General features: G+C 44.3%; 2 protein-coding genes and 1 pseudogene across 3 annotated transcripts; 1 reads left to right on the forward strand and 2 right to left on the reverse strand.

The window, feature by feature from the left end:
• Positions 1–13,206: 13,206 nt before the first annotated feature.
• Positions 13,207–44,997, forward strand: LOC121168272 (zinc finger protein 2 homolog). Its single transcript, XM_040998194.1, has 6 exons — positions 13,207–13,345; positions 35,960–36,086; positions 36,316–36,405; positions 36,498–36,599; positions 37,294–37,383; positions 42,963–44,997. Exons 1-6 carry the CDS (start codon positions 13,262–13,264, stop codon positions 44,606–44,608), a joined length of 2,139 nt encoding a protein of 712 aa, XP_040854128.1. The 5' UTR covers positions 13,207–13,261; the 3' UTR covers positions 44,609–44,997.
• Positions 44,998–80,336: 35,339 nt separating this feature from the next.
• LOC121168271 (zinc finger protein 260-like) lies at positions 80,337–109,276 on the reverse strand. 2 transcript variants are annotated; one of them, XM_040998193.1, is made up of 7 exons: positions 109,211–109,276; positions 88,198–88,253; positions 85,044–85,170; positions 84,709–84,801; positions 84,070–84,130; positions 82,644–83,491; positions 80,337–82,559 (listed from the first exon to the last, which is right to left on the reverse strand). In XM_040998193.1, exons 2-7 carry the CDS (start codon positions 88,216–88,218, stop codon positions 81,358–81,360), a joined length of 2,352 nt encoding a protein of 783 aa, XP_040854127.1. In that variant the 5' UTR covers positions 88,219–88,253; positions 109,211–109,276; the 3' UTR covers positions 80,337–81,357. The 2 variants fall into 2 exon arrangements, with proteins under 2 accessions (XP_040854127.1, XP_040854126.1); XM_040998192.1 differs by having other exon boundaries at positions 80,337–83,491.
• Positions 109,277–115,472: 6,196 nt separating this feature from the next.
• On the reverse strand, positions 115,473–116,445 carry LOC121168273 (annotated as a pseudogene).
• Positions 116,446–121,879: the final 5,434 nt, after the last annotated feature.

The following is a 121,879-nucleotide window of genomic DNA, read 5'->3' on the forward strand; positions in this document are numbered from 1 at the left end:
CATGGGCTCAAGAGAAGAAACTGTGAACAGCATGACTCCATACAGCAGAAGTGTAAATTTCTTCTCATCTGAAGGTGTGAATGCCACATGCATGGCTCCTGTGGAAGGATGAGTGGCTTGTCCTCATCTGATAGATTGATTGCAGCATCCCCATGTGGATGCAGGGGTGAACTCCATGTTCTCTGCTGATGGAATGGTGAATTCCACGTCAAGTGGCGTAACAGTGTGACATGTGATGCAAAGGTAGACTTCAAGTCCTCACCTCACAGAATTGATGGGAAGCCTTCATGTTAGAGAAGAGTCAAGGCCCTGTCTTCATGGGGTGGGAGGTTCATTATCATGGCACCGGGAGACAAGATTGTGAACCCTGTTCATGGGACAGAAGCATGAATTCTGTGATCTCGTTGCATGGTGAAGCAGGGAACGCCCTTTTGGTTTACCTGTGGGCTCCTCCTGCTGCTTTTGTCCCTGATGATTTGCCCTCCTAATGTGATCCTTTGAAGTTCAGGCAGACAACCACACCTAAGGAATGGCCATGTGAGGTCTTAAGTGATTGCTGTGGTAGGTGACAGAGAAATCCCACATGAGTCCTGATTGAATTAAGATAGCTCTTGAGATGACGTATGAGACAGACTCCAGAGCTGTTTCTAATTGGGTCATCCCAGCAGCAGCCTGATGTGCCCTCCAGTTAACCCCCTTGACCTAAGATAACTACACCCTCCCCTCTGGAATCAGTTGCCTGAATGGTGAAGTAAGGTCATCATCAGGCCAGGGGACAAGTAGGGTCTAGACAGTCCCGGAGATTCTGCTCTAGGGATCATCCTGTGGACTAAATAGGCTTGATCATTTCTGTGTTCTTTTCAGGAAAACTCCCTGCTTGAGCCTGGGAAAGCAGTCCAGGATGACCCAAAGCCTTGTGACCCTGCAACCGTGTGGGAGACCTGGAAGAAACCCTTGGCTCCTGGCTCTGGATTGGCTGCAGCCGCTGGCACCACTTGGGGAGTGATCAGTAGACCGAAGATCTTTCTGTCTCTCCTCATTTGCCTTTCCAATAAAAATAAATAAATCTTTAAAAACAACCCAGCAATATTTATGGGACAGGCATGAAAGAAAACTTGATCTTGTCATAGAGGCTGATTTTGACTTGGAAGTCTAAACCGTAGCTGTTTTGTCCTAAATCTGAGACTGCACCTGGAAAGACATGATCCTGAAAGTTCCCATAACGATCATCATGAGAGTGTACATGCACCACACTGGCTCTGAAATTGAAACGAGGATCTGCGAGTTCTTTGTTTAAAATAGTATCAAGCTAGATGTTTGTGAATGAATTACTTTCATGCAGAAACCTCAATCCAATAAATCCACATCCTAATCTCAGGCATTTCCCTATGAAAGCTCTGTAATTCCTGTTTTAGAACGCGGGCTTGAAGCAGCACAAACATGGCTGTGCAGGAAGCTACTCCTCTCTACAGCAGCTGTTTATATTCTTATATGTGGCTCCATTTCGTTTTCCCTCAGCAAAGGCCACCTGGTGATCCCTGCAGTCTTTCCAGGCGCTGCCTGCTGCTCTTGGAGGCTTCTGTGCTGAGAGGTCCAAATGGGTACCTGCCTGCAGGATTCTGGTCTTTAGCCATCAGTGCTGTGGGATACAACTCTGGGCACTCAGAAGGGTCTCTGGTGGGAAGCAGAGTGGGGCGGGACAGTCTGGAGTAGAGATCGTGCATGCTCAGCTTGGCCACACCTGACCTCATCCATACCCACAAGTCTATGCCAGGGTGCCCTATCCAGACTCCACAAACCACATACCAGCGCTCCCCCAAGTCCGCACCTGTGTGGATCTGCTGCATGTGTACCTGTGCTTGGTCTCATCCTCGCCAACTCTGTACCTTAGACCTGTACTGCACCAAGCAGAGGACAACCTGGAAGCACGAAAGAGCAGTCCTGCCCCGGTCGTGGTTCTGATTGGCAAGACTTTTGCGCTCCAGCAGAAGTGAAGGCTGATTGGCTACAAGATGCAACTGGCACGTGTACGCTGGCTCCTGGAACCTTCAGCTCTGAAGCGCTGCCTGACCAGACATGGCCAGGTCAGGTCCCACAGGGGAGGAAGGGTCCCTGACTGCTCTATTGAGGACTCCAGAGCCAGCCTCTTTCTGCATCAGCCAACAATAAGATGCATGGTAGCAGTGCAGAAGTCCCCAGGCTCCTGAGATCCCACCTGGCTGTACTGAATTCTCTCAGCATCACAGTAACTGACCTTGGGTCCCAAATATGACCCAGGATTCATAAGAGCTGAGCTCAGTCTCTGCCTTGGTTCACCAAAGTGTGCTGAAGGAGGTGGCTGAGAAAGACCCAATGACATCTAATTGTGCAGAACAAGTCCCCTCCTTATTTCAGCTATGGCCATGTTTTTACAACACAAGGCGCCTTTTTGTGGGCATGAAGACATGGCATGCTTCAGTAGAACTGTCTCTCCCTGGGAAAGCCAAGGGGCCAGAAGCATTTGAAAATATCAAGAGCTATTTTGAAGTTGATATAACTATAAAATTAGGCACTATACATTAGCTCCTAAATCACCTAAATCACAGTTTTTGGATACACAATCTAATCTGTTACAAAACCACTATTAACAGATGAACTTGCCTAGATAAGCCTATTGGTGACTCTAGGGAATATGGCGGTGATCAGGAATGGTGGAAAAGGAGAACATTCCCCAGGTAGGCATCTTTTTAGTTGAGATTGTACATTATGACCTAGAACTGATAGCCAACATTCCAAAAACATATTCATCATGACGTGGATTCTATGGTAACAAATAGCTCAGCCATACAGCAATCATGATGAGAAAAATCTCTCCAATAAACCTGCAAGTTCATTGATAAAGACTTAAGGCAATAAAGCCTAGGAGTTGGTAGGACCCCAAAATACAAAGATTACCCTATACACATCTACCTGTATTGCAGAGAAATGAAGCTAAGTCTTCAGAAGAGATCAGAGAGACAGAGAGAAATGGGCTGCCATACAATGTGTATTTCCATCCTGGAAGGATGTAGAGTGAACTGAAGAAATTTGTGACACAGACCTAGATGTCTGGAATCAGTGATCAGGAAGAAGGAAAACCACCATGACTATTCAGAAACAGAAAGTCGGGTCCAGGTCAGGACTAGTGCAGTTGATTTCTGGGCAAATTCTGTGTGGAACTTCCAACTCAATTATTAGACTAGATTCTGAACACATATGGAAAAATGTCAAATGAAAATTTACTGAAAATACCAGTATCGTCTTGTTTCTTTTTCATATAAATGTAAATTACAGAAACATTCTAAGAGAATAAAAGGAAGTCTCATTGCAGATATATTTTAATAGCTAAATGTCTAAATCACCAAAGTGTTAAATAAAAAGAGAACTTTTATTTAAATCATGGTTGAGCTGTAGTAAGAAAGGATACTAAGGAGATATTTGACATCATGTACAAAAATTAATGAGACAAGTATTCTTGTAATTTAAAGGACAAAAGCAATATGAAAATGAAATTCTTGCTATTAACATTATATCACTACATTTATAGGTGTGTATAGAGAGTTGAGAAATAACCCTAACCCTAGAGTTACACTAAAATTAAAATAGCATCCTTCTCTGGACTTAATGGTCATGCTAATTTTTCTGTTCTCACACATCTTTTCTCCGTTTCAAGTTTTCCACATTAAGAAAATACTACTTTCACCATTAGAAAACTAATCTTAAAAAATAAGTGGCCACAAAGGGTCAAGATTAAGATGTTTCCCAACATGGAGGCTAACAAGTTCTGCTGTCACAGCCTGAAAAATTCTGACAGAGAACATATGACGCCAGTGAGACGCAAAGCATTTGGTTACCCCTGACAAACAGTAGCATGAGCTTTATGTTCTCTTGGGTGCCTCCTCATCTCTTAAGTCCCTCAGCACAAAGGCAGGGAGTGTGTACAGACATACCACTTGTGCCATAATCTAGGAAAAATATGAAATCATTGAAACGTTTAGCCAATGGTTCCAATTTTTCTTCTTGAGACAAGTGATCTTACTGATACACTTCAAGGAACAAATCTGCTTTCTTCCCCAAATCAGGACATTGTCTCTGTCTTTCATAGTTCCATTTTTCTTCAATTAAAACTCTTAAAAAGATTTTTTTTTTTTTGCTATGTGATATCAATGCTTCTTTCTCAGAGCCAGTGAGTAATGTCAGACACCCATTGAACATATTGCCCCCAACACAAGACGGATCTCCACACTTGATGTCTGCTATTTCCTTGAATGAGTTGTTTGGCAAAGAGAAAAAAATGTCTTGTTCATGTTGGGTCTGATATTGCGAATGCTGTCATCCAACCTCCTGAATTGGAAGTTGAGTTCTTTGTAGAATAACACCAGCACTTATTTTTAAAGCCTACCCAGAGCCTGTAGACTGGATTTTTCTTTCATGACACTGGCATTTAATGATTAAGCACACGTTCTTTCCTTGTGCATTCCATTCTGTCCATAAAAACGTCTACAGCAAAGGGTGGTTTTTGTGCCTCACTGGACACATACTATGAAGGGAAGTCTGCTTACCATGTGAGCAGAAATTGGACAATTTTGGATAAGCAGCCAGTTTCAGAAAATCAAAATTTTCAGGTGCAAAATACACCTCTGACCTTACTAATATGCACATGTATATATTTATGTGTGATATATTCAGAAAGGACTGCTGGATCCATAACATAAAGTAGACTATTTGCAAAATGAGATGATCTGAGTGGTTCACACATATGAAACTCCTTTCTTCCACAAGTAAGAGTCCTCTTGCTTCTCTGAAAGATACATCTGTTAGTTCTAAATTGTCACTGAGATTATTAGGGTTGAATCCTCGTTCTGTTCCCAAGTGTGTGCCTCCTTATTCCTCTTTGTCTACAGAGATCACACTTGAGGCATAAGGAGTAATACAGGCACAAGTTACACCACTCACCACAAGTCTAACTAAAAACTCACTTAACTCAAGAATTTTTGGTTTTTATTAAAGCTAGCTGTAGTTCAGTAGTATTCTCTGAAAGAAATCAGAACTACCATTTATTTAAGTTTACTTAAAAGAGTTAAAGTAGTAGAATCACATAGCTTTTCCAAAGACCTTATTGATTTAATGGGGAAAATATTATTATAGTAATATTCAGGGTTTGTAAGAATGAATCCATGAGAAAAGTGAAGTGCTCTAGCATACATGATGATGACAAATCAGTTTTTTTAAGGATTCATTTTTGTTGAAAGATTTACAGACAGAAGGAGAGACAGAGGGAAAGATCTTTCATCCACTGTTTTATTCCCCACATGGTCGCAATGGAAACCAGCAGCCAGGAGTCTCCTTCAGATCTCCCACTCGGGTACAGGGTACCAAGGCTTTGGGCCATCCTCTGCTGCTGTTCCAGGTCACAGGCAGGGAGACAGATGGGGATTTGGAGCAGCTTGGACACAAACCAGCACACATATGGGATGCCTGCGCTTGCAAGAGGGGATTGGCCAATTGGTCTATTGTACTGATCTGGTTTTTTTCAAGCCTCCATTTATCACCTTTTTTTTTAAATTTATTTTTTATTATTTTTTTATTGGAAAGGCGGATATACAGAGAGGAGAGACAGAGAGGAAGATCTTCCGTCCGATGATTCACTCCCCAAGTGAGCACAACGGCTGATGCTATGCCGATCTGAAGCCAGGAGCCTCTTCCAGGTCTCCCACGCGGGTGCAGGGTCCCAAAGTTTTGGGCTGTCCTCTGCTGCCTTCCCGGGCCACAGGCAGGGAGCTGGAAGGGAAGTGGGGCTGCTGGGATAGAACTGGCGCCCATATGGGATCCCGGGCGTGCAAGGTGAGGACCTTAACCACTTGTGCCACCGCGCCGGGCCCCATTTATCACCTTTTGAGTTGTTTTAAATTCAGTCAGTGGCTTTAAAGACAGTTAGTGGTTTTATAGGAACATGTATTTTTCCATTCCATCAATTTGTTGACACAGCAATGTTTAAATACAAAAAATAAAATGACCCTCAATGCAAAACATGATTTTTGGCAAATAAATGCAAACATATATATATAATAAATGCTTGAAATTAGACAAAGTGGGAATATTTACATTGTGAGAACCTGAGAATACTACAAATCAGAGCCTTGCCCTCACTGCTCTCTCCCCCCATCCCAGGTGGCTGATTAAATATGTTCCAGTACTCTGTGATTTCAGAAAAAAGGAGAGCTATTTAGAGCTGGGGTCAGTGCAGTCTAAGCTGGATATTATGTTAGTACCACCTGCACAGGATGAGTAAAGGACCCCCAAAGGCATTCAGAACTCTTTGCTCTTGATATTTTCAAATGCTTCTGGCCCCTTGGCTTTCCAGGGAGAGACAGTTCTGGTCGAAGCATGCCATGTCTACATGCCCACAAAAAGGCGCCTTGTGTTGTAAAGACATGGCCATAGCTGAACTAAAGAGGGGACTTGTTCTGCACAATTAGATGTCATTGGGTCTTTCTCAGCCACCTCCTTCAGCACACTTTGGTGAACCAAGGCAGAGACTGAGCTCAGCTCTTATGAATCCTGGGTCATATTTGGGACCCAAGGTCAGTTACTGTGATGCTGAGAGAATTCAGTACAGCCAGGTGGGATCTCAGGAGCCTGGGGACTTCTGCACTGCTACCATGCATCTTATTGTTGGCTGATGCAGAAAGAGGCTGGCTCTGGATTCCTCAGAGAGAGCGGTCAGGAATCACCTCTGAAATGATTTAGGGTTCCCAAAGGATCATGTGTTCATGCATTTTGTGCTTGTCTCTTAACTGTTCCAGAACGAGGGAATCACTTCTCTTATCTTTATAGATGACACTGAAACTTTGCAGTGCTCTGATTCATGTCACCCTCAGTTTTCTTTCTTATTCCCAGGATGTAGCATTAGAAAACTGTGGATTGAAAACAAGCCCCTGAACTCAGCTCTGCAAGTGTATAAATCACCTTACACTCTGTGCTGTCGTTCATTGCAATGAATAACCGCAGAGCACTCAAGGAAGGATACTACATTTTAAAGATTTATTTATTTATTGGAAAGTCAGATATACAGAGAGGAGGAGAGACAGAGAGGAAGATCTTTCGTACAGTGATTCACTCCCCAAGTGAGTGCAATGGCCCATGCTATGCTGATCTGAAGCTGGGATCCAGGAACTTCTTCTGGGTTTCCCATGCGGGTGCAGGGTCACAAAGCTTTGGGCCATCCTCAACTACTTTTCCAGGCCACAAGCAGGGAGCTGGATGAGAAGTGGAGCTGCTGGGATTAGAACCGGCGTCCATATGGGATCCTGGCGCGTTCAAGGCGAGGACTTTAGCTGCTAGGCCACGCCACCGGGCCCCAAGGATACTAGATTTTAAAATGATTCTTTTCTATGAATCAGATGAATATTCAACAGGAAGAAAAAAATCTGCTGGTATTAATAATTTATTAAAATTGATTTTTATGATTTTAAAATTGACAAACAATTCTATGGAAGAATCATTATCAATTCTATTTCTTCAGGATACGAATTGTTTTGTATTTTTTTTCCTATGAGTTAAAACACTATGAAATTTGGGCCCAGCAAAGTAGTTTAGTGGCTAATGTCCTCATCTTGAAGGTGCCGGGATTTCATATGGGCTCAGGTTCTAATCCCGGCAGCACCACTTCCCATCCTGCTCCCTGCTTGTGGCCTGGGAACCATTCGAGGACGGCCCAAAGCCTTGTGACCCTGCACCCGTGTGGGAGACCTGGAGGAAATTTCCTGGCTCCTGGCTTTGGATGAGTGCAGCACCTGCCATTGTGGTCACTTTGGGAGTGAATCATTGGACGGAAGATCTTCCCCTCTATCTCTCCTCCTCTCTGTATATCTGACATTTCAATAATAAATACATAAATAAATCCTTGCACAAAAATAAAATAGTATAAAATTAACAGTTCTTACAAGATTTATTTATTTATATTGGAAAGGTTGCAGGGTCAAAAGCACCTAGACCATCCTTTGCTGCTTTTCCAGGCCATAAACAGGGAGCTGGATTGGAAGTCAAGCAGCCAGAACATGAACTGGCACCCACATGGGATGCTGGCACCACAGGACGGATGGTTAGCCAGATGCAAGAGCATGTCAGTCCCATGCTCTACTTTCAACATAGCTCTCTGCTAATGTGCCTCAGAAGGGAGAAGATGGCTCAAGTGCTTGAGCCTCTGCTTTCATGTGGGAGATACAGATAAGGTTTCAGGTCTGGTTTTCACCTGACCTAACTTCAACCATCGTGACCACTGGGAGTCAAAGAGTAGATAGACCATCTCTCTCAGCATCTCCTCCTCCCTGTAACATATTCAAACAATTATTTTAAATGATTGTAAAAAAAAAAAAGATTCAGTATCACTGGTCATCAACATATTATCTCAGTGCCATTAAAATAGCATAATAAAAGACCAATAAGAAACACTGGTGACAAAATGAGTTGAATTTTCCAAATAAGCAAATTAGTATATGCATTATGGACATCAAGATATTATCTCTGGCCCTGCGGCGTGGCCTAGCGGCTAAAGTCCTCGCCTTGAACGCCCCAGGATCCCATATGGACACCGGTTCTAATCCCGGCAGCTCCACTTCCCATCCAGCTCCCTGCCTGTGGCCTGGGAAAGCAGTCGAGGACGGGCCAAAGCCTCAGGGACCTCCATCCGATGATTCACTCCCCAAGTGACTGCAACAGTTCAGGATTAGAACCGGCAACCATACGGGATCCCAGTACGTAACAGGTGAGGACCCTAACCACTAAACTATGATGCTGGGACCTCAGAAAAAGCTTTGAAGCTAGAAGGCAAAGCGTGTAAGTCTACAGTCAACAATCTTGTTGAAAGACATAGTTCTCTAAATATAATTATAAAAATATTCAGAAAATCAAACTGGATGAAGATTATTTTAAATGCCCATGATCAAAAGAACAACTCAGCAGTTCACAATATTAAAAAAACAAAACAAAACATCGTTTTCCTGACTATTCTCTCATAGCTTAACATCTACACTGGAAAGCACTGTTGATCACAAGAGGAAATTAACAAAGTATACACTGGCCCCATCACTTTTAAAACAGAGGGACCAAAATAAGTGGGCAGAGAAGTGGTCCCATTGGTCAATGAGAAAATCAGAACCTTTTGGATCACAATGACTAGAAGCTCACTTCTGCAAGAATACAAAAAAAGAGAGAATTTAGGGAAAATAGCCCTACAAGGAGCCTTCTTGGTGGGGGAAAAAAAAAGCAAGTAGTTTAAAATGAAACAGTGAATTTATTTCTGGAAGTAGTTTCTTTCTTTCTTTTTCTTTTCTTTTTTTAATGGTAGCAAGAGAGGAGGGGGATGGACCTTGGTTTCACAGATGCAAGTTTGCACCATTTTTTAACATTTGAGATGAAAAGGGTTAGTGAGTGGGCACTGGCAGATCAGGGAAAAGAGCTGCAGCCACGAGGACACTGAGACACAGTTAGAAAGAGAAAGAGAGTTTGGAAGGCACTAAGTTGTCCTTGCTCTCATGTACGACAGTCATGCACATGTGTGGCAAAGAAGTCTTGGCTGCGACAAATCATGGAGTGGCCTAGTGATTAGTTTAAGAGAAAGTGGTCTGTCTCCAAGACATAGTGAAGAGACTTTTGTTTGCCAGCATGCATACATGACAAGTGAAAAACAAAAGGTATTGGAACAATAGACGCAATTCCCCATTGTCCCCTCAAAATCTCAAGTTGTGGAAACAGGAGTTAATAAAGAGCTAGAATTCCACTTCTCCCCACGTGGATAACAACCAGGCCAACTTCACCTCTCCAGTCAGGAAAGCCCAGAACGCCCCCTCCTCAGGGACCTTCAGAACGGGCGCAGAGCCTTGTGGGAAATGTAGTCTCTCCCAATGACGTCACCTGTCCCGGGCCGCAGAAAGGGTCTGCCGGGTCCTTCTGCGCATGTGCGGGGCCGCCCACTCCCGCTTTCTCCCGCTCGGAAATCCTTCCGGCTGCCTGGGCTGCCGGGAGGTCCTGGGGTTGGAGAGTGTAGTGGTTCCAGGTGCGTGCGAGAGTGCGGAGGGAGGCCGGCGGCCCTGGTGAGGGGCGTGTGAGGGAGGCCGGCGGCCCCGGTGAGGGGCGTGTGTGCGGAGGGAGGCCGGCGGTCCCGGTGAGGGGCGTGTGAGGGAGGCCGGCGGCCCTGGTGAGGGGCGTGTGTGCGGGGAGAGGCCGGCGGCCCTGGTGAGGGGCGTGTGTGCGGAGGGAGGCCGGCGGCCCCGGTGAGGGGCGTGTGTGCGGGGAGAGGCCGGCGGCCCCGGTGAGGGGCGTGTGTGCGGAGGGAGGCCGGCGGCCCCGGTGAGGGGCGTGTGTGCGGGGAGAGGCCGGCGGCCCTGGTGAGGGGCGTGTGTGCGGGGAGAGGCCGGCGGCCCTGGTGAGGGGCGTGTGTGCGGGGAGAGGCCGGCGGCCCTGGTGAGGGGCGTGTGTGCGGGGAGAGGCCGGCGGCCCTGGTGAGGGGCGTGTGTGCGGGGAGAGGCCGGCGGCCCCGGTGAGGGGCGTGTGTGCGGAGGGAGGCCGGCGGCCCTGGTGAGGGGCGTGTGTGCGGGGAGAGGCCGGCGGCCCCGGTGAGGGGCGTGTGTGCGGAGGGAGGCCGGCGGCCCCGGTGAGGGGCGTGTGTGCGGGGAGAGGCCGGCGGCCCTGGTGAGGGGCGTGTGTGCGGAGGGAGGCCGGCGGCCCTGGTGAGGGGCGTGTGAGGGAGGCCGGCGGCCCTGGTGAGGGGCGTGTGTGCGGGGAGAGGCCGGCGGCCCTGGTGAGGGGCGTGTGGGCGCAGGGAGGTGCGGGGCCGTCGGGCTGCGATTCCTGCCCGGCAGCCGTGGGCTCCCCAGGTGGGGCGCTCGGGGCGAGGTTCCCGGGGCTGCGCCCTGCTGAGGATCGGGTCGGGAGACTGCGGAGGGCAGGTCCGTGGGCCCGGGCCGACTTGGGGGAGCTGTGTCGGCAGGCTGCGAGGTGGCTGGGGCGGGAGAGCGTGCAGTCCCAGCCCCGCCGCTGCCGTGCGCCCCCTGAAGGGGCGGCAGGGCCAGGGACCCCCGTTACAGGCGGGTCTCCCCAAGGGGCAGTTGTGTTGGTGAAGTTCCTGGTGCAGTGGGGAGACTGCCATTTTCTGTTACTTTCCAAGGTCGGTGGGTTCGCAGAGGGCGAGTGCAAAGAGGAAGTTGGTCCTGTCTTATTTGGGGTAACGAAGGTGTGGCTGAGTGGGTGTAAACCTGTACTTAGAAATCCCCTCCGAAGGTGCATCCCTGGGGCCTGAACCTTCACTGGCTCCACAGAAGAGGCAGAATGGCCACTCAGAAAGGTGGAGATCTCAGCTCTGCACGGCCCACGCAATTGTGAATCCTGTTCTCTTGTACTGCACCAGGGACATGTCAAAGACTGAGACCTGGACGATGGAGGGGGATGCGGTTGACTAAGCAGGATAGGCAGGGACCTAGGAATGTGACCTGCTGTAGTGGTGTTAAGGGGTACAGGGCCTGCCTGTTAGGAGGAGCGCTCTCCAGGGTCTAGACTCACTTCCAAGCATTCAGTCTCCCCTCATTGTGTCTGGAGGCAGAGTCTTCTAAGATCGAGCTACCGCCAAACTTGGGCTCTTGGAATCTTACTAATGTTCCCTCTATGCTGGCTGTGTTTGTAGTAGTTAAGGGAAAGCTTGCCAGGCTCTTCTGCCATTTAAGAAGAATGTCAATTTACTGATTTTTAATCAATAAATTTGATTTATTGATTTATTTGAAAGGTGGATATCCAGAGAGGAGGAGATACAGAGAGGAAGATCTTCCATCCAGCAGTTCACTCCGCAAGCTTCCACAACGGCTGGAGATAAGCCAACGTGTATCCTGGAGCCAGCAGCATTTCTGGGTCTCCTACACAGGTGCAGGATCTTAGGATTTGACAGTGCTCAAATGCTTTTTGAGGCCACAAGGCAGGGAGCTGCATGTGAATCAGGGCAGCTGGGACTAGAACTGGCGCCCCTATAGGATCCTGGCATGTTCAAGGCCAGGACTTTAATTACTTCGCTGTCGTGCTGGGCCCCAATTTATTGATTTTTATTTCGAAGAAAGAATTAGTGACCTTTCGTTTACTGGTTCACTTCACAAATGCCCACAACAGCTGGAGGGGCGCGCAAGGGCCAAGGACCCCCATTACGGGGGGCAGGGTCTCTAAGAGGCAGTTGTGTGGGTGATGTTCCTGGTACAATGGTTCCTGGTACAAGACAGAAGGCCCCTCTAGGTCTCCCATGTGGGTGCAAGGGCCCAAGGACTTCCAACATCCACCAATGCTCTCCCAGCCCGTGACCAGGGAACTGGATAGAAAGCAGAGCAGCCAGGACATCTGGAAGCTTAGCCTTCTACACCATGGTGTTGACTCCCACAATTTATCGTTTTGATGTTTCTGTAAAAGAAAAAAAGTGTCAGGTTTTGTGTGTTGAGATATGTCAGTATTTATTGTAAAGTGAACCAGCTCAGACTACTGAGCAAAGAAAATCCAGTCTTCACTATAGATCTGTGGCTCCACATTTTGGGTGGGCATGGCTGGGCAATTGGGATGACTAACTGAAGTGTGAGTGTTCTGGTGCCTAGGCTGGTCCTGATAGGTTAAGGCTGCTTCTGGCAGTCTCTGCTGGCTGCTGCGTTCACAGTGCAGGCGCGGACGTCTTAGTGTGTGTCCCAGAAGGCTAATGCCCCAGTGCCAGCTAAGCCCAGTGTCACTGTGAGACCACTGTGTGAGCACTCAGAGATGTGACCGTGAGTGCCATCAAGGCAGAGTGTGTTTAAATGTGAGCAGGTGCTGTTGGGATAGAGCAGGTTTTTCTTTGGGAAGAGCCGTATTAGAAAGACTCACTTGGATTCCTAGGTGGTTTCTTTGTATTAATAAGGATCTGTGGTTTCTATAATCCAAGTATATTTCTCTAACATGAGTTTTAGTGAAGAGTGTGTTTCTTCTGTTGTTGAAATTAATTAATTGTTTGGGGAATGATCATTTTTGCTGAATAGGTGTTTTAAGCCACCCAAATCAGTTATGTAGCTAAACTGGATCAAGTAATAGACTTGTGTGTATTGCTAGTGGGGTATTTGTTGCTTTGATTTGAGGCCTAAAAGGTTGTTATTCCATAGAGAGGCTTTTCTGTTCTTTGTTCCAGCTCATGTACAGAGTCTGGGCAAGAACGTCTTGAACCACACCACACCAGTCTCTCCTGGTTATGGTCCATTCTCCTTCTCTCCCAAGGATGCTTCCAGAGTTCTCCATGTGTTTCCAAGAAGAGCGAAAAGTGTACACTTCTCTGGTGAGCTGTTTACTTATTTTTTCTTTTGTGTTGCATTTTAGGAACTTGTTAGGGCCTGAGAAATAAAATGAAACACTTGAGGTAGGTCCATTTGAACTTTAGGGAGCTGGACATAAGATTAAGATAAATAAATATAAGCAGGTTACCAGCCCCTAGAGTCTTCTAAGTTAGATGCAGATTTGGCTGAAAAAAGTGTCACACATGTAACGTGACTGGGTGGGGTCTCAGAAGACAGCATGACAAATCTGAAGAAGACTGGCTGGCCCTGAAGTCTTAACTACCATCATTTTTGCCCACAAAGCCAATGTTGTGGGAAGTTTTTCAGTGTTAATATGCAGAAGAACATTCTCCACTCTCCGCATTAGAAATGGTTACCGTAATGCTAAATACAAGTAGAGTTTTCTCAAGTTTCTCCAGTTGTGTGGTGCCGGGCAGCTTTTGAACACAAATAAATCCTGGACTGGTTGAAGTACTGACTGGGCCACAGGGATTTCAATAGCTCCATGCATGTCTCTGACGTACAGGTGTGGGCAGGATAGACAGCAGACTCTTCAAAGTTAGATTTGTTAGGAACAGCCCTGCTGCTCGTCTATACTTAAAAACATCCAGGAAGTCTTAGTTAGCAATAGCTCAAGTTGTCATTGAATCGAGAGACTGTTTATACAGTGTTTTCCTTGAGTCTTCTGCCACTGTGGAAGCTACCTTAGACACTACATGTGGCCTTTCAGCCATGATGTCAGAAAGAAGTTTTCAGCTAAGGCCTTATGACCTGCCTGTGTGTACATGCCAGCTTGGTGAAACTGCGCTCCATGGTCTGTTTCTGGGATTTCTGTTCGTTCCTGTTGGTTTGCTCTGATTCTGTTTGCTGTTCCCCTGTGTTTGTCTGCTCTCTCCTGCTTCCTGTAGCTCATTCTGGTGTTCCATCCTGGCTCCCATCCTTATTCTGCAATCCTCGCAGACTGTCAACTTTTTGTGGTTTGACACCCCTGTTTCCAACTGGTCCCTCTTTTCTACCTTTTAAGATCATAGGTTTCACTCCCTGTTAGGTACGTTTTTGTGGCTATCCAAAGGATTTCTGAAGCTTAACAAATGGAAAATGAAAATTGTATCCTCCTCTAATCCCTTGCAGGTGTTACAGTTTGAGTATCCCTAGTCCCAAATGCTTTGGACTGTAAGTGTGTCAGATTTTGGAATATTTGCATAGTGTGAGACTTCGAACACGTTGGATTTGGCTTTTTAAGATTAGGGATGCTCAGTCAGTGATGCAAATTGACAAGAGGGATTTCTTCTGGATCCTGCTCTCTCTTTCTCAGGAGTGATGTCATCTGATGTCGTTTTCTGTTTTCCTCATTTTATTCTGGTGTTTGCACACGATGTCAGCAGTACACAGGGAGCAGCTGTGGATGCTGCGTCAGACATGTCACAGATGTTCCACGGTGAGGTGCAGTCCCTCGAAGCCACGAGACTTGTTGAACAAGGGTTAATATGCAGTAATAATGCACAGAGCAAAAACAAGATGCAGGTATTTCAATAATGTATGCCTTTTAGTCATATATTTATGCTGATGATTCTATATAGTTTGTGTTGATTAATTCACAGTTGTATGCTTCCTGCTGTCAGTGATGTGTCATGTTTTCAAACTCCTAAGACTGCTGTTTAGATTTTAGTTTATTCCAGTTGGTTAATTAAACACGAATTTAAGAAATATGTGTGCATCAGTTGTTTGTGCGTGTGTACAAGAACTATTGAAAGGAAGAGAAACTTATTTAAAATTGTACGTAAAATTTGAAGTGTTAGCCGTTTGTAAGTGTACAGTTGAGTAGGTTTAAATGTGTTCTCACGTCCTTGCACCACTATCCATCTATGGGATCTTTTTCATGTCACCTAACACTATAAGTCCTAAATCCATTTCTCTAGCCCAGTCTTTGGCAATCATTATTCTGCCATTTGGCTCTGTGAGTTTGCCTGTCCTGGGACGTTCATGTAAAGTGGAGTTATGTTAGTTTTGCTTACCCTAAAATGTCTTTGTACTTTCTTCTATAGAATTCCACTTCATAAATTGAAGGCTGCTCTCTTTTAGAGTTTTGCATGCAACTTTTCCTTTTCCTCGTGCTGAGAGTAGCCGTATGTGCATGTGCTGTTTTTCCTTTGGCTGCTTCCTGGGTCTTGTCTTTTACCTTTGTGTGTCAGCAGTTTGTCCCTAGCTTGGAGAAGTTTTCTTGGTGTCCATCATGACTAGGCGTTATCAAACCAGCTTGACTCTATGAATTGATGTCTTCCTCAAAGTTTTAACCATTGCTCTGCAACATGCATTTCCTAGTGAAACTACAATTACGTATATGTTGGATTGCTTTCTGCATTGCTCCAGTACAAAGACGTTAAGGTATCTCTTGATCTAATTTCAAGTTCCATTGTTTTCTTTTCAGTCTAATCTAAGCCAGCGAGTGAATTTCCCTTTTAGTTTTAACTCTAAAATTTATGTTTTTCTTATTTTTTCTTTTCTTTTAGTGTCTGTGCAAAATACAGTGTTTTTATAACTTCATTTAAAGACCTCAGGTCATTTATGAATGACGTAAGAATCTGTTGTGGTACTTGGAATATCTGGGTTAGTGTGGGTTTGTTTCTACTTGTTTTTCCACTTGTGTTGGAGTAATATATTCAGACTTCTTTACAATGACTCTGAATTTCATCCTGTAAATTGTAAATCACATCTTTTCCACAGTGGAAAAGTACTTTGTGTTCAGCAAAGCAGTTCCCTGGCTGGACTCGTGTTCCAAACTCAACCTTGGCTTTGTTTGTTTGTTTTGTTCTGCCACAATTATTACTACCTGTTTCTCCGTTTCTTTCAGTTTCCAGTGGTGCTTCATTCTTTGGTCCTTTTGAGTTCTCCGGCATGTATGTGGTTTAGTCCTCTGTCAATCATTTCATTGACGTTTAAATGCAAATTTGGGGACTTATTCTTGGCTTCTTCCCTTGGTTAACTCATCCCCCCAAAATCCGTGGTTCTCTTACCACCTTTAAATTTGGCCCTCTTGCATTCCAAGCCAGTAAAGCTGTTTATTTCTTTGATCTGTATGCAAAATGGTGAGCATTCTCTAGTAAAGCACCCACAGTTTTCTAGGAGTTTGTACTTTAAGTGTTCTTCCAGTGTAGTTTCTGCTTTGCTTATATATTTTTCTCGAGCTCCTCAAGTGGTTGTGCTGTGAATTTTGATCAAATTTGTAAAATTTATTTCTATTTTATTTTGGCAAACTTTACATAGTTGATTAGGGCACAAAGGGTCAAGAGCTACAGGAAAGTGGGTAAGACGTTTGTTTCCACATTGTTATGATTAGATCTGGGGTAAAGGGAAAGAGAGAAGCCGCACCCAGCCTCCCACCCATCCCAGGTCCCTGATGTGAGGCATGCTCAGAAGGTGCTGCTCAGGTGTTTTTGATAGTCCAACAGTTCTGAATTTCTGCCGATCTCACTATTCTAAGCATGATGAAATCTCTCCAGAATCAGTGCCAACACATGGCTGGGTTAGTTGGTTGATTTGTTCTGTTGTGGTACCAGGTGTCCTCTGCAGGCTCTGATGGACTGCCATATCCTCCATGTGCACCTGGATATGCTGTCCACTGTTCCATCTGAGGCTGTGAGACAGCTCAGCTTTGACACTTGCACTCCATGGTCAGACCATGGGAAGCTGCACTTCTCTTCATGGTTGGGCTTCTGAGATCAGCAGTTCAGTTGGAGGGATCCTGGAAGAGACTTTGTCTGAGGTGATCCCAGACCTGATTCTTGTGTGTGCTTGCCAGTACAGGGTTCATTGAGCAGAGTCTGTCACTTGAATTAGGTTGTGCATATGATGATGGTTACAATTGCTGAGTCAGTTCTATCTTCCACATGAAGCAAAGGGTGTTGCAGATTAGTCTGATTCTGCCCACCACACACTTGGCCCTCATGCAAACCAGTGGGAGCTGAAGCCTAGTCAGGGCGACCTGCAATAACCCCCACCAGGGCCTCCTCCTTCCCTGATCCCTATCTTGCCAGTATATACAGCATACTGGTCAAGTCTTTCCCACATCCCATTTAGTTCTCCTACATGTCAATGGGCATTGAAGCCTAGTTCAACCCAACCAACCCCATTATCCAGCCATACACAGGCTCTTGGGTGCCATTCTGTCCTGCCACCCCTGCCCCTGTCCTGGTTCTCATGCTCTCCAGTTTGAATGGTAAGTCAAGAAGGAGGTGCCCACTGTTTCCCTCCTGGGCCACTCCCACTCCCGGATCATGCACTTTCCAGGTGGTTCTGCAGTTTAGCTTGACAGAATTAGCCCCCAAGTGCCAGCATCTGCCAGCTGGTGCTGCGGAACAGCCCAGCCAACCTTCATCTAATCTGATTTATGTTTGCCCCAAGAGGAAGTCAGTTTAGCCTGGCTTTTCCCTAATCTAGCGCACATGAGGCCCACAGGCTTTGTAGTCCTGCCCGGTCTGGTCCGGGTGTCATGACCACGTCTGGCAAGGCCTGCCTCACTTCAGGTTTTGCCAGTGGGTGCTGTAGCCTGGCACGGCCCTGCCTGGCACGGCCCTGTTCCCTATTCCAGTTCAGGTTGGTGGAGGCTAAAGCCTAGACCAGTCCAGCTGGCACCCAGTTCCAGCCCTCATGTGTACTTCCATGTGTTGCACCTGGACCCAGCCTGACCCACATTCCATTAATGTGCTTGGATTTGCCAGTGGGTGATGTAAACTGGTGCTCCTTGGTTTGCCCCTGATCTGCACCAAATGTATGCCTTTGGGTGCCATTCACTGGCTCTTTCTGGGCTATTCCCTGTCGTGGTGTTTGCACGCATTTGCGTGGACTATGTCCTGTTGGCAAGAGTTTCCCAGGCTCGTCCATCAGAACCATTCCCAATGCTAGATCTTGCACACACGGGCGGGTCCATGAGCCAGCCCTACTTAGTCCACCTCGTGATCTAGCAGGAACAATGAATGGCCTTTCCTGACTGGCTTTCAACCCAATCTGGTTATTATTGTTGGGTATTACAGCCCAGTCTAGCCTGGTCCACACACAGACACAGCTCACACCTGGCTCAGCAGGGGCAAAAACCTAGCCTAGCCCATCCTACACCTACCCTGGTCCTCATGAGCACCAGTGGGTGCTGGGGTCTAACCAGTCTAGCACACCCAGCTCCAGTCCACACTTGTGCTAAGGAATGCTGTAGCCATATCCAGACCAGAACACAGCTCCCATTCCAGCCCCAGTGGAAACCCTAACCCAGCCAAAACATCTTCTTAGCTCCCCAAGTAGGTGTGTTTCCAGTTATAGATCTTTACACTTGGCAATGGTTGTTCTGACCCAGCTTGGCCTAGTCCCTCACCTGTTATGACCTTTGTGTTTGGATGCTGTAGCCTGACCTAACCAACCCCGATTCCTTCTACTCATTGGCAGGTGCTGGAACCTGGCCCTGCTCTGTCTGCTTCCCTCCAAGTCTCATGCAGTCTAGTATGTGTGACAGCCTAGCTGAGCTTGACCTGTGCTCCTGCACGTTTCTACTATTGCCAATGAGGTAAGGTTGGCTTGGCCCTGCATATTCGCCCCCTACAAAGCCAACCCACACATCAGCCAGCAATTGGAGTTACCCTGCTCAGGCTGTCCAACACTCACGGCTGAAACATGTGCTCACCAGTGGGAGCTATGACCCCTAATAGGTTCTCCAGCTTCTCATGTTCCCCTGCTTGCTCACTCCCTGACCTAGAGCTCACATATTCCAGCACATGCTAGGTTCTTGCCCAGCATAGCCTACCACTATATCTTGGCATTTGTATGAGCTGGAGGATGTGACGGCCCAGCCCACATCACACCGTGTGGTAGGATGGACATGCAGGTGCTGCAGCCTGGACCTGCCCACGTTGTTACCAGCCCCGGACCCATGAGTGTCATTGGGATCCATAGTCATTCCTAGCTCAGCCCAACTCCACCCCATCTGGTGAACTAATCAGCAGGACTACATACCTTGTTACATAGTTGGACTACTTTTATAACAATGTCTTTTCTTAATCTCTCCTGTGTGTCTGTGCTTAGGTTTTCTCTGTCAGTCACTTCTGATTTCTGTCTTATCTTTGGTATGCCATATCAAGTCTTTCTTCTATAGGAGTAATTAGTACTAGGCAGAAATAGGAGTATGGCCAGGACTCTTGTTGCCCTAGTATTTTTAACTTGTTTCATGGTTTTGTGATTCACAGAGTTCATCTTTGACTAAGAGTGTTTCTCCAGGTAGTAGTATCCTTGTTTGTGATTTGCAGTGTATTTCTGCTGATCTTTCCAGCTTCTGAGCCATACTTATCATCGCACGTTTTAGCCTTCAAGTTATAAAACCTGTATCAGATTAGTATTGTGTAAAGAGTCTGAACATCAGAGCAAATATGTATTGACTTACATTTACTATTCCAATGTCTGTTATTCTTTTGTATCTTCCCAGGATTCCTTCTCTCAGCATTTTTCAGTAGGATTTTGGTGTGCATTGATGTGATTATAGTCATTTTTAAAAGTTTTTGTTTTCTGGTTGAAAAATCTGAGTGACAGAAAAATAGAATCACATGCACAACAATCGAGAGAGAGAGAGATATAGAGAGGTCTTCTATCCAGAGATATATAGAGAAGGAGGAGAGAGAGAAAGGGGAAGATCTTCTTCCTGTTGATTCACTCTCCAAGTAGCCTGTACAGCTGGAGCCAAGCCGATCTGAAGCCAGGAGCCAGGAGCTTTTTCTGAGTCTCCCACATGAGTGCAGTGTCCCAGGCTTTGGGCCGTCCTCAACTGCTTTCCCAGTCCACAAGCAGGGAGCTGGATGGGAAGTGGAGCAGCTGGGATTAGAACCAGCGCCCATATAGGATCCTGCTTTTGGATTTTCTATATACAGAATAGTGTCATGTGCAAACAGGGATGTAATTCTAGTATTCACAATACTCCTTGCTCTTTTACTTATTTTTTCTTTTGCAATTACTCTGACTAAAACTTCTCCTGCATGGATGCAGGAGCCCAAGGCCTCAGGCCATCTTTCTCTGTTTTCCCAGGTCACAGCAGATAGCTGGATCAGAACTAGAGCACAAGGGACTAGAACTGGTGCCCAGAGGATTACCCTGATGTGCTACCACATTGCCCGTTAGAGTTTTGTAATGTCTTTCCTTCTGTGAACTTTGGTGTGGTGGTTTGCGGTTTTCTAGGTCCTTCAGATGGCATTGTCACATCATTTGATATATTTCTGGTTTTTGATGTAGCTGCTTAGTGTTATAAACTTTCTTTTCAGTATTTCTTTTGCTGTATTTTATAAGTTTTCATATGTGGTAACTATCTTGGTTTGATTTGATTTGAGGAATTTCAGACTTTCCCCTTTGATTTCTTCAGTGTTACCTTCCTTGTTCCTTCACTAATGTTTATTCGTTTGCTGTGTATCTGTAATTTTTGAAGTTTCTTTTGTTGGCTTCCAGTTTTATTCAATTTTGGTCAGAAAAGATATCTGATATAAATTTTGAAAGATATATTTATTTGTATTGGAAAGGCAGATCTACAGAGAGGAGAGACAGAAAGAGATTCCATTTGCTGGCCCAGCCCCCAAGTGGCCTCAACAGCATGAGCCAAGCCATCCCAAAGCCAGGAGTCTCTTCCAGATCTCCCACGCAGGTGCAGCATCCCGAGGCTTTGGGCTATTCTTGACTGCAGGGAGCTGGATGGGAAGTGGAGCAGCTGGGACATGAAGTGGTGCCCATGTGGGATCCCAGTGCATGACAGGAAAGGATTTAGCTACTGAGCCTTGCGCTGGACCTTTCCCAGATCTTTCTAAGGCCAATCCTCTGGTGATGAATTCATTGTTATTACTTGTCTTGTGAAAGATACCCCTGTTGTGAAAGATTGTGTTTCTGGGTATAGTATTTTGGTTGGCAGTTTTTCTTTTTTTTTTTTTTCTTTCATAGCTTCGAATGTATTATTATTCTCTCTCTCTCTCTCTTTTTTTAGCATTAATTTTATTTGAAAGGCCGAGTTGAAGAGAGAGGTTGAGACAGAGAGGTATTTCGAGAAATGGTTCACTCCTCCGGTGACTGAGTCAGGCTGAAGCTAGACGCCTGACATTCCATCCTGTTTCCACGTGGGTGGCAGGTGTCTAAACACCTGGGTCATCTTCCCCTGCTTTCCTGGGAGACTTAGCAGGGAAGTGGATTGTTGTGGAGCATCAGACTCAAGCCAGCACTGATGTGGGGTACTAGCCCAGCAGGCAGCAGTTGAACATGGAGCATCATTCTATCTCCCCCTACTTCTTTGCTGAGATGGTCTAATATTGGCTCACTGAAATGTGACTGGACAGTTTTCTCTTTCAGTTCGTAGAATGTTCTTTCTGTGTTCCACTTATGACAGTTTAACTATAATGTGTCACAGGGAGTTTTCTTTCTGGCCATGTCTGTTAGGAGACTGTGTACTGTGATGCTTGCTTGCATCTTTCTCCAGATTGGGACTATTTTAGCTTCTTTTTTGTGAATAGGTGTTCTGTACTGTCAGGATCAATCGAACAGACAATCAGAAGATGCTTAATGGAGAAATGCTTTTATTAATCTTCACTGCAGCCGTAATCCACACTTTGAGGATAGCACACTTTATTTGAGAATACACAGACTTTTATACCTGAAAAGAACACAGGTGTTGCACTAAAGGTTTCATGAATCCTTATCTTATGTGAAGCTAGTAATTCTTAGAATAATTATTGTTGGGCCTGGCGTGATAGCCTAGCAGCTGAAGTCCTCACCTTGCACACGCTGTATATCCCATATGGGTGCCGGATCTAATCCTGGCAGCTCCGCTTCCCATCCAACTCCCTGCTTGTGGCCTCTGAATATGGATTATGGCCCAAAGCCTTGGGACACTGTACCAGCATGGGAGACCCAGAAGAGGTGCTGGGCTTCTGGCTTCAGATTGGCTCAGCTCTGGCTGTTGAGACTGCTTGGGGAGTGAATCATCGGATGGAAGATCTTCCTCACTGCCTCTCCTCCTGTTTATATTTTTGACATTCCAATTAAAAAAATCTTTTTAAAAAAGAATAATTCTTCTTATATTAGTAAAGCCAAAAAAGTAAGAGAGAAGACATTACAGCGCATGTTGGTAGGCTTTGGTCTGTTATTTACAACTCAAGGAAATCATGCGAGATAATACTGAGGCCAGGGACACTCTCTTCTGTTATTTTTAACCAGAGGGAGGCACAAAGGAGAGATAGCACTGTGGATTTCAGTCTGCCACTTGGTGTTCCAAGGTTAGACACAAGCCCAGGTGTTCCTGGCTTGTGAATAGCTCCCTTGTCCACTGATGCACTCACCTCTTTCATTTCCCCCTGTGGTTTACATTTTGAAGCCATGATTACATTGACTGCGTGTGGACGGTGAGTTAGGGTTTAGATTTGCATGATTCTCCTGCAGACTTGGCAAAGACAACTTAAGCAAATAAGAATCAGTATGAAAGTATACAGCAGTGCCAATAACTAACTATTCAAGAGATCTAAGGCAGAAACACCACCGGCAATGCTTTCCAGTAAATTAGCTCCTGAAATTTCTTTTAGTTGATTATCAAAAGTTTCAGGGATAGAAGCCTGTAATTGTCCAGTTTCAGTAGTGCCATTGACATGATTTTTTATGTTGCTTGCTTGTATCCCAAGGAAAAATTTTTATTTCAGGGTACAGGTATTAGACAAACTGAAGTGAAGTCCAGTCGCACTTAAGGGATAATTGTTTTGTGATAGATGGTGTCTGATCACCCAGTAACTAAACGGCAGATTCCAGATCAGCACCCTCAGCCAGTAAGTGAGAGTCAATGTGTGGTTGAGTCACCCAAAATTGTTCTGAGTCTTTTTGCTGTTCCACAAAATGTGCAGTTTGAACCTGTTGCTGTAAGGTGATCCTGCTCTGCTGCCATGGCAGTCACTGCAGTGAATCCCAGGATGGCGGTTATCAGCATTCCAATGAATCTTTCTGTTCTTTTCAGTTTTGTAATAAGGGTTTTGCAACATCAGAGGGGAGGGAGATTCTTCCCAATGTCTTTTCAGTTGGACAGGAATCCACGTATATAGATTCATGAGAGAAACTGACATGACAGAATTATTAAGACAGGTGAACAAGGGACAGTGAACACATGACAAAAGTCTCATAGTTTTGTTCCATTTTATAGTTCCTTTAAGTAGTACAGAGGGCAGTCTTACACATGCCTGAGTATACACTGTGGAGTTTATTTTGAATGATACTGAAAACTCACCAGCATTGTTTGAAACATACCCAATCCATGTTTTCATAGGGTATAATGCGTTTACCAATTTCCATGTGTGACTTTGATGGGGATATCCTGGAATATAAGGAGAAGGGACAGCCATTCCTCCTCCATGCCAGATAATAGAATCTGATGAATTTATGTGGATCTTTATTGTGTCAATCACTTCATACCACTGTAGTATTTTTCCTTTTGTTTTATTCCAGGAAGACCCCATAGGACTTTGATCTATGACATTTCCATAGAAAATACTAATCATCTGCCAGGTTTCTGGTCTTATACACGAGGCCTACTGTAGCCAATAAATGCCATAATTAGTACTGGTGTTGTATGCAGAATTCCTACACGTCAGTGCCATTTATTATGGAACCACCAAACTCCAGATAGAAGAAAAAGGGCTTTTTCTGTATTCTTACTAGTTTTGTTTCTGACGGCTGTAATCCATGCTCTTCTCTCAGGCTGTAAGCAAGGATCTCCAACCCCAATACATATTGGAATTCTCTCTGAGCCTGATTCGTACTTTCCAGATATTATAGCTTCTTCTTCCTCAGGTACTAATGGCCCCTGTTCATCAAAAGGCCCTGGAAGCCATGTAGAGTCATTAACACACTAGGCTCCAGATTGCGCCTTTTCCTCTTGCTCATGTCTGTGTCACAGCCACCAAACTGGTAACCACTGCTCCTGCGAATATGAAGACAAGACCATAGCCTTGGCCCCAAACCTTGACATTTTCCTTTTTCCACTGGCGATTTCCAGTATGATACCAAATAGGTTGTGCATCTGTTTGAGGCAGTTTAGTCCCAAGACTGAAGTCAATGTCTGCAGGGGAAAAGTTTTCTGAATTTTTTTGTTCTTGTTGTTATTGCATTTTATTTAATAACATCGTTTCATAGGCTCTGAGGTTCCCTCTTCCCCTTCCTGTGCTCTCACCCCTGGTGGATTACTCCACTTTGTTGCAGTATTGCAGTTCAAATCCAGTCTTGTTTCTTTCATTGCAAGCATGTACCATGCATAGAGTCCAGCATCTTATTGTCCAGCTCAATTCAACAGTTTCTTGGGGAGACCAACTCTGGTCTAAAGGCATAGCTGGCAGAATATTGTTCCAACCAATTAAAAGCCATAACATAACATCAACAACAGTTTACAACATTATGGGGTTAATTGACATGGTATTGAGTGACTGATATGTTAGAAAATGCAGGTTCTTAACCACATCCTGTGACTACTTCATTGACATTTCAATTTTAGTTTGTATACAGCTGGCTTCTGTCTACCTTGAGATGGTTATAGGGTTCAGTTGTCTTGTGTCTATTTTCATTTTAGTATTTAGCAGTTTATTGTGTTGAAGCATAATTTTTACTGAACTTGGCAGATTTTAGGATAGTCTAAACTGGCTTATAGCTTTAAGAAGGCATATATGTCAGAAGTTGAGGCACAAAACACTGTTGGGAGGTGTGTGCAGAAGCTGGAATCAGGAGTTAGGTCACGTTGGATGTGGGCATTTTCAAGAACCATGTTAATTGGTGTACCAACTGCTCGCCTTCTGTCACTGTTAAAGAGTAGCTCTCATAATGAAAGGCTTTATCCTGAATATATTTCTGCAGCTATAATTTTGGTATACTGTTTTGGCTTTATTTTCAGCGGAATGCTATAGGGTATTTTCATTGTATCTTTCTCAGCTGTAATCAGATTCAGGGCCAGTAGAGGCATGTAATTCCCTTCCTGGTCTCGGTATGGATATGTGGATCTTAGTGAGATTGGGTGGGGTACAGAGACGCTTGGTCTCAGGGGTTGTAGGAGTGCCAGCTGGAGGCTTAGGGGATTGTCTGAGTCTTCTGCGTGGCAGGGTCATAGTTATAGTTGTAGTGTGGCTTTCCTTACTTCTAGGAGAGACATGTAGTTCCCAGCAGTGTCTCCCCAGATCTGTGTAATCTTTTCACTGATCTACCTTATCCCTCAAGCAATTCCCTTGTCTGTTATTGCTGGGGTCCCTGCAGTAGGTGTGAATGGCACGAAGGTGTGAAGAGAACAGCTCCCCTGCTTGACAGGGCCTGGGGGAGCTTCCAGCTGTTGTGTCTCTCTGACCACCTTGACACAGTTTCACCCCCTTTTGCATGGACACTCAACCACCCCACTAAGAATTCTGTAATCTATTGAGGCATTGTTTGCCCCTGTGAGATGGCTTTTGCAACCAACGTGAGCTTGAGAGTTAATGTTATTGATAATGTCTTGGTGAGTGGGCCTTTAACTGCGCACAGGAGTACAATTAAACCCATGCCGTTTCTGGACACCTTATTGTGTGCCTACCCATTGCCCTGAAATCTGGCCCAGACATATAGCATGCCTTCTGGGAAATGGCTTGATAAGAATTTTACAAACTAATGGAAGTGATGGGAGTATGAGCTGAAACTGCTATGGCAAAAAATATAGCTACTGTGACCCTAAGGGCTAGCCTGTCTTTGCAACTTTTTAAAACATTAAAAAAAAAAATGTAGCTGTTTTAGCCGCTTTTATAATTTTTTTTAACTAGAGGAAATATAGGGCGATTTTATTAACATCACAGAGATATACTTTTGATTGTTGTTTGATTGTTTCTGAGGTTGTAGAGCCTGCAGTCATAGGGGATTTAATGTTTGAAACTTTTGTCTTAGATCTTTATGTTTTCTCTCTTTTAATGTATTTCTCCCACTAAGTGATAGATAAGTTAGGAAAATAAAGTGTAGTAGGAATGTTTTACTGATCCATCTGTGCTTTGGCCTTGGAGTTCTGGCAGTCACCTAATGGCTACTTCTGAAGAATGAGAACGGCTTGCTTTAAAGAAAATGATTATAGGGCCCAGCGCGGTGGTGCAGTTGTTAAGGTCCTCACCTTGCACGCCCGGGATCCCATATGGGCGCCGGTTGTATCCCAGCAGCCCCGCTTCCCATCCAGCTCCCTGCTTGTGGCCTGGGAAAGCAGCAGAGGACGGCCCAAAGCTTTGGGACCCTGCATCCGCGTGGGAGACCTGAAAGAGGCTCCTGGCTTCGGATTGGCATAGCATCGGCCGTTGCACTCACTTGGGGAGTGAAACATCGGACGGAAGATCTTCCTCTCTGTCTCTCCTCTCTGTATATCCGCCTTTTCAATAAAAATTAAAAGAAAATCTTTTTTTTAAAAAAAGAAACTGATTATAGTAACCTACAGAATTATCTTTAAGAGCAGTTGGTTGACCATGAATTAAAAATTAATTCAACATCTGTACATGCTGGTTTAGTTCTGAAGTTAAAGATGGTAAATCAAATGTTTGCACAGAGGCTTGTGATGTGTCTGAGTAAATAAAAAGGACAGCTTCTTCTTGAGCTGTAGCAAGAGGGCACCAAGTGACAGTGTCTGTGTCTTTTCTTATCGCCGACTCCACGCACCCTTCTCGAGCTCCGAACTCTGCTGGAGCTGGACTCCGGCATGTTATACTCTCTGGAATTTGGCTTGGAAAGGAATGAGTGATTCACTGCTTCCAGGACCACAATCTAGATCATGCACAGGCTATGGCATCCCAAAACCAGTTCACAGGACTAAGAACATAGCTCATATTGTTCTGGAATTGTGACCTGAAGTTGTTTCGTCCAGACGCACGTGGTCATGGCCAGTATGTAAGTCCAGTTGGTGAGTTCGTGCATGCCCACCTGGTGGCATAGAGCAGAACTAGAGGTTGTATCTGCTGGCATTGGCTTTCAGATACCTGCTTTCAGGGTCTTCTTGGTTTCACTAGCCCTGCACTGAGTTTTTAAGATATGCTTTTGTGGTCATATTCGTGTCCTGCTCTCCAGTTAATTGCTTCTTGCTTTGTGCCCAACATTGTAGGCAAGGTGGAAAAGGCAATCCTCTGGCTACCCTGGCTGACACTAAGTTGGATTCTCCTAGATCTCAAAGTCAAATGGCTGTGGAATCTTTTACAGATGTACACCAGATGTGTGTGGGGTTAGGAGTCATGCAGACCAAAATATCCGTCATACCAGGGTGCAGTTCTTTACCTGACCGCAGTGAAGATCTGGAAGCTCCAGCCGCTCATACAGGGCTAGACATGGGTGTTATCTGGTGCTTGGTCTCATTGCAGTAGGACTGACATCGGCTTCGAGGGAAAGTTCTAAACTCACATCCCCACCTTCGGTGTAGTGTGGTTAAAATCTGATTCCTGAGCAGTCAGTTTGGACTCCCATATACCTAACTAGGTAGGACACAAAGATTAGTTACTCCTCACTAAGGTATTGAAGATTTCTCTGCACACCCCTCCTAAAACTGTTCTGCTCCTCAATTGTTAACATATGGCTTGTTTGAGGTATAAACCTGTTTGGACTATCCTAAATTTCACGTAGTTCAGTAGAAATCATGCTTGAATACTTTAAGCTGCTAAATATATAAATGAAAATAGACACGAGACAGCTGAATAGTACCATATAACTATTTTAAGGTGTATAGCAGCCAGTTGTGTATAAACTATAATTGAGATGTCAATGAAGTAGTTACAGGATGTGGTTAAGAACTTGCATTTTCTAACATACTGGTCACTCAATACCATGTCAATTAACTTCATGATGTTGTAAATTGTTGTTGAAATTGTGTAGGGGCTTTTCATTGGAGGGGATGATATTCTGCCAGCCCTACTTTCAGACCAGGGATGGTTTCCCAATGAAACTGTTGAATTTATCTGGACAATAAGATGCTGGACTCTCTGCATGGTCCATGCCTGCAATGAAGGAATCATGACTGGTTATGATCTGTACTACTGTAACAATGTGGAGGAATTCAGTGTGGGAGGAGGTATTGGGAAGGGGTTGTTTTGGTTTTGAAACTGTGTCATAAAATAAAATAAATGTAGTTGAAAGGAAGGAAAGAAAAAAGAAAAGAAAAGGGAGGAAGGAAAGAAAAAAGAAACTTCTTGCAATGCTGGCATCCCAGTGGACACCAGGTTGAGTCCTTGCTCCTCTTTCAATCCAGCTTCCTGCTAATGCCCCTTGCAAAACAGTGGAAGATGATTCAAGTACTTGCACCCCTGTCACCCACATGGGAGACCCAGAGGAAGTCCTAGTTGTCTGGCTTTGGCCCTGCTCAGCCTTTGCTGTTGCTGCTATTTGCAAAATAGACAGCAGACAGAAAAACTGTGCATGTCTCCTTGTTCAGTCGCTCTCTTGTTGAAATCTTTCAAATAAATAAATCATTCTTTCTTAAAAAAAGAAAAAATTGACTCCTGGAGCCCATGCTATAGCATAGTGTTAAGCATCTGCCTGCAGTGCATTCATCCCATTTGGGCAATGGGTTGAGTTTTGGCTGCTCCACTTTCAATCTAGCTCCCTGACAGTGGCCTGGTAAACAGCCAAGGGTGATGCCCCAAGTGCTTGGACCCCTGTACCCACATGGGACACCTGGAAGACATTTCCGGGTCCTGGCTTTGGACTGATCCAGTTCCAGCCACTGTGTCCATTTAGAGAGTGAACCAACAGATGTGTGTTTATGTGTGTGTACATGTGTGCAGTTCTTTCTCTCTTACTCTTTTAAATAAAAATAAAGTAAATCTTTTAGAAAAAAATCTGACTGCTTTGTGCCTTATGTGGGAAGTTGGATGGTAGAAGCAGTTCCTTGGCCACACAAGCTGACTTCTAGGCTGCATATCTGAATTTCTTGTCACCACCAGCTTTGTGCAGTTTTAGGGTTGTGTCACTATACCTGACCAAGGCTGCTGCTCAAGTCAACGGGAGCAGTTGTGTCCACCTGAATGCAGTTCTCCCTTAGTGGTAGCCCTCATGTAGTGGCTCCCTCTGTGAGAAGTAGCCTAGAAATATCGACTTTGAAACTTTATATAAAATGTTAGGCATGGGCAGAGTTCTGAGGCAAAGTCCTTTGTTTCATTGACCACACTACTTCCCAGCAACTGGACTCCTGTTTTGTCTTCCATAGGTTTAGGAAGAGGTTGGTAGGACAGTCCCTTGGCTGACTGGCTAAGGAAGACCCAAGGGAATCCATCAGCAGGTAATGACCTTGAGTAGGGAAGGTAGGGCACTTTCAAGCACTTGGTTCTCCCATCACAGGCATATTACTGGTTTTAGAATCATAGATCTAGATAAGCCAACCCTGCTTTCTGCTTGCCAGTGGAATTCATGGAGTCTTTCTGTGTTCTACCTGGAGCTGAGAGAGTTAGGTTATTGTTATATTAAAGCAAGGATGTGATTTTGTGTCTGGGTTTCTTACCAACTTGATGTCTCTGTGGGAAGGTGGTTGCAGGATCATCTTACACAGTTGCCATTTTTTGGTTTGTTTGTTTTTATGAATTATTCCACATTGTTACAATTTTTTAACAAATGTAGTGGCCATTAACTGAGATAAACTATCATTTTGCTTTGCATTTGTCTGTCCTAAAGGTTTAAGTCTGAAATGCACAAATTATCTGATTTAGCAAGTTATATTTGTACTTCCTAGTTACAGTTGCTATAACTGAATGATAGTAGTTAAGCAACATTGTTAATACATATTCAGACATTTGATACTATTTAGACATTTTGTGTTTATGCCAATTTACTATTTACACTCCTTTAATACCTTGGCATTTAGTATACCAGGCTACTCTCCTTGAGTTCTTGTTAATCTCACTGCTATTTTGTTTTGTCCTGAGGTTGATCATTTTACCAGTTAGAGACAGAATCTTTTGTCTTTAACATTGTCTGACTTCATCTTGGAGGGGAAACATTATGTTATATATGTGATCATTACAGCTTCTTTTCAGGTGGGACATGTGTCAGTTCTGCTTACAAGTCACCAATGAAAGCAAAGCCAGTGCAAGACTACAGATCTGCGTATGTAAGCTCCACTGCAATAGGATATTTAATCCTTCTGCATTAAAAAGCATCACAGAATTTATATGAAACCTTGCTCAACTCCCGTATGAATTTAATCAGAGGTGGCTTTTGGTTTTTAGTTTTTTTTTTTTTTTGAAAGGCAGATATACAGAGAGAAAGATCTTCCATCTGTTAATTCACTCTTCAAGCAGCCACAAGAGTTGGCAGCTAAGCTTATCTGAAGCCAGGAGCCAGGAGCTTCTTCCAGGTGTCCCACGCGGGTGCAGGGTCCCAATGCTTTGGGCCATTCTTGACTGCTTTCCCGGGCCACACGTAGGGAACTAAATGGGAATTGAGGCAACCAGGACACTAATCGGCACCCATATGGGATCCCAGCGTATGCAAGGTGAGGATTTTAGCCAATAAGCTATCATGCTAGGGCCCAGAGGTGGATCCTTATGGAAGTAAATGATGTTTAATGAAATCATGTGTGTGGGAACCAAATTTAATACGGTTAGTAGATTTAAATGAAGGAAGAAAATGCTGTCTCTTTTTAAAGATTTTTTTATTTGAAAGGTAGATTTATAAAGATGGAGAGACACAAAGAGATGTTTCATCTGCTTGTTTTATACCCTAACTGGCCACAATAGCTAGAGCTAGTCTAGTCCAAAGCCAGGAACAAAGCTTCTTCTGGGTCTCCCTCAGAAGAGGGAGCAGAGCATGCTCTGAGCATGCAGAGACCCAAGAACCTCAGCCATCTTTGGGTGCTTTTCCCAGCCTATTAGCAGGAAGCTGGATTGGAGGTGGAGCAGCTGGAACTCACACCAGTGCCAGCATTGTATGTCAGCACTGCAGAGGCTTAACGTGCTATGCCACAGCATTGGGCCCATGCTTTTAATTCAAGTCTTAGCTTGTCTTTGAGTCATTTTATATATTTATCATTTTGGTTAGCCCTGAAATCTGCTGCATTCCACATCTTTGTCTATCTCATCGTTCCTTCCTAAGTATAGGTCCTAAGTCCATTGTTCAGGTAGGTATCTCCATATATGCATATTTGACCCATAGAACTTCGAACATAGCTTGACCAAATTCTGCCTCATTATATTATGCTCGTGTTTTTATCCTTTTGTCCATTTCCAGTTCACAGCATCAGTCTCTGATGCAGACACACCTGTGCCAGTGCTCCCGTTCTTGCCCAATGCACAGAAGATTGTTACCTAATTATGACACTTCTGATTCTTCTTCCCTCTTTAAGATTGCTTTTCTATTCTGTATTGTTCTGCATCCTGATGCAGATGGTCATGTCCTACATTGTTTATTTCCTTGTCACTCTCCTGTGACAAGCCCTTCCTCATGATCTTTCCAGGAAGCTACTGTGACAATACAAATCTGATGAAGTAATTTAAATATGAATGACTAGATAATCAGTTTTTTGAACAAGTTTACTGCCTTTATCTCTCTTCACAGCCTAGACATAATATATTTCTGTTGATGTAACCTATGTTCTTATTCTTTTGCAACCATACATTTATTGTCTCCTTCATGACAACACATTCTGGTAGAATATCTACATATTTGGCATTTCAGTAAAGCAAAACCTTACGGTACTTTTTTATTTGCTACCCTGATTATATATATATATATAAAGATTTATTTTTATTGGAAAGACACATATACAGAGAGGAGGAGAGACAATGATCTTCTGTCTACTGATTCACTCCCCATGTGGCCATAATGGCCAGAGCTGAGCCAATCTGAAGCTAGGAGCTTCTTCCAGGACTCCCACATGGGTGCAGGGTCCCAAAGCTTTGGGTCGTCCTCGATTGCTTCCCCAGGCCACAAGCAAGGAGCTGGATGGGAAGCAGGTTACAGCGATTAGAACTGTTGCCCAAGCAGCTCCCGATAATGTGGCAGCTGTGGGTGGCGGCGGGGGGGGGGTGGCGGGGTGCCTCTGCTGGGCCAGACCCAATGCTGGGGACTCAGGCCAAAGCCACTGCAGAAAGGCAGTGACCAAGTCCATGGCTTTGGTGCCAGGGTCTGCCTGCTGGCTGCCTGGTGGTGAACTCTGGGGTTTTTAGGATATGTAATTGCTGCCTAGGGACACCCATGAATAAGGCCAGTGTTAGTGTAGGTGAGAGATGAATTCTAGGTGATTCCCAGTAATGGGGTCATGAAACTTTCAGGCAAGCATGGAGACTGAGACCTGATGGTTTGGAGGGGAGTGTCCATAAGATCTATTAGGGCCAGACTGATTCACTAGCCCAAATGAGAATCCTGAGATGGGCTGTTAGCATAGAGCATCACTGACTGCCATACACCAGTCCACACCAAAGCTATGGATGGGGGCCTATCTGGCAGGGCTAGGTACCAGTACCTGACTGAGTGGTGGAATAGTGGACTGGTCACACTTGGCAGGTCAAGACACTAACCAGCACGTGAGAGAACCAGGTCTAGGGATAGATTCTGTGGGGGAAGTGTGGGCCCAACCCTGTGGAAATACAAGTCCCTCAGGTTAGCTCATGAGCTGGGGTGGTGATGGGCTGAGCTAGGTGTGACCATGGCACCTGCCATCACTTATGGGTTAAAAGAACCAATGGCAATCTGGGCAGGTCAAGACAGCAGCACCCAAAGGTGCATCCTAAAATAGGATGTGGGGTGGGCAGAGCTGCAACTGGAAGGGGACAGGCCAGGCAGGACCAAGTAAACCCCAGCTCACAATAAAGAATAGATTTCAGAATGGAGCACAGGTCATGCAGAACTAGGCTCTTACATGGAATGGTCTGCATGAGACAAGGATACTAGGCCACAGCATTGAAGGCAAAGGTTGAGACAGGTGGGGGTCTTAGCCAATTGGGTCAGAATAACCACTGGCACACATGTAATCTAGGGCTGGGAATAGACTCGGTTGGGGAGCTGTGAGAGTACACCCTTGCTGGGTTGAGGTTTCCATGGGAGAGTGCGGGGGCCGGAGTGGGGGCTGTGTTCTGGTCTGGATATGGCTGCAATCTCCCTTGGCACAACTGCACAACTGTGAACTGAGGCTGGGTACACCTAGCTGGATTAAATGCCAGCACCATCTTGTGCTCTGGAAAACCTGGATAGATATAGGACAGAGTAAGCTGGGTCTCTGTCCCTACTGAGCCATGTGTGAGCAGTATCTGGGTATGGATAAGTCTTGGTTGGGCTGAAACATCCAATATCAAGACCTGGAATGGATTGAAGGCCAGCAATGAGGGCTGACCCATAGAACCACCAGTATGTGCAAAATTTGGCATAGAGAGAGGTTCTGATAGAGGAGATTGGGCAGCTCCTCTTTTGGAACACAGTCCCTACAGGTGAGCGCAAAAACCATGATAGGGAGCAACCCAGACCAGGCCAGAGAAAGATACCCACCATCATACACATGGCATAGGTCAGGGGCAGACCAGGCTGAACCAGTTCACTTCATCCACTGGCAAATCCAAGCAGCAGCATAGAGTGTGGGTCAGGCTGGTTCGGTCACGAAACAAACCTGCATATTATGGAATGCCAGGGTGGGGTGAGCCGTACCAGGTGTGGTTGCAGCACCCAAACAGCACAGGTGAGAACCAGGAAGGGAGGGGGCGGGGCCGGCAGGGGGAAAGTGGGCTCCACTGCTGGACAACCACTCAACTGGAGAGCATGAGTTGGGATGGGGGCAGACCAGACCAGGAAGGCTACAACACCTGTGGGCCTCATGTGAGCTAGATCAGGGAAAAGCCAGGTTGGGCTGACTATTCCAACTGGTGCAAGCAAATATTAGAGTGGGTGGGGGTTGGTTTGGCTTAGCCACAGCATCAGCTGGCAGAGGTTGGCACTGGAGACTCTAATCTGTCAGATTCAACTCTAGAACCACCTGGAGAGTACGTAATCTGCAAGTTGGAGTGGCCCAGTAGGGAAATTGTGGGCTCCTCCCGTTTGGGATACCACTCCCACTGGAGAGCACGAAAATCAGGACAGGGACTGGGGTGGCTAGTCAGAAAGGCACCTGCCAGCATGTATGTGGGCTGGATAGTAGGGTTGGTTGGGTTGAATTAAGCTTCAATGCCCGTTGACATGTACGAGAGATAAATAGGATGTGGGAGGAGATTGAACAGGTCTGGTACATAGTGGCAAGCATGGGAATCAGGGTAGGGGGCAAGCCTGGTGAGGGTTATGGAGAGTCGCCCCAAATAGGCTGCAGCTCCCACTGGTTTGTGTGAGGGCCGAGTATGAAGTGGAGAGGATTGAGCTGGACTACAACACCCATTGGTTCATGTGCAAGACAGGGCTGGAAACAGAACTGATTCATCAGTTGCAATGATCAGTATCTTTATAAGCTGATTGGGGTGATGGACTGTACCGGACCCTGTACTAGCAAACACACAAGAATCAGGTCTGGAATCACCTCAGACGAAGTTTCTTTGGAGATCCCTCCAACTGAACTGCTGATCTCAGAACCCCAACCATGAAGAGACTATGTCAGCCAGTGGATTCTGAATAGATTTCATCGTGATTGGAACGGCAAGATTGGCAGCAATTCAGAACTGTTGAACTATCAAAACTGCTTGAGCAGGACCCTTGGAGCATGCCTCACATCAGGGACCTGGGATGGGTGGGAGGCTGGGTGGGGCTTCTTCCTTTGTTTCTCCCCTGACCCCAGATACAGGGGGAAAAATGATGATATTAGTGTGGAAACAATGGTCTTACCCACTTTCCTGTAACCCTTGACCCCTTCTACCCTAAGCAAGTAAGGTTAATTAAAACAAAAAAAAGGAATTCTTGCCCACCTGGGGTCCTGGCACATGCAAGGCAAGGACTTTAGCCAATAGGCTACCATGCCGGGCCCCTGATTTATATTTAACTTGCATCTAATTTTGTCTAGCATGTTATTTCACGTGTGTATTTCAGGTATTTAATACCTTTATGCTAGATCATAGTCTCTGTGGAGGAAGAAAACTTTTATTATGCTTATTTATCATGCTTATGCTAAGCAACAAGTCTATTTCCATGTCTATAATGGAAATACTGCGATAGTTTTAGTGATTGATAAATATCAGTATATTTCTAATGTGACCTTTTTCAAATATATAGGGTACAAAGTACACTTTTTTATAGATATATAAGATATACCTAGGAATTGGGCCCAGCATGGTAGCCCAGCAGCTAAAATCCTCACCTTGAATATGCCAGGATCCCATATGGGCACCGGTTTTAATCCTGGTGGTCCCCCTTTTCACCCAGCTTCCTGCTTGTGGCCTGGGAAAGCAGTCAGGGATGGCCCAAGGCATTGGTACCCTGCCACCCAGATGGGAGACCCAGAGGAGGAGGCTCCTGCTTCCTGGGTTCGGGTGGGCTCAGTTCCAGTTGTTGCGGTTGCTTGGGAAGTAGATCAATGGGCAGAAGGTCTTTCTCTGTCTCTCCTCTCTGTATGTCTGACTTTGCAGAGATACATTTAGGAATGAAGTCTGATGTTTGATGTTCTTCTGAATCCCCGGGATAATGAGTTGAGGAGAAATATGCCGTTGCAGGGCTTGGTGTCATTTGAGGATGTGGCTGTTGACTTTACCTGGGAAGAATGGCAAGACCTGGATGATACTCAAAAAACCCTCTACAGGGATGTGATGCTGGAGACATATAACTGCCTGGTATCTCTGGGTGAGTAAAAGTCTCAGTATTCCCAGGATCCACTGTGTTAATAACTATATGAATGCCTATGAAGTTTAATGCCAGTTAGGTTTACAGTTCCAGGCACTGAGGAATTTTGATATTCACTCCTCTCAAATGAAGAAGTGCTGTTGGTTCCCTGGAAGCCATGATATTGTCATTCTTCAAAGTACCCAAGTTAGTCGTTTGGAAAAAGCCCTCCGTTATTTCCCATTAACAGGGCACTGCATTCCTAAACCTGAGATGATATTGAAGCTGGAGCAAGGAGAAGAGCCCTGGGTGGTAGAGACCTTAAACCAGAGGCACCCAGGTCAGTCTGCAGAATGGACCAGGAGAATGGGAAGAGTAGATCCCAGCCAATACTGGCCGTGTTGAGTTGTTCTCAGTCATCTCTCCCTCCAGGTGCCACACCCGAAGACAGCTGGTCTCGTGCATCAGATATGTGCCTTCAACAGCCTCCAAGGATGGCTCTCACGTGGAAACCAAGCTCCTTGCCTTTTTTTTGTTGAGTATTTGCTTTGAAAACTTGAATTGCTCTATCACGCTTAGACTCTCACTTGACCCAGTACTTTTTTTAGAAATACTCTTGCCTTTTTTCCTCCAGTCTGATAACCTGCTTTCTCCCAGTTGTTTATTCTTTAATTAGCTTCAATTTTTAAATTAAATTTCCTAATTAATTAATTAATTATTTAAAAATTAGTGCTTGTTAATTGTGCAGCTTGTACTTGCTAGTGCTTTTGAAATTACTGGGGTGACAACAGTCAGAGAAACATGTTTCCTTTCAAAGGGCTTAAATTAGTTTGAGAGAATAACAAATGCCTATAATTGTGGAATAGAAACCTCAAGTATTTTCTAGGAAAGAAGAAAAGGTGGAATATTTTATTTTAGGAAATGCCCTCTAAGGAAAGGCAGAAGACTGCTTGTTAATTTTGGGCTACCTTAGTTTAGAGATGACTGTTTTCCCCCAAAAAATATGATTGGATGTGGTTAACAATAATGAGTATACATTTGTTTTGGAGATGCAACTTGGAAATACAATTTTCAGGTGGATATTGAAAACCAAAACCACAAGGGGAAGTACTATCAAATGATGGAGAAGCAGATCAAGATATGAGCTGTGCATAATATGACATCAGAAATGAATGAAGCTAGTAAGGATTCAGCAGAAGCAGTGTCTTACATGATTTCCCATTAACAGGGCAGTGCATCCCCAAACCCGAGGTGATCTTCAAATTGGAGCCAGAAGTTGAATTATGGATGGAAGAACCCCCAGACCAGAGCCCCCCAGGTCAGTCACTTCATATGGGTTAGGAAAGTCAGGAAAAACAGAACATAATAGGTGCTTTTTTCTATCCCAGGTTCCCAGCAGGTCCTGGACCTGGGAGGAAAGCCACAGGACATTCGTTCTCAGACTCACGAGAACCAAGGATTTATTTGGAAGGGTTCCAATTTATGTTTCAGAGCAGAGTTTTATGTTGTTATTTTTGACTTATTGAAAAATCATTATAAAACGACAAAGAAAATGAGGACTGCATAAGAGATTCCACTTTCTCTGAAAGTCAGTGATAATTGAAGCTTTTTATAAACAAAAACTGCTAGAAATGAATTGTCAAGAAAGGTTTGATAAAAGGAAAACAAATAAAAATCTCATGGGTGTTGACTTTTATACAAGCCAGAAAAAGATTTTTTATGTATGATGGTGACATCCTGGATTATGAAAACAAATCCTTTAGACTGGCAGGGAATTTTTGCCCAAGGGGAAGATGACAGTTTCCTGTACTGCTGTGTTCCTAAGAAGCAGAGTTTATTGGTTAACGTAGGAATTTGAACAAAGTCCTTAGCTACGATGAGGAGAATTTTTTCATTTGTAAAGCATCGTAGATGCTAACAACCATTCCTCTTTTTTACATCAAAGCTTGAGAATTTTTAGAAAGTATAAAAGTTCCACAATTATTTAACAGAGTATAGAAAAACAGCAGTTAAAATGAAACACATGTAGAGCAGATAATATAAACCTGCAGTTAGGCAGTAAGTAAATATTTTAACTTTCGTGTTTTTTTTTTTTGAGTGTCACTAACTTTCTTAAGTATGCAATTTCTTTTTTCCCACCTCCCCAGTGTATACTTACCTTTTTTAATTTGAAATTTATGGTATAATTCTGTGTAGTCTGGGATTTCCCTCCCCACATTTTCCACCCCTGATTGATTTTTCCCATAATGTCACAACTCTTCATAAGGAGTTAAAATTCCATCAGTGTGCTATGTAAGTGTGCCCCGACATTGCTGGTGCAGAAAATGTCAGACATCATCCCATTGCCCAGATATATCCATCACCTTCGTTGGTAGTCCATCTTCTGTGTGGAAACAGAGATACATGTAACATTGTGTCTTCATTTCTGGATATGGTAGTCTCCATTACTCCACCACTATACATTCCAATTTGCATGATGGATTCCTTATATTAGAGAAAACATATGGTATTTCTCTTTTTGTGATTGACTTATTTCACTGAGCATAATGGTCTCTAGTTGGAACCACCTAATTGTAAATGGCATAATTTCATTCTTCTTAATGACTTGAATAATGTTCCATGGAGTAGATGTACCACAGTTTCTTTAGCCACTCCTCTTTGGATGGGCATCTGGGTTGTTTCCATGTCTTTGCTATTGTAGATTGTGCTGCTGTAAATATAGGATTACAGATCCCCTTCTCATATGTAGTTTTAATTTCTTTTGGGTATATTCCTAGGAGTGGGATAGCTGGCAGGTTTATTTGCAATTCTCTAAGCACTCTCCATACTGATTTCCATAGTGATTGTACTAGCCACCAGCAGTGAATGAGGGTACCTTTCTCCCTACATCCATGCCAGAAGTGTTGTTAGTTGAGTTCTGAATGTAGGCCAATCTGACTGGAGTTAGGTGGTACCTCAATGTGGTTTTCATTTGTATCTCTGATAATTAGGGAGCCTGAGCATCTTTTCATATGCGTGTTAGCCATTTGTTTTTGTTCTTTCGAGAAATGTTAATTTCCTTTGCCCATTTTTTTCACAGGGTTTTTTTTTTTTTTTTTTTTTTTTTTTTTTTTTACTGTCCCTGAGTTTCTGAAGCTCTTTTTAAATCCTGGATATTAGTCCTATATCACTTGTGTTGCAAAAATTTTCTCTCATTGTGTTGGTTTCTTCTTCACTTTGTTAATTATTTTCTTTGCTGTACAGAAGCTTTTTCGTTTAATATACTCCCATTTGTTCATTTCGGCTTTGACTGCCTGTGCTTTTGGTGTCTTTCTAAGAAGTCTTTCCCTGTTTGTATTTGTTGAAGAGTGCTTCCTGTTCTCTCCTTTACTAGTTTGATGGTTTCTGGGTGTAGAATTGGGTTCTTGACCTATTTAGAGCTGATTTTTGTATACTCTGACAGGTGTGGGTATTGTTTCTTTATTCAGCAAGCTGCGATCCTGTTGTCCCAATAGCATTTGTTGAATAGACTAGGATTCTTCCCTGGATTGTTTTCAGTTTTCTTGTCAAAGATGAGTTGGCTATACATGTATGGGTTCCCTTCTAGTGTTTCTATTCTGTTCCATTGATCTTCCTCTCTGTTTCTGTACCAGTACCAGATTGTTTTGATAACCACTGCTCTGTAGTTATGTCTTGAGGTCTGAATTTGTGATTCTTCCACCTTGATTTTTACTCTTCAGGATAGCTTTGGCCATTCCTGGTCATATGTGTTTCCAGATGAAATTTTGCATCACCTTTTCTATTTATGAGAAGAATGTTGTTGGGATTTTGATTGGGATTGCATTGAACCTGTATATTGCTTTTGGTAATATGGACGTTTTGAATATATTTATCCTGCCAGTCCAGGAACATTGTAAGTTTCTCCATTTTTCGGTATCTTCTTCCTTTTTAAAATGTTTTATAATTTTCACCATAGAGGTCTTCCACATAACCTCTCTAGCTTAATACATAGGTATTTAAGATTCCTCTCTGCTATTTTAAAAGGGACTGTATTTACAATTTCTTTCTCAGCCATGGAATTATTTGTGTACACTAGTGCCATCAATTTGTGTTCATTAATTTTGTATCCTGCTACCCTGCCAAAGTCTCTTATGGATATCTGTAGTCCCTTGACTGAATCTTTTGGTTCTCCTATGTGGAGAATCATGTTATCTGCAGGTAGAGATAATTTCAGTTCCTCATTTCCAATTTGGATTCCTTTAATTCCTTTTTCTTGCATAATAGTTCTGGCAAGAATTTCCAATACTATATTGAAGAGTAATGGTGACAGTGGACATCCCTGTCTAGTTCCAGATTTTAGTGGAAAGTCTTCCAATCTTTCCCCATTTAGAATAATGCTGGCATTGAGTTTTTTGTAAACTGCTTTGATTGTGTAGTAGAATTTTCCTTCTATGCCTATCCTGATTGTGTTGTAGAATATTCCTTATATGCCTATCTTGGTTAAGGTTTTCAGCATGAAGTGGTGTTGGGTTTTATCAAATGCTTTCTCTGTATCTACGGAATAATCATATGGTTTTTATTTTTCAATTTATTCATGTGATGTATCACATTTATTGATTTGCAAATGTTAAACCATCCCTGCATGCCTGGGATGAATCCCACCTGGTCCAGGTGAATGATCTGCCTGATGTGTTGTTGGATCCTGTTGGCTAATATTTTGTTGAGGATCTTTGCATCTATGTTCATCAAGGATATTGGTCTATAGTTCTCTTTTTCTGTTGTTTCTCTATCTGGCTTTGGTATTAAGGTGATACTGGCTTCATAGAGTTTGGGAGAATTGCTCCTCTTTCTAGTTTTTTGAAAAGCTTGTGGAGGGTTGGTGTAAGTTCCTCTTGAAATGGGGCCCAGCAGTGTGGCCAAGCGGCTAAAGTCCTCGCCTTGATTGCGCCTGGGATCCCATATGGGCGCCAATTCTAATCCCAGCAGCTCCACTTCCCATCCAGCTCCCTGCTTGTGGTCTGGGAAAGCAGTCGAGGACGGACCAAAGCTTTGGGACCCTGCTACCCATGTGGGAGACCTGGAAGAAGTTCCTGGATCCTGGCTTCGGATCGGCATAGCGTTGGCTGTAGCGCTCACTTAGGGAGTGAATCATCGGATGGAAGATCTTCCTCTCTGTCTCTCCTCCTCTCTGCATATGTGACTTTGTAATAAAAATAAATAAATCTTCCAAAAAAAAAAAAAAGATCCTTTTGAAACATTTGGTAGAATTCAGCATTGAAGCCATCTGGTCCAGGACTTTTCTTTGTTGGGATCGCTTTAATTAGTTATTCAATCTCAATCCATGTTATAGGTCCATTTAGATTGTTAATTGATTCATTTCAGTTTTGGTGGATTGTATGTGTCCAAAAATCTATCCAGCTCATGTAGGTCTCCTAATAATTCTCTGTAAGTCTGAGGTATCTGTTGTTACGTTTGCTTTTTCATCTTTGAGGCTAATGATGAGTGTCTTCTCCCTCCTCTTTTGATTAGTTGGGCTAGTGGGCAGTTGATTTTGTTGATTTTCTCAAAGAACCATCTCTTTGGTTCATTGATCATATGTACAGTTCTCTTGGTCTCTGTTTATTTCCTCCCTTATGTGGAATATTACTTTTTTCCTACTAATCTTGGGGTTGCTTTGCTGTTGTTTTTCTAGTTCCTTCAGCTTGATTCTTTTCTTGATTCTTTTCTAGTTTCTTAACATAAGCATTGATTGAGATGAATTTTCCTCTTAACACTGCTTTGATTGTGTCCCATAAGTTTTGATATGTTGTGTTGATGCCTTCATTTGTTTGAAGTAATTTTTAAATTTCCCCTTTGATTTCCTCTATTCGATTGCTCATTTAGTAGCATATTATTCAGTCTACATGTGTTTACAAGTCTTCTTGGGTGTTTTGGCTTCTTGGTCTTTAACTTCACTCTGTGAATGGTTTGAGAAGAAGCATGTTATAATTTTTTTTTCATGCGGCTTGTTTTTGTTATGTTCCCTATGATGTTCAATTCTGGAGAAGGTTTCATGCGCTGATTAAAAAAAAAAGTGTATTCTCTGTCTGTAGGATGAAAGGTTCGGTAGATATCAACTAAGTCCATTTGCTCTAGAGTTTGGGTGAGTTCTGTTGTTTCTTTGCTGAGTTTCTGTTTTTTTGATCTGTCCATTGATGTTAATGGATATTAAGGTTACCCATTATGATTATTGGAGTGTATTTCTCCTTTTAAGTCCATTAATATTTGTTGTATGTAGGTAGATGTCTTGGCTTTGGGTGCATATATATTTATTACGGTGATCTCTTCTTGCTGAATGTATCTTTTGATCATTATATGGTGTTTTCCTTCAGCTCTTTGAACGTTTTTCACATCAAAGTTTATATTATCTGATAAAACAATGGTTACACCCGCATGATTTTCCTTAGCATTTGCTTGGAATATCTTTTTCCATCCTTTCGTTCTCAGTTTCCTCTGATCTTTGTTAGTGAGATGTGCCATTCTTGCCTCTTCCCTGTGTCCAGGGGGTCTCCAGGTACCTCCCTGTTGACTGCCTGACCCCTATCTTTTTCTGTAATCTGCTCTCTGTTCTTTACCCTGTCTGATGGTTCTCTGTCATCTTGAACATGTCTGTATCCTTTGCTGCCATCTTAATTCTCCTTGATTATTAAAATAGTTTTACTTTTGTAACAATGGTAAAAGAAGAAATTGAAGGCGAGAAAAATATGATTCAGCATTGGAAAAAATATGAAGCGTAATTTTTTCTTTAGTTTATAGGAAGAAATCAGTGTTTATTCAAAAGTTTCTAGCTTCTAGCGTGAGAAGAAAGTTTGCATACATGAGCATTCTGTAAGAAAGTAGTTGGATTTCATTTATGACTGTGATATTTTCTTATTTTAGATGTCCAGAATGTGGATCATGTAATTGAGACCATCCAGGAAAATCAAGATAGACACTTGTGGACGGTTGTAATGACTAATAGCAAATCTACAACCAAGCAGAGACTTGAATTTGGAAAACCATTCAATTTTAATTCAAGCCACATTTCTGAACTGATTATAAATAATGAAAACTACTTGGACAATGAGAATAAAGAGTTAATTATGTGTCAAAATAAGAATATCTCTAGTGATGCTGGAAAGATGCATGGTCGAGAGAAATCTGATAACCATGACAGAACTGAAATTTTTTTCAGATGTCCTGAGTATATTGGTAAGCATCAAAATAAGCATTGTGAGTGTGAATTTAGAGGACAAGTGAGAACTTTCAGCACAGAGGCAATGTTTTTTATCCCCAGGAGGCTTCATAGGGAAGAGACCTCATATAAATATAAGAAATATGGAAAAACTTCTGGTAAGTCAGCTTTCATCATACAAGAGACAACTCAGGTGGAAGGGAAAGCTTTTGAACATGGCATGTGTGGAAATACCTATATAAAGCCTAAACTCACTGATCATCAGAAAATATATATAGGGGAGAAATCCAGTAAATGCACTGAGGGACCCTTGATTCTGAAAGCACCCATTACAAGCCATCAGGGAACACACACACCTCAGAAGCCATATATATCTAATGAGTTTAGAATATCTTTTCATTTGAAATCAAACCACAGAACTGATACAGAAGACAAATGCAGCGGTTGTAACAAATATATGAAATACTTCTTCCAGATTTCTGACCTTGTTTTACAACATAGAACAAGAGAGAAGCCCCATAAATGTAACGACTGTAGGAAATCATTCTATCGTAAGTCAGACCTCACTGTGCATCAGAGAACTCACACGGGAGAGAAACCATATGAATGTAATGAATGTAGCAAAACCTTTTGCCAGAAGTCAAACCTCAGCAGTCATCAGCGAACACACACAGGAGAAAAGCCCTATGAGTGTATTGAATGTAGTAAATCTTTTTACCAGAAGTCAGACCTCATTGTGCATCACAGAACTCACACAGGAGAGAAGCCCTATGACTGCAGTAAATGTATGAAGTCTTTCTCCCGTAAATCAGATCTCACCGTCCACCAGAGAACTCACACGGGAGAGAAACCTTATGAGTGCAATGGATGTGGGAAATCATTCAACCAAAAGTCAAACCTTATCAGACATCAGAGAACACATACAGGAGAGAAACCCTATGGATGTAATAAGTGTGACAAATCTTTCTACCAGAAGTCAAATCTTATGTTACATCAGAAAACTCACACAGGTGAAAAACCTTATGAATGTAAAGAATGCAGGAAATCTTTCTACCAGAAATCAGACCTCACTATACATCAGAGAATTCACACAGGAGAGAAGCCCTATGAATGTAATGAATGTAGCAAAACTTTCTGCCGGAAGTCATACCTCAGCAGTCATATGAGAATCCACACGGGAGAGAAACCACATGAGTGTAAGGAATGTAGAAAATCGTTCTCCCGTAAGTCTGACCTCACTGTCCACCAGAGAACTCACACGGGAGAGAAACCTTATGAGTGTAATGAATGTAGGAAAACCTTTTGCCAGAAATCACACCTCAGCGTGCATCAGAGAACACACACAAGGTAGCAGTCCTATTACTGTAGTAGAAAGTATTTCAACAGAAGTCAAATCTCAACAGGCTGGAGAGACTTCATTTAAGAATGAAACCCTATGTATATGAAAAAAAAGAAGAAAACAACACTTTGGTAAACTTCAGAGAACTTGCTGGGGAGAACTACGTGGGAAAGAATGTAATCTTCAGAAACCAGATTTGTATGTGAGTAATAATAGCAACATTTAACAAAAGCACTACATAATGGTATAATGGACAATATACCCAAACCTGGAAGAAAGCATAAATGACCATGTAGTCCAGTGAGACATATATGAAAGCCAAGATGCCTTGGTGATCATATATAATTGAAAGTCAATGCGAATAAAGATGGAAGAAATTGTTTACAGTATGTATTCCCCAAACTTATTGTTTGTACTTTATACCACATAGAAATAAATATTCTGGCAAATATTCCAGTGTATTTGTAGTGTGTTTGTATTATAACACTAAATTAATGGATTACAAACACATCCACTTAATAAAATCTGGGAGAAGTTTGGCACTCTTCTACATCAGAAAATTTACACAGGAAAAAAAAAACATGTCACTTTGGAAAACCAAATCAATTTAAGATTAATAGAAATTAAGAGCAGAAACAGAATGCTCAGGTTTATATGATGTTTTTAAAGTAGGGCAACAGAATAAAAACAGTAAATATACAAAATGAAACATTTCAACAATTTGTAATGAATGTAAATTTATATTTTGTATAAACACTTGAATTGTATAATTGTTGGAGAGATTTTGATGTAATGGACTGGTAAGAGGCACCATTTGTGAGGAAAGGACAGCTAGTGCAAAGGCCTGCTCCAGCCAAGTTTGGAGCTCGAGAAGGGAGTGTGGATTCGGGATTTTAAAAAAGATAAGATGGACCACTACAATTTTAAGATCATAATGGATAATGCAAGAAAGCTGTCCCCTTTATACAGAAGCAGTCACAAATTCTCGCAGACTTTTTATGTCATGGTCAAATGAGTGTTTCCAAAGATAATTCTGCAAATTGCTTCACCTTAAAGCAGGGCATTATCCATTCTGACCCTGCAGTCAGGAATTCCTCAATAGACAGCACATATCAATCGGTGACACATTAAATTAAAGGAGAAAATGTATCACAGAAGGAAAAACCTGAAGATCACAAACAAAAAGCCTTAAAGATCCTCACTTCAGCCATGGGCTTAACAACCCTAGATTAGTCTAAAAGCATGCTTTACAATATTAGTACAAACATTCTTGAGCTCTTCCAGCCATATGGTCAATGGGGGCGGCTGAGATGGCATGAATTGCATTATTAGCAACATCAACTGCCATGCTCACATTGGTTGTAAAAAAACAAATCGCAGGAGCAAACAACTGTGCCTCAATAAATAGAATTCTCAACTGGGTGGTCAGGTGTCCATGGGAAAGGGGGGATGAAAATGCATTGAGGTGGTTGGAGAGATATCTGCCAGGACTTGACATACAGCTGGTAGCTCAGGGCATTGCCAACAGGGGAGCTGTTCTTTTCACACTTTGTGTCATCAACACTCAAATCACAGACCCCACCAAAGGTAGCACTAAATTTTAGAATGTAAAAAACAGCCTACTGAAGTGTTCTTGGGAAATGTGTATTTTGAGCAGGGTGTGTTAAGATTTCAAATTTCTTGTGAAAAACTACCCATGTATTCCAGTCTATCTGAATATGCTCTAATTTGAGTCAGTAAGAAACCCAAGACATTAACATGAAGAGTTTGCCACAGAGCTTGGGTGAAAGTAGCCTTTAGCAGCATAGCTATGGTGGTAGCTGAGCCAGCTCGGACCCAATGCTTGAGACTCAGGCCATGGCCACTGCCATGCGGGCTCTGCCTGTGGGCTGCCCAGTGGCAAGCTTTAGGGTGTTTGGGATATAATATTGCTGCCTAGGGACATCCATGGATAAGGCCAATGTGTGTGTAGCTGAGTAATAAATCCTATGTGACTCCCACCTACAGGTTTACTGAAGTTGCAGGCAACTGTGGGGACTGAGACCTGGCTGTTTGGATGGGGAGAGTCGCTAAGATCTGTTTGGGTAGGATTGATTTCACCAGCCCACATGGGAGTCCTGAGATGGACTGTTAGCACAGAACATTGCTGACTACCACATGCCAGTCCACACAAAAGCTATGGCTGAGGGCCTGTCTGGCAGGGTTGGATCCCAGTACCTGACAGAAGAGGGAACAGGTCACATTAGGAAGGGTCATGACACTAACCTTCATGTGAGAGAAACAGGTTTGGGTATAGATTCTACAGGGGATATATGGGCCCAGCCCTGTGGAAATACAAGTCCTGCTGATTAATTCATGAGTTGGGGTGGAGATGGGCTGAACTAGGAACAACTATGGAACCCACCGACACTCATGGGTGCTGGGGCTGGTGACAGCATGGGCAGGTCCAGGCTGCAGCACCTGCATGTCCATTCTGCCACAGGGTGTGATGTGGGCTGGGCCGTCACATCCTCCAGCTCATGCCAAGATACACTGGTAGGCTATGCTGGGCAAGAACCTAGCACCTGCTGGAGCATGTGAAATCTGGGTCAGTAGTGGACTGAGTAGGGTAACATGAGAATTTGGAGAACCTATTTAGGGACACAGCTCTTGCTGATGAGCAAGTGTTTCAGCCGTGAGTGTTGGACAGCCTGAGCAGGGTAACTCCAACTGTTGGCTGATGTGTGGGTTGGCTTTGTAGGGGGGCAAATATGCAGGGCCAAGCCAACCTTACCTCACTGGCATATATCTCACAAATACCAGATGGCATGAGACTTGGAGGGGAACAGACAGAGCAAGGCAAGGTTCCAGCACCTGCCAGTGAGTGGAAGGAATCGGGGTAGGCTGCTTAGGTCAGGCTACAGCATCTAAACACGAAGGTCATGACAGGTGAGGAATTTGGCCAAGCTGGGTCGGAGCAACCACTGCCAGGTGCAAGATCTACAGTTGGGAACACACCTGATTGGTACGTCCTGGCTGGGTTGGGGTTTCTACTGATAGGCATAGGACTGGAATGGGAGCCTTGTTCTGGTCTGGATATGGCTGCAGCATACCTTGGCACAAGTGTGAACTGGGGCTGGGTGTGCTGGGCTGGTGAGACCCAGCACCCACTGGTGCTTGTGAGGACCAGAATAGGTGTAGGACAAGCTAGGCTAGGCTTTGCCCCTGCTGAGCCAAATGTGAGCTGTGTCTGTGTGTGCACCAGGCTAGACTGGGATGTAGTACCCAACAACACTAACCAGAATGGATTGAAAGCCTGTCAGGAAAGGCCATTATTCCTGCTAGGTCAGGAGCTGAACTGAGTAGAGCTGGCTCATGGAACCACCCGTGTGTGCGAGATCTGGCAATGAGAGAGGTTCTGATGGGAATCCTGGAAAATACCTCAGTTGGGACTTAGTCCATGCACGTGAGTGCAAAGCCATGGTAGGGAGTAACCCAGAAAGAGCCAAGGAATGGTACCACTGGCATACCTATGGCGCAGGTCAGGGGCAAACCAGGCAGGGCCAGTCACATCACCCACTAATGAATCTAAGCACCAGAATGGAGTGTGGGTCTGGTTGGGTTTGGTAACAACACACATCAGTACACATGAGGGTTTGGACTGGGTGTCTTTGGGCTGGACTTGGCTTTACCTACCAGTATCAGCTGGAATTGGTGGTGGGCTGAGCCAGATAGACAACAGCATTCACTGGCAAAAGCTGAGGTGAGGCAGGCCATGCCAGATCAGGCCATGGCACCCAACCAGCACACACAAGACCTGGGAAGGTACGGAGGGGGCAACTATTAGGGGGATGTTGAAGCCTCCCCTGCTGGATCACCACTCCCTACTGGCTCCCCTGCTGGATCACAACTTCCACTGGAGAGTGTCCGTTGGGATGGCAGCAGACCAGATGCAGCAGTGCTACAACACATGTTGGCCTCATGAGAGTTGGACCAGGGAAAATCCAGGCTGAGTTGACTGTTCCTATTGTTGCAAGCATAGGTCAGAATGGATGTGGGTTGGCTGGGCTCTTCTGCAGCATGAGCTAGCAGATGCTAACATGGGGTGCTAATTCTTTCTAGCCAAACTGCTGAACCATCTGGACAGTACATGATCCATGAGTGGGAGTGGGCCCAGGAGGGAAACAGTGGGCACCTCCCTCCTGGGATGCCACTCTGTCTGGTGAGCATGAGAACCAGGAGTTAGGCAGTTATGGCTACACATAGAGTAGCGCTCACTGTCAGGTGTGTGGGTTGGATTGTGGGTCTGGTTGGGTTAAACTAAGCTTCAATGTCCATTGTCTAGTATGTGAGCTGAATGGGATGTGGGACACACTGGACCAGTCTGTTGTACATACTGGCAAGCATGGAAGCCAGGGTACAGGGCAGGCCTGGTGGAGGTTATTGGGAGCCACCCAAACTAGACTGCAGCTCCCACTGGTGTGCATGAGGGCCATGTGTGCAGTGGGCAGGATTGGGATGGGCTCCAATACACATTGGTTTGTGCAGAAGATGGGGCTACAGGCAGAACTGATCCAGCAGTTTTGACCACCAGTATATGCATAGGCTGATAGGGGCAACAGGCTGTGCTGGACCCAGTACTCAGAAGCACACCACAAGAATCAGGTCTGGGATCACCTCAAACTTTCTTCCAGGATCCCTCCAACTGGACCGCTGATCTCAGAACCCCAACCATGAAGAGAAGTGCAGGTTCCATGGTCTGACCATGGAGTGCAAGTGTCAAAGCTGAGCCTCCTCAGTGGCTCAGACAAAGCAGTGGACAGCATATCCAGGTGCACATGGAGGATGTGGTAGTACATTGGAGCTTGCATTGGATACCTGGTACCACAACAGAGGACAGAACAAATCAATCATCTGCCCAGCCAAGTGTTGGCAGTGAAAATCTGGACAAGTGGAGATGCTAAGGTGGACTGTGTCAGCCAGTGGATTCTGAAGAATTTTATCGTGCTTGGAATGGCGAGATCAGCAGCAATTCAGAACTGTTGAACTAAGGAAACCACTTGAGGAGGACACTTGGAGCATGCCCCACATGACCCCCGCATGACCCTGAGATGGATGAGATGGTGGGTGTGGTTTCTCCCTTTATCTCTCCCATTCCCCAAGATACAGGAAAGAAAAGCAGAGAATGTGGAGACAATAATCCGACCCACTTTCCTGTAGCCCTTGACCCTTTGAGCCCTAATCAACTCTAAAAGATAATCAAAATAAAACAAAATTAAATTTAAAAAAAATGAAGAGACCTTAATTCTGCTTTAAAATAAAATGGAGAGCAAGCATCAAATGTATGGTAAATCATGGGTGAAATTGGTGATGTTGAAGCTTAACAAAAAGTGGGCAGTGCCCTAAATACATTAATAATCTTCAAATAGATAAATAATTTTAAGAAATGACAATGAATTTTTCAATGACATGTAAATAAACAGACTGCCCACAATTTCTGCTTGAAAGTCTAATCCTATTCCCTAATTTAAAATAACTAATTAATAGGAAAAAAAATTGCCTGCAGCAGATATTACAATTGGGTCAGCATACATAAATCTGACAAGCTAATTTTCTGCTTCGTGGATGCCAAGACTATTACACTCATATCAGCTATAGACAATGAAATGGAAGTTTTAAATAAGTGAAATTCTGGTCCTGAAGCTTTTCTTTGAACATTTGAAATGGAACATAATGTAGCTTTAACATATCATATTGAATACAGAGGAAATAGAAGTCAGTGCAGTGTTTGTGTCTATGCCTTGATTGTATTGCTTACCCATGCTTTTCCTCTTGAATAATTTTGGTGTTTAAAAACTGCTAAGAGGACCCGGCGCAGCAGCCTAATGTGTGAAGTCCTTGCCTTGAATTTGCCTGTTCTAATCCCAGCAGCTCCACTTCCCATCCAGCTCCCTGCTTGTGACCCGGGAAAGCAGTCAAGGACAGCCCAAAGCCTTGGGACCCTGCACCCGCATGGGAGACCTGGAAGAAGCTCTTGGCTCCTGGCTTCAGACTGGCACAACACTTGTCATTGTGGTCCCTTGGAGAGTGAATCATTGGATGGAAGATCTTCCTCTTTGTCTCTCCTCTTCTCTGTATATCTGACTTTCCAATTTAAAAAAATGAAAAAAAAAACTGCTAAGAACAAATATTGAGGGATTTTTATGTTTTTATTTAACTTGATTGTACTACACTACAGCACAGAGACTAACTTCCATCCTACTCAGGGCAGAGGATTAGGCTTTTATTTTTCACCCAGAATTCTTGGCATTCTTCATTTTCTTTCTTAATGGCTTGTCAGAATTTCAGTTTTTCCAACAGCCCTTACTGTTTTTTGTTTGTTTGTTTGATTAGTTGAGTTTTGTTTTATTTCATTTTTCTTTTTACCAAGGACTCATTTCTGTCCATAGCAGTTCATTACATGTCGACTTTCTAATGTCTGTCCGCAGGAACTTAGTTTTACACAGTTTAATTAAGTCTTAATATTAGTTGATGTTTAAAAAGTACTGAATGTGCTGTGTATTAATTGTCACTTTCAACTTGCTTTGTTTTCTTTGAATTGCTTTGTCATCTTTTTCTCATTTGTCTTCCTGCCTTTTTGTTTTATTGAGTTTTTATTTGTATAAAGGAAATATCTGACTATTCTATGCAATCCCAGTATGTTTTTCAAGGACTGTGTGTTGGTACTTGGCATTTTCTGATATTTGTTATGTGAAAGGTTTCTCATTTTAATATCTGCACATTTATCATACACTCCTTTTTATTTAGACTTTTCTATCTTGTTTGAGGAATCCTTTCATGGACAATTATAAGTATCTGGTTACCTGAAATATTAAGTAAATCTAGAATAATTTTTATGTGATGTGTTAAGAATGTGATTTTATCTTTTTTGCTATTTACAGAGCATATCCTTCTCTACTAATGTGTTTGTTATATACTCTTGCTAGGTCTATTTCTAGACCATCTATTTCAGTATGTAGAATTCTTCACTATTTTGAGAATGGAAGTTGTCCATTTCATCATGTCTAGCCTGGAGATTGATTTGTTATCATTGTTACATTATTCCAAACATTGATATTAGCTCTTTTTAAAAATTGCATCTTTCTTCTTTTTTCTTTTTTTAAAGATTTATTTATTGGTAAGTCAGATATACAGAGAGGAGGAGAGACAGAGAGGAAGATCTTTGGTCCGATGATTCACTCCCCTAGTGACTGCAACGGCCGATGCTATGCCGATCCGAGGCCAGGATCCAGAAACTTCCTCTGGGTCTCCCACACAGGTGCAGGGTCCCAAGGCTTTGGGCTCTCCTCGGCTGCCTTCCGGGCCACAAGCAGGGAGCTGGACGGGAAGTGGGGCTGCTGGGATTAGAACCGGCGCTCATATGGGATCCCAGGCGCAATCAAGGCGAGGACTTTAGCCGCTAGGCCATATCGCTGGGCCCTTAAAAATTGTATTTTTCATGATGTTCATGTAGTTGACTCAGGCGGGAAGGATCTAGGGTTAGGGGAAAGTAGGTGGGATCACTGTTTCTAATTTTTCTTTCTGTATTTGGGGGAAGAGGGAAAACAAAGTGACAAGTCACACCCAGCCTCCCAACTTCATCATACCTGGGCATAGGAACAGCCACCTGATGTCATCCAAGGTTCCCTGATGCAATCCAAGGCTCACTGATGTGGAGCATGTTCTGAGGGTTCTGCTCAAGTGGCTTCCATAGTTCTGAAGTGCTGTCAATCTCACAGGTTCAAGGTTGAGGAATTCCTTCTAAGGTTCATTGGCTGACACAGTTCAACTTAGTGTCTCCATTTGCCCAGAAATTTTCTGTCAATATTCATGGAACTAGTTCATCAATTTCTTCTGCCCTCCTTCTTCTGCTATGGTACTGGGTGTTCTCCATAGGCTCCAATGGACTGGCAAATCTTCCATTTGCATTTGGATATGCTTTCCACTTCACCATCTTCAGTAATTGAGGAGACTCTATTCAGACACACGCACTTCTCGATCAGATCACAGACCTTGTAGTTCTCTGCATGGTTGGGGTTCTGAGTCCAAAAGTTCAAAGAAATCTCATCTGAGGTGATTCCAGACTTGACTCCTGCGTATGCCACCAGTACAGGTTCTGGCACATTCTGTCACTCATTCTGTCTACTGCAATTGCTAGATCAGATCTATCTCCAGCCTGGTTTTTGCAAGCCAGTGGGTGCTATCGCCCAGCCTAACCTTTCCAAACGTACTCGGCCCTCACCACACCAGCAGGAACTGCAGCTCCATAGAGAGCAACCCCCAGCCCCTCCATTCTGGGCTGGTGTAGAGCCCTGGTTAATGTGCAAGCCAGTGTGTGCTACGCTCAGTTCTCATACATATCATTGGGTGTTGAAGCCTAACAACTCAACCGACTCCACCCTCTAGCCTTCACTCATACCAACAGATGCCACAGCCTGACCAGCCAGGCTTGCTTCCATTTCTGTTCTCATGCTCACCAGTGGCAGTTGCAGCCCATTAGACAAGTGCCCACAACCTCCCCAATGGACCCACTCCCTATTACAGATCTTTCACTCTCCAGGTGGTTCTGCAGTCTAGCTCAACAGGACTTGTCCCCAGTCTCAGCATTTGCCAGCTGATGCTGTGGCAAAGCCTGGCCAGTTTGCCCTTACCCTGGCTCATGCCTACACCACTGAATAGTGTCAGTCCAGCCTGGCTCTTCTCCTAACTCAGTTTGCATGTAGGCCAACCAGTGTTAGAGCCCTTCTTGGCATGGTCTGCCCTGAGTCCCAACTCTCACACTCACCTGTGGGAGCAGTGGCTTCACTAGAGTGTCTCAGAGCTCACCTACTGGTCTCATGTATACTGGTGGGTGCTGCAGCACAGTCTGGCATGACCCATCTCACCTTGGCATATACTAGTGAGTGCTGTAGCTGGCCTGATCCCATCTGCCTCCAGTTCCAGCTTGCACTGGTGGATTTTACAGCTCAACTCAGTCCAACCAATCCCCAGTCCTGGCACTAATGTGAACTGGCTGGCACTGTGGCCTGACCCAGCCTGTCCTGCTTCTCAGATCTGTCAATGGTTGTTATGATCTGACCCATCCCCAGACCTGAAACACACATATGCCAGGGGGTGCTGTAACCTGGCCTGACCTGGGATACTCCCAGCCTTGGTTCTTGTGCTCACCTGTAGGGACTTTGTCCTGGCAAAGGAGTTTCCCAAGCTCCTCTCTGAGGTCTCCTTCCAGTAGCAGATCTTGTGCACACACCAGTGGGTCCTTAGACCAGGCTGACTTAGTCTACCTCCTGTGGCCTTACCCATCTGGCTCCCATCCATTCCAGTTCTTACAGTTGGATGTTACCGCGCAGCCATACTTGTTCCACACCCATAGAGCTCTCACAAGATTCAACCCATCCTACACCCACCCTGGCTCTGGAGCACCAGTAGGTCCCAGAGTCTAGTGCCAGTCTAGTACACCCCAGACCCAGTGCACACCCATGTCAGGGATACTGCAGCCACCAAATCGCCACCCCCATTCTGGCCCTCACACTCACCAGAGGGAACCACAATCCATCCAGGGCTTCCCCTTAGGTCCCCAGTCAGGCCTATTCCCAGCCCCTGATTTTGTGTGTGCCAGTGGTAGGTCTGACCCAGCTCAGCATTGCCCTCTCCCCACCTTAGCCTTTGCCATCAAATGCTGCAGCCTGGCCTGACCCACCTCCAGTCTTACTGGCACGTTTTGCAGCCTAGCCCTCTCTGGTCTGCTGTCATGCCTGATTCTCACAAACCAGTAGATGTGATAGCCTAGCTCAGCATGACCTGCACTCCAGCAGGATTCCTGCATTTGCCAGTGAGCTAAGGTTGGCCTGGCCCTGCCTGGTCTGCCCCTCTCCAGAACCAACTCACACACTTGCTGACTTGGAACTACCATGCCCAGCCTGACCAACACCCATGCCTGTTCAACAGTGGGATCTACGGCCCACCAGGGGAACCAGGCCCCACTCCCAGACCCATATCTCATATAGCCCGAGTCATGCCAGCAGACGCTAGACCCTTACTCAGCATAGTCTGTCTGCTCCATCCTGGCATATGTACGTGTTGGTGAATGTTGTGGCCCAGCCTGCCCCACACCCTTTTCTTGGGTGTGCCTGTTGATGTTGCAAATTGGGACAGCACAACCTCTACTCAACCTCAGTACCCATGGATTTTGGAGGGTTCCATGGTCATGCCTAGCTCAGCCCACCACTACACCCAGCTCTTAAGCAAATCAGTGCAAATTGGAGTTCCATAGGCGTCGAACCACATACCCCTGAACAGAATTGCCCCCAGACATGACTCTCTTGCATGCTGCTTAGTATCACAGCTCAACGCAACAGTACCCATCACCCAATTATCAATGGCAAATTCTGTGATCTTGCCCTGCCAGTTAGGTCCCTAGCCTTAGCCCCTGTGAAAGGTTTTGGGGGATGGTCTATGTTAAGTAGTCCATCTCAGGTCTCCCATGTGTGCTGATTTTTTGTTCTAATGCTTAGAGGTCTTTCTGTTCTGCCTTCCATATGACTCTACCTATAAATACAGTGGCCTTGTTGATAGAAGCCCTTCAGGAGTAATTCCTCACCTGGACATGAGCCCTCAAGTCCCCACATGCCTCCCCTCACCCCCACACCCCTAGCAAGCTGACACTCCCAAGTTCCCAGAGCACACTTTCAACCCAGCAGCCCACATGTATGCCTGCCCTAAAAGGACCCAGGCCAGGCTTGCCCAGGGTCTCACCAGAGTTAAGCATCCTGATTGCCCACAGGCATACCTGCCTCAATATTAATATAATATTTTTATTTAGAGAGTAAGACAGATCTTACTCACCAGTTTACTGCCTTAAACGCCAGTGAGAGCATTTATGTAGGGCTGAGCCAAGGAACATTATTTCTCTCCCATTTTGATGGCAGTAACTCACTTATTGAGTGGTCACCAATCTGTTTCAGAGTTTTTGAGAAAATTGAAAACAGATATTCTTAGAACATCAAATATCCTAAGCAGTGGGTTATCCATTAGGCCACATTTCCAAGTTTTGATTATTATATATCATGCATTTTTACATGTTCTTTTTGCCTGTACATTTTATTTACATATTTAAGATTTTTGAATTTTTATTTCATTATTTTTCTCCCCTCTCTTTTTTTATTATTGTCATTTTATGATACAGTTCCATAGGCCTTGGGATTTCCCTTGCCCCCTCCCCGAACAGAGTTCCCCCATATCATCACTATAGTACAGTTCCTCATAAACAGTCACATGCCCGTCATTGCAGGCATGGAGAGTCCCACATCCCATTATCAAGTATAGCTAATAGTTTCATTAGTAGTCCATCTTTGATCTGGAAGTAGAGATGCATACTGCATTGTTCCTCACATCTGGATATGATAGTCTCCATTACACAGTTACCTATCCCCTTAAATGAAAAGCCCTAATACAAAATCAACAACAGGAAGAAAAATAGAAATTTACAATGCCATGAAGTTCTCAAAAGGTTTTGCTAATTCAACAGGCCTGTATTGCTGGTGATCATGCCACTACAATCATGACGAAATCTCTCCTGAATCCACTGGCTGCTATGGTCCACGTTAGTCTCCGTCTGCCCAGATCTTCACTGTCAACACTTGGTTGGAGTAGTTGATCAATTTGTTCTGTCTTCCGTCCTATGCCATGGTACCAGGTGTCTTCTGGAGGCTCCAATGTATTGCCATAATCTTCATGTACATTTGGATATGCTGCCCAATGCTCCATCTAAGCCACTGAGGAGACCCATCTCTGACATGCACTGCATGGTCAGACCATGGACTCTCCAATTTTGTCCATGGTTGGGGTTCTAAGTCCAGTGGTTCAGTTGGTAGGGAATCACCAAAGAAACCTCATCTGAGGCCATCCCAGACCTGATTCTTGTGTGTGTTTGCCAATACAGGGTCTGGCACAGTCTGTCACCCAAATCAGCCTACACACACTGGTAGCTGGAATTGTTGGGTCAGTTCTGTTTCGAGCCCCATACTTTACGCAAACCAATGGGTATTGCAGTCCATCCTAATCCTGCCCACCACAAACTTGGCCTTCATGCAAACCGGTGGGAACTGAAGCCTAGTCAGGGCAACCCGCAATAACCCCCACCAGACCCTTCCCCTACCCTTGTTCCTATGCTTGCCAGTATGTACAGCAGACTGGTCCCATCTGTCCTACACCCCTTTCGGCTCTCCTACATGTTAATGGGCATTGAAGCTTAATTCATCCCAACCAGCCCCGGTCCACACTGGAGCCAGTGGGTGCCACCACTTTTCTAGCCATGCTGGCACCTGACAGAATTTGGCCCCAGTGCCAGCATCTGCCAGCTGATGCTGTGGCAAAGCCCAATCTATCCACACCCACTCGGCTAATGTATGTACCAGAAGGCACAGTCAACCCACCCTGGTTTTTCCCTGGTCCAGCTTGCACGTAGGCCATCAGATGCTATAGCCCTGCCTGACCTGGCCTGCCCCTAATCCCAGCTCTCATGCTTACCAGTGGGAATGGTGGCCCAGTAGGGTGACCTCCACAGCTCCCCCTCTGGGTCAATGCGCACCACCACCACCCACATTACACATATGCTGGTTGGGTGCTATGGCCCAATCTGACACAGCCCACTTCACCTCAGCATTTGCCAGTTGGTAATGTAGCCCGACCCAGCCCAGTCGAGCCCACCCCAATTCCAGCTCAGGCTGGTGGGAACTACAGCTTAACAAGATCAGCCAGTCCCCCATCTTATCCTTAATGTGAACTGGCTGGTATTGTGGCCCAAACTGGCATGACTCACACACTGTTCTGGCTCTCGAATTTGCCAGTTCATTTGGTATGAACTGGCCCAGTCTGGTTTGCCCCAGACCTGAACCAAAGGTAAGTCTGTGGGTATCATAACCTGGCCTGGTCTGGGCCTTTCTTGGTTCTTACACTCACCTGTAGGGAGTGTGTCCCAATAGAAGATTTCTGCCAAGCTCCTCCATCAGGATCTCTCCCAATGCCAGATCTCGTGTACACCAGTAGGTTCATGGGGCAGCCCTGTTTAGTCTACCTTCTGACCGGCCCTCACCCATTCCGGTTCTTACTGTTGAGTGCTACAGTCCAGCCAACCTGGTCTGCACCTAGACACAGCTCACACATGGCTCAGCAGGGGCAGAGATCTAGCCTAGCCCTTCCTCCACCGGCCCTGGTCCTCATGAGCACCAGTGGGTGCTGCAGTCTAGCCCAGTTCGGCATATCCCAAACCCAGCCAAGGGACCCTGCAGCCATACCCAGACCAGACCACAACTCCCATCTTAGCTTTTGTGCTCACCAATGAGAATCACAACCCGGCCAGGGCATCTCCTTTGCTCCCCAACCAAGCCTGTTCTCATCCACAGACTTCATGCATGCCAGTGGTTGTTCTGAACTGGCCTGGCATAGCCCTTTGTCTGCCTGAGCCTTTGATTTTGCATGTTGCAAGCTGGCCTGACCTAGCCAGCCCCCAGTCCCAACTCTCACTGGTGGGTGCTGCAACCTGGCCCTGCTCAGTCTGCTCCCATTCCTGGCTCATGTAAACCAGTAGGTGTGATACCCTAGCCCGGCATGACCTGCACTCCAGCCTGGTTTCTGCACTCATCAGTGGAGCTAATGTTTGCTCGGCCCTGCCCAGTCTGCCCCCTTTTAAAACCAACCTAAACACTTGTCAATGGATGGGGCTACCTTGCCCAGCTTTTCTGAACCCTAGAATACATCTTGGCCTTTGTATAAGCTGATGGATGTTGTGGACCAGCCTGAACCACATCCTGTTTTAGGATGCTCATGCAGGTGCTGCAGTGTGGGCAATCACCCAGGCCCCTGCCCTGCTGCCTAGGGGGTGTGGCTTAAGCCTAACCTTCCCCATGGCCTGAGGCACAGCCTTCAGGCCTACATGTGGAGTGTGACTTCCAACATGGCTACAAGGTCAAAGGGAGTATACCTGAACATGACCTCTGACATCACCGGAAGATCTAGGGAGACAGACCTGTCATACAGCCAATTATAGCATCTTTGGTGGGCATGGGGTCTGCCAGAAGGCTCCCTCCTGCCCTCCCCTTCTTTATCTTTAAAACCTGTAACCTTAGCAGACATTCCTCACCAACTTGTCTCTGGTGGTTCACCATCTGGTGGCCACCATCTGCCTCACCCTTGGTGACCTTGGGGCCTAATGGCAGGTCTAAACCCCGAGGCTGCAGCTTGGACATGCCCATCCTATCCTCAGCTCCAGGATCTGCGAGTGTTAGTGAGTTCCATGTTCACACCTAGTTCAGTCCATTACCACCCTAACTCTTGAGCTAACCAGCAGGACTAGTATTGGCACAGGGCTGAGCCCACTTATGCCCTGCAGAATCTACCCCTGAACCTGGTTCTTTCGTGAGCTAGTTAGTTTCATGACCCTGCCTAATGTGATCTGTCCCCTGTTCCGACACTCAATCAGGTACTGGGATCTAGCTCTGCCAGACAGGCCCCCCAGCCATAGCTTTCCTGTGTGGCCTGGCATGTGGTGGTCAGTGATGCTCTGCGTTAACAAATCCAACTCAGGACTCCCGTGTGGACTGGTGAATCAGTCTGATCCATACAGATCTTCAAACCTCTCCCCTCCATACCACCAGGTCTCAGTCCCCTCACTTACCAGCAAGTACAGTGGCCCTACTGTTGGATGTCCTTCAGGAATCATTCCTCACTTACACATTCAGTGACCTTATGCATGGATGTTCCTAGGCAATAATTTGTCAACCCAGAGTTCCCAGGGCTTATTGATGGACTGCCAGCAGGCAAAGCCCAACACCCTGGTGCTCACTGGGCACACTGGCCCACCAGGTTAAGATGGTACCAGCTGCTTTTTAAGCAGTCAGGGCTGGCTGCGGCCCCCACTCATCAGCCAAAAGCAGCTGATGAAGTGGAGGTTCCACTTTGCATGCCTGGCCTGCCATATCATGTATTTTTATGGAACACAGTAGTCTATCAAAGCATGCATAGTGGTGCATGCATGGGGTCATCCTGACTCCACTCATCCAGCAGCGTCAGAGGTGACTCCAATTTGAGCTCACCTGGAATCACCTTGATCCTGCATGTTCAACATGAGCAGCAGGCAAATTCAAGGGGCATGCATGCACAGGGTCCTCCTGTCTCCACTCATCCAGCAGCAGCAGAGGTAGCTCCAAATTGGTCTGCTCAGGTGCCACTGGCACTGGGAGAAGTCATCGGCCAGCCCCATGGCAACACACTGTAGGGACTTGGGGATGTGAGCTTATATGGCATATAGATTATGGTATAAATGAGGCTAAGTTGGGACCTCAGGGTTCATGTCCAAGAGGAATGACTATTGAGGGACATCCATGGATAAGGCCACTGTATTTTCAGATAAGCGAGGGTCTTGAGACCAAGGGGTTTGGAAGGGAAAATGGGAAGACCATTAGAGGTCATTCTAAAGCACCAATACACATGGGAGATCTGAGCTCAGGCAGTTAGCATTGACCATCACTGAGCACCACTCACTAACACAATTAAAGCTAAGGCTGGGGTAGTTAGCATTGACCATCACTGAGCAACATTCTCTGACACACAGTAAAGTTAAGGCTGGGGCGTACCTGACAGGGCAAGATCACAGTACCCACCACTGAGAGTCAGAACAGGGAAAGGGTTAAATTAGGTTGGGCCATGACAATAATTAGCATGTGAGAGAATCTGATTTGGTGGCAGAATCTGTGGGGGATATGTGGACTCATCCCTGTAGAACTGCAATCTCCACTGGTATGTCTAAGATATACGGATGGCAATGGGCCTGGCTGGGGAGTGAAGGGGACACCTCAGCTGGCTTGAGGGCAGCAGGCTGGGCTGGACATGGCTATAGCCTACCTTGGAGTGCTTGTGGACTGGGTCTGGGGAGCAACAGAATGTACCAGTACTCTCACTGGTACTCATGAGAACCATGCAAAAGTTGTGTCTGGGGCTCAGTGTGATAGCAAAATCTAGCAGCTAAAATCCTCGCCTTGCACATACTAACATGCCATATGAGCACTGGTTCTAATCCCAGCAGCCCTGCTTCCCATCCAGCTCCCTGCTTGTAGCCTGGGAAAGCAATTGAGGACAACCCAAAGCCTTGTGATCCTGCATCCGAATGGGAGACCTGGAAGAGGCTTCGGACTCCTGGCTTTAGATTGGCTCAGCTCTAACAGTTGTGGCTACTTGGGGAAGTGAACCATCAGATTTTTTTCTTTTTTATTGAAAAGTCAGATATACAGAGAGGAAGAGAGACAAAGAGGAAGATCTTCTGTCCGATGTTTCACTCCCCAAGTGAGTGCAATGGCCGATGCTATACCGATCCAAAACCAGGATCCAGGAACCTCTTCTGGGCATCCCACACGGGTGCAGGGTCCCAAAGCTTTGGGCCGTCCTCGACTGCTTTCCCAGGCCACAAGCAGGGAGCTGGATGGGAAGTGGAGCTGCCGGGATTAGAACCAGCGCCCATATAGGATCCTGGTGTGTTCAAGGCAAGGACTTTAGCCTCTAGGCCACGCCACCGGGCCCCCAAAAAATAAATCTTAAAAAATAAAAAAATGGAAGTTGTGTCTGTGTGTGGATAAGGCATGGCGAGGCTGCAAAAACCCAATAGTAAGAACTCGTATGGGCGTGAACCACTTGAACAAGGGGCACTGTCCCTGCCAGGACAGGAGGTGGACAAAATCAATGTGAGCTAAGGACCCACTAATGTCCGATATCGGCCACTGTAAGGAGACCCAACAGGGGAACTTGGAAAATTCCTTCATTGGGATGTAGGCCCTGCAGATTAGTGCAAGAACCAAGGCAAGGAGAAGCCCAGACCTTGCCAGGTTACAGTACCCACTGACTTACATGTGGGTCAGGTCTGGGCACAGACCAGGTTGGGCCAGTTTACAACATCCACTGGCTGATCTGAGAACCAGAACAGGGTGTGGGAGGGATCAGGTCAGGGCTCAACACCAGCCAGTTCACATCAGGGCATGGCCAGTGTTCTGGCTGTAAGGGGATAAGCTGCAGCAGTCACCAGCACAAGCTGGACTGAGCCAGGCTGCACAATGCATAGTGGATGCTGAGATGAGTTAAGTCATGCCACACATGACAAGAGAATACATCACAATTTGTTCACTCTCATTCTATTAAAATATTCTTTTTTTAAAAAAATATTTATTTATTTATTGGAAAGTCAGATATACAGAGAGGAGGAGAGACAGAGAGGAAGATCTTCCATCTGATGATTCACTCCCCAAGTGAGTGCAACAGCCAATGCTATGCCGATCCGAAGCCAGGATCCAGGAACTTTTTCCAGGTCTCCCAAGCGGGTGCAGGGTCCCAAGGCTTTGGGCCGTCCTTGACTGCTATCCCAGGCCACAAGCAGGGAGCTGGATGGGAAGTTGAGTTGCTGGGATTAGAACCGGCATCCATATGGGACACAGGTGCGTTCAAGGCGAGGACTTTAGCTGCTAGGCCACGCCACTGGGCCCTATTAAAATATCCTTGATAACTCTTTTCTGATTACAAAACTCAGAAAAAGAAGACACATTTATTTCATTATTATTATCATCACTATAGCTAGAAAGAATAGTACCTATGAGTTGATTAGCAAGCATTAAAAGAACGCGCACATACTAATAAAACTCTGAAGGAAAGCAGGGTACACAAATGGAGAAAAGGACAACTCAGATGATGTAGCTAATGAAGAGAAAAGTTTATGGACTGGATGTTTGGTAAATCTAAAAATATGCATCAACAATGAAACAAACAAAAAGAAGATGGCTGGCCACGTGGCAGTCTTCTTTGGAGACTGAAAGCATGTGTCTGATGCATGAAGCTAGTCGTCCTCAGGGCTGGGGCTGGGGTGAAATTTAATGAAAATGGTTCAACATAATCAAAATTTCTGAGTTGTTTTTGTCTCAGGTCTGCTGCCCAGTGTGTACTAACTTAACTGGGAGGTTCTGGTTTCGAGATTCTTCTAATGTTCATTCTCTGCTGTTCGTTGCAATTTGGAGATCACCTCAGATTTGGTAAAGCAGTGCTGTGTTAGTAAGAAGATGTCAGGCTTTGCCAAATTGCTCAGCAGGTCTTGGGAGGAATGCTGATAGCTTGATTATAGCATGATTACAATGAAAGGTAATTTGAAATTTTTGCTAGAATGTGTATAGCTAACTCTTCAACCAGTAGTATCTTTTTTTTTTTAGATTTATTTATTTTTATTGGAAAGGCAGATGTACAGAGAGGAGGAGAGACAGAGAGGAAGATTTTCCGTCCAATGATTCACTCCCCATATGAGCGCAAGGGCTTGTGCTGCGACGATCCGGAGCCAGGAACCATGAACCTCTTCCGGGTCTCCCACCCAGGTGCAGGGTCCCAAAGCTTTGGGCCGTCCTCGACAGGCCACAAGCAGGGAGCTGGATGGGAAGCAGAGCCGCCGGGATAAGAACTGGCGCCCATATGGGATCCTGGTGTGTTCAAGGTGAGGACTTTAGCTACTAGACCACGCTGCCGGACCCTGCAACATTTTTAATCAATAAGAATTCAGTTAACAGGTTGAGTATCAAGGAATCATACACTACAGGGGAAAACGAAATATGAAGTCAGTAAATGAACCAATTTGTAAGCATGGCTGTAGGGAAATCAGCAAGAAGAAAAATTGCCTTGAGAGAGAACACGCATTTTCTCAGTAAACAGAACATCAGCTGCATGGAGGATCTGATGGAACACACTCCAAGGAAGCAGATGCCTTTCTGAGGTCCTTCGGGTTATCTCCTCCCAGAGCTGGGATGAAGACAAAGTTCACCCATTCTGCAGAGCGTGGAGATGCTGGCAACAGGGAAGACCACATGAACAGAAGGATCAACTAAGGGATCTGCTCTGTGTCTTTGTACTCTAGTCAGATAATGAACACTGAGTACATTCAAATTGAAACAAACTATTGTGCTGGTGATGTTTTGTTAGCCAAACTCCATCCTGGTGTTTGATTAAATGAACAGCCCTCTTGCATACAAAACCAGAGTCGAGTGTGTACTGTTTGACAAGCATTTCATGATTTGTGAGTTTTTTTTGTCAACTAAAACAAGAAAATCTCAATGTTCACCTTTGCAGTGGCGTATGAGTTAAAAGGTAATCTTACAGGCAATTACATAATTTTTAGTTAGGGTAATAAAAGCTGGATTTATCAAAAATGTTGCTAAGGTGATAGTACTCATTAATAACTACATATTGGTTTAGGAGATAAAATCTTCAACCAGTGAAATCAATGCATCATTGGAAAGCTTTAACAACAGAATAGACCAAGTGGAAGAAAGAATGCGTGACCTTGAGGACTAGAATTTTGAACTGACCCAATCAGGAAAAAAATAAATAAGAGAAAATAATGAAAAAGTATGAAGAATATCTACACAAACTGTGGATACCTTGAAGCAAACAAATATTCATATTACAGATACTTCTGAAGGAGAACCTACTAAACAAAATGATGGTTGAAAATTCCCAGATCTTGAAAGAAACATGACTTTCCAGTTACAAGCTCAAAGAATCTTAAGCAGCCTTAATCTGAAGGGATCTCATTCAATGTCACAGAAGAACTCGCCACCACCAGACCAGCCGTATAAGAAAATTTCAAAGGTGTCTGACATTAGAAGTAATCAGGGAACACATTTCACCATGAAATTCAGTAATAGAGCAGGTAGGATACTTATCCAATCAATAAAATCACAGATCTTGGTTCTTATTTAATATTAATCCTAATCATCAAATCACAACCACACTATATACTGCCCAGAACAAACACACTTCACACATATACACACAGACTTAAAGCAAAGAGTTGGAAAAAGTTATGCCAGGGAAATGGAAACCCAAAACAAGCAGGCATAGCTATGCTGATAACATGTTGTGGTGCCGGCTGCTCTACCTGTGATCCAGCTCTGTGCCACTGGCATTTGAGGGTGACCAAAGATTGGACTCCTGCACCCATGTTGGAGATCTAGAAGAAGCTCCTGTATTCTGCCTTCAGATCTGCCTAACCCTGATTGAGGCCATTTGGGGAGTGAACCAGTGATTGTAAGACTTTCTCTATCTCTCTTTCTTTTTTTTCTCTCTCTAGCTCTTTCAAGTAAAAAAAAAAAAAAAAATATATATATATATATATATATATATACCTTAAAAAGTCAAGCAAACTTAATTTGCAAATAAAACCTACAACCTATTGGTTGACAACTGAAGCACAGACTCGCCCCCCAACAAAAAGCCAAAAGAAACCCATAAGCTGGAGGATTGGGCACTGATCATTCCAAGCAACTGATTTCAAATGTTTAATCTGGACAGTGATCTTCCATGTGCATCCCAAAACAACTTTTTTTGAGAAATAAAATAAAATAGTCATACTCTGCAATGTGTGACTTTCAATATCTAGGAGAGAATTCACAGTTACTATGCACGTGATAAATATGTCTATGTGACTCACACTCAAAGAGAAAAGGAAAAGAAAAAAACAACAATAACAAAAAAAATCCCTAAGTTAACTTGTATGTTTTAAGTAGTTTGTGAAGTTTAATTCTTTTAACATAGCATGGGCCATCTATCTCTGAATATTTGAAAAAACTTAAAAATATAAAACAGAAACAATGTGATGGAGCAGTAAAGGCACTGGGTAAGTCGCCCACATTCCACATAGTACTGAGTTCAACAGGGAGGTGAACAACTCTCTTAAATCCATAGAAGTCCATATGGAGATAAACAGGAGTGTAAAGCCACAGAGTGCTAAGTCAGTGCAGGAGAACTGCAGAGTGGTATGAACAGGAGACCGGATGGCTCACCTAGATAAACTAGTAAACAGAAGAAATGGCAAAGGAAGAAAATCAACAGGGAAGTCATATAAACGTGAGAGAAAATTTAGGTGAACATTGGGGAGTTCTAACTGGTTAACAGAAACTTTTTGAAGAATTGAATGAATACCAGATTGGCCAGCCAAATGAAACTACGTGCATGAAAGATACAACCATGGGTTCATCTGTAGCCAACTGCATAAACAGAGAAGCAAAGAGAAATGTATGGAGAGTAACTCAAGCCTTCAGTAGACTGTGTCTCACACATTTCTGATTCTGTCTGAAGGTGACCTAGATAAACTGCATTCTGATGTAATAAACAGCAATGTGGAATTATTCACCTGTGATGTCATAAGGGACACTGTGATGTCATAAGATGAATTTTGATGTCATAACCAATTCTGATATAGTTAATTGTGATGCCCCAATGATCATTGTGATATAACATAAGTGATGTTATAAAATGCACTGTGAGTTCATAAATATTTTGTGATATAACAATCTATTATGATGCCACAAATTGCATTGTGATGTCATTATCAATTCTGATGTAATAAATGGCCATTATGTCATGACAGTTGTAATGTTATGAAATGCATTTTATGTTATGAATGTATTGTGATATAATTGATCATAATGTTATCAATGTATTGTGATATCATAATCAGCTCTGATGTCATAAATTGAGATTTTGATTATTTAATCATGTGATCTCATAAAAGGTTGTTATGTCACAGCAATTGTGACATCATAAAATGTATTGTGATGTCATAAATATGTACATTGTAATTTCATAAAATTGTGATGTCGAGCCTAGCATGGTGGCCTAACAGCTAAAGCCCTAGTCTTGGATGCTCTGGGATCCCATATGGGTACTAGTTCTAATCTTGGTAGTTCCGCTTCCCACCCAGCTCACTGAGGGTGGCCTTGGAAAACAGTAGAGAATGGCCAAGACCTTGGGATGCTGCAACCACACAGAAGACCTGGGAGAGGCTCTGGGCTTCTGGCTGAAAAACTGCTCAACTCCGGCCATTACAGTCACTTGAGGAGTGAATCATCGGACTGAAGATCTTCCTCTCTGTGTATCTCCTCCTCTCTGTATGTCTGACCATGCAATAAAAAAATAAATAAATCTTAAAAGAAACAAAAAAGATTTGGTGACATCCTGTCTCACCTGCTGAGTGGGATATACTAAAAAAAATTGTGATGTCATATTGGCCATTTTGATACCATAACCATTGTGATGTCATGAACTGCATTGTGATATCATCATGTACTGTGATATCATTAGTTAGTGTGGTATCATAATTATTTGTGGTGTCACCAGTTGGCATTGTGATATCATAAATTACTCTGATGTCATAAGACATCTTGTAACATCAAAATCATCTGTGATATTGATTATTGTGACTTGGTAATCAATTATATTGTCATAATGAAATATTTTGATATCATTAATTAATGTGATATCATAAAAAATTATGTAGTGTCATAATTGGGCATTGTGTCTTAACCAACTATGATATTCTAAAGCACAATGTGATATACACATATCATTATCACCCTGATAATTATTCTTTGATGAGTAAAAATAAATGTCCATAGTTGGCTAGTTCAAAGCTTTTGTATGTATCTTTGAAACCAAAAAACCTCAACTCTGGCTTTTTCCTGCATTTCAGTCTAGGGAACTGAATCTTTAATTTGCTCATTGCTCCTCACTTGCAGATTGCCAGGTACAGACTAGTCAAGGAGTGAAAAGACAAGGAAGGTTGTCCACGGCCATGCCACCATGAACACACCTGATCTTGTCTGATCACGGAAGGTAAGCAGGGTCAGGTCTGGTTACTACATGGATGGGAGACAAGGAAGGTTGCTGGGGACCTTGTGTTGTGCAGTGAAGAACATTAGTGCCCTGCCTCTATGATGCTGATGTTGACAGTGTACTGAGTTATTCAGCTGGTCCAGGGTCATGAGTTTGGAAGTCATTCCCCCACCAATTAAGTGTTCCCTCCTGCCCACCTGTGACTCTGAGAGGGGGTGATATTGCATTGTATAAACACTCCTCTCACACGCCCCAATAAAGGCTTATGATAAGGTGGGGCTAGCTCTCTTGGTCATGTACTTCTGTTGCTCTGGCACTCTGACTCTTGGTTGGGAGTCCCGAAGAGGTGAGGCCTAGCAGTAGTGGTATGTGAGCAGAGAAGCCAGGAAAAGAAAAATATCTGCAGCTTTGTAAGTGTGTCCAGGTTGCTCATTGCATATCTCAGGATAACTTACATTGTTGGGAAAGCTGAGACATAGGTCTTCAGCTTAATTGATGGACTTCAGAGTAAGGATGATTTGTTCCTCTTGGGGTTACAATCATCTGGATTGCCATATGGACTTGTGATTTGATATTTCTAATAAACAGTTATCATCAAGTTTGGTTAATAGACTCCTTAATAAACCTTAGACATGTCTGTCATGATCTTGTTTGTACCCTGCAGCAAGATTTACAGAGAAAAGGAGAAATAGAAAGATGTTCTGTCTGCTGATTCACTGTACAAGTGGCTGCAATGGCCAGAGCCTAGTCAATCAGAAGCAGAAGCCAGGAACTTCTTCTGGGTCTCTCACACAGGTGCATGATCCCAAGGCTTTGGACCACTCTTCACTGCTTTCCCATGCTGTTGTGAGTTAAGGGTTGATTAGTGCTCATTAACCTGGGCAGGAACAGGAACTGAGCTTGTGGCTAAAAACACCTAGACTAATTGGACTCATCTGTATCCAATATCCTGGCTAATTTAGGATGGGGTGGGGGGAGAGGGAAGAGTATATAAGTAAAGGTGAATGAGAAATAAAGAGAGACTTTGCAGACTTATACCATCACTGGTCTCCTGTTGGTGCTTCATCCCCAGACCCTCTCCGTGTCCATGTTACTGGCTCTGCTGGCCAGAGCAAATGGCACCTAACATGGGGCATGGCACGAGGGACAATCTGAGGGACCCCTGGACCTACAAAGGTAAGTTTAGAATTAAAAATTTTGCAGGGGCATAAGTGATTTCATCCCCAGACCCTCTCCCTGTCCTAGGGCATGAGGGGCAATCTGAGGGACCCCTGGAACTATGGAGGGGCATCTATGATTTAATTCCAAGAGCCTCTCCCTGTCCTGTGTCACAGGGATAATCTGAGGGCCTCTGGAAATCTGGAGGTAAGCTTAGAATGAAATATTTTGCAGGGGCATAAGTAAAATTTATCATGGGGCAAGAACTCTCTAAAATGCAGATGATTAAGGGAATCCGAGATCTGCTCCACTCACAAGGCACTGACATTAAGTTTAAGGTCTCACAGAAGTTCGTTGAAACTATCTGCGACATATTCCCACGGTTTGCTCTCCTAGTGGCCACCTTTTCCCTCTGGTACTTGGTAAAAAGTGCTTTGTCATCCCCTCAAGCAGTGGTGCAACCCTTTCTTGAAAAATCATCCATAAGTAGGAGCAGGGAGCCACAAACCAGAATAAGAAGACAGAGGGGACCCCAAACCAGGGTAAAAAAGGAGAAGGAACCCCAGACCAGACAAAGTCTGGAGAAACTGCATGAAGAAGATTTGTGGTCCTCTTCTGAGGAGGAAGAGAAAGGGGAAGAGAATGCAAGTGAATTTGCCGAGGATCCTCCACCTGTGTAGCAAGTGCCCATATTGCGCGTGCTGAGCAAAAATTTCTTTTGGACAGGCATAGAGACCTCTGTGCTGCCTGTGCCATCAGTGCCATTAAATCTGGGTGCAGCTGTGAAAGATTTATGGGAGCAACTTCAGCGTCTCTCCCTTCAGTTGAGGCAGGATTAGCTATAGCCCCAGACAAAATACAACTTGTTTCTCCATTTAATTATTTGGGATTTCAACTTTTTCAGAATTGTATTAAACCCCCCTAAAATTTCCATAGCCCAGATGTTTTTAGCCATCTTTAAAAAGGCATCCAAGAATTCAAAAGTTTCAAAATTTAGGGCTTCCTTTGGTATGCTTATGAGGCCTCAAGTATGCCAACAGATGAATATTCCATTTTGTGGAAACAATCAGGTTGATTGGACTATGTTAATATTATTGCCAAATGGATGTGACACACATCCCAGAATTTGGGAACTAAAGTATGTGCATGTTACTATCAATACTTGCTCTGGATTTATTCTAGCTACTCCTCAGATAGGGAAATAAGTCAGGTATGCTCTAGCCCATTGCTATGCATGTTTTTCTATATTGGGAACTCCCAAAGTTATTAAAGCTGATAATTTCCTCTGCTATATCAGCAGTAAGTTTTGTAATTTTGCTGCCCCCTCTATATACAATTAATTACAGGCATTCCTTATAATCCTCAAGGACAAGGTATTGTGGAACATGCCAACTGTACTATTAAGGATTACCTTATTAAAACAAAAAGGGTGAGTATAGCACTCCCCAAGATCATTTGAACCTTGTATTATTTATCTTAAATTTTCTAACATTGGATGCTGAAGGATGGTCAGCAGCAGATCATCATTGGAATCCATCTTGGGAACATAAGTGTTACATGATGTGGAAGGATCCCTTGAATGGTCAGTGGCAAGGCCCAGATCCCGTCCTCATTTGGGGGCGAGGATCAGTTTGTGTTTTCCCAGAAAATGAAAATGGCCCACGGTGGATTCCTGAGAGGCTTGTCCGGCAAGCTCCTGCTGCTGAGTCTTGTGAAAGCTCGGGTACTGGCCATGGTGATGGCATTTGAGTCAGAAGATCAATGGGACAAGCAAGTATATTAGGCCTTTATATATTATATAAGTATATTAGCATATTGTTAAGCACTGCCTTTTTGTCTTCTTCCTATGTGCAACAAGGTCCCAATATTTCCTGCCTTTTCTATGTTGCAGTTTTGTGGGGTATAAAGATATACTGAAATGTGCCCCCTATTCCCCTATTCATGGAAATTATTAGTTCAATCACTCCTCTGGATTTGAGGACTCACTCACGTGGGTGAACCTTAGCTCCTTGAATTTTAAGCCCATATCTGCCTGTGTTATCCCCCTATTGCTGGGGTCCGTGTGATGGATGTGGAAGACAGGAAGGTGTGAAGAGCATTGTTCCATTGCAGGCAAGGCTGCAAGGAACTTCCTGCTGTGTGGCAAGGCCCTGCGGATGTCTCTACAACCACCTGAATGCAGCTCCACCTCCCTTTGCATGGACACCAGACAACCCCACTGAGATTTCTGTAATCTATTTAGGCATTGTCTGCCTCTGTGGAGTTAATGTTTACTACCAATGTGAGCTTGGAAGTTGATGTTGCTGATACTGTTTTAGCCAAAGGGCTTAGGGTTTTCCCTCCCCCATTGACCATATGCTAATCAAGGGTGCTAACTCCCCTTTTGATTCTATGATAATCAAGAGTGTTCTGTCTTCAGGTGTAGTGGGAATCTATTCTTTCCCTCTTTTTCTTTGATCTTTTAGGTCCCTCCTGTGAAGTTTTTCCTTCCTTGACTGTCTCAAGACCAAGCTGTAGAGTAATTGTGGTAGGAATGTGTTGCTGATTGATATGCACCATCTATTGAAAACTTTTTCCTAGCCAGGTGCCAGACATCCTAGCCTTAGGTGAAAAAAATGGCAGTTATCTTAAAGATTTATTATTTTTTTATTGGAAAGGTGAATATACAGAGAGGAGAGACAGAGAGGAAGATCTTCCGTCCAATGATCCACTCCCCAAGTGAGCGCAATGGTCGATACTATGCCTATCCGAAGCCAGGAGTCTCTTCCAGGTCTCCCACGCGGGTGCAGGGTCCCAAAGCCTTGGGCCGTCCTTGACTGCTTTCCCAGGCCACAGGCAGGGAGCTGGAAGGGAAGCGGGGCTGCCGGGATACAACTGGCGCCCATATGGGATCCCGGGTGTGCAAGGTGAGGACCCTAACCTCTGTGCCATTGTGCCGGGCCCAAATGGCAGAGTTATCTTTAGAAACACCCACTTGACCATGACGTAAAAAGTCTGAGTCAGAGTTTGACTGATTCTGTATAAATAAAGCGGACAGCTTTTGTGTGTCGTCTATTATGATGAAGTTCTAGTGGTCCGTCTCTTTCTTTGCGCCTCATCCACGCACCCTTCGCAAGTTCCGAACTCAGCTGGAGCTAGACTCCAGCACCCTATTTTTCTCTCTTATATGCAGAAAACATCTCTGAAGTGAATTGCAACAAGGTCAGCTGCACCCTAATAGCATGTTGGAATGGCAATGGCGATACTTCTGTTGTCATGTGGCTCCTGGAATCCTGCCTGTGCCTGTTATGGCTAACAGAAAAGCCTCTGTTGACCTCATAAGGTGCAAAAGAGACTTTGGCATAACATCAACCATCATAGCCACTGTAGCCTGACATCAACAGCCACCACCACAGCAGTGGTGACCCTAGGATACCCTACAGCTACCGCTGAGAACATGAACAAGCTTGTAGAAGTTACTGCACAAGATCTGGAATAGTAAGAGGTTCTGATGGAGGAGCTTGGGAAACTCGTCTTTTGGGACACAGTCCCTGCAGGTGAGTGCAGGAACCATGATAGGGAGCAACTCAGACCAGGCCAGAGGAAGATATCCACTGACATACATTTGGCATAAGTGGGGGGCAAACCAGGCTGAACCAGTTCACATCATGCACTGGCTAATTTGAGCACCAGCATACAGTGTGGGTAGGGGCAGTTTTGGTTGCAATAAAAACCAGTGCACATAATGGAATGCCAGGGTGGGGTGAGCCGTACCAGATGTGGTTGCAGCACCCAAACACAGGTGAGAACCAGGGAGGGAGGGGGTGGAACCAGCAGGGGGAAAGTGGGCTCCACTGCTGGACAACCATTCAACTGGAGAGCATGAGTTGGGATGGGGGCAGACCAGACCAGGAAGGGCTGCAAAACTAGTGGGCCTCATGTGAGCTAGATCAGGGAAAAGCCAGGTTGAGCTGACTGTTCCTACTGGTACAAGCAAAAATTAGAGTGGGTGAGGGTTGGTTGGGCTTAGCCACAGCATCAGCTGGCAGAGGCTGGCACTGGAGACTTAATCTGTCAATTTCAACTCTAGAACCACCTGGAGAGTGCATAATCCAGGGGTGGGACTGGCCCAGTAGGGAAATAGTGGGCTCCTCCCTCTTGGGATATCATTCCCACTGGAGAGCACGAAAATCAGGACAGGGATGGACTGGGTTGGCTAATCAGAAAGGCACCTGCCAGTATGTATGTGGGCTGGATAGTAGGGATGATCGGGTTGAACTAGGCTTCAATGTCCGTTGACATGTACGAGAGATAAATAGGATGTGGGAAGAGACTGAACAAGTCTGCTGTACATAGTGGCAAGCATGGGAATCAGGGTAGGGGCAGGCCTGGTGAAGGTTATGGAGAGTCGCCCCAAATAGGCTGCAGCTCCCACTGGCTTGTGTGAGGGCCGAGTATGAAGTGGGTAGGATCAGGCTGGACTGCAGCAACCATCAGTTCATGTGGAAGACTGAGGTGGAAACAGAACTGATTCATCAATTGCAATGATCAGTATCTTTATAAGCTGATTGGGGTGATGGACTATGCTGGACCCTGTACTGGCAAGCACACAAGAATCAGGTCTGGAATCACCTCAGACGAAGTTTCTTTGGAGATCCCTCCAACTGAACTGCTGATCTCAGAACCCCAACCATGAAGAGACTATGTCAGCCAGTAGATTCTGAATAGATTTCATCATGATTGGAACGGCAAGATTGGCAGCAATTCAGAACTGTTGAACTATCAAAACTGCTTGAGCAGGACCCTTGGAGCATGCCTCACATCAGGGACCTGGGATGGATGGGAGGCTGGGTGGGGCTTCTTCCTTTTTTTCTCCCCACATCCCAATTGCAGAAAAAAAAATTGATGATATTAGTGTGGAAACAATAGTCTTACCCACTTTCCTGTAGCCTTTGACCCTTTGTACCCCAATCAACTAAAACTTACAAGTTAAAAAAAAAAAAAATAATAATAAAGAGGACCTGAATTCCCTTTTTAAAAAATCGATAGGTTCCACAGATAGGCTCAATGCCTCCTCCCTTATTCTATATGACCCTTGGTCTACAAAGTCTGATCTCACTAATAAACTTTGGCTATTGATTACTAGTCGGTAGCTCACATGTATTATTAGCGTATTATTCCTAGGCTCCTTGCACCAAGTCCATAGCTGCTGGACAGCGAACAGGCAAATGGGGTGCATTTTCAAAGTTTGTTTTTTCTGTCTGTAACTCTGACCTCCAAGATAAATACGTTTTTGTAAAAGTGTTATATAGAGATGGGTCAGCCCCTGGTTAACTCCCCAAATAAACAAATGTCTGGGTTCATCTGGTCTGAAATAAAGAGCTAGGATCTTCTGGGTCTCCCACATTGTTGCAGAGTTCCCAAGAACTTGAGACCATCTTCCACCTCTTTCCCAGGTAGTAGCAGGAAAACTGATCAGAAGTGGGGCAGCCAGGGCTTGAAACAGCACCCAGAAGGATGTTGGCACTGCAGGTGTCAGGTTTATCTTCTTTGTCACAGTGTTGGACCAGAGATTAATATTGAAACACACACACACACACAACACACCTTCTTCTTCTTTTTAAAGATAAACATTTATCAAGGAGAATTCTCCTAGACAAAAAGGAAGAAATGTAAGCAGACCGATGAGCAGTTCAGGTAGAACAGCTCTAGAGGGAAAGAAACATGGGTCAACTCCCTGCTGATATATCTGGAGAAGCAATGGAACATGGCCAATGATCTTGCATGCTTGCACCCATATGGTAGAGTTGGATGAAACTCCTGGCCCCTTGCCTTCAGATTGGCTCTGTGCTGGCAGCTGTTTCTCATTGGGAGAGTGAATCAGTGGATGGAAATATGTGTTGGGGGTGTGTCCCTCAATGTCTCGACTGTAACTCTGCTTTTCGAAGAAATGAAATAAATCTTAAAACAGGAAATGAGATAATTAAAATTACTTCCTCATTTGTAGGATTTCTCTTCTTGTCTGAGGAACCTCAGGATTAAAATCCCAACCATTTGTCAGCTCATTGCTACTATGAAACTGTGTGAGCTTGCGGGCCAAATGGCCTACGTGACCTGTAGCACCAATGGTCTCCAATTCTCATTAATCAAGGCCCACCTAAATCTGGTTATCTCACATGTGGCTCACATGTGGGTGGTTAACCTTAATTGCTGGAGGCACGGTCTGTTCAGCTGAAACAGGAAGGGTATTGTGTATTTCCTCCTCACCTTGCATGTTATTGTGAGTTGCCACTTTTCAACCTATTGTGGACTGCCCTGTGAATGTGCTATTTGGGGATGCACTCCAGTAAGGGGTGTTGGCCCTCGCTGGCCGGCTGGCCAGCTGACCTGCTGGTTAGTCGGCTCCCACTCTCAACCAAGAACCCAAGCTTGGACATGCCAAGCTTGAATAAACCATCCTTGTGCACTCCCATCAACTTCAGACTCCTGGTGATTTCTGGGGATCTCAAAATCTGGGCACAAAAACCTGTGGATGTTTATGACTTTGGTTAGACCTTATATGGAACATGTTCTGACTCTAGTAGGTGGCTCTTATAGTGGAAAAATTCTGCATCCCTTCCAGGGAATCCAGCTGGATCTTTTCAATCCCATTTTTCCTAGTCTATTCTCTCCTTCTACCTCTTCCTGCTCTGATATCTTTCCTGCTTTGCTTTCTTCTGCCTCTCCATCCTCATACTTTTATGTTTAGGTTTTATGGAATGCAGCATACCCTGTTTTTTCCCTCTTATATAAATAACAAGAGGCCATCTCTTACTTTGCTAATTCCACTCTGCCTTTTAAATACATGAATACAAAAAATAAAGTAATCAATGCAAATTCCTATGTGTGGTGTGCAGACCATTCAGCGCTCAGCAAGTCCCTGCTTATGGATGGCTACAGAGTTTTTCATCACAACCCTGGTAGTAGTAACTTTTTTCACTGCCATGTTAAGATTGTCCTTTCCTCTAAAATTCTTGGTGTTGAGATCTTTTTAGGATCTGTGAGATTTTTCTAGCCACATTTATGTTTGAAGCACACATTAACTCTATTTCTTCAAATACCACTTCTTTAATAACTTAAAAATAATGGAACTAATGAAACAGCAGAGAATTTTTAAAAATTCTACTTCAAAAGCAAAAATAGTGCTTATTATAAGATTAACAGCTAGACATTTCTTGGAAGCTACACGTGTGAGTTTTTGCAATTTAATTCCCTATCCAAAGCAAAACAAAAATGGCAATCAAGAATACTCTCCATTTGATTATAAAAGTACCTAGAAACATATAAAATAAGAATTTATCTTACCATAGTAGTTTATAGAGGGGTTATGCAGATCATATTACTGTGTCAACTTCATCTAGGAGCAAATGTTTTCATCTCTGTATCCTTTAATGATTTATTTTTAGAAAAGCAGCACAAGCTCATATCATGCTTAACTATCTGAAGGACTTCTACAAATAGCAACATTTATACTCCATTGCTTATATTTTTGTGTTTGGAATTTAGAGTGCTAAAAATAACAACCATGGGCCCGGCCGTGTGGCCTAGCAGCTAAGGTCCTCGCCTTGAATCTGCCAGGATCCCATATGGGCGCCAGTTCCAATCCCGGCAGCTCTACTTCCCATCCAGCTCCCTGCTTGTGACTTGGGAAAGCAGTGGAGGATGGCCCAAAGCTTTGGGACCCTGCACCCGTGTGGGAAGAAGTTCTTGGATCCTGGCTTCTAATCGGCATAGCATTGGCCGTAGCGATCACTTGGGGAGTGAATCATCGGATGGAAGATCTTCCTCTCTGTGTCTCCTCCTCTCTGTATTCCTAACTTTCCAATAAAATAAACAAATCTTAAAATAAAATAAAAAATAATAAAAATAAAAACCAATTTTAACATAATAGACCCATTTACTAAACAGTTGCTTACATGAACTGTTTTATATTAAAGTAGCTGCTATATTCCAAGTGATGCACTTTTACTGCAGTTTTTAAATGGACCATTCATGAAGCAAATGGAGGACTCCTTTCTGTAACTTGTTAGGAGCCACAGACTTATGGGCCTTAGACTTGGCATGCCTGACAACCTACTTCACTGTAAAACCTTCCTTGGGCAAGCAGGGCCACAGCAAGCAAGGTATTGTGGCAAGAACACTCCATGCAAAACAAGCAGAACAGAACCTCCGTCCTTGTTCCTGTTCAAATAATTAGTTCCTTCCCTGTTTCAATGAAGATAATTAGTTTCAGGAAACCCCTTTCGTTCTCCTCCCCCCCTAGAGTAGGTATAAAGAGGTATAAGAAAGTATATATGAGGAATAAAATAAAGGGCATTGGCACTCTCTTTCACCAAGTACATGTGTCTGTGTGTTTCTTGGGCCAGCAGCCCGGGGGCTAGCAGCCCAGCATTCCCAGTCCACCCTCAGGGTTTGAGCATTGTGTCCTGCAGGTCGGGACAGTAACTGAAATGAATAAACAATACATATGCCTCATTTTCTTCAGGAAAGTAGTTTATGATGAACTAAATAGTTGAATGGTGTGGTGCAGAAATATAACTGAACTTATCAATGCAGAATCAAAGCATTGTTATACTTGTTTGTCTTCATGGGTGCGCTCCCCAGCAACAACATATTGTTGCAGTAATTCTCTCCTCAATTCTGTCCCGAAACACTCCCTAGACCATTGTTGATGTTAAGTAAGGAACACCTGAATTAATTAAGCTTCTTTCAGCTAATCACTGCTTTTTTGCTTTAATCAATAACTGCTTTGTTTTCCCTGGAAATTGACCAAAGATTTATCTACTATCTTTGTTTAAATCACTTCCTGATTTTTCTCCACGTAAATTCTCTTTGAGTGGACATATCATTCTCAGAGACCTTTATCTGCTTACAAGCAAGCTAGGGGGAGAATCAAGATGAAGGCAAAGGCTGCAGACACGTTCAAAATCACAGAGAATCATTAGACAGGGTAAAGAACAGAGGACAGAATACCAACAAAGACAGGGGTCAGGCTGTCAACAAGGAGGTACCTGGAGACCCCTGGACACAAGGAAGAGGCAAGAATGGCATAGCAGTGTTACAGAGAACAGAAAACCTATCAGCCACCCGTGAGCTGTGATCCAAATTCCAGCAACAACCAGGGATCCAGTGGTGGCCACAGATCAGCCCTTGCAGCAGCCAGGTGGGAGCCTGGGTTGGCACATGGGGAGCTCAGGAGGTGATGGCAGGCTGGGACTGGCCAATCCTGCTGAATACTTTGGCCCAACAATGAATGGGAAGGAGCTGCAGACTCCATAGGGCAGATTGGCGGTGGGTTGGAGATAACAGCACAGGGATCAAATGCCAGAGAGGACACATTTCTAGCTAGTCACATACAGCTGATCCCACAGGGAGGACAGCATCAGCTTCACACCTTGCAGGAACTGTGTGTTCCCAAGATCTGAAGGCCAACAACACTGGCTTTCAGGCAGGGCCTGACCAGGTGCCATCTTGTGGGTTTAGACAAGATCAGCACCAATGATAAACCAGTTATCTGGGACAGTTGGCATCTTCCTAACCCAGGACACTGATTGAACATAAAAACTGACTTGTAGACCTATAGGTAATACATCTTAGGAATCTGCACTAAGGAGAAAAATCCACCAAACCGATTGCAATGTCAAAAGTTAAAAGAAGTGACAGAGGCACAATGAATGTTAACGAAGACACCCTGGAAAAGGAGAAAAAGCCTCTACCACCCTCAGGGTCAATTGAGAAAGATGTTGAAAAACTGGGGGACACAGAATTTAGAAAATTTATTATAGAGCTTCTGGCCAACAATGAGAAGTACATAATATAAGAGGAAACAATTAAAAGAATTTGTCACACTAGATATGAATCAAATGAAAACTGATATTTCAGAAGTTAAGAATAGATTGGAGCAAATTAAAAGTACAGTGGAGAGTCTCAAAAATAGAATGAATGAAGCAGAAGAAAGAATATCAGAATTGGAAGATGTTTCTTGTCACCAGGGGGGAACAAACAAAAAGCTACAAGCCGAGTTGGAAAAACTAAAAAGCTATCCAAGAATTAAAACATACAAGTAAAGGCCCAACATTAGAACTATGGCAATTCCTGCAGGTGCTGAAAGAGAAAATGAGATTAAAGGTTTATTCAATGAAAAAAATAAACACAAACTTCCCTGATCTGAAGAATTGGAAAACAATATAAAGGAGGAGCACAGAACTCTCAACAGAGTTAACCAAAAGCAAACCTCACCAAGACACATGATAGTCAAGCTATCCTCAGTTGAACATAAGGATAAAAACCTTAAATGTGCAGGTGAGAAAAATCAAGTGATGTATAGAGGAGCTTCAATGAAACTCAAAGATGACCTTTCAGAGGAAACACACACTCTCCCTCAATAATTTATTTGCGTTCAAAATAAATTAAATACATATATATTAAACATATAAATATTTCTAAAAAAGACAAATTGTCAAGATGTTTGAAAATGATAGCCATGCATGGTAAATGAATGAACTCACATTTTAGTATTTATCCAATTCAGCCAGATTGATTGATTACTTTAAAAAATATTTTAGACTGGGCCCAAAGCAGTAGCCTAGTAGCTAAGTCCTCACCTTGAATGTGCTGGGATCACATATGGGCACAAATTCTAATCTCCACAGTTTTGCTTCCCATCTAGCTCCCTGCTTATTTCTTGGAAAAACAGTCGGGGATGGCACAAGTCTTTGGGACCTTCCAGCTACATGGGACACCTGGAAGAGGCTCTAGGTTTCTGCCTACGAATTTTATTTTAGATTTTGAAAACCAATGCTTTGAGAAACATTGCTACAAAGGACCACCCCCACAAGCATCAAGAGAGAAGCCGTGTAACTGTCCCTAATGAGATGCCTTTCAATATTGACAGCTATCCAGTGTTTCCCAGGGCAGAAGATTCAGAGGATCTGTGGCACTATGGGAACTGCTAATGTAGAGGAAACAGGGTGGAGGTGATGGGGCTGAGAGCAGTACACAACAATGGGCTATCATCTCCCTGTGGCACAGAGACCTGATAACCATCACAAGCACACATAGACACATTATAAGCATGTCTTGTCCCTCTCTGTCTTTAAGAAAAGCAGGTTAATGCTTATTGTTTTATAAAGCGATGCATAATTCCTAACAGACAACACATTTACATATACTACTTACAAGGAAAAATCCAAGTTTCAGTAAAAATTGCTATAGGTTCTTTCAATCACTGAAAATATCCATTTACAAATTCCACTTTTAATCTTTCTATGATACATTCTAAAGAAAAAGAAAGCCAACTGGTACATCTGTATACTATTTGCATGATATTTACATTTAGGTGACAATGAAAAAATGAGTCTTTAAATTTTTGGTATAAAAAATTTATTATTTTTAATTTTTGATGACATTTACATTTTGACCAGAGTAGGAACACTGTAGGACTAGGGAACTGTGAGTGAGACCATTATTTTCAATCTTCGTCATGAGAATGTTGGGGCCTCATGCAAATACTGGCGGAAAGCAGTTAGAAGTGCACAAACTTCATTCTTCAATTTAACTAAGGCATTGGCTACATGCTACGTAGTGCATTCTGCAGAAAAAGTTACCTCTTGCACTTGGTACTCAGAATTTTGGGTTTGATAGAGCCTTGTACCTAAAGATTAAGTAGTGAACGTGGTCAAGGCTGTCCCAGATGAGAAACATGCCAATGGGCTGCACACTAAACATTTGACTTACATCAACATCAGTCATGGCTTGCACTTTCATTTTTTAAAAAAATCTGAGTGCAGAGGTATAATGAGAAACAGAGCCAGACAAATATCTTCCATCCATTGGTTCACATTACAAATGGCTAAAGCAACAACTGAGCTGATATGAAGTCAGAATCCAGGAACTAGAAGTTCAAGCAAGGATACGAACTAGTGGTATTTATCTGGGAGGCCAGCACCTCAGATACAATCTTACTCTACAATGCTACAACACTAGCTCATTGTTAGGGTTGAAAGACTTAAGACCAAAGCTCATATGAGCAAAATGATTCATCTGGTGGCAAAAAACCTGCTTGTGAAGCCATGACACATGAAATCAGTGTGAATCTGAGCAGCAGTTCTGGCAGCTGACACACAAACTCCATTAGCCATCACCACATCCCAAGAATGTGATACCAGACAAATTTATGTGCCTGAGATATACCTGCAAGAGTATAGCAGCAGAGAAAGTGGCCAAAACTGATTCACATTTTCAAAGACATCACAAGAAAATCTCCACTCTGACGAAAGATACATTTTTCAAACCTGAGTATTTAGCATTACAGTTGTCACATGCCTCAAATAATAGTTGTGATTCCAATACTAGTCTGTAACAGGATGTAGGATGAGAGATTGTAAAAAAGCTATAACAGATCAGTGCAAATTAAAAAGATGGTACTTCAATCAAGTGTTATACAGTGATTATTCGATAACATTTTAAAATATGAAAGCAGAACTTATTCACATTTTTCACTCATATCAAAGGGACAACAAGTACAGATTGCATGTGAAATATCTTACAGCACCATGAAGCCTGTATACTGAAATAAAATGATACTACTCATAATTTTGCTGATGTGTAAATAAGAGCTGTACATCTGCAAAAGGTTTTTCAATACTGCTCATATTAAAAAGGTTACTCTGTTGTGTGAATTTTATGAGGTGATTAGATGTGACTTATGTCTAAAGAAAGGTAAGTGCTGGTAAATGGTTTTCCCAGACTCACCACATTTATGTTTTCATGTCTGAATTCTCTGGTGTCTAATCAAAGGCTTTTCAACATTCAACACATTTGTAAGGTTTGTGTGATTTCCAGTAAAATGCTTTACCACATTTACTACATTCCCAAAATTATTCCCTTGTGTGGATATTCTGATGTCTAACAAGAGATGACTGCTGCCAAAAGGCTTTCCCACAATAGTTGCACATATAAGGTTTTTCTCTTGTGTGGATCTTCTGAGGTTTGTTTAGGTATGACTTCTGAGCAAAAGCTTTTCCACACTGCCTACATTCATAAGGTTTTTCCCCTGCATGAATTGTCTGATGTGTAATGAGAGCTGACTGTGTGCAAAAGGCTTTTCCACACTGACTACATTCATAAGGTTTTTCCCGTGTGTGGATTTTCTCATGTTTGCTCAGCTTTGACTTCCGACAAAAAGCTTTCCCACAATCTTTACATTCATAAGGCTTTTCCCCTGTGTGAATTCTCTGATGTGAAATGAGAACTGACTTATAAGAAAAGGATTTCTTACATTCACTACATTCATACGGTTTTTCCCCGGTGTGGATTCTCTGATGCATGTTTAGGTTTGATTTACAGAAAAAAACTTTCCCACACACAATACATTCACAAGGATTTTGCCCTGTGTGGATTCCCTGATGTGTGATTAGGCGTGATTTCTGGGAAAAAGCTTTCCCACACTCACTACATTCATAAGGTTTTTCCCCTGTGTGGATTCTCTGATGTGTGATTAAATATGATTTTCGGTGAAAAGCTTTCCCACACTCACTACATTCATGAAGATTTTCCCCTGTATGGATTCTCTGATGTTTAAGGAGAGATGAGCGACCACAAAAGGCTTTTGGACACTCACTACATTTATAAGGCCTTTCCCCTGTGTGGATTCTCTGATGCATAATGAGATCTGATGGCATGTAAAAGGCTTTTCCACACTGAGGACACTGATAAGGTTTTTCCCCTGTGTGGATTTTGCGATGTCTAATTAGGTATGACTTCTGACAAAATGCTTTCCCACACTCACTACATTGATAAGGCTTTTCCCCTGTGTGGATTCTCTGATGTATTATGAGAGCTGACTTGTGGCAAAAGGCTTTCCCACACTCTTTACATTCATAAGGTTTTTCCCCTGTGTGGACTCTCTGATGTAGGATTAGATACGATTTCCAGCTAAAACCTTTCCCACAGTCACTACATTCATAAAGATCTTCCCCTGTGTGAATTCTCTGATGTCTATTGAGAGATGATTGGTCAGAAAAGGCTTTTGGACACTCACTGCATTCATAAGGTTTTTCTCCTGTGTGGATTCTCTGATGTGTAATCAGGTGTGATTTCTGGCAAAAAACTTTCTTACACTGACTACATTCATGAAGATTTTGCCCTGTGTGGATTCTGCGATGTTTAATGAGAGATGACTGCTGGCAAAAGGCTTTTGGACACTCACTACATTTATAAGGCCTTTCCCCTGTGTGGATTCTCTGATGTATAATGAGATCTGATGGCATGAAAAAGGCTTTTCCACACTGAGGACACTGATAAGGTTTTTCCCCTGTGTGGATTTTGCGATGTCTAATTAGGTATGACTTCTGACAAAATGCTTTCCCACACTCACTACATTGATAAGGCTTTTCCCCTGTGTGGATTCTCTGATGTATTATGAGGGCTGACTTGTGGCAAAAGGCTTTCCCACACTCTTTACATTCATAAGGTTTTTTTCCTGTGTGGACTCTCTGATGTAGGATTAGATATGATTTCCGGCTAAAACCTTTCCCACAGTCACTACATTCATAAAGATCTTCCCCTGTGTGAATTCTCTGATGTCTAATGAGAGATGATTGGTCAGAAAAGGCTTTTGGACACTCACTGCATTCATAAGGTTTTTCTCCTGTGTGGATTCTCTGATGTGTGATCAGGTGTGATTTCTGGCAAAAAACTTTCTTACACTGACTACATTCATGAAGATTTTGCCCTGTGTGGATTCTGCGATGTTTAATGAGAGATGACTGCTGGCAAAAGGCCTTTGGACACTCACTAAATTCATACGCTTTTCCCCCTGTGTGGATTCTCTGATGTGTAATGAGAGCTAACTTGTGGCAAAAGGCTTTTTCACAGTCACTACATCCATAAGGTTTTTCCCATGTGTGGATTTTGTGATGTTTGATTAGGTATGACTTCTGATGAAAAGTTTTCCCACTCTCAGGTACATTAGAGGCATGCTTTTTTCCAAATGTCATTGCATCAGGATTCCTAGGAAAAAGACACATTTTAAAATAAATGATGGTCTTTCCCTCTCGCCATTTAAGAAGCACCTCATTTCTGAGCTCTCTTCTGGGAGGTGGTTTGGCCCTTTCCTATTGTAAATACACTGGGTCACTTTCAGAGTAAAAGTCCTGTCTGCAACTGAATCCCATTTCTGTTTCCATGCTAAGTTGCAGAAAGCACCACTGAGCTTTCCTGTGTACATTTTCCCTGCCTCCCAACTGAAGATGAGTAAGATATCTGGGTCTTAGACCAGAACCATGTGGCTTGACTCAGCAAAGGGAAGACTTCACAAGGTCGGTATGCCTTTTGTCAAATGGTACTGAATCTATGGAAATGAATCGGCACCAGATGGTCAAGAATAAACATGGGCCCACCCACCCAACGCCTAGTTCTGGGTGCAATGAAAAGAGAGAAAGGAAAGGAAAAGAATTACATTTCTCAAGTTTCTTTGGTACCCTTTCCATTTCACATCATGTTTCAAGTATGGCCAGAGCTAAAATTAAGCATCTATGTAATGCAACTCGTTTTTGAGTTATTATATAATTTTTGTGATTACAACTTGCCTTAAGATTCCTTCTTGACTTTCCTGATTAGCTTCAAGCAGCTCATTCTTTTTGTAGGACTCTAAAATGAGGAAAAAAGAGTAACCATATCCATGAATCACAACTAAGTATTTCTGTTCAAATGCTCAAGTAAAGCTGATGAGGTTTTTTTGCAATTCTACAGAAGATTTTAACATCAGTAAAATGTGGACATTTAATACATTAATATAATAGCCTTTTTTTTTTGCATTTTCAATAACTTGGAATTTTTTATTTTATATTGATGGGGAAACAGCAGAAAACGTGATACAGAAATTCTAACTAAAGCTTGGAATGTCTTACATCCCATAATAGAACTACTTTGTCTCATCTTTGCTACTCTGCTTCCAATACAACTTCCTGAAAACATATCCTGGGAGGTGGCAGATGATGATTCAAGTGGTTGGGATCATGTAAGAGATCAATATGCAGTTCTAGATGTTTTACTTTAAGCTGGCAAATTTTAACAGCTGAAGGCACTGTTAGAATAAACCTAAACATGCAGACTATAGAATGCCTGTGTCTCATGCATGACATTAGCTGTCCTTTGGGAAGAAACTTTCCCAGCCAACATTTACTGAACTATGTTATCAACTTCCCTGCTCGTATGTGCTGACTTACCTGGAAGTCCCTGGTTTACAGAGTTTTCCAATGTCCAATGCACTGATTCTTGCTCCAACTTGAAGATCACATCAGGCTTTGCAATGTAGAACCCTGTTAAAGAGAAATAATGTAGACTGTGAAAGCACTAATTTGGGGACTTCAAGGAGAAAAGCGTGGTTCCAGGATTTTTGTCACAAATGGTCTAATAGGAATTATTCTCTGACAATCTGATAGATGTTCAGGTTCTTTACAGTCGTAAATACTAGTCCTATGAAGTCCTAAACTTTAAAAACTCTTTAGTTTGTCAACTGTACAGAAGATATTCTGCTTGGGCATGACAGAATTTCACTCACCCAAGGACAGCAGATTGCCATAGGTTTCAAGCATCACATCCTTGTACAGAGTTTTCTGAGCATTGTTCATGTGAAGCCATTCTTCCTGGGTGAAGTCCACAGCCACGTCTTCGAATGACAACAACATCTAGAAAAACATGTGTCTCCTCAGTCCTGGATCCTTACACGGAATGACTGGCAGTGCATTCTATATATGCTTAAGTTGCAACTTGTATGGACACAGCTGAATTTACAATCTATACAACATCACAGAGTAAAATGAAAATGAAAATATCTGCCCTGTATTATTCTGTAAGACAGTTCTCTCTAATGACTCTGATTCTAATTAACTGTTGAAGGCACTGGATATTATATTTGCCAGAAATATATACAGTCTTCAACAATATCTATAGTCTTTAAACACTAATACCAAAAAATGTAACCCATGTGAGAGTAATGTTCTGGATGGTCAGTATTTTGTATATCCTTTGTTTAAAGCTCTTGAGAAATATAAAGTAGGTTTTTTATTCTTTGTTACTATTATTATTTACTTGGCATGTCTTGATTTATCTAATGGAGTGTTATAATTGTGATTCTGAAATGAAATCAAAGTATGCGGTTTTAAAAAGTGGAGAGGAAGATGAATAGTTAATGCAGGCAGGAGAGAGGGTAGAAAAGGAAAATAAACTAAAATCTGTATTTTTGATATATGTAAAATTTGCTCACTACATACAAATGTTTGTATACGTATGTATGTATGTATGCACACTAGATAGAAACACTACATCATAACAGATGATGCCTCAGAATGACATAATTATGAAGTAAATGTGCCTGAAAACAAAGGCTCAAAAGACATGACACAAAGTACACAAAAGAAATGAAAAAATTACAAATAGTGTTAAAAAGTTTGTATGCATTTTACAGTAAATGAAAAACTGATAAAAATATCAATTACAAACATAAATGACAATATTTATACTTCACTCTGTGGATTATGACAAAACATATGCTGAACTAAAAGTCAAAAGTACAATTATTAAGGCCAGGGTGATAATGGTAGGCAAGGCAGAGCAGTTCAGGATGGCCCCAAGACTTGGGATCCTGTATCCACATGCAAGACCCAGGAAGCTCCTGGCTTCAGATCAGTTCAGCTCTGGCTGTTGCAGTCACTTGGGGATTGAACCAGCGAAAAAAGAATCTTTCTCTCTGTATCTCCCTCTATTATCTGCCTTTCCAAAATATGTATATATACACATATATATGTACATTTATACATATATTTAAATATTTTGCCGTTTAGATCTTTTTTAAGACAAATGAAGACTAGAAGATCTAAACGGCAAAATATTTATACATTATTTATACATTATTTATTACATACAATATTTATACATTATTATTCATTTGTCTTAAAATATATATGTATATGTATACATATATATGTATATGTATGGGTCATATGTATGACCCAAGGCCCTAGGCAGACATCCACTGCATTCCCAGGCCAAATTCAGGGAGGCTGATGGGAAGTGGGGCCACTGGGACACAAATTGGTGACCATATGGGATCGTGGCTCATGCAAGGCAAGGCAAGGACTTTAGCCACTAGACTATGGTGTGGGTACCATGTTCCACTTTGAATTCATTTTCCTGCTTTTGCCCTGAGAAGGCAACAGACGATGGCTCAACTCCTTGAACACCTCTGCCCATGAGTGAGGTCCGAAGTGGCTTCTGGTTTTGGCTTGCCTTGGCTGTTGCCATTGTAGCCATGTGGGGAGTAAAGTAACAGATGGAAGATCTCTATCTCTCTCACCTTTTTTCTACTGCTCTGCATTCAAATAGAAACCAAACATAATGCCACAAAGGACAGCTCTGTGGTTCAGTAGATAAAGCTACTGGCATCCCACATGGGCAATGGTTCATAGCCTGGATGCTCCACTTCTGACCCAACTCTCGATAACAGGCCTGGAAAGGAAGTGGAAGATGGATCAAGCATGTGGGTTCCTGTAACCAAGTCACAGACATGGACAAAACTTCTGGCTCATGGCTTCAGACTTGCTTACCTCTGGCCATTCCAATTATTGAGGAGTGACCAGCACATAGCAGATCTTTCTCCATCTCACCTTCTTTCTCAATAGCTCTGCTTTACAAATTAAAAAATCTTAAAGGAAAAGAAAGCACCCTGCAGTAGGAAATGGCATTGGCATTACGGCACTGCACATTCAGCTGCCATTAGCCCCATTTCCAATCCAGCTCTAAGCTACTGTACATTGGAATCAGTGACAGATGGCTCAAGTATTTGGGTGGGACACTCAGATGGACCTCCTACTTCTTCTCTTTGACATGGCCCAGCCCTGACCATTGGGACCACTTGGAGGTACAATCAGCACACAGCAGACAGGTCTCTGTCTCTCTCCTCTTTCTGTAACTCAGTCTTTTAAATAAGTAAATAAATGGGATTTATTTAAATATTTAACAAAAAAATGTAGCATATTTCATTCTCCACACATTCCTGTAGCAGCTCATGAATATACTATACCCTCCAAATGTTATTAGCCATCACACTATGTCAGCAATTCAAAAAAAAGCAAAAAAAGCCAAAAAAAAAAAAAAAAAAAAAAAAACCCACAATAATGAATATTACTACTCTAAATCAAATGTTTGAGTGTTTATTTTCAGGTTGGTACTCAGTCATTTTGATTGTATCATGTATAAGGTCTGCAAAAATCATTTTGAAGTTGATATCCCACAGTAATTAACGATTTTAGTTTCAAACTGAATCATGTACATTGAGGACCTGAGATAAGTGGGAGGCTGGGTGGGGCTTCTCCCTTTATCTCCACATTTACCCCAGATACAAAAAAAAAAAAAAAAGAGAATGTGGAAATGATAGCCTTATACACTTTCCTATAGCTCTTGAACCTTTGTGCCCTAATTAACCATGTAAAGATTGTCAAACATAAAGAAAAAAAAAACTGAATCATGTAAATAATATGTCTGTCTTATGGCATCAGAAAACGTGGAAAGTTTCATTCAGCTCTAACCGCCCCAATGTCTTAGTTATGACAATTTTACCTTCATTCCCTCTTGGATTTTCATTTGATTTTATGAAACATCAAAAAGCCCCTACAATACAATGTAAAAACAAGCTAAGAAGTAAACAGACAACTTACTGAAGGTGTGTTCGAAAGCATGTCTTGGAAGTAAGTGGTGGGCTGCAGGGCTACACCTGCAAGAGAAGGTGGGGAGAGGGAGTTAGGAATTGGTCTTGCTTGTTCCTAGTCCCCTTAGTGGCTCCTATTGTGCTAAGTAATGTCAAGACAGGAACCAGACACAATGGCTGGAGACACAAAAACCCTCACCTTCCCTGGGCAAGAACAGTGCTTTAAAGAGGACAGTGCCAGGAAGGCTTCCTTGAAACAGCATCAACCATTTCAATAATTGGCAGTGATTAATTAGGTTCTTCTTAGCTTAATTCAAACATTTACTACTTATTTAAAAACAATAATGTTACTGCCAAGCACGTACCTATTTTTCAACAACCATTGTTCAGATTACAACATATCACAGAAAAACATCAGTTACTAAAATTGATGCTACAGCCAAATAACTGGGTATTAAGTATTTTCCTAGTTCTACAGAGGAGCTGCAGAAGGATTTCCATTAGAACACTGCTTGCACTTACTACTAAAATTATGTAAAGGCAGAAATCTTTCAATCAGAGTAATTTTGTCTACACCTACATAGGAAATATAGATAAAAGTATTCTACACAGATTGTTAGTAATTATTCCAAATGAAAGTTCCTAAGTCTTCAATGACACTTCTCAGTTCAAAAACCCCCATGACACTTGACTTTGCCATTTTATTTGTCTTAGCCCACAGGACATCTATGAATATGGCAGCAACATTGTTTGAAAATATTTTGGGGCCCGATACAGTAGCCTAGTGGCTAAAGTCCTTGCCTTGCATGCGTCGGGATCCCATATGGGTGCCGCTTCTAATCCCAGCAGCCCCGCTTCCCATTCAGTTCCCTGCTTGTGGCCTGGGATAGATGTCAAGGATGGCCCAAAGCCTTGGGACCCTGCACATGCGTTGGAGGCCCAGAAGAGGCTCTGGACTCCTGGCTTTGGATCAGGAAGAAGCTCCGGAGCCTGTCTTCAATTGGCTCAGCTCCAGCCATTTCAGCCACTTGGGGAGTGAATCATTGGATGAAAGATTTTCCTCTCTGCATGTGTGACTTTACAATAAAAATAAATAAAAAAAAAAAAAATTAAAAAAAAATCTTTACCTCATGAAATAGTTATGTCAAAAGCCAGAGAAAAACATTACACTTAGAAGAGTGAATGTCATGATACATGAGGTTGGGCTACTGCTTGGGACAGATCATGCCTGACAACCAAACGCCTTGTCTATGCCTACTGGCTATTTATCACTTCCAATGCAGCATTCTGCTGTTGGGCCTGGAACACAGTGGGTGGGTTCCAGGACCCCCAGGGAAACCTAGATGGATTCCTGTTCCTGGCCTAAGCATGGCAGAGCCCTGACATCTTGGGCATGAATAAACTAGTGATGGAATATTCTCATCTCTCTGCAATCTATGCTTCAATTAAATATTGCATTTCTAAAATGATCACAAAACAATATACTGTATATAGAACTATATTTCAGGTTGATTAGTGGATATGTTGGTGAGTCATAAAGAATTACATTTCAAATTCAATTAGGAGAACTTTTCAAAGATATTTATTTCCTTTAATTGTTTTTATTTTTGATGATTTTTACATAGTTGACTAGAGTGATAAGGGTCAAGGATTATAGGAAGGTAGGTGAAACCAACATTTTCATATTCTCTTATTTTTCTTCCCTATATCTGAGGGGAGGAAAGAGACAGGAAAGAAGCACACTCAACCTCCAAACTGCCTCTGCACCCTAAGATGGAGGATAGCCACCCAACACCATCCCAGCACCCCTGAAGTGGGACATACTCCGAGGGTGCTAGGGTCCATGTGGTGGGTGTGGAAGACAGAAAGGTGTGAAGAGTATTGTCCCATTACAGGCAGGGCCGCAAGGAACTTCCCGCTGTGTGGCAGGGCCCGGTGGATGTCTCTACAATGAATGCACCTGAATGCATCACCTGAATGCAGCTCCACCTCCCTTTGCATGGACACCGGACAACCCCACTGAGTATTCTGTAATCTAGTTAGGCATTGTCTGCCTCTGTGGGAGTTGGTGTTTACTACCAATGTGAGCTTGGAAGTTGATGTTGCTTGATACCTTTTTAGCAAAAGGGCCTTTTATTATTGCTGTCTCAGCTGCCCCCATTGACCATATGCTAATCAAGGGTGTTAAGTCCCTAGGTGTAGTGGGAATCTATTCTTTCCCTCTTTCCTTGATCTTTAGGTCCCTCCTTCTGTGATGCATTTCCTCCCTTAACTGATTCAAGATCAAGTTGTAGGATGAGGATTGTAGTAGGAATGTGTTACTGATTGATATGCACCATCTATTGAGAACTTCCTGACCACAGGATCAGGATGGATAACATCCTGCTTTAAGGTGAAGCAAATGGCAGAATTATCCTTAGAAACACCCACTTGACCATGATGTAAACAGTCTGAGCCAGATTTTGACTGCTTCTGTATAAAGCGGACAGCTTTCTTGCATTGTCCATTATGATCATGAAATCGTAGTGGTCCATTTCTTTCCTCTTTATGCCTTATCCATGCACCCTTCGCGAGTTCTGAACTCAGCTGGAGCTGGACTCTGGAACAAGGGTCCTGCTCAAGAGGTTTTGCTAGTTCAACAATTCTGAATTACTGCCAATCTTGCCACTCCAATCACAACGAAATCTCTCTAGAATCCACTGGTTCACAGAGTTCACATTAGACTTTCCATTTGCCCAGTTCTTTACTGCCAACTCTTGGCTGGGGTAGTTGATCAATTTGTTCTGTTCTCTGTCCTCTACAGACTCCAATGTACTGTCATATCCTTCATGTGTACCTGGATATGCTGTTCACTGCTCCATCTAAGTCACTGAGGAGGCTCAGCCTTGACAATGCACTCTTTGGTCAGACCACAGAACCTGCAATTCTCTCCATGGCTGGGGTTCTGAGTCCAGCAATTCAGTTGGGGGGATCCCCAAAGAAACATCATCTGAGGTGATCCCAGATCTAACTCTTGTGTGTGCTTGCCAAATCAGTGTCTGGCACAGTCCGTTGCACACACTGGTAGTTGCAATTGCTGGGTCACTTCTGTCTCCATTCCTGATTTCTATGCAAACCAATGGGAGCTATAGCCTATTCAGAGTGATCTGCAATAACCCCCACAAGGCCCAACCCTGCCCTGGTTCCCATGCTTATCAGTATGTCAAACAGACTGGTCCAGTCTGTCCTACATCCCATTCAGCTCTCATACTTGACAATGGGCACTGAAACCTAGATCAACCCAACCAGCTCCACTATCCAGCCACACATGTGCCAGTGGGTGACACTCTGTCAAGCCATGCCTGTCCCAGTTCTGGTTTCATGATCACCAGGCAGAGTGGCAACCCAAGATGCAGGTGCCCACTGTTTCCCTACTGAGTCCACTCCCACTCACGGATCTTGCACTCTCCAGGTGGTTCTATAGTTTAAGTTGACAGAATTTACCCCACATGCCAGCATCTGCCAGCTAATGATGTGGCAAAATCCAACCAATTCTCACCCACTCTGGCGTATGCAGACAGCAGTAGGAATAGTCAATCTAGTCTGCCTTACCCCTGATCCAGCTCACATGAGGCCAACGGTTTGTAGCCCTGCCTGAGTTGGTCTGCCCCCATCAACTCATGCTTTCCAGTGTGACTGGTGATCCAGCAGGACAGTCCAATGCAGCCCCTTACCTGATCGTCCCCTTCCCCATTGGTCTCACCTGTGATGGTTGGGTACTGAGCCCCAGTCTGGCATGGCCAACCTCACCTTGACATTTGCCAGTAGGTGCTGTAGTCTAGCTCAGCCTAGCCAACCACCCAGTCCTGGCCCTCATGTGTACTGGCTTGTGTTGTGACCCAACCCAGCTGACACACATTCCATTCTGGTGCTCATTTTCACCATCGTGTGATATGAACTGGCTCAGCCTAGTTTGCCCCAGACTTGAGCTAAATGTATGCCTTTGGGTACCATTCCCTGGCCTGGTCTGGGCTGCTCTCTATCGTGCTTCCTGTGCTCACCTGCAGGAACTGTGTCCTGACAGAGGAGTTTCCCAAGCTCCTCCATCAGAACCTCTCCCAATGCCAGATCTCATGCACACCAGTGGGTCCACGGGTCAGTTCTACTTAGTCCACCTCTTGTCCTAGCAGGAACAGTGGCCTTTCCTGATCAGCCCTCACCTGCTCTACTTTTTACTCTTGGGTGTTACAGCCCAGCCAAGCCTGGTCCACATACAGACACAGCTCACACCTGGATCAGCAGGGGCAGACATCTAGCCTAGCCTGTCCCACACCTACCCTGGTTCTCACAAGCACTGTGGGTGCTAGAGTCTGGCCCAGCCTGGTACACCCCAGACCCAATCCACACTTGTGCTGAAAGACACTGTAACCATGTCCAGACCAGAGCGTAGACCCTACTCTGGCTTTTGTACTATCCAGTGAGAACCACATCCCAGCTAGTGTGTCCCCTTTGCTTCCCAACCAGGCTTGTTCCCAGCTATAGATCTTGTGTGTGCCAGTGGTTGCTCTAACCCAGCTTAACATAGTCCCTTACCTGTCTTGACCTTTGCCTTTGGATGCTGTAGCCTGGCCTGTCCCAGCCTGCCCCCAGTCTGAACTCTTGCTGGCAGGTGTTAGAACCTGACCCTGCTCAGTCTACTCCCATCCCTGGCTCATGCAAACATGGAGGTCTGACAGCCTAGCTTGGTATGACCTGCGCTCCAACCTGGTTGGTCCACACTTGGTGATGCGGCAAAGACTGCTTGGCCCTGCCCAATCTGCTCCTTCAAAAATCAACCTACACATCTGCCAACATGTGGTGCCACCTTGTCCAGCCTATCCAGACCCCAGGCCTGGACCCCATGCTTACCACTAGGCGTTATGACCCACTAGGCAAGTTTCTGTGTTCCCTGACTTGGCCCACTCCTAGACCCAGATCTCACGCATGCCAGCAAGAGTTAGGTCCTTGTAGGCATATCAGGCCCCTCCATCTTGTCCTTGTATGAGCTGGTGAATGTTGTATCCTGGGCCACCACACAACTTGTTTTAGGACGTACATATGGGTGCTGCAGGCTGGTCCTGCCCCACCTACTCTTGGCCCCAGTACCTGTGAGTGTTGGCAGGTTCTATGGTCACACCTAGCTCATCCTATCACCACCCCAACTCTTAAGCTATCCAGCAGGGCTTGATTTTCCATGGGGTTGGTTCTACTCAAGCCCTGCATATTCTACCACTGCACCTGTAAGCCCTAGAATTTGCCCAATATTCAGATACCCCCCAGCAGTTACTACGTTGCTGGAAGGTCCTTCTACCCAAGCCCCCAAGGTCGAACTCACCTGACCAAAACATCCCCCCTCCAAGATGGTGGCAGTGGGCAGAGCCAGGGACCCGAATGGCAGAGATTCCCTCACACTGTATTTATCGTGAAAAGAGAAAACTCATGCCCAGGCAAGCCCTGGATTCACCCACTGCTTGGCAGTGGTACCTAGGGCCAGGGCCCCAAGCACTAAGTCTGACCTGGCTCTCCAGGGGATCCCCAGGAGCCTCCACCTCAAAGATCTTTCTATAAGTGATGTTTTTTACAGGTGTTGGGCACTCTAGTTTGTTTTATTCATATCAAAATTTCTATTATTATTAGTAGTAAAGGTAACTTTTCTATTTTTTTTAAATAATTGAAAATGAATTCATGCCAAAATCTGCAGTACTTCTGCTTGTCAATAATAGATAACAGATATTAAGTGAGAAAAACTGCATTATAAACCTAACATATTCACACAATTCAAAGTATTGGAAAAAGAACAGGTTGGCATCTTCAAGAAAGTATCTTTTCTTTTTTTAAGAGTTATTTATTTTCATTGCAAAGTCAGATATACAGAGAGAAGAAGAGACAGAGAGGAAGATCTTCTATCCAATGATTCACTTCCCAAGTGACTGCAACAGCCAGGGCTGTGCTGATCTGAAGCCAGCAGCTAGGAATCTCCTCCAGGTCTCTCACACAGGTGCAGAATCCCCAGGCTTTGGTCCATCTTCAACTGCTTTCCCAGGCCACAAGCAGGGAGCTGGATGGGAAGCAGGGCCACTGGGATTAAAACCGGCACCCACACTGGATCCTGGCACGTTCAAGGCGAGGACTTTAAACATTAGGCTATAGCACCGGGACCCGAAAAAATAAGTAAATCTTAAAAGACAAGACAAGAAAAGAAAAAGGTCCCAGTGCAGTAGTGGCTAAAATCCTCGCCTTCCATGCCTGAGATCACATATGGATGCCGGTTCATATCCCAGTGGCCCCACTTCCTTTTCCAGCTCGTACTTGTGGCCTGGGCAGTCCAAAGCCTTGGGACCCTGCCCCAGTGTGGGAGACCAGGAAGAAGTTACTGGCTCCTGACTTCAGATCGGCTCAGGTCTAGCTGTGGAGGCTACTTGAGGAGTGAATCAATGGATGGAAGACCTTTCTCTCCTCTCCTTCACTCTTAAATCTGATTTTCCAATAAAAAAAAATAAATAAATCTTAAAATTAAAAAAGTTCACAATTAAAAAGATTTCTGGGGAAGATCCTGCCCTCAACCTTCCACTAATAAAGGACTTTCAAGGGTTGCAGAGTGGGGCAGCAAGCTAATTCCCCAGCTTTGGCCTGGGCATCTCCTATGCAATCTAGTTTAACTCCTTGCTGCTCCTGTCGCCGGGTGCGAGAGAGATCACAGCGGACTCAGCTGCAGGATGTTCAGGAGCGGTCTTTATTGCCCTCGCCTGGGGACAGCAGCTCCCACTACACTCCAGGAACTACTGCACTGTATGTCAGAAGCCAGGGGTTTTTAAGCCCTCACTCTCCAATTAGTTGGAAAGGTACACAGTACAACGTTTTAGCAGGAAGGAGGAAGGGAAGGTCCGGAGGCACTGAGTACTTCCCACGAAGGATGTAATTAACATTTCAGTGCTGTTAGGTCCCACCATCAGGAACTCTGCGAGTACACAATTAGCTTCACAGACTCCACCAAGCCGTGAACAGAGGTGGGGGGCATAGCCACATTCCATTTGCCCAATGTCAAGGGGTGCTGGCTATCACTGGCTGCACCCCATAACACTCCCTGCTAATGGCCTGGGAAAGCAGCAGAAAATGACCAAGGTCTTAGGTCCCTTTAGTCATGTGTGAGATGCAGAAGAAGCTCTTGGCTCTGGATGGTCCAGCTCTGGCCTTTACGACTAGCTGGCAAGTGAATCACATGATAGAAGGGCTCTCTCTCTCCAACTCTCCTTCTCTTTCTGTAACTCTTTCAAGTAAAAACTAATATCAAAACAATAAAGGATTTTGACATATTATCAGTGTGTGCTTTGGTTCATACAGTCCACTTTGGTTCATTCAGGCACAACAGTATCTGCTTACCACTGTACCCTTGTCCATTGAATAATCTCTTAAAGGACACTTTTTGGAATCTTTTGTACTAAAATCCTTTTTGTTTTTTTAAAGATTTATTTTTATCGCAAAGTCAGATATACCGAGAGAGGGAGAGACACAGAGAAAGATCATCCGTCTGATGATTCACGCCCCAAGGCTGGTGCTGCACCTATCTGAAGCCAGGAGCCAGGAACTTCCTCCAGGTATCCCACATGGATGCAGGGTCTCAAGGCCTTGGGCCATTCTCAATTGCTCTCCCAGGCCACAAGCAGGGAGCTGGATGGGAAGTGGAGCTTCCAGGATTAGAACCAGCGCCCATACAGGATCCAGGTGTGTTCAAGGCAAGGGCTTTAGCCACTAGGCCACAGTGCCGGGTCCTGTACTAACATCCTGACTGCTGAGCTAGGAAAGAGCTATCAGGACACATGAGGCATTAACATTATCTCTAAATATAAAATGTGATGACAGAAAAAGTTTCAGAGAGCTCCATTTTCAGAAATAAGGGTAGAACAAAGTAAAGGAAATGTGCTAGGGAGTGATGCAGATTCTCAGATATGAAACCTTATGCCTCCACTGAGGACCACATCATCAAGAACCTATCAATAAGTATTTTTCTAGGCCCTTGACTATCTTCCTCTACTGACTTATATGAGTCTCTATTCACCCAAGTACTTGTCCAGCAGAGCTGTCTAATTAGTTTGGCCCTCATGGTACTAGATGTCCTCTTGACTAACATATTAGAAAACTAATATCATCTGTTATGAGGTGCAGCCAGTGATAGCCAGCACCCATTGACGGTGGGCAAATGAAATTTGGCTGTGTCCCCCACCCTCTATCCTGAAGGTGGGTCCTACCAGCAATGGAATGATAATTCCATCCTCAACCACTTCCCCCACGTCCTAATTTAGCCAGGATATTGGATGCAACAAGTCCAATTAGTCTAGGCATTTTTAGCTACAAACCCAGTTGCTGTTCCTGCCCATTCCAATGAACACTAATCAACTCCTTAGCCCACAACACTTAGGTATTCACTCCTACTCACCTGTGACTCACCTATCAAATGAGAGGGGCCGGTATTGCATTGTCATGCAACCACTCCCCTCCCAGCCCCTTTAAAAGGCCCATGAAGCAGGGGCTCTCACTCTCTTTCTGGCCAGGTGCTTCCATTACTCTGGCAACTTGACTCTTGGCTGACCCAGGTGATCCCCTGAGCATGGTCCCTGTGTACTGTTTAGATGAGGCAATGGTTATTCATTGCATGTCTCTTAAGATAACTTATATTGTTGGGGAAGCTGGGACATAGGTTTTCAGCTTAATGGATAGACTTAAGGATAATGACCATTTGTTCCTTTGGGAATTATGATTCATTGGATTATGATTGGTTGGATTGCCGTATGGACTTGTGATTTGCTATTATGCTCTATTATCACCAAGCTTAGTTAATAAAGATTCCAATTCAGTCATTAAAAGATGATGTAGCACTGCTCAAATCTGATCAGTGTCAACAACAACAACAACAACAACAAAACCCAACAGCAAGGACAAATCCTAACCACTTCCCCCTGCTTCTACTGTGAACCTATAGAAAGAGAATTTGGGCAGTGAAGCACTCTTTATGGAGAACACCATTTCACAAGGCATATTCCTTCCTCTGGCATAAACAATTTTGTTAGAAGAGACAGGATCTGTGCTACTGTTGTGGATGAGCAGATAAAGCTTTGCCTGTGATGCTGGGATCCATTACTGGTGCCAGATGCAGTCCTCAGCTGTTCCAGTTCTGATCCAGCTCCCTCTAAGTGCATGTGGAAAAGCAGCAGAGGACAATCCAAGTACTTGTATCCTAAACCTGTGTGGCAGTGGGAGAAGCAGAAGAAACTCCTGGTCCCTGGCTACGGCCTGACTCAGCTCTGACCATTATAGCCATTTGGGGACTAAACCATTGGATAGAAGATCGATTTCTTTCACACACACTCTACTGCATTTCAAATATATAAATCTTTTCAAAAAATCACCTTTATCCATATTCTAACTTCCATTATGAATCCCACTGTCCTTGGAAACTAGGATTGGTATAAAGCTCTGTAAAGTCAAAGAAGGAAACTGGGCAGGCATAGCACACAGAATGGAGAAAAACAACAATTTTCTGAGAGGACACCAGAAAAACCCAGAAATTCACCTGTCCCATAGTAAAGAACTCGCACACAATTCAGTCATGTTACTGTAAATTTGGAGATATTTTTAACTACATTTTGGTATCAAGGAGACAAAAGGCCTTGTAGGTCAGTAACAGGATCCTTCAGTGACTGAGCCTGAATCAAATTCATACTGCATACTTTCTCTCTCATCTAGTTTAAACATTCCCCGTGTTCCATCGTAATCTTGGAATGATCCTATTGATGAAGTCTAAACATCTACAGAATACAGAATACCACAACGGCTTATGATAGACAATTTACCACTTACAAAGCACAGCCCATAGTGCCTGTTTCCTGTTTCCAAATCAGAAGATCCAATACCAGAGTAAGCTAACTCAGACTACAAGTTGCAGGAGAGAGGGCAAAGAGGCAAAATACAGCGAGAGTAGTTTTCAACAGAGAAGGATGAGCAAAGGTGAAGTAGAGAGGGTGCAATCTTGGGAAACAGGAGAGGTCAGGCAAATGACAGAGGGACATCTAGAGACCTGTAGACATGGGGAAGCCACGGAGACAGCAGGGAGTGTTCCAGTGATCAGATACTGCAGCAGAGATCAATAATCAGAGGTGCATTGGTGGCCAGCTGGGAAGAGGAGTCCACTGAGAACTCAGGAATTAAACCCAATATACGAGAATCAAGATGGAGGAATAGGGTAAGGACACGTTTAAATAGGAGAGACATTAGCCACTGTGAAGCAGAGAGGGTACATTTTACAAAATAGGAGAGGACAGAATGACAGCAGTGGGGCACCTGGAGATTCACAGAACAGGAAAGTAGCAGACACAATGGTGTGGTGTTGCAGAGACTAATAATCCAACAGCATTCAGTGAGCGGTGATTTGAACTGTACCAGCAGCCAGAACTCCACCAGCAACAAGGTGGGAAGGAGCATTCACTAGACGCTTAGGAGGTGAACCCAGACAAAGAACCACCCATCCTGTCGATCTATTTCACTCAACCAGGAGCAGACAGAGCTTCAGGTTACAGACAGGAAGTGTGGGAACAGGGTAGAATTCACAGCCTATAGGGAAGCAAAGGCTATGGACACTATTGTGCATGCACTTAGCTGGGAGTGAACTCATTTCTGGCTCAGTGAACTGCAACAACATGGCCTCCTATAGGTTGCACCCAAGATAGGTTCAAGTAGCCCTCAAGCCTGACGGCCAGTAGATCAAGAGCTATGGAAGTGACACATCAGGTGCCATTTCGTTCAGTTGCAGGGACAACAGTGAGCTGTGCATGCACAGGGCTGGGAGAGAACTCAGTAAGCTCAGTGCAACGCACTTGTCCCACCAGGAAAATAATACCGACTTTGGCATTGTACTGGTCAAAACAGATTCAATTTCTGTTGTGGGCTAAGGAGTTAATTAGTTAAGCTGGGCAGGAATAGGAACTGGGCTTGTGGCTAAAAATGCCTACACTAATTAGACTCATCTGTATCCAATTTCCTGGCTAAATTAGACTGGGGGGTAGGGGGGAGAGTATATAAGGAGAGATAAGGAGCAATGAAGAGAGACTTCGCAGAAACTTCTACCATCACTGGTCCTGTTGGTGCTTCATCCCCAGACACTCTCTGTGCATGTTACTGGCTCCGCTGGTCAGAGCAAATTTCTAAAACTTTTAACCAGTAACTAAAAGAAATTGCAGGAGCTAATTTACTGGAAAGCATTGCCGGTGGTGTTTCTGCCTTAGATCTCTTGAATAGTTAGTTATTGGCACTGCTGTATACTTTCATACTGATTCTTATTTGCTTAAGTTGTCTTTGCCAAGTCTGCAGGAGAATCATGCAAATCTAAACCCTAACTCACCATCCACACGCAGTCAATGTAATCATGCTTCAAAATATAAACCACAGGGGGAAATGAAAGAGGTGAGTGCATCAGTGGACCAGGGAGCTATTCACAGCCAGGAACACCTGGGCTTGTGTCTCACCTTGGAACACCAAGTGGCAGACCAAAATCCACAGTGCTATCTCTCCTTTGTGCCTCCCTCTGGTTAAAAATAACAGAAGAGAGCGTCCCTGGCCTCAGTATTATCTCACATGATTTCCTTGAGTTGTAAATAACAGACCAAAGCCTACCAACATGCGCTGTAATGTCTTCTCTCTTACTTTTTTGGCTTTACTAATATAAGAAGAATTATTCTTTTTTAAAAAGATTTTTTTAATTGGAATGTCAAATATATACACAGGAGGAGAGACAGAGAGGAAGATCTTCCGTCCGATGATTCACTCCCCAAGCAGTCTCAACAGCCAGAGGTGAGCCAACCTGAAGCCAGAAGCCCAGTGCCTCTTCTGGGTCTCCCATGCTGGTACAGTGTCCCAAGGCTTTGGGCCATACTCTGTATTCCCAGGCCACAAGCAGGGGCTGGATGGGAAGCGGGGCTGTCGGGATTAAAACCATCACCCAAAATGGGATCCCAGCATGTGCAAGGTGAGGACTTCAGCTGCTACGCTACCACGCTGGGCCCAAGAATAACTATTCTAAGAATTGCTAGCTTCACATAAGATAAGGATTCATGAAAGCTTTTGTGCAACACCTGTGTTCTTTTCGGGTATAAAAGTCTGTATTCTCAAAGTGTGGATGACGGCTGCAGTGTAGATTAAGAAAAGCATTTTTTCATTAAGCATCTTCTTATTATCTGTTCGATTAATCCTGACAGTACAGAATTCCTATTCACACACACACACACACACACGAAAGAAAAAGAAAACCAGTTGCAATAGTCTCAATCTGGAGAAAGATGCAAGCAAGCATCACAGTACACAGTCTCCTAACAGACATGGCCAGAAAGAAAACTCCCTGTGACACATTATAGTTAAACTGTCATAAGTGGAACACAGAAAGAACATTCTTCGAACTGTAAGAGAAAACTGTCCAGTCACATTTCAGTGAGCCAATATTAGAGCATCTCAGCAAAGAAGTAGGGGGAGATAGAATGATGCTCCATGTCCAACTGCTGCCTGCTGGGCTAGTACCCCACATCAGTGCTGGCTTGAATCTGATGCTCTACAACAATCCACTTCCCTGCTTCAGCCTGACTCAGTCATTGGAAGAGTGAACCATTTCTCAAAATACCTCTCAGTCTCAACCTCTCTCTTCAAATAAAATTAATGCTAAAAAAGACAGAGAGAGAGAATAATTTATTCCAAGCTATGAAAGAAAAAAGAAAAAAAACTGCAACCAAAAATACTATACCCAGAAAAACTATGTTTCACAACAGGAATATCTTTCACAAGACAAGTAATAACAATGAATTCATCACCAGAGGATTGGCCTTAGAAAGATCTGGGAAGGGCCCAGCGCAAGGCTCAGTAGCTAAATCCTTGCCTTTCATGCACGGGATCCTACATGGGCACCACTTCATGTCCCGGCTGCTCCACTTCCCATCCAGCTCCCTGCTTGTGGCCTGGGAAAGCAGTCAAAGATAGCCCAAAGCCTCGGGATGCTGCACCTGCGTGGGAGATCTGGAAGAGACTCCTGGCTTTGGGATGGCTTGGCTCATGCTGCTGAGGCCACTTGGGGGCTGGGCCAGCAAATGGAATCTCTTTTTGTCTCTCCTCTCTGTAGATCTGCCTTTCCAATACAAATAAATTTATCTTTCAAAATTTATATCAGATATCTTTTCTGACCAAAATTGAATAAAACTGGAACCCAACAAAAGAAACTTCAAAAATTACAGATACATGGCAAACGGATAAACATTAGTGAAAGAACAAGGAAGGTAACACTGAAGAAATCAAAGGGGAAAGTCTGAGATTCCTCAAATCAAATCAAATCTAATCTAATCTAATCTAATCAAGTCAAGATAGTTACCACATATGAAAACTTTTAGAATACAGCAAAAGAAATACTGAAAGGAAAGTTTATAACACTAAGCAGCTACATGAAAAACCAGAAATATATCAAATGATGTGACAATGCGATCTGAAGGACCTAGAAAACTGCAAACCACCACACCAAAGTTCACAGAAGGAAAGACATTACAAAACTCTAACGGGCAATGTGGTAGCACATCAGGGTAATCCTCTGGGCACCAGTTCTAGTCCCTTGTGCTCTAGTTCTGATCCAGCTATCTGCTGTGACCTGGGAAAACAGAGAAAGATGGCCCGAGGCCTTGGGTTCCTGCTTCCGTGCAGGAAACCTATACAAAGCTCTTGGCCCCAGCTCCGGTTCAGCCCAACACTCACCATTGTAATTAACTACAGAAGTGAACAATACTGAATCAGTTCTAAAAAGCTTTCCAACAAGTGCAGGAGCAGAGAAGCTTTACTTATGAATGTCAGTCAGTCAAGCAGAGTAATAACTATTCTTCTAACAATATCCCAAAATACTAAAACAGGAGGGAACTCTTCCAAGCTCACTCTACAGATCAATGTCAAAACCAGACACGCACACCATAACAACAACAACAACAAAAATACAATTAAAACCTTGTGAGCAGAGGGGTAAAGATTGTCAACAAAATACTAGCAAATCAAATCCAACAACACATCAAAAAGTTCATTCATCATAACCTAAAGGGATTTATCCCAGGAATGCAATAATGAAGATGAAAATTATAATTATTTAAACAGGGAACAATTTCACAGAATAATCCTCAACACATCAGCTACCAAAGGAATATAATTCATTCTAATAAATACTATATATAACCAACCCAGAGCCCATATTGAATGACTAGTGGAAAGCTAAAAGGATTGCCTAAGATCTGGAACGGGAAAAGGATGACCACTCTCCCTGCTTTTAATCAATACAGCAGTGGAAGTTTTAGTCAGAGTAATTGCAAAAGAAAAAATAAGTAAAAGAGCAAGGAGTATTGTGGATACAAGAACTACATCCCTGTTTGCATATGACACTATTCTGTATACAGGATCCTATATGGGCACTAGTTCTAATCCCAGCTGCTCCACTTCCCATCCAGCTCCCTGCTTGTGGCCTGGGAAAGTAGCTGAGGATGGCTCAAAGCCTGGGACACTGCACTCATGTGGGAGACTCAGAAAAAGCTCCTGGCTCCTGGCTTCAGATCGGCTTGGCTCCAGCTGTTGAGGCTACTTGAAGAGTGAATCAACGGGAAGAGGATCTTCTTCTCTGTCTCTCCTCCTTCTCGATATATTTCTGGATAGAAGAGCTTTCTTTCTTTTTCTCTCGATTGTTGTGCAGGTGATTCTATTTTTCTGTCACTCAAATTTCTCAATCAGGAAACAACAACTTTTAAAAATGACTATACTCACATCAATGCACACCAAAATCCTATTGAAAAATGCTAAGAGATGGAATTCTGGGAAGATACAAAAGAATAACAGACATTGGAATAGTAAATGTAAGTCAATACATATTTGCTCTGATGTTCAAACTCTTTACACAATACTAATCTGATACGGGTTTTATAACTTGAAGGAGTACAACGTATGATGATAAGTATGGCACAGAAGCTGGAAAGATCAGCGGAAATACACTGCAAATCGCAAATGAGGACACTACTACCTGGAGAAACACTCTTAGTCAAAGATGAACTCTGTGAATCACAAAACCATGAAACAAGTTAAAAATACCAGGGCAACAAAGGAGTCCTGGCCATACTCCTACTTCTGTCAAGTACTAATTACTCCTATAGAAGAAAGACTTGATTTGGCATACCAAAGATAAGACAGAAATCAGAAGTGACTGACAGAGAAAACCTAAGCACAGACACACAGGAGAGATTAAGAAAAGACAGATTGTTATAAAAGCAGTCCAACTATGTAACAAGGTATGTAGCAATCATGGTAAAGGGTTTTGCATGATTGCTGAGAAATCAATCATTGAATCTAATCGAGTTTAAACTTGAGGTCGAGGTGTAAATGTGGTGGCTGCAAGAGAGTACCCGAGCCAGGTAGGACCCAGTGCTTGCGACTTGACCCATGGGTACCATCACCTTGCAGTGACCAAGTCCTGGCTGATGGGAGGCCAGTGTGCCCAAAGCACACCAGGCTCCACCTGCTGGCCACCCAGAGATGAGTGCTAAGTTTTTTGGCATATGTAATTGCTGCCTAAAGACAGCAATGGATAAGGCCAATGTGAATGTAGGTGAGGGTGAATCCTATGTGAATCCCAGTGATGGGGTCACTGAACTTGCTGGCAAGAATGGGGACTGAGACCTGGCTGTTTGGCTCGGAGAGTCCATATGATCTGTTTGGGTCAGATTGATTCATCAGCACACATGGGAGTCCTAAGATGGGCTGTTAACATAGAACATTGCTGACTGCCGCACACCAGTCCACATGAAAGCTATGGCTGAGGGACTTTCTAGCAGGGTTGGATCCCAGTACCTGACTGAGTGTTGGAACAGGAGGGAGTCAAAATAGGAAGGTCATGACACCAGCCAGCTTGAGAGAGAACCAGGTTGGGGGTAGATTCTGCACGGGATAAATGTATTTCCAACCCTGTGGAAATATAAGTCCTGCTGATTAGTTCACGAGATGGGGTTGAGTTGGGCTGAGCTAGGAATGACTACGGATCCCAATGACACTCATGGGTCTGGGGCTGGTGACAACGTGGCAGATCCAGGCTGCAGCACCTGCATGTCCATCCTACCAGAGGGTATGAGGCAGGCCGAGCTGCAACATCCTCCAGCTCATACAGATACAAAGATGGAGTAGCAGGCTATTCTGGGCAAGAACCTAGCATGTGCTGGAATATGTGAGCTCTAGGTCGGGGAGTGAACCAAGTGGGGGAACAAAAGAAGCTGGAGAACCTATTGGGGGTCACAGCTCCCACTGGTGAGCACATGTTTCAGGCCTGGGTGTTGGACAGCCTGAGCAGGGTAACTCCAATTGCTGGCTGATGTGTGGGTTGGCTTTGTAGGGGGGGCGGTGAATATGCAGGGCCAAGCCAACCTTACCTCATTGGCAATAGTAGAAACTGTGCAGGAGCACAGGTCAAGCTCACCTAGGCTGTCACACATACCAGACTCCATGAGACTTGGACGGGAGCAGACACAGCAGGGCCAGGTTCCAGCACCTGCCAGTGAGTAGAAGGAATCGGGGTAGGCTGGTTAGGTCAGGCTACAGCATCCAAACACAAAGGTCATGACAGGTGAGGGACTAGGCCAAGCTGGGTCAGAGCAACCATTGCCAAGTGTAAAGATCTATAACTGGAAACAGACTTACTTGGGGAGCTAAGAAGATGTTTTGGCTGGGTTAGTGTTTCCACTGGGGCTGGAATGGGAGCTGTGTTCTGGTCTGGATATGGCTACAGCATTCCACAGCACAAGTGTGGACTGGAGCTAGACTGGCTAGACCCCAGCACCCACTGGTGCTCATGAGGACCAGGGTAGGTGTAGGATGAGCTAGGCTAGGTTTTTGCCCCTGCTGAGCCAGGTGTGAGCTGTGTCTGTGTGTGGACCAGGCTAGACTGGGCTGTAATACCCAACAATAATAACCGGAATGGGTTGAAAGCCAGTCAGGAAAGGCCATTGTTCCTGCTAGATCACGAGGCGGACTAAGTAGGGCTGGCCCATGCATGCACCCGTGTGTGCAAGATCTAGCATTGGGAATGGTTCTGATGGACGAGCCTGGGAAACTCTTCCATCAGGACATAGTCCATGCAGATGAGTGCAAATACCATGACAGGGAATAGCCCAGAAAGAGCCAGTGAATGGCACCCGAAGGCATACATTTGGTGCAGATCAGGGGCAAACCAAGGAACACCAGTTTACATCACCCACTGGCAAATCCAAGCACATTAATGGAATGTGGGTCAGGCTGGGTGAAGGTGCAATATATGGCAGTACACGTAAGAGCTGGGACTGGGTGCCGGCTGGACTGGTCTAGGATTTAGCCTCCACCAACCTGAACTGGAATAGGGAACAGGGCCGTGCCAAGCTGGGCTGGGCCAGGCTACAGCACCCACTGGCAAAAGCTGAGGTGAGGCAGGCCTTGCCAGACGTGGTCATGACACCCAACCAGCACACGCAAGACCCGGCAGGGGAGGAGTAGAACTGGTAGGGGAGAATGTGGGGGCTCCCCTGCAGGAACACAACTCCCAGTGGAGAGCGTGAGTTGGGATGGGAGCAGACCAGATTGGGCAGGACTACAAAGCCCGTGGGCCTCATGTGAGCTAGATTAGGGAAAAGCCAGGCTGGGCTGACTTCCTCCTGGGGCAACCTAAATCAGAGTAGATGAAAGTTGGCTGGACTTTGCTGCAGCACCAGCTGGCAGATGCTGGCATGGGGGGCTAATTCTGTGAAGCTAAACTGCAGAACCACCTGGAAAGTGCATGATCCGGGAGTGGGAGTGACCCAGGAGGGAAACAGTGGGCACCTCTTTCTTGACTTACCATTCAAACTGGAGAGCATGAGAACCAGGACAGGGGCAGGGGTGGCAGGACAGAATGGCACCCAAGAGCCTGTGTATGGCTGGATAGTGGAATTGGTTGGGTTGAACTAGGCTTCAATGCCCATTGGCTAAATGGGATGTGGGAAAGACTTGACCAGTATGCTGTATATACTGGCAAGATAGGGATCAGGGCAGGAGGAGGCCCTGGTGGGGGTTATTGCAGGTCACCCTGACTAGGCTTCAGCTCCCACTGGTTTGCATGAGGGCCAAGTGTGTGGTGGGCAGAATCAGACTAATCTGCAACACCCTTTGCTTCATGTGGAAGATAGGGCTGGAAATAGAACTGACTCAGCAATTGTAACCACCATCATATGCACAACCTAATTCAAGTGACAGACTCTGCTCAATGAACCCTGTACTGGCAAGCACACACAAGAATCAGGTCTGGGATCACCTCAGACAAAGTCTCTTCCAGGATCCCTCCAACTGAACTGCTGATCTCAGAAGCCCAACCATAAAGGGAAGTGCAGCTTCCCATGGTCTGACCAAGGAGTGCAAGTGTCAAAGCTGAGCTGCCTCACAGCCTCAGAAGGAACAGTGGACAGCATATCCAGGTGCACATGGAGGATATGGCAGGCCATCAGAGCCTGCAGAGGACACCGGGTACCACAACAGAGAAGACAGAACAAATCAACTAACTAACCCAGCCATGTGTTGGCACTGATTCTGGAGAGATTTCATCATGCTTAGAATAGTGAGATCGGCAGAAATTCAGAACTGTTGGACTATCAAAAACACCTGAGCAGGACCCTCCGAGCATGCCTCATGTCAGAGACCTGGGATGGGTGGGAGGCTGGGTGTGGCTTCTCACTTTATCCTTCCCTTTACCCCAGATCTAATCATAACAATGTGGAAACAAACGTCTTACCCACTTTCCTGTAGCTCTTGACCCTTTGTGCCCTAATCAACTATGTAAAGTTTGCCAAAATAAAATAGAAATAAGTTTTACAAATTTGATCAAAATTCACAGCACGACCACTTGAGGAGCTAGAGAAAAATATATAAGCAAAACAGAAACTGAATTGGAAGAACACTTAAAGTACAAACTCCTAGAAAACTGGGGGTGCTTTACTAGAGAATGCTTACCATTCTGCATACAGATCAAAGAAATAAACAGCTTTACTGGCTTGGAATGCAAGAGGGCCAAATTTAAAGGTGGCAAGATAACCACGGATTTTGGGGGGATGAGTTAACCAAGGGAAGAAGCCAAGAATTAGTCCCCAAATTTGCATTTAAACGTCAATGAAATGATTGACAGAGGACTAAACCACATACATGCCAGAGAACTCAAAAGGACCAAAGAATGAAGCACCACTGGAAACTGAAAGAAACGGAGAAACAGGTAGTAATAATTGTGGCAGAACAAAACAAAACAAACAAACAAACAAAGCCAAGGAGTCCAGCCAGGGAATTGCTTTGCTGAACACAAAGTAATTTTCCACTGTGGAAAAGATGTGATTTACAATTTACAGGATGAAATTCAGAGTCATTGTAAAGAAGTCTGAATATATTACTCCAACACAAGTGGAAAAACAAGTAGAAATAAACCCAAGTTAACCCAGATATTCCAAGTACCACAACTTATAAAAATACTGTATTTTACACAGACAATAAAAGACAAGAAAAAACAAACAAGAAAAACATAAATTTTAGAGTTAAAACTAAAAGGGAAATTCACTCGCTGGCTTAGATTAGACTGAAAAGAAAACAATGGAACTTGAAATTAGATCAAGAGATACCTTAACGTCTTTGTACTGGAGCAATCCAGAAAGCAATCCAACATATACGTAATTGTAGCTTCACTAGGAAATGCATGTTGCAGAGCAATGGTTAAAACTTTGAGAAAGACATCAATTGATAGATTCAAGCTAGTCTGATAATGCCTAGTCATGATGGACACCAAGAAAACTTCTCCAAGCTAGGGACAAACTGCTGACACACAAAGGTAAAAGACAAGACCCAGGAAGCAGCCAAAGGAAAAACAGCACATGGCATATTAGGTAGACCATGTGCACATACGGCTACTCTCAGCACGAGGAAAAGGAAAAGTTGCATGCAAAAGTGTAAAAGAGAGCAACCTTCAATTTATGATGTTATATCCAGTGGAATTCTATAGAAGGAAGTACAAAGACATTTTAGGGTAAGCAAAACTAACATAACAGACAAACACAGGGGAACAGCAAACAGAACTAGAGCAAACCAACAGGAACGAACGGAAATCCCAGAAACAGATCATGGAGCGCAGTTTCACCAAGCTGGCATGTACACACAGGCAGGTCATAAGGCCTTAGCTGAAAACTTCTTTCTGACGTCATGGCTGAAAGGCCACATGTAGTGTCTAAGGTAGCTTCCACAGTGGCAGAAGACTCAAGGAAAACACTGTATAAACAGTCTCCCGATTCAATGACAACTTGAGCTATTGCTAACTAAGACTTCCTGGGTGTTTTTGAGTGTAGACGAGCAGCAGGGCTGTTCCTAACAAATCTAACTTTGAAGAGTCTGCTGTCTATCCTGCCCACATCAGTATGTCAGAGACATGCATGGAGCTATTGAAATCCCTGTGGCCCAGTCAGTACTTCAACCAGTCCAGGATTTATTTGTGTTCAAAAGCTGCCCGGCACCACACAACTGGAGAAACTTGAGAAAACTCTACTTGTATTTAGCATTACGGTAACCATTTGAATGCGGAGAGTGGAGAATGTTCTTTTGCATATTAACACTGAAAAACTTCCCACAACATTGGCTTTGTGGGCAAAAAAGATGGTAGTTAAGACTTCAGGGCCAGCCAGTCTTCTTCAGATTTGTCATGCTGTCTTCTGAGACCCCACCAAGTCACGTTACATGTGTGACACTTTTTTCAGCCAAATCTGCATCTAACTTAGAAGACTCTAGGGGCTGGTAACCTGCTTATATTTATTTATCTTAATCTTATGTCCAGCTCCCTAAAGTTCAAATGGACCTACCTCAAGTGTTTCATTTTATTTCTCAGGCCCTAACAAGTTCTTAAAATGCAACACAAAAGAAAAAATAAGTAAACAGCTCACCAGAGAAGTGTACACTTTTCGCTCTTCTTGGAAACACATGGAGAACTCTGGAAGCATCCCTGGGAGAGAAGGAGAGACTGGTGTGGTGTGGTTCAAGACGTTCTTGCCCAGACTCTGTACATGAGCTGGAACAAAGAACAGAAAAGCCTCTCTGTGGAGTAACAACCTTTTAGGCCTCAAATCAAAGCAACAAATACCCCACTAGCAATACACACAAGTCTATTACTTGATCCAGTTTAGCTATATAACTGATTTGGGTGGCTTAAAACACCTATTCAGCAAAAATGATCATTCCCCAAACAATTAAATAATTTCAACAACAGAAGAAACACACTCTTCACTAAAACTCATGTTAGAGAAATATACTTGGATTATAGAAACCACAGATCCTTATTAATACAAAGAAACCACCTAGGAATCCAAGTGAGTCTTTCTATTACAGCTCTTCCCAAAGAAAAACCTGCTATAACCCAACAGCACCTGCTCACATTTAGACACACTCTGCCGTGATGGCACTCACGGTCACAGCTCTGAGTGCTCACACAGTGGTCTCACAGTGACACTGGGCTTCGCTGGCACTGGGGCATTAGCCTTCTGGGACACACACTAAGACGTCAGCGCCTGCACTGTGAATGCAGCAGCCAGCAGAGACTGCCAGAAGCAGCCTTAATCTATCAGGAGCAGCCTAGGCACCAGAACACTAACACTTCAGTTAGTCATCCCAATTGCCCAGCCATGCCCACCCAAAATGTGGAGCCACAGATCTATAGTGAAGACTGGATTTTCTTTGCTCAGTAGTCTGAGCTGGTTCACTTTACAGTAAATACTGACATATCTCAACACACAAAACCTGACACCTTTTTTCTTTTACAGAAACATCAAAACGATAAATTGTGGGAGTCAACACCATGGTGTAGAAGGCTAAGCTTCCAGATGTCCTGGCTGCTCTGCTTTCTATCCAGTTCCCTGGTTACGGGCTGGGAGAGCAATGGTGGATGTTGGAAGTCCTTGGGCCCTTGTACCCACATGGGAGACTTAAAGGGGCCTTCTGCCTTGGGACTTGCTCAGCTCCAGCTGCTGTGGGAATTTGTGGAGTGAACCATAAATGGAAGGTCTCCAACTCTTTCTTTCAAATAAAAAATAAATCAACAAATTGGGGCTAGGCACCACAGAGAAGTAGTTAAAGTCCTGACCATGAACGAGCCAGGATCCCAAAGGGGTGCCAGTTCTAGTCCCAGCTGCCCTGCTTCACATCCAGCTCCCTGCCTTGTGGCCTCAGAAAGTGGCCCAAATCCTAGGGACCCTGTACCCATGGGGGAGACCCAGAAGAAGCTGCTGGCTCCAGGATACACGTTGGCTTACCTCCAGCTGTTGCAGAAGCTTGGGGAGGGAATCGTTGGATGGAAGATCTTCCTCTCTGTCTCTCCTCCTCTCTGGATATCCACCTTTCCAATAAAAATATGTAAATCTTGTTTCAAAACAATCAATAAATTGACATTCTTCTTAAATGGCAGAAGAGCCTGGCAAGCTTTTCCTTAACTATTACAACAGAGCCAGCATAGAGGAAACATTAGTAACATATTCCAACAGGCCAAATTTGGCGGTAGCTAGATCTGAGAAGACTCTGCCTCCAGACACAATGAGGGGAGACTGAATGCTTGGAAGTGAGTCTAGACCCTGGAGAGTGCTCCTCCTGACAGGCAGGCCCTGTACCCCTCAACACCCCTACAGCAGGTCACATTCCTAGGTCCCTGCCTATCCTGCCTGGTCGACCGCATCCCCCTCCACAGCCCAGGTCGCTCAGTCTTTGACATGTCCCGGGTGCAGTACAAGAGAACAGGATTCACAATTGCGTGGGTCGTGCAGAGCTGCGATCTCCACCTTTCTGAGTGGCCATTCTGCCTCTTCTGTGGAGCCAGTGAAGGTTCAGGCCCCAGGGATGCACCTTCCGGGAGGGATTTCTAAGTACAGGGTTACATCCACTCAGCCACACCTTCGTTACCCCAAATAAGACAGAACCAACTTCCACTTTGCACTCGCCCTCTGCGAACCCACCGACCTTAGAAAGTAACAGAAAATGGCAGTCTCCCCACTGCACCAGGAACTTCACCAACACAACAGCCCCTTGGGGAGACCCGCCTGTAACGGGGGTCCCTGGCCCTGCCGCCCCTTCAGGGGGCGCACGGCAGCGGCGGGGCTGGGACTGTACGCTCTCCCGCCCCAGCCACCTCGCAGCCTGCCGACACATCTCCCCCAAGTCGGCCCGGGCCCACGGACCTGCCCTCCGCAGTCTCCCGCCCGATCCTCAGCAGGGCGCAGCCCCGGCAACCTCGCCCCGAGCGCCCCACCTGGGGAGCCCACGCTGCCGGGCAGGAATCGCAGCCCGACGGCCCCGCACCTCCCTCCGCACACACGCCCCTCACCAGGGCCGCCGGCCTCCCTCCGCACACACGCCCCTCACCAGGGCCGCCGGCCTCCCTCACACGTCCCTCACCAGGACCGCCGGCCTCCCTCACACGCCCCTCACCGGGGCCGCCGGCCTCCCTCACACGTCCCTCACCAGGGCCGCCGGCCTCCCTCCGCCCACACGCCCCTCACCAGGGCCGCCGGCCTCTCCCCGCACACACGCCCCTCACCAGGGCCGCCGGCCTCCCTCCGCACTCTCGCACGCACCTGGAACCACTACACACTCCAGCCCCAGGACTTCCCAGCAGCCCAGGCAGCCGGAAGGATTTCCGCGAGGGAGTGGGCGGCCCCGCACATGCGCAGAAGGACCCGGCAGACCCTTTCTGCGGCCCGGGACCGGTGACGTCATTGGGAGAGACTACATTTCCCACAAGGCTCTGCGCCCGTTCTGTAGGTCCCTGAGGAGGGGGCGTTCTGGGCTTTCCTGACTGGAGAGGTGAAGTTGGCCTGGTTGTGGAATTCTAGCTCTTGATTAACTCCTGTTTCCACAACTTGGGCCTTTGTAGGGAAAAATGGGAAGTGAGTGGATTATTCTAAAGCTTTTTTTCTAGACTTCCCACTGAGGTGCTGTTATTGCTCATTATTAAAAAAATTTTCTGAAACATGAAAAAAATCAAATTTCATTTTTACTTTAGATAACTAACATGAAGTGTATAGGATAAACCCTCTTTAAACTTTCTAAGAGATATTTTCATCCACTAGTCTGTTTTCTGAATCTTCAGCAGGTTATAATACCCAGGTTGGGAAAACACCCTAGTGTACTCAGTGAAATAAAATATAAGCTCTGTATTGTGGGAAAGTTCCTCTGCCTCGTCATCCTTGTGTAATTTTCCCATCCAGAATCTGATTATTATTTGTTCTGTGTGCCCCGTGTTCTGTATATCCTTCTATCTTTAGCTGTCTACTACTGGGAGGGGTGTGTGTGTGTATGTATGTGTGTGAAAAATAATTTAGAACACAAGACATTCAGGCCTAAGTGTAATAGCCTAGTGTCTTAAGTCCTCACCTTCCATGAGCTTGGATCCCATACGGGCTCCCATTCAAGTCCTAGCTGTCCTACGTCCAATCCAGCTCCTTTGTTTTGTGGCCTGGGACAGCAGTCAAGGACAGCCCAAAGCCTTGGGATCCTGCACCCTGTTGGGAGATCTGGAAGAGGCCCTAGGCTCCTGGCTTCAGATTGGCTCGGCTCTGGCCTTTATGGCCACTTAGGGAGTGAATTAATAGACAGAAGATCTTCCTTTCTGTCTTTCCTCCTCTCTGTATATCTGAATTTCCAACTGGAAATAAAAACTTTTTTTTTTAAAGATTTATTTTTATTATTTTTTTTTTATTGGAAATGCGGATATACAGAGAGGAGAGACAGAAAGGAAGATCTTCCGTCCGATGATTCATTCCCTAAGTGAGCGCAACGGCCGATACTATGCCAATCCGAAGCCAGGAGCCTCTTCTGGGTCTCCCACGCGGGTGCAGGGTCCCAAAGCTTTGGGCTGTCCTCGACTGCTTTCCCAGGCCACAGGCAGGGAGCTGGAAGGGAAGCGGGGCTGCTGGGATAGAACCGGCGTCCATATGGGATCCTGGGCATGCAAGGTGAGGACCTTAACCACTTGCGCCACCGCACTGGGCCCAAAAATACATAAATCTTAAAAAAAAAAAAAAAGAATTAAAGCAGATGTTGTTAGACATTCAGCATATTGCCCTTTCTATGAATGAAAAACAAGAACAGGTCCAAGCAAACCTAACTGAAAAAATCTATGCTCTCAATGGCACCCAGGGTAGCTATTGGAGCAGTTGAGATCAGGGCTTGCTGAGAACAGCTCTTGCCTGTAATAAATGGTGACTGTCCTTGGAACATATTCATGACACTGAGGCTCTCACAGTGTAGATGGCTCCTACAGACCACCAGAGAAGTCACTGTTGATGCACGCTTTTCTGACTGCATCTGAGACACGTGGCCTGCTGTCTGTTGATGTATGTGTCCATGACTGCATCTGAGCAATGTGGCCTGCTGCTTTTGCCCTCTGCTTCCCATTGCTCTCTGTCCTTCCTTCCCTCCACTGTCCCTCCATTAGGCTCCAAGCACCTGCTTGCTGCTCATTCAGCTGGGACCTTGAAAGTGGGGACTGACGATGTACCTGTTGCCTGGGAATTGCTGAGTGGACAGCAATTATAGCTGCTGGAGAGCCCTGCTACAGGTGCCCTGTCACAGCCTCAGAAGGGACCATGACCCTGGCCAGCAACTTGGCTTCTGGCTGCTAGATGGATGTGTGTCATTCTATGCTTGTGGTACTGTGGTATGGCAGCCATTGTGGTGTGCCTTATTCTGCCTGTAGCCTCACCTAACCAGAGGACAGGTGAGGGTTCTAATCCACTTATTTGCTGCCTGACATGCAGAGGTGCTAAGCAGCTTACCTGCCAAATCTGCCTAGCACAGGAGTGCACCAGCTGCCTGTAGTTGGCATGCCTTGCCTGAGCTCTTGCACTTGAACATGGCCCATGGGCAGGGAAGAGAGACAGCTGTGCAGGGCTACTGCATGGTGTCCTGGAGATATTGGCAGGCTAGGCAGAGTAAAAGCTCGTGGAAGCTGCCAGCCCTCGCTCTGTTCCAGGGTGCTGACTCACAGGGAGCTGCACAGCTTCTCTTGTTAGTTGAGAGTGTCCAAGGGGAGACATTTGTGGGAGCTTTGGAGACAAGGGACTTTTGCCTCCTTGTTCTTGTCCTGTTGGGTTCTTAAGAGTTGTCTGTATTGTATACAAATGCATTCAGGTGGTGGAAAGGAACCTGGCTGCCACTGTATTCCTGTTGGGGCTCCACAAACTCCTGCCTGCCCTTGTCCTTTCAGGCTTAGGGTGCATTGCTCCTTTCAAAATGTAACTCAAGTCACTGAGCTCAAGCATGAGAGATTTGCTACCTTTCTGCCTAATCTTAGGAAGGAAAACTTTATCAACCTCTCTCTAAAGTTGAGAATGCCTTCTTCGGCCTGCTGACACTCACGCAGAAAGTAGTAGTGGTCTGAGCAGTCAGTGAATTGGCTCAACTGGCTAATCCTCTGTCTCTAAGTGCTGCATCTTATATGCGCACTGGTTTATGTATCTGCTGCTGCACCACCTATCCAACTTCCTGTTCCTGGCCTGAGAATGGAGTATAGGATGTCCCAAAGCATTGGGACCCTGCACTCACGTGAGAGCCCCAGAAGGAACTCCTGGCCCCTGTCTTCACATCAGCCCAGATCTGGTCATTGTGATCACTTGGAGAATGAACCAGAACGTGGAGTCTCTTTGTCTCTGTAACTCCTACTCTCTGTAAATCTGCCTTTCCAATTAAAAAAAATTAAAAAGTGATGTGATAGAAGGGACTATGTTGCTGCAGGACTAAAAGCTTATTAAATTGTACAGGAGCCAGAATAGGCATGGATCAGCAGATTTTAATGCAGAATTCACTGTCAAGGCCACAGACTGGGTGCGGATGGACCACAATACAACCTTCAGGTATAAGATCCGGGACTGGGGGCAGTCCTGGGAGGGAACTCTGGGTACTCCCCAGCTTGGCTGCAGCTCCTGCTGCTGAGCACTGTAACCAGGGCTGGGGGCAGGCTGGGTTGGACAAAGTAGCAGTACCTGTTGGCAAATATATGCAATGGGTCTGGAGGTGAGGTTACTTGAGTAAAGTCACAACACACGTGAATATGCATGACAGCCAACTTCAGCCTGGTGGAAGTTATTGGAGGATCACCCTCGCTAGGCTAGAGTACCCTGTGCTGTGCGTGAAGACTCTGGGTCTGTGGTGGGTTGGAGTAAGCTAGGCCACAGTATCCATCAGGTTTTCATGAGAGATGGGGTTGGGGCCAGATCTGACTAGGCAGATACTTTTAGGGGAGGCAGCACCCACTGCCCAATCCCTCTGCCCACCCACCTCTACCTCCCAGTAGTGCCAACCAGAGCAGAAGCCCTGTGCCTGGTGTGCACAGCAGTCAGTTGAGAAGCATTTAGGATCATTGACAACCTCCTGCCTCCATTCTGCCGGACACCATGGCAATCAGGGGACAGTGTAGAGGCTGGATGAGCTGTGTCAAGGTCCAGTGTCAGGTCCATTCTTGCAGCATGACAAGAATTGGTTCATTTTCCTCACAATGGCATCTGTCAGGAAGTCATGGCTATGGGGCTGACTCCGATCTTGGGAAAAGATCTCTGCAACAGTATCTGCACCTCTTCACACCTACGAAAGTGTCCTTGATGTCCTGACGCAGCCTAGGCCATCCTGCTGACTCTGTACCTGGGTCTCAGCTATCAGGTGACTCAGCTGAACAGCTTGTTCTGGGTGGCACTGGCTGCAAAAACTGCACCCCCTGCTGGGACTCATGCATTTCTTGGAGGCACTGCTCCAATCCAGCTTGCTCTTCAGCCAGAAAAATGTGTTAGCTGCCCAAACTGGGAGGCCACAGTTGCCAGCTCTAACTATCTGGCTCTTTAGCACTGTCATCTGCCTCTCTTCCTTGGCTTTAATCTTCTGCATGACTCCCAGATGCTTCCTTGGTGGCTCCAGGTGTCCGTGCAATTTAGCCCTGTGCTCCTGCACCACCTCTTCCACTGGCACTACAATGTGCTGTTTTGGTCCCTAGATTCCCAGCACACCACACAGATGGCCTCTTCATCTACTTTGCAGAAGAGCTTCAGGGTTTCTTGGTGTTTGGGACAGATGCCCTGCTCATTTACAGGGCTCCCTCAGACAGGAGTTTGGTGCATCTGTTGAATCACCTGAACTATTTGGCCAGCTGCAGAATGGGGCAGCTAGCAAGTGTAAGTGGCTAGTGTAGGTGACAGGTTCAATCTCCTCCTGTATTGGCTGGTGCACACAAGAACCAAGTCTGAAGTCATCCTAAGCAAGGTTTCTTGGGGGTCTCCCCAACCTGACCACTAGACTCAAACTGACCACAGGGAAAACCACAAGCTCTGTGCTCCCACTTGGAGTGCACATATTGGATCTGGGCCTCCTCAATTCCTCTTGTCTGAGCAGTGGGAAAGCACACACAGACACACACAAGGGACATGGCAGCCAGTTCATAAGGGCCAGCAGAGGATGGTGAGTGTCTCATCAGAGGATGGAAAGCAGAACAGTTTGGACAACTGTCCTGGCCAAACTTAGCAGCATGTGTCTGGGACTGTGGAGGCAGTCAGGTGGACATTGTTACCAACAGACATTGAAAAGATTCTCTCAACCCTAGAGCAGTGAATCTACAACATCTCAGACTACCAAAGTCATTCAAGTAATACCTACAAGGCATACTCCCACACATTGGGGACTTAACGCATGATCGCATCATCAAACAACTACCCCACCACCTCCCAGTGGTGATGTGGTTTGGCAGTGAAAACAACCCTGTGTCCTAACCAATACCACATTACAGATACAGGAAAAAAAGAAAAAAATGGAAACATTTATCCCACACCCATTCCTTCATACCTTGACCCTCCCCACTCTAGTCAGAGACCCACATGGGGATGCAGCCCTCTCAACTATGTAAACACTATTAAAAAATTTAAAAGGGCAAGAATTATGATAGGAAAGAGGTACGCACACACATGCACACGTGCCAAAATACCCAGTACTGGGCCAGGACAAAGCCAGGAGCTAGAAGCCAAGAACTGCATTTTGGTCTCCCATATGTTGTAGGGGCCCAAGCACTTGGGTCATCTCCCACAGCCTTCCCATGTTCATTAGCAGGGAGCTGACCCAGGAGAGGAGCAAGCAGGACTCAAGCTGGTACACATATGGGATACCAGTACAACAGGTGGTAGCTTAAACTACCATAGCACAGTGCCAACCCTATCGGGTACTGAATTTTTTTCTGTACACTGCAGTTAGGAAAGACATTGGTATGACTAAATTTTCTTAGGTTTTGAGATTATTTCCTGAACTCACAGGTCGTCCAATCTGTAGACTGCTCCATGCATTTAGCAGCTCCTAGGCGGCATGTCCTGAAGGACAGGTGGGTCCATTTGCCTGTGTGGTTATTTGCTGAAGCTTGGTGTTCAAAGGCAAACGGGAGTAGATGAACCAAAGCTTTCTTATCCAATCTTCTGCTGATGGGCATTTTGGTTGCTTCCATGTTTTTGCAATTACTGATTGTGCTGCTATGAACATAGGGATGCATGTTGGTTTGTCGTAAAACAGGTGTTTTGGATATACTCCTAGGAGTGCAATTGCTGGGTCATATGGTATGCAGATTTTGAGTTGTTTGAGTGTTCTCCAGACTGATTTCCATAAAGGCTGTACCAATTTGCAGCTCCACCAGCAGTGGAGAAAGCTTTGGTTCATCTACTCCATGGATTACTACTCAGCTATTAAAAAAAACAAAATGCAGTTCTTTGTGGCTAAATGGGCACAACTGGAAACTATAATGCTAAGGGAAATGAGCAAATCCCAAAAGATTAGATACCACATGTTTGCCTTGATTTAACTTGTAATTTTTGTTTGGTTGTTGGTTATTTTTTGAACCTGTCATTGATACTGTCTCAACCCAGATGTTTCGAAGAATGGAACTTGCATTATTTTTAACATATTGTTTACCCAATACTATGTCAATTAATTCCATAATGTTGTATATTGATACTGAGGTTTTGTTGGGGCTTTTAACTGACCGGATCTTTACTCTGTTAGCCCTATCTTCAGACTAGAGAAGGTCTCCCCAAGAGGCCACTGAACTTATCTGGACAATAAGACGCTGAACTTTATGCTAGATATGTGTTTGCAAGGAAGGAATCTCAACTGAACTTGAACTGTGGTTATGCAGCAAGGTGGAGGAATCCACCATGGGGGGAGGGGTATGGAAGGGGTGGGGGAAAAAAAAAACAGGCAAACGGGAAGAACATCCCAGTCAAATGACAACAGAAGACTAAATCAATGAACAACCCATTCCTAAAATGACAGGACCAAAGTACCACCTATGTATATTTAACTCTGAATGTAAATTGCTTAAGCTCAATCAAACATCATAGATTAGTAGACTGGATTAAAAAACAAAACCCATCTGTTTATTGTCGGGAGGAGACACACTCCAACAAAGATCAGCGGAAACTCTATCACATGGGTTTTGTTGTTTTCTGTTGGTTTCATCTCTTCAAAACACTTTCTTCTGATTAAATCATTCAATGACTCGTAGATCATGCAGTGGCATCATTTTCCTCAAGAAGGTTCTTGATTTTCACTTCTTCAGCTACACGTTGGACATTTAATAGCATGTTGTTTAACTTCTTGGTGTTGTTAATTTCTTTTTTCTTCCGGAAGTTGATTTTGTTTTGTGGCTCTTCATTTAAGGGAAGGTAAAGTAGTTGTGTAATGGAGACTGTCATATCTAGTAACATGTCATTTAACTTCATGGCATTGTAAATTTCTATTTTTCTTTCTATTGTTGATTCTGTATCATGACTTTTCATTTAAGGGAATATACAGTAGTTATGTAATGGAGACTAACAACCAGATGTGAGGATGCAGTGTGGTCGGCATCTCTGTTTCCAGACAAAGATGGACTTATAATGGAACTGTTTACTATATCCTGACAATAGAATGCTGGACTCTCTGCCATTGTCCATGCCCGCAATGATGAACATATGACTGAGTATGAAGAACTATATGTTAATAATGATGTAAAGGAACTGGGGGGGGGGAGGGAATTGTGGAGGGGATGGGGAATATGGAACTGTATCATAAAATGATAGCAATAATAATAAAATGTGAAAAATTTAAAAAAAGAAAAGAAAAAAAATAAATTTATTTGCTTAAGAGAGAGAATTACGGGCCTGGCATGGTGGCCTAGTGGCTAATAGCCTTACCTCAAACGTGCTGATATCCCATATGGGCGCCGGTTCTAATCCCTGCAGCCTTAATTCCCATCAAGCTTCCTGCTTATGGCCTGGGAAAGCAGTCAAGGAAGGCCCAATGCATTAGGTTCCTGCACCCAACTGAGAGTCCCAGAGGAAGTTCCAGTTTCCTGGCTTCGGATTGGCATAGCACTAGCCGTTGCGGTCACTTATCTGATGGAAGATCTTCCTCTCTGTCTCTCCTCTTCTCTGTATATCTGCCTTTCCAATAAAAATAAATAAATATTAAAAAGAGAGTAAGAAAGAATGAGAGTGCATGAGTCACAGCCAGTCTGAGAGCTCTTCCTTCCACTTGGTTATCCCCCAATGCCAGAGTCCAGCTCCAGCTGAGTTCGGAGCTCGAGAAGGGTGCGTGGAGTCAGCGATAAAGAAAGACACGGACACAGACACTTGTTGCGTTTTTGCTGCCTGCTTGCTTCTTTTTCAAGAAGAAGCTGTCCTTTTTATTTTCTTAGACACATCACAAACCTCTGCACAAACGTTTGATTTTTTATCTTTTACTTTAGAACTAAGACAGCATGCACAGATGTTCAATTAATTTTTACTTCATGGTCAACCAGGTGCTCTTAAAGATAATTCTGTAAGTTACTATAATCAGTTTCTTTAAAGCAAGCCGTTATTCATTCTTCAGAAGTGGCCACTACGTGACAGCCAGAACTCCAAGGCCAAGGCACAGATGGTTACCTACTAACTTGTAAAACATTCCTACTACATTTTATTTTCACAACTTTATCACTTAATGGGAGAAATACATCAAAAGAGAAAAAAAAATAAGGATCTAAGACAAAAAGTTTCAAACATTAAATCCCCTTACGACTGCAGGCTCTACAGCCTCATAAGCAATCAAACAATAATCAAAAGTATATCTCTGTGATGTTAATAGACTCATCCTATATTTCCTCTAGTTAAAAGATTATGAAAGCGGCTAAAGCAGCTACATTTTCTATGCTCTAAAGAGTTGCAAGGACAGGTTAACCTTTAAGGTCACAGTAACTATATTTTTGCCATAGCAGTTTCAGCTCATACTCTCATCACTTCCATTAGTTTGTAAAATTCTTGTTAAGCCGTTTCCCAGAAGGCATGCTATATGTCTGGGCCAGATTTCAGGGCAATGGGTAGGCACACAATAAGGTGTCCAGAAATGGCATGGGTTTAATTGTACTCCTGTGCGCAGTTAAAGGCCCACTCACCAAGACATCAATAACATTAACTCTTAAGCTCACAGTAGTTGCCAAAGCCATCTCACAGGGGCAAACAATGCCTCAATAGATTACAAAATTCTTAGTGGGGTACTTGAGTGTCCATGCAAACAGGGGGTGAGACTGCATCAAGGTGGTCAGAGAGAAATCGCCGGGCCCTGCCAAACAGCTGGAAACTCCCCAGGCCCTGCCAAGCAGGGAGCTGTTCTCTTCACACCTCCGTGTCATCCATACCTACTGCACGGACCCCAGCACCCCAAGGAGCCACAGGAGGCAGCAAGGTCCAGGCGAACACCAGGAGGCTGAACTCCATTCAGATCCTCCACAGGGGTGCAGGTGTCCAAAGAACTGGGACATTTCATGCTATCTTCTAAGCACATTAGCAGGGAACTAGATCAGAAAGTGAACATCAGGACTTTAACTGGTCCTTATATGGAATGCTGGCATTGCGTGCAGAAGTGAAACCTGTTATCTCAGAACATGTCACATGGATTGTTTAAATGTACAAATATGGTAATCAAAAGTCAGGCTTGCTTTTCCCATTGAACCTCCTACTCATCCCATATATGATTCACAAAGATGTTGCCTGGCATTTTGCAAATACCACTGCCTGATGATTAACCTTGAAACTAGATGGAAAGATAGTTACACCACTTTATTACAATGTCTCTATTCACTTGAAAGGATGAATGACAGAAATACAGGTGCTTCATTCACTGATTTATTTCTGAATGCCTTTCTAGCTGTGGCTGTGTCAGACTGACTCCAGGTCCCCCTCCTGTGGGTCCCATGTGAGTGGGACTTACACAAGCACTTATGCCACCACCAGATGCTTCTCAGATGCATTGGTAGGAGGCTGGAATGAAAGAGCCAACTAGCCAAGACTTGAATTATGTGCACTGAAATAAGATACATCATCACAGCATACCCAAACTGCCTGACACTGCTTTATTCATTTTAATACAGCTGGCAAATTACAGGCAATGTATTCAAAATTGGATCAATGTATCTAGGTTAACAACAGTGACAAAACAGCACACAATGAAGTTTTAGTCTAAGCACTTAGGAAACGTCTAGCTTCCATCGGAGAACCTGGGTTCCACTCCTGGTTCTTACCCTGATTCCAGCT

This window comes from Ochotona curzoniae, unplaced genomic scaffold (genome assembly GCF_017591425.1).
Source record: "Ochotona curzoniae isolate NIBS_2020 unplaced genomic scaffold, NIBS_Ocur_1.0 patch83, whole genome shotgun sequence".
Classification (NCBI taxonomy): Eukaryota; Metazoa; Chordata; class Mammalia; order Lagomorpha; family Ochotonidae; genus Ochotona; species Ochotona curzoniae.

Bases quoted from the DNA above. Each gene is read 5' to 3' on its own strand.
- LOC121168271 (XM_040998192.1), bottom strand. From the start codon at position 88,218: ATGCTTTCGAACACACCTTCA. The intron at 84,802-85,043 runs GTGAGTGAAATT...TCTCTTTAACAG, and splicing joins TGGCAATCTGCTGTCCTTGG to GGTTCTACATTGCAAAGCCT. The intron at 83,492-84,069 runs GCAAGTTGTAAT...TCTTTTTCCTAG, and splicing joins AGTCAAGAAGGAATCTTAAG to GAATCCTGATGCAATGACAT.
- LOC121168272 (XM_040998194.1), top strand. From the start codon at position 13,262: ATGGTCCATTCTCCTTCTCTCCCAAGGATGCTTCCAGAGTTCTCCATG. The intron at 13,346-35,959 runs GTGAGCTGTTTA...ATGCCGTTGCAG, and splicing joins GAAAAGTGTACACTTCTCTG to GGCTTGGTGTCATTTGAGGA. The intron at 36,087-36,315 runs GTGAGTAAAAGT...TCCCATTAACAG, and splicing joins TAACTGCCTGGTATCTCTGG to GGCACTGCATTCCTAAACCT.